The sequence below is a fragment of the Capra hircus genome, chromosome 7, assembly GCF_001704415.2.
Source record: "Capra hircus breed San Clemente chromosome 7, ASM170441v1, whole genome shotgun sequence".
NCBI classification, from domain to species: Eukaryota; Metazoa; Chordata; class Mammalia; order Artiodactyla; family Bovidae; genus Capra; species Capra hircus.
The window spans coordinates 69,600,213-69,744,391 of record NC_030814.1 but is presented as its reverse complement, the minus strand read 5'-3'; the positions used below and the strand labels follow the sequence as shown (position 1 = coordinate 69,744,391).

The 144,179-nt window shown below is 37.9% G+C and overlaps 5 protein-coding genes and 2 pseudogenes across 5 annotated transcripts; 4 read left to right on the top strand and 3 right to left on the bottom strand.

The window, feature by feature from the left end:
- On the top strand, positions 1,290–2,646 carry LOC102186476 (annotated as a pseudogene).
- Positions 6,755–7,702, bottom strand: LOC102186762 (olfactory receptor 2C3-like). The gene has a single exon (XM_013965384.2). It carries the CDS (start codon positions 7,700–7,702, stop codon positions 6,755–6,757), a length of 948 nt encoding a protein of 315 aa, XP_013820838.2.
- LOC102187045 (olfactory receptor 2C3-like) lies at positions 24,633–25,639 on the bottom strand. Its single transcript, XM_013965385.2, is given in 2 exon segments — positions 24,633–25,133; positions 25,136–25,639. Coding segments are annotated over 2 exon segments (1,005 nt in total).
- On the top strand, positions 52,107–98,344 carry GCSAML (germinal center associated signaling and motility like). Its single transcript, XM_018050542.1, has 5 exons — positions 52,107–52,247; positions 74,183–74,242; positions 77,716–77,765; positions 96,880–96,908; positions 97,814–98,344. The coding sequence occupies exons 1-5, from the start codon at positions 52,219–52,221 to the stop codon at positions 98,045–98,047; spliced, it is 402 nt and encodes a 133-aa protein (XP_017906031.1). The 5' UTR covers positions 52,107–52,218; the 3' UTR covers positions 98,048–98,344.
- Positions 64,438–64,959, bottom strand: LOC102174650 (annotated as a pseudogene).
- Positions 121,332–122,261, top strand: LOC102187315 (olfactory receptor 2G2-like). The gene has a single exon (XM_005682832.2). It carries the CDS (start codon positions 121,332–121,334, stop codon positions 122,259–122,261), a length of 930 nt encoding a protein of 309 aa, XP_005682889.2.
- Positions 137,043–137,996, top strand: LOC102187587 (olfactory receptor 2G2-like). The gene has a single exon (XM_005682833.2). It carries the CDS (start codon positions 137,043–137,045, stop codon positions 137,994–137,996), a length of 954 nt encoding a protein of 317 aa, XP_005682890.2.

Sequence of the window (144,179 nt, the reverse complement as noted above, 5' to 3'; positions counted from 1 at the left end):
GTTAAAAGGTTCATACACTATGATCACGTGGAATTTATCCCAGGGATGCAAGGATTTTTCAGTATCTGCAAATAAGTCAGTGTGATACACCACATCAACACACTGAAGAATAAAAACCATCATCTCAATAAATGTAGGAAAAGCTTTGACAAAGTTCAGCATCTAGTTACGATAAAAGCTCTCCAGAAAGTGGGCATAGAGGGAACCTACCTCAACATAATAAAAGCCATATGTGACAAACCTACAGATAACATTATATTCAACAGTAAAAAGCTGAAAATATTTCCTCTAAGATCAGGAACAAGACAAGGATGTCCACCCTCTTCACTTTTCTTCAACAATCTTTGGAAATCCTAGCTACAGCAATCACAGAGAAAAAAAACAAGTAAAAGGAATCCAAATTTGAAAAGAAGTAAAACTGTCACTGTTTGCAAATGAAATGATAGTATACATTAAAAATCTAAAGATGCTTCCAGAAAACTGCTAGAGCACATCAATGAATTTGGTAAAGTTGCAGGTTACAAAATTAACACACAGAAACCTGCTGCATACCTAAACACTAACAACAAAATATCAGAAAGAGAAATTCAAGAAACAACCCCGATTACCATGGCATCAAAAAGAGTAAAATATCTAGTAATAAACCTACCTCTGGAGACAAAAGATTTGTACTCTGAAAACTCTGATACCTTGATGAAAGAAATCAAAGACAATAGGGATGGAAAGCTGTAGCTTGCTCTTGCATTGAAAGACGGATATTGTCAAAATGACTGTACTACCCTAAGCAATCTACAGATTTAGTGCAATCGGTATCAAGTTACCAATGCTGATTTTTTTCCTTGGAACTAGAACAACAACAACAGCAACAACTTAAAATTTATATGAAGACACAAAAGACCACAAATAGCCAAAGCAATTTCCAGAAAGATAAATGGAGCTGGAAGAATCAGGCTCCCTGACTTCAAACTGTACTACAAAGCTAGTTATCAAAATTGCAGGCATTATCAGTATTGTAGGCATTCTCCTGAGGAGCCCCCACTCAGCGGGACCTGCCACAGGGGATGGAGTGGGCCCGCAAACCAGGCCTTGGAGTGACCCAGAGGACACAACCAGGCGCGTCCGGGAGGTTGGCCGAGCAGCGATTCAGTGGCGCCGGCGCCCAGGAGTGCCGAATTTGGCACTGGTCTCGGGCATGCGTCAGTGCTGCAGGGTCTGAGGCGCCGTTCCGCCTCTCCCAGCGGCCTGGGAGCCCCTAGACGAGCGACCTTGGCGGCCCGGAGGGACTGTGAGCGGCGCTGCGCTGGCGCGCCGCCTGGTTCGTCGGGCTCGCTCTGCTGACCAGCAGCCTGTGACCAGCGTGGTTGGACAGCGTGAGCCAGGAGTGCTACACTGCGCTCATCAACATGATGGTGCTGGAGCCCAGCCGCGGCACTCCTTTTTACACCCTGCATCCATCGCGAGCGCTACGACCTTGGCCGTCAGTTCCCGGCACTGATGCCCATCCATGGAGTTGTTGATCATCTGGGCTGTGATCTTCAAACACGGTTCTTTGTCCCTCCTAACATCAAACCGTGGATTGCCTTGCTGCAGAGGGGAAATTGCATCTTTAAAGAGAAAATATCACGGCCTGCCTGTTTTCCACAATGCAGTTGCTCTAGTCATCTACAATAATATATCCAAAGAAGAGCCAGTCACCATGACTTTTCCAGGCACTGGAGATATTATTATTGTCATGATTACAGAATTGAGAGGTAATGATATTTTGAGTTATCTGGAGAAAAGCATCTCTGTACAAATGACAATAGCTATAGGAACTCAGATGCCGCTGAAGATCTTCAGCCGTGGCTTTCTAGTTGTTGTGTCAATATCTTTCATTGTTTTGACGATTATTTCTTCAGCATGGCTTATATAGTACTTCATTCAGAAGATCAGGTACACCAATGCCCGGGGGCAGGAACCAGCGTCCTTTTGGAGATGGAGCCAAGAAAGGCACCAGCAAATAGACAACCAGAACAGTGAAAAAGGGTGGTAAGGAAACAGATCCAGACTTTGATCATTGTGCAGTCTGCATAGAAAGCTATAAACAGAATGATATTGTCCAGATTCTCCCCTGCAAGCATGTATTCTACAAATCCTGTGTGGATCCCTGACTTAGTGAACATTGTACCTGTACCATGCGCAAACTGAATATCTTGAAGGCCCTGGGAATTGTGCCAAATTTGCTGGCTACTGATTAAGTAGCATTTGGTATGGAAACACTTACAGAGCCCAAGTAGGTAACTGAAAATCAGCCCTAGGTGAGCTCTCCAGTGACAACTTGTTTGGCCTGGAGCCACAACTTGGGGATCTCACTTCTTCCTCAGGATGGGGAGCACACTCCTAGAACAAGAGAGATCAATATCATAGTAACAAAAGAACAATTTATTATTGACAGTTATGGCCTCCTCAGTGCTGTCACAGTGCTATGTGATCATCAGAGCCACAGCTAGTTGAATGCTAATGAGGTAGAATAGTTTTGAAGAAGGAAAAACTGCTTTCTGACTGATTGCCTTGAAGGAAAAAAGAACCCATGTTTATGCATCATTTACCAAGCATGCCACACAAGCATTTATTTTTAGTACATTTTATTTTTCATAAAACTGCTAATGCCAAAGCTTTGTATTAAAATAAATAAATAATAAAATTTAAAAAATAACAGTATTGTTCTGGCACAAAAGTAGAAATATAGATCAGTGGAACAGCATGGAAAACCCAGAAATAAACCCATGTGTCTATGGTCAATTAATCAATGACAAAGGAGGCAGGACTACACAATGTTGGAAAGACAGTCTCTTCAGTAAATAGTGGTGGGAAAACTGAATAGTTACCTGTAAAAAAATGAAATTACAATATTCTTTAACATCATATACAAAATAAGCTCAAAATGGATTAAAGGCCTAAATATGAGACCAGATATTATAAAACTCTTACAGGAGAACATAGGCAGGACACAGTTACATAAATCACAGTGATTCCTTTTTTAAATCTGTTTCCATTATCTGAGTAATGGAAATAAAAGCAAAAATAAATAGATGAGACCCACTTAAACTCAAAAACATTTTGTACAGTAAAGGAAACCCTAAAGAAAATTTACAGATAACCCACAGAATGGGAGAAAATATTTGCAAATGATATGATCGATAATGAATTAGTTTTTAAAATTTACAAACAGCTTAAGTGGCTTAATATCATCAAAACAAAATAAAAAATGGACAGAAAGCCTAAAGAGACACTTCTCCAAAGAAGACATACAGATGGCTAAGAGACACATGAAAAGATGTTCAATATTGCTAATAATCAGAGAAATACAATTCAAAATCATGCTAATCGGAATGGTTACCATCAAAAAATCCACAAACAACAAATGCTGGAGAGGATGTCGAGAAAACAAAACCCTCCCACACTGTTGGGGGACATGTAAATTGTACAGCCACTGAGGTGAACAGTATGGAGATGTCTTAAAAAACTAAAAATAGAGCTCCCATATGATCCCACAATCCCTCTCCTGGTCATATATCTGAAGAAAATAGTTGTCCGAAAGGATATATTCACCCCAATGTTCATTGCAGCATTGTTTAGAATAGCCAAGAAATGGAAGTAACCTAAATGTCCATCAACAGAGGAATGGATAAAGACAATGTTCAGTTCAGTTCAGTTCAGTTGCTCAGTCATGTCCGACTCTTTGCGACCCCATGAATCGCAGTACGCCAGGCCTCCCTGTCCATCACCATCTCCCAGAGTTTACTCAGACTCACATCCATTGAGTCCATGATGCCATCCAGCCATCTCATCCTGGGTCGTCCCCTTCTCCTCCTGCCCTCAATCTCTCCCAGCATCAGAGTCTTTTCCAATGAGTCAACTCTTCGCATGAGGTAGCCAAAGTACTGGAGCTTCAGCTTTAGCATCATTCCTTCCAAAGAAATCCCAGGGTTGATCTTCTTCAGAATGGACTGGTTGGATCTCCTTGCAGTCCAAGGGACCCTCAAGAGTCTTCTCCAACACCACAGTTCAAACGCATCAATTCTTTGGCGCTCAGCCTTCTTCACAGTCCAACTCTCACATCCATACATGACCACAGGAAAAACCATAGCCTTGACTAGACAGACCTTAGTCAGCAAAGTAATGTCTTTGCTTTTGAATATACTATCTAGGTTGGTCATAACTTTCCTTCCAAGGAGTAAGTGTCTTTTAATTTCATGGCTGCAGTCACCATCTGCAGTGATTTTGGAGCCCCCCAAAATGTGGTGCATATATAAAAAGGAATATTATTCAGCCATTAAAAAGAATGAAATAATGTCATATACAGCAACATGGATGGACATAGAGATAGTCATATTGAGTGAAATAAATCAGGCAGAGAGACAAATACCATTTGATTTGTTAATATGCACAAACTATAGAAAATAATACAAAAGGACTTAATTACAAAGAAGAAACAGATTCAGACTTAGGGAATGAATTTATGATTACCAGGATAGAAGGGTAGGGGGAAGGATAGATAGGGAGTTTGGGATTAACATGTACCCACTGCTATATTTAAAATAAATAGCCAGCAAGAACGTACTGTACAGCACAGGGAACTCTGTTCAATATTATGTGACAATCTAAGTGAGAAAAGTATTTGAAAAAGAATTAATACATGTATAACTGAATCACTTTGCTGCATACCTAGAACTAACACAGAATTATTAATAACTCTACTCCAATATGAAATAAAAGGTAAAAAATCAGTAAAAATGATATCAAAAATTGTTTTTCTGTCTGATCAGCATTTTTCATCACAAAAATGTCAATATTATTAACTTTCCAACACTGTTTTGAGTTTTAAATCAAGTACTGTGATTGCTCTGTGAACTTGGTTCATCTTTTTAGAGCACCATTGTGTGCTAGTTTTCCTAACCTCCAGGAATAGATCTCATTTAAAGATCTCATTTTAGGAATGAATAAATGCATGATTGGACATATGAAAAAAGTAAACATATTCTATTGAATGAAAAAATAACTTTATATTTCTTGTAAACTGAAGGCATAGAGCTGAATACAAAAGTTGATATTTCTGTAATTAGAGATGAATCTGTATAGTACGTTATTGATGAAATATCTCATTGGCTGGAAATCCAGCTAAAAGTTCTACTCTTGAGACATCTGCATCTTTATATTCCTCCTCCTGAAGCAGTATGAATTGCTTTTTGCTCAAAACATTTCTGGAACCAAATGTGTGAGATTATTCCACATCAATAACCAATATTCCAACTCTCCAAAAATCAACTGTATATCTGATAATTCAATTTAATTCTGACACTAAGTACACCTGAATTTAACACCAGACCCCACTGATTTAAGAGCAAAGTTCTGCACAGGACCCCTCCCCCTCACCCAGCCCCAGTTCAAAAGTCAGTTGCAAGTTCTAGATTGCCACAAACCACCAACAGACTATAACCATAGATTGCCACGACCTGCCCTTTGTTCAGGTTAAGTGACTTCCTAGAATGACTTACAGAACTCAGGGAAACATTAAGTGTACTGATTTATTATATAGAATATAAATGAAGAGGTACATGGGATGAGTCCTGAGCAAAGGAGCTTCTGTGTCTGTGTCTGCAAAGTTTGGTGTTCACTACCTTCTTGCCATATAGATTTATTCACCATCCTGGAGCTTTCCAAATCCCACTGTTTAAGGTTTTTATATAGGTCCACTGCACAGGCATGATTGATTAAGTAAAAACTGACCATTGGTGCCTTAATTTCTAGCTACTCCCCCTCCCCAGAGGTTGGATGTGGGGCTGCAAGTTCCAAACTTCTAATCATATGGTTGGGTCCTCTGACACCCAGACTCCATCCTGAAGCTATCTAAGGACTCTAGGTTGAGTTATTTCATTGTCATAAACTCAGGTATGGTTGAAATGGACTTGTTATGAATAACAAAAGTTGTTCTTCTCACTGATATCACTCAGAAAATTCCAAGGGTCCTAGAAGCTCAGTGCCAAGACTCAGGATAAGAAAAATATCTATTTCTTATTATATCACAGAGGATTATAAGAAAAATGGCAAAGATAACTATGGATAAATATGCTAGACTTATACATCAGCCTAAAATCTTGATTTGCTATTCAGTCGCTCAGTTGTGTCCTACTTTCTCCATCCCCATGGACTGCAGCATGCCAGGCTTCCCTGTAGCATGCCAAGCTTCCCTGTCCTTCACTGTCACCAGAATTTGCTCAAACTCATGTCCATTGAGTCACTTTGTAATTCTCTAACTGCTATGAGGTCAATAATATCTATATCACTGAGTCACTACAAATATTGGGGGGAAAAGGCAAAGGACTTCACACAAATGAGGCACCCTTAGTGGCAGACATTCTATAAAATATTAACAAAATAATATAACAATTAACATGTGTAGCTACATAAAAAATTTACAATATCATAGCCAGCATACATGTCATACATATAAAACTATATAAACAACCAAACAATATAATTATGAACAAAATGTGAAAACAGAAAATACTTTATCTTGGCCTGAAAACAGTATGAGTACATCCAACTCAATTTGTCACCTAATTTGAACTTAAGAAATTTTGTACAGAGATGAAATCCCTAATATTCTGCCCCTCCAAATCATTTATTTCTTTTTCTCTCATTAAAAAAAAAATAACTTTGATTCCTTTAAACCAGCTCCCTCCTCACAAGTGATGAGTTTCTAAATATCACCTCATGTCCCTCCAGAACCACAATTCTCCAGTACAATGTGCCTAAGTGCCTTCTTCACAGTCTTGTTCCTTAGCGTGTAAATCAGGGGGTTCAGCATTGGGGTGACCACAGTGTAGAAGAGGGCTACAAGCTTACCTTTCTCATGAGAGTTTCTCCTGGCAGGCTGGAGATACATGAAAAGGATGCTCCCGTAAAACAGAGCCACTACTGCCACATGGGACGAGCAGGTATTGAATGCCTTTCTCCACCCTTCTGCTGACCTAATCTTCAACACAGCCCAGGCAATACGGCTGTAGGAGACCAGAATGAGACCCAGAGGCAAGACAACAAAGATAAAGCTGGCCACGTACATTTCTACTTCATTGAAGCTGGTATCCACACAAGCCAGTTGCATAATGAGGGGCATCTCACAGAAAAAGTGGTCAATGCGATTGTTCCCACAGAGAGGCAGGAGCATGGTGAGTGTGGAACCTACCACGCTGGTGGTCAGACCCCCAAGCCACGAGGCAAAAGCCAGGCTGCAGCAAAGCTTTGGATGCATGATGGCAGTGTAGTGGAGTGGCCTGCAGATGGCAGCATAGCGATCATAGGCCATGACTGCCAGGAGGACACATTCAGTTGCCCCCAACCAGTGGGAAATATAGAACTGGATCACACACCCTCCATAGCTTATGGCTTTCTGTGGTCCCCAGAGATTGATCAGGAGTTGAGGGACGATGCTTGTGGTGAAGCTAATGTCCAGGAAGGAAAGGTTGACCAGAAAGAAGTACATAGGAGTGTGGAGATGCACATCCATGCAGGAGACCACAATGATGATGCCATTACCCAAGACAGACACCACATAAATCCCCAAGACAAAGATAAAAAGGATGGGTTCTAGAGAGGGTCGTTCAGAGAAGCCCAGCAGTATAAAAACTTCTGGAAAACTTACATTGGCTATTTCCATCATACATACAGCTAGAAGTAGGGCAAACAAGTCCCCTGTAGATGAGTAGGGGGCACAGGGTATGAGGCATGTAGTGATTATATTAGTTAGCAAACTTTAAACATAAATTTATATCCTTTATTCCTGAAAGCATCCAATCAACTGCTCCATGGGTAATGGTCCATCAACTTCTTGAAGGTCAGCTTGGAGTGTGTACCAAGTGACATGGAAATATGCATAGCCTGGGGAAAAATGGATGCATGCGCAATTCTTGGCAATGAGTTTTTACTGAAATATTGCTTGTAGTAACAGATGTGGGATCAACCTAAATTTTTAGAGATAAGGTTTTCATTGATTGGCGGATGGCATCCCATGTGATGAAACACAGCACAGGTATTAAAATTGAGCCTGTGCTACTTCCATCCTCAGTTAGTAGCCACATGAGTTCATCTTGACATTTCTCTCTCTGTCAAATCTCACAAACATTGGCAAATTTTTGTCTTATTATTAAGTATAGCCAGCTTGTCATCACTTCTTACCAGCTCTGCTGCTTCTACCTTGACCTTTGCTGTTATCATTTATCACCTGACTTGTTGCTGTAACATCCTAGCTTGTCTTCCTGCTTCCCTGTTACTTCCTTTCAAAGTATCCTCAACACAGTATCCAGAAGATTATGTTAAAATGTAACATGGACATAATTGGTCCACTGCTTTCTTATCATAGAAAAAGGCTTGCAGTAGTTTTCCTCCAAGGTAGCCACGTGCTCATATTCCTCTCTTCTTTAAGTCATCTTTTACTGAAGGTTTCCCTCACCGTGTTTTTAAAATTGAAAATAACGGCTCTCTCCCATTTCTCTTATCCCCTTTCCTGCTTAATTTCTTTTTGTCCATAGTACTTATCTTCATAGAACAAATATTCTATTCTAACTTATTGTGTCTATTACCTGCCTCACTCCATTACAGTACAAATTCCATGGACATAGGGCTTTCTGTTACTTTATTTTTGAGTTCCCAGTGCTAACTCAGTGTCTGAAGCACAGAAGTTCCTTAATTGACAGTCATCAAATCAGCAAATTGTGAAGCAGTTTTGTTAAAATGCTGTGTGAGCATGATAAAAGAAGAACTAAGGCAAAATAAAGGTATAGTTGAGGGACATGATGGAGAAGGGAATGGCAATCCACTCCGGTATTCTTGCCTGGAGAATCCTGTGGACAGGGGAGCCTGGTGGGCTGCTGTCTATGGGGTCGCACAGAGTCAGACACGACTGAAGCGACTTAGCAGCAGCAGCAGCAGCAGCAGAGGGACATGAAAGTGCAGCCTCAAGCAGTTCTATCAAGAAGGAACACTTTAAGCTGTCAAAGTCATGCACAGCTGGCCCAGACCATGCCTTCCTTTTATAAATGTTGAATAAAACAAACCAGAACTGAGGACGGACAATGCGTGAAGTCAGAAGCCCTCTTAAAGGGAAATAGACAAGCACTTTGCTTCAGGTATCTCTGAAAAGTTCTGGAGCCTTTGTTTACAAACACATGAAATTTTTCTCCCCTGGTTTTTGAAAGGAAAAATAAATGCATTATAATTAGAGTTCATTCAAGTGTGAGGATCTGAGCAGCTATAAACTCAACTATCAACGCTTTTAAAATTCCAGGGAGGGAAACTTATCCACTTCTATAACTGGAAGTTGACCAAGCAAAATAAATTGAACACAGGTATGTTTACAGTGTTTTATAATACATGTAGAATTTCCCCATGCATTTGTAGAGATGGGGTTCAGGGAGCTTCATGCCTTTCCCAAAATTCAGGCACAGAACTTGTACTGGTTTGGACTTTACTGAGCTAGAATGCTGAGAAAATCATCTGGTTACATTTAGTACAGCAGACAGCACTGAGCCTCTGAGAAAGCACCATGAAGAGGATTCTGCACCCCTTCAAATTCTGTAAACATAAAGAGTGGCTTCATAATGTGAATGTGGGAGAGAAGAGGTGAATGAAGATAGTGCTGTGCAACTGATTCATGACACAATAAAATAATTGCCTTATATAAAGAGTCACCTCAGATGAACTAATGAGTACATAGAAAAGTAAAAGGCTAAACTGAAGACTGCATTGTCTCTCATGGGCTTAAGTACCCCTACTGGAGATATGAAAATTTTATTAACACACATATGAATAAAATGTGTGACTGTCACCAAAAGATAGGGATCAGAAGTTCACAGTCATGAAGTAATAGTTTGGTAGAATTTTTGAGAAAATGGAGATCTTAGTGATAATTTGATTCATTTCTAGAAATGATCAGTGAAGTGAAAGTCACTCAGTCATGTCCAACTCTTTGCAATCCCATGGACTATACATTCTATGGAATTCTCCAGGCCAGAATGCTGGAGTGGGTAGCCATTCCCTTCTCCAGGAGATCTTCCCAATCCAGGAATCAAACTGGGGTCTCCTGCACTGGGGTAGATTCTTTACCAGCTGAGCTGCCAACCTGGAGAATTCCATGGATTGTATAGTCCATGGGATCACAAAGAGTTGGACATGACTGAGTGATTTCACTTTCACTATGGAAATGATCAGTGGCTTACTCAAAGTTCAAGTGTTGTTCAGCTCAAGTACTGGAGCTACACTAAACAACCAGATTCTTAGTAAAAGAAAAAAAAAATTCCAGTAAAGGAAGAGTTTTGCTCATTCAATGACTCACAAAACATCACAATAAAAAATCATTCTTGAAAATGTGACCCAGCCCCAAGTTCTGTGACGTTGTGACAAAGAAAGATAGCATGGTGAGAGTTACAGGAATGAGTTCAAATTTTGTGAGTCAATTATGTCATCACAAATTCTGCCCCTGAATTTATCCAACCTGCTAATAAGCCAAAGACCCCCAAAAGAGCAAATCGATATGGTGCAGTGCTCTCAAACTTAATTAGAATGACCAGAAACTGTATGATTCCAGTTTATCTTAAATATCATCAATAACAAATAAATCTGAGAATATCACTTACTGATGGTAAGCTAGCAGTATCTTCTCTCTCTTTGCAGGATGCAAATACTATATAACAAGTAGTATTTTATTTCAATAATTAATAAGATCCATTAATTCAATACATATGGCTTTGAAAAGTAGGAGAGTCGGCAAGGTATTTTGATGTTCTATAATTGCTGGAAATCTCCAAGTCAGTGATGGTAGGCGTGCTAGATTCACTTCAAATGCATATGTAAGGGCAGTCTTAAGTTTTAAAATTAGAATAGGTTTAAATTAGAGAGAAACACTTATTTTTTCCTAAGAAAAGTGTAAGCAAAAGAAATGAAAATGATTCACAGAATTTTCAGAATGAGAAATATATGGCAGTCCGCAGAGATAAAGTGTGTCATAAAACTAATAAAATGACAAGACATTCATTTTATCCCCCGGAGCATTCAGGAAGGAGGCAGACTGTGATTACACCAGGGGAGTGAAGTTGGAGGAGAAAAAGCTTTGGGGATTTTCTTCCCTATTGAATAATTATAATTCTATTAGAATGTCTGTACACATAGAATTGTTCATATGTGTACAGAAGTGTGAGTTTGAATGCTATCTCAGTGTTATTTTAGGTTTTTATACTGCCAAACATTGATGGTCTACGCATCTACGCAATGGTGTCTGTATCTTGTGAAGAAAAGCATGAAATATTTGTTCACTACAGTAACTTCAGTACTTGTGTTACAGATTTTTTTTTTCAAAATTCAATTATTCTATTATTGGAGTATAATACAATGATGAACTAATATTTTTCTTGATGGAACAAGATTATTTTTACTGTAGTAAAATACATGTAACATAAATTTGTTACTGTAACCATTTAAAAATGTATAGATCAGTGGAACTGCACATTTACAAAATAGTACAACCATCACCCGTGTCTAGTTCATGAACTTTTTTATTAACCCCACCAAACCCCTTTTTAGCAGTCACTTTCCATTTTTTTCCTAGTCTTTGGAGAAATCTACTTTCTGTCTTTATGAGTTTGCCCATCTTGGATATTCCATGTAAATGAAATCATACTGTATGTGGGCTTTTATATTTGACTTCTTTCACTTAGGATGTTCTCAGGTTTTTCTATGTTGTAGTGTGTATCATTATTATATTTGCTTTTAGAGCTGAGTTATATTCTATTGTATGACTTTGACACATTATGTTTATCTAGTTATTTGTTGATGTCCATTGGAATCCTCCTGCAATGCAGGAGACCCTGGTTTGATTCCTGGGTTGGGAAGATCCCATGGAGAAGGAACAGGCTACCCATTCCAGTATTCTTGGGCTTCCTTGGTAGCTCAGATGGTAAAGAATCTGCCTGCAATGTGGGAGACCAGGGTTTGATCCCTGGGTTGGGAAGATCCCCTGAAGGAGGGCATGACGACCCACTTCAGTATTCTTGCCTGGAGAATCCTCATAGGCAGAGGAACCTGGTGGGCTATAGTCCATAGGGTGGCAAAGAGTTGGACAAGAATGAGCAACTAAGCACATTGGTTTATTTGTTGATGGATTTTTGTGTTATTTCCACTTTTTGCTATTGTGAATAGAGCTGCTAATGACATGTCTCTACAAATATTGTTTGAACATCTGTTTTCAATTATTTTGGTGCACGTCTAGGAGTGGAATTAATAGATCACATGGTAAATTTGTGATTAGAACTTATTTTGGGGACTTTCTTGGTGTGGTGGTGCAATGTATGAGAATTCGCCTACAATGCAGGAGACCTGGGGTCAATCCCAGGGTCAGGAAGGTCCCCTGGAGAAGGTCATGGCAACCCACTCCAGTATTCTTACCTGGAGAATTCCATGGACAGAGGAGCCTGGCAGGCTACAGTCCATGGAGTCGCATAGTCGACATGACTGAGCAACTAACACTTTCACGCTTTCACACTATTATGTTTACTATGCTGTTGTTTTTCAGTGGCTAAGTCGTGTCTGACCATTTGTGGCCCCATGGACCTTAGCTTTCCAAGCTCTTCTGTCCATGGTGTTTTCCAGGAGAGAATACTGGTGTGGGATGCCATTTCCTTCTTTGGGGAATCTTCCTGACCCAGAGATTGAACCTGGTCTTCCCATCTCTCCTACATTAGCAGGTGAATTCCTTACCACTGAGCCATCGAGGAAGCCATAGTTTTGTATTACAGTTTGAGATCAGGAATTATGAGACTTCTGGTTTTGTTATTTTTCCTAAACCCCTTGGTTATTTGGAATCTTTTAAAGTTTCATCCAAATATTGTGATTACATTTTTTTTTGGTAAAAAAATGCCATTTTATTTTGATTGAGATTGCTGTGAAGCTACAGATGACTTTGGGTAGTATGGGCATTTTACCAAGATTAGTTCTTCTGATCCATGAATGTGGGCTCTTTCCATTTGTTTGTGTTATTCCAAATTCTTCAAATTCTTATAGTTTTGAATATACATATATTTTACCTCCTTGGTTAAGTTTATTCTTGAGTATATTATTATTTTGATGCTGTTGTGAATGGGAAACAACCAAGCAATGTATGCAGTGAAATATGTGCTCGACATAGTCTACTGCCTTACAATCCAATATGGGTCATTTTTACCAATAAATATTTTATCTTATTTTTGAGTGCAAGTTATTCTTAATTTAACTCTGCAAAGAGCTATTATGAACCTCATTTTAAAGGTGAGGCAACTGAGGCTTTGAATGGGCAAATGACTTGCTCAAGGTCATGTGGCTACTAAATGGTGGAGAGATTTGCACTCATAAATATTTTTTCCTATCTCACATATTCCCTTAGTGACCTAATGTAGACTCATGGATTCAAATATTAACTAAATCCTAAAGACTCTTTGAATTGTATCCCTGGCCAGCAACTCAGTTCCACACTTCAGACTCAAACAACTCATTGTCTATGTTGTATGTTGATTTAAAGAGTGTTATGAAATGACTCTTTCCCCTAACCAGAATTCATATGTTGAGGCTGTTAACCCAATTGTGACTGTGTTTGGATATGAGGGCTTTAAGGAATAACTAGGTTTATATGAGGGAGCTCATTTGTCACATTCTAATCCCATAGGATATGTGTCCTTATAAGAAGGTGGAAAATACCAGATCTGCATCTCTTTCTCCCTATTTCTATCCGCCAGTGTGCAGAGAGGAAAGGCCATGTGAACACACAGTAAGAGCAAGGCAGTCTCCGAACCAGGAAGAGAGACCTTACCAGCAATTAACCTGATGACACCTTGGTGTAAGACTGATCTGTCTCACAGGTCCAATGTCTGACCTGTGAGAAAATATGTTATTGTTGTTTAAGCCATTCTACATGTAATATTAGTTCAAATTTAAATACAGATGGCTAATACACATTCTTAACTTAACGCTTCTGAAAATGAACCCTGTTTCCTACCAGACCCTCTCTAGCTTCAGGATCCCCATCTCACTTGATGACAACTCTATTCTAACTTGTTTCTCAGGTTAGAAACCTCAAAGTCAACTTTGACCATTCCCTTTTCTCTTTCTGATGGTTGTCAACCACCTACAGAAGAGATGCACCTATATAAACTTTGTACCCTTTGAGTAACTATAATGGTATCAGTTATAGCAGTACATCTAGTGTAAATAGCAGGAAAAGAAAATTAGAAAATTTTATGAAGAAATAAAAGAATTATGTGCATAAAAAGGAACATAAACACTACTGAGTTTTTATATGTTTATCACTATGTTATTTCCCAGCCTCTCACTACTTATTGCTCCGTAACAACCATATGTGGTTGGTGCTGTTACACAGTTTTACAGATGAAGAGAATGAAGCTCAGAGAGGAGAATTAATTGAATCAAGTCACATAGTCAGTAAGTAAGGAACCAGGTCTTATAGCAAGTATGACCTGACCTCATACCAGATACCAAAACCCTGTGCTTCATGTCCTTTCCTTATTATCTACATAGAGGTCTTGGTCCTACAAAAATGTGAGTTCTTCTGACATTAATTTAAACTCTAGCTCACTACCAGAGTCCCAATAAGATACTGTTTTTGAGTAGCAGGAATGGAACTTATTGTGACATTTAAGATAGTAAAGTAAGTATAGGAACACCTATGAAATTTCTGAATTTGAAAAACAGAAAGAATAATGATATATTCCTTGCTCTACTAGCTAAGAAAATATTCTATTAATCCACGGTTACTGAAAGTGTGCTGTGAAAGTGAAAGTGTTAGTCGTGTCCAACTCTTTGTGACCGCAGGGACTGTAGCCTGCCAGGCTCCTCTCTCCATGGGATTTCCCAGGCAAAGATACTGGAGTGGGTAGTCATTTCCTTCTCCAAGGGATCTTTCTGACCCAGGGTTGGAACATATTTCCTGCACTGCAGACAGATTCTTTACTGTTTGAGCCACCATGGACGCATCATGCATAAATAAATATTAAAAGAACAGAATTGATATTCCCCAAATAAACTTATATACATAAGAAATTTAGTTTTTGGAAAATGTATAATTTCAGGATAATAGTAGAAATATAGCTAATTGAAATAAATTGTGGTGGGACCATTGAATAAAAATTTGAATATATTAAATATAACTCTTTCTTTGTCTTATCATGCACACACACACACACAGACATTGTAGAAAGGATTGAAAAGATAAGAATAAAATAGAAATCTATTAAACACAAAATAAACACGATTTTGTGGTTGGAGGACCATTTCTAAGCATATTTCAGGCATCAGGGCATAAAATAATTTGCTCTGACTTATTAAGATAGTCTGAAAACATAAAAGTCAACATTTGCCTGGGGTCTGGAAGATCTCTCAGCACCTGGATCTTAAGGATCTCTCAGATCTAAATTCCTGTCACACTTTCCCTCACTCTCTTTCAGCCACCCCTGACAATTCCCCATCTGAATTTTTTTCTCCTCTAAAGCCTTCGCACTAGTTACTCTTTCTCCATGAAATTCCCTTCCACACTCATGTTTTGTATCTCCCTCCCCGATTTAATTACGAAGAGCTAAAATGGCAACTCAAGACCTCCTGTCAGTTTCTCCACTCTCACCCTATTGAATATTGGTCCTGTCTTGTCTTAACCTACATTCTCTATAGGCTTGCTTATTTGATAAGCTTGTATATCTGTGAAAGGAGGACATAATTTCTTTGTTCTTGCCTCTGTAGCACACAGAACAGGTTGCATATACAAAATAAGTTAAAATAATGTTTCATTTTGTTGAATGAAATAAGGACTATAAGAAGTTATAGTTACATGGTTAATGGAATTTAATACACAAAATTTAAAGCTTTTGTAACACAAAGGAAACAAAAAAAATCATATCAAAAGAATATACATCCCACTGGAAAAATTATCACTTCTAATAATGAAGGGAAATAGATTCATATATAAACTACTCCTTTAAAGCAATAAGAAAATGTAAAACAACAAGGACAACAATGAAAAAGGGGGGAAAACAATTTAGTGCAGAAAGCATATAGTATCCAAAACATTTCAAAAGGTGTTAAAGCTCACTAGTGATCAGATAATTGACAAGCAAAGACTAAAATGATCTACAGAATCCAAAGTTAGTGAAATTGTGAGACTATATGCCTTTCCACATGCTATTGGTAAGAGTATAAATTTACAGTTTCTTAACAATTTCAAATTTTATATTTCCATAAAATATAAACATGTGAACATTATTTGCTTCAGAATTCTAAGATCCATCTTCTATAACTAGTAGTCAAGTTTGCAAGAATTTCAATACATATGGATTTATTTTAATTTTGTATATTATAATGAAACTGAGGAAAATGCTCATGGTAATTAAAATTTCAGAATACATATTCAGTTCAGTCGCTCAGTCATGTCTGACTCTGTGTGACCCCATGAACCACAGCACGCCAGGCCTCCCTGTCCATCACCAACTCCTGGAGTCCACCCAAACCCATGTCCATTGAGTTGGTGATGGCATCCAGCCATCTCATCCTCTGTCGTCCCCTCCTCCTCCTGCCCTCAATCTTTCCCAGCATCAGGGTCTTTTTTTTTTTAATATATAAATTTATTTATTTTAATTGGAGGTTAATTACTTTACAATATTGTATTGGTTTTGCCATACATCAACATGAATCTGCCACAGGTATACACGTGTTCCCCATCCTGAACCCCTCTCCCTCCTCCCTCCCCGTACCATCCCTCTGGGTCGTCTCCAATGAGTCAGTTCTTCCCATCAGGTGGCCAAATTATTGGAATTTCAGCTTCAACATCAGTCCTTCCAACGAACACCCAGGACTGATCTCCTTTAGGATAGACTGGTTGGATCTCCTTGCAATCCAAAGGACTCTCAAGAGTCTTCTGCAACACCAAAGTTCAAAAGCATCAATTCTTTGGCACTCAGCTTTCTTTATAGTCCCACTCTCACATCCATACATGACCACTGGAAAAACCATAGCCTTGACTAGACGGACCTTTGTTGACAAAGTGAGGTCTCTGCTTTTTATTATGCTGTCTAGGTTGGTCATAACTTTATTTCCCAGGAGTAAGTGTCTTTTAATTTCATGGCTGCAGTCACCATCTGCAGTGATTTTGGAGCCCAGAAAAATAAAGTCAGCCACTGTTTATATATATATATATATATATATATAACATATTGATGTGAAAATATATGTATGAAATGTTTAGTGAAAAAGCTTGCCAGGAAGTCATGAGCTTGCTCATTTCTGGGTTGTTTTCTCATATCTGGCATTACAACCTTGGACCAAGAAGGTTGCCTGCTGAGTGTGTTTACAGTTTTAACCATATTTTTGATACCATCTGACTCCCTCTACTTCACACACTATCCCATCCCAAGCTGAAAGACAAAGTGGAGTGTGCTGAGCTTGAAGAAATTACTTTCACTTTAGTCTGGGTGTCCCCAAGGCAAACTCTATGTCCAGGGCATCTGGTTTATAATGTCAAATAACAGTAGAGCAGGACAAAGGCAGAGGTGACTTTGGCCATGAGCAGGGGTAGCAGTGCTCCATCTAGCAGAGATATGGGAGCTGTATGAGATATATATATATATATATATAATTATATATATTATAATGTCTTAGATAACTAGACTGATAAGGACATCATTTGTTATAATATTTAAATTTTCTGAAATGTTTTTAGAGGAAAAAGGAGAAATGGTTATCATTTATAAATGATAAAAATCCCTTTCAACTATACTTGAGTTTGTGTTAATGGGGTGACTTTTGGAAAGTCTCTAGGTAACCACTGGGGCTTCCCAGGTGGCGCTAGTTGTAAAGCACTCGTCTGTCAGTGCAGGAGACATAAGAGACATGGGTTCAATCCTTGGGTCAGAAGATCACCTGGAGAAGGGCATGGCAACCTACTTCAGTACTTTTGCCTGGAGAATTCCCGGGAAAGATCAGCTTGGCGGGTTATGGTCCATTGGGTCGACTTACCATGCACTAGATAACCAGCAGACTGGGGCTGGTTGCCAGAGGAATCAACCAGGTGGTTATAGTGTTGAAACATTCAGTCCTGCCCTTTCCACCATGCACCCAACTCCCTAACCTCAGAAGAGAGGAGAGGGGATGGAGGTCGAATCATTCACTAAAGGTCAATGATTAAGTCAACCATGTCTATGTCATGAAGCCTCAATAAAAACTCAGAAATGCAGGCTGTAGGGGGTTTCCATATTGGTGAACAAGAAAACATCTTCATGTCATGAGAGTTGAACACTTTAAAATACATGGGAATAGAAGCTCCTGTTTTTAAGGCTCACCTGGATGCCACCCTATATATCTCTTTATCTGGGTATTTATTTGTAATCTTTAATATTCTTTGGAATGAGTGAATAATTAATTTAGTGAGAAAAATGCTCTCCTGAGTTCTGTAAGCCATTCTAACAAATCAAACCTGAGGAGGGAGTCATGGAAACCTTCAATTTATAGTTGAGTTAATTAGAAGCACAGTTGACAAGACTTGTGACTGAGGCAACCCCATGAACTGCAGCCCACCAGGCTTCTCTGTCCATGGACTTTTTCAGGCAAGAACACTGGAGTGAGTAGCCATTCCCTTCTCCAGCGGAGCTTCCTGATCCAAGGATCAAACCTGGGTCTCCTGCATTGCAGGCAGATGCTTTACTAGCTGAGCCGCTGGGAAAGTCCCTATTTAGAAGCACAGCTGACAAGCTAGGCTTGTGATTGGGGTCTGAAGTCAGTACAGTCTTGTGGGACTGAGTCTTTATTTATTTTTATTTTTTATTTTTTTTTAAATTTTTAATTTTTTTTAAATTTTAAAATCTTTAATTCTTACATGCGTTCCCAAACATGAACCCCCCTCCCACCTCCCTCCCCACAACATCTCTCTGGGTCATCCCCATGCACCAGCCCCAAGCAAGCTGCACCCTGCGTCAGACATGGACTGGCGATTCAATTCTTACATGACAGTATACATGTTAGAATTCCCATTCTCCCAAATCATCCCACCCTCTCCCTCTCCCTAAACTGGATATCTGATACTATTTTCAGGTAAATAGTGTTAGTTAAATTCTAAGGATATCCAACATGTGTCAGAGAACTGATTTTTGTGGGAAAACACACACGCAGATATGCATCTCAGATCAGTTTCCTGATGGAAGGAAGGGAAGTCATCCCATTGACTTCAATCCCTGAGGGAAGTGTGGCTTCATTTCCAGACGGCATACTTGAGTTAAGCATGTGAGGAGACCCTGAGGGAAAGTTGTGGGGTATACAAAGGGTCCTGGGGGTGACTCAGGTTTGGTTTGCTTGGGTGAGAGAGCATTAAAACCTGTGTTCAAAAGCTTGCTGCAAAAAGGGGTAAGAGTGACAGGAGTAATCATGGAGATTCAAAGATTCAAAAAAGGTGCATAATACAAAAAAGCAGGTGGCTAATTTCCAGGCTTCAACAGTACGTGAACCGTGAACTTCCACATGTTCAAACTGAATTTAGAAAAATCAGAGGAACCAGAGATCAAATTGGGAACATCTGCCTGATCATCAAAAGAGCAACAGCATTCCAGAAAAATATCTACTTCTGCTGTATTGATGATGCCAAAGCCTTTGACTGTGTGGATCACAATAAACTGTGGAAAATTCTTCAAGAGATAAGAATACCTGACCTGCCTCTTGAGAAATCTGTATGCTGGTAAAGAAGCAACAGTTAGAACTGGAAGTGGAATAACAGACTGGTTCCAAGTAGGGGAAGGAGTACATCAAGGCTGTATATTGTCACCCTGTTTATTTAACTTATATGCAGGGTACATCATGTGTAATACTGGGTTGGATGAAGCACAAGTTGGAATCAAGATTGCTGGGAGAAATATCAATAACCTAAGATATACAGATGATACCACCCTATGGCAGAAAGCAAAGAACTAAAGAGTCTCTTGATGAAAGTGAAAGAGGAGAGTGAAAAAGTTGGCTTAAAACTCAACATTCAAAAAATGAAGATCATGACATCTGGTCCCATCACTTCATGGCAAGTAGATAGGGAAACAATGGAAACAGTGACAGACTTTATTTTTGGGGGCTCCAAAATCACTGCAGATGGTGATTGTAGCCATGATATTAAAAGATGTTTACTCCTTGGAAGAAACGCTATGACCAACCTAGACAGCACATTAAAAAGTTGAGATATTACTTTGTCAACAAAGGTCCATTTAGTGAAAGCTATTGTTTTTCCAGTCATGTATGGATTTGAGAGTTGGACTATAATGAAAGCTAAGGGCCAAAGAATTGATGCTTTTGAACTGTGGTGTTGAAGACTCTTGAGAGTCCCTTGGACTGCAAGGAGATCCAACCAGTCTATCCTAAAGGGAATCAGGTCTGAATATTCATTGGAAGGACTGATGTTGAAGCTGAAACTCCAATACCTTGGCCATCTAATGCGAAGAACCAACGCATTGGAAAAGACCCATGCCGGGAAAGATTGAATCTTGAGGAGAATGGGGATGACAGAGGGTGAGATGGTTGGGTGGCATCACCGACTTGATGGACATGAGTTTGAGTAAGCTCCGGGAGCTGGTAATGGACAGGGAAGCCTGGCATGCTGCAGGCTATGGAGTCGCAAAGAGTCGGACACAACTGAGCAACTGAACTGAATTCAACTGAACTGGGTTTCCAATAGGTCACATAAGCATCTTTTTCCCTTTCACTGTGTCTTGCTGCTGCTGCTAAGTCAATTCAGTCGTGTCTGACTCTGTGCGACCCCATAGACAGCAGCCCACCAGGCTCCCCCGTCCCTGGGATTCTCCAGGCAAGAACACTGGAGTGGGTTGCCATTTCCTTCTCCAATGCATGAAAGTGAAAAGTGAAAGTGAAGTCGCTCAGTCGTGTCCGACCCTCAGCGACCCCATGGACTGCAGCCTACCAGGCTCCTCCATCCATGGGATTTTCCAGGCAAGAGTACTGGAGTGGGGTGCCATTGCCTTCTCTATTCACTGCGTCTTAAGGACTTATAATACAAGCAGGATAAAAATTTACACTGTTTAGCAAGACCCTCTCTTACTCTCCTGCACTGCTTCAGGATGGCTCTGTTGGTGAGTTTGCATTACTTCTACTGGATGTGGGGCCAGAAATTGTGTAAAATCACTGTTGTCCTTTCAGTTGTTGACTTCATCATAAGCCACAAATCACATTTCAGATGAATTTCTTTAGGTTCTGAGGAGGATGTCAAAGAACACCGTGTTGAAACTGCCTCCCTCATTCTTTAGCCTATGTATTCTATTACTTTAGCACTTTAGCTGCTGCTGCTGCTGCTAAGTCGCTTCAGTCATGTCCGACTAGCACTGCAAGCCAAAAGTTACAGCATTAAACTGTGCTCTGCTGTGCTAAGTGGCTCCGTCATGTCTGACTCTTTGTAACCTTACGAACTTTAGACCACCAGGTTTATTCCATCCGTGGGATTCTCCAGGCAAGAATACTAGAGTGGGTTGCTGTGCCCTCTTCCAGGGGATCTTCCCGACCCAGGGATCAAACCAGTGTCTTTTGCATTAGCAGAAAGATTCTTTACCACTGCACCACCTGGGAAGCCCAGAAAAATGTTTCTTGTGCTCAAATAACTCACTAAGTTCCCTTAAGAAATTTCCCATCCTGCACTCCCAGATTAGTTATGGCTGTTACTTACTGTAGTTCTCTTTCAATCTAGAAACGTTGCAAACAAGTGGAGATAAGAATGGTAAAATAAAATGACTGTTATTAGTTTAAAGTTTCACTGGAACCTTGTGATCTACTCTATGTGAACAAGCCGAAAAACAAGGTAAAGTTATGCTTCCCTTGAAAGCTAGGTAGGTGCAAGACCCTTCAATCTTGAACCCTCCTGCCTCACCTTTTCTCTAAGCATAAAAGAAAACTGAATTCTACTCTAAGTTAAGATGGTTCTTTAGGAGATTGTTGTTTTTGTTCAGTCCCTAAGTCAAGTCCAACTCTTTTGGGACCCTGTGGTTTGCAGCATGGCAGACTTCCCTGTCCTTCACTGTCTCCCAGTTTTTGCTCAGATTCATTTCCATTGAGTCAGTAATGCTATCTAACCATCTCATCCTCTACCACCCTCTTCTCTTTCTACCTTCAATCTTTCCCAGCATCAGGGTCTTTTCCAATGAGTCAGCTCTTTGCATCAGGTGATGAAAGTACTGGAGCTTCAGTGGCAGTATCAGTCCTTCCAATGAATATTCAGGGTTGATTTCCTAGAATGAAGGATTTTGATCTCCATGTTATCCAAGGAAATCTCAAGAATCTTCTCCAACACCAGTTCAAAAGCTTCAATTCTTTGGTGCTTAGCCTTCTTTATGGTCCTACTCTAACATCCATACATGACTACTGGAAAAACCATAGCCTAGACCTTTGTCTAAGCTCAGACCTTTGTCCACAAAGTGATGTCTTTGCTCTTTAATATGCTCTCTAGGTTTGTTGTAGCTTTACTCCAAGAAACAAACACAACATTGTAAAGCAACTATATCCCAATAAACAGAAATAAACTAAAGAATTAATAGTCGATAGTGTTGATAAGTTATCAACCTCAATACTCTATTTACTTTTACTTTATCTAAGATCTAAATCTCCCAATATCTGTTGGTATTATTCAAATGAGTAGTCTGAGAGTCAACTTGTGACATTTAGGGAGGTGTTGAATTTGAAAAGTGGGAGCAAAATTTCTAGAGACAGGGTTTTGGCCAAAGAAAGTCCAGAAAAACCTTTCAAAATGTTGCTGAAAGTAAATGAGTTTGTGGTACTCCTACTTAATATGTTTGAAAGAAAAACATGAATGCTATTTTTTTCTTTATATCAAATTTTTTCTCTGATCAGAATTTTCCCATCTCAAAAATGTAAATATTATTAACTTTACAACATGATTTTGAGTTTTACATCAACAAGTCCAGTGATTGCTCTTGAACTTAATTCACTTTTTTTAGTGCAGCTTTGTGTGCTAGTTTTCATAACCTCCAGAAATCATTCTTGGACATATGAATAGTACTGAGTGAATAAAAATATCTTACATATCCTGTACACAGAATATGTAGACTTGAATAGGGGAACTGATCCTTCTATTTTTACAGATATATCTGTGCAGCATGTTATTGAAGATATCTCTAATTTGCTGATAATTCAACTCAAAATTCTACTTTTGAGGCATTTGCCTCTTTAGTTTCCTCCTCCTAAAAGTGCATGAATTGTATTTTGCTCACATCTTTTCCGACACCAAACGTGTGAGATTTTTTTTCACAACAATAACCAATATTCCAACTCTCCAAACACCAACGGGGCATCCTGTAATTCAATTTAACTTTGAGAGTAACTACCTAAATCTAGTACCAGATCCTGCCAATTTAAGAACAAAGTCCTCCACAAGACCACCCCCAGTTTAGAAGGCAGTTGCAAGCTCCAGATTGCCACCCATGTCTATGACCAACTAACAATAAATCAAGAGTTGCCATAACCCCTTCTTTAGATTTAGTGATTTGCAAGAGTGACTCATATAACTCAGGGAAACACTTTAGTGTACTGGTTTATTACAAATAATATAAAAGAAGAGATACATTGGATGAAGTTTGGAAAGGTCTTGAGCACAGGAACTCCTGTCTCGGCAGAGTTTAGGGCACTCTACCTTCTTGTCACATAGATGCAGCCACCAACCTGGAAGTCTCCAAACACTATTGTTTAAAGTTTTTGTGGAGGTTCATTGGATAGGCATGATTCATTTAGTTATTGGCCATTAATGACTTAACTTCCAGTAACTCCTTCCCAGACATTGGGTTAGGACTGAAAATCACAAACTTCTAACCACATGATCAGTTCCTCTGGTATCCAGGCATCCTCTGGAAGCTATCTAGGGACTCTTTTTTGAGTTAATTCATTGGCATAAACTTAGGTATGTTGAAATGTGCTTGTTATGAAAATAAAAGATACCTTCTCATCCATATTACTCAGAAAATTTCAAGGGTCCTAGAAGCTCAGTGCCAGAAGTCAGGACAAAACAAAAAAAGTATATATTTCTTATTACATCACAAGAGACTCTAGCCAAAATGGCAAATATGTCCATGGATACAAAGAATAGACTTACATCTCAGCATAAAATCTTGATAACTTTGTAATTATCTAATCCTTGTGAGGTCAATAATATCTACCTCACTGAGTCATTACAAATATTAGAGGAGAAAAAGGTAAAGGATTTCATATATATTAGACACCCTTAGTGACAGACATTGCTTTAAAATGTTAACAAAATCATATAACAATTAGCATAGGTAGCTACATAAACAATTTACAATATCATAATTAGCATGAATATAATATATACAAAGCTACATAAATAATTAGCAAAATATACTTATTAATAAAAAATAAAAACAGAAAATAAGTTCTCTTTGCGTTGGCCTGAAAAAAATATGTAAGTACATCCATTTCAGCTTGTCATTTACTTTGAACTTAAGAAATAGTGTATAGAAATGATATCCCAAATATCCTGATGCTCCAAATCAGTTTTGATCCCTTTAAATCTGCTTCCTCCTCACAAGTGATAAGTTTTTAAATATATGTGTTCCTCCAAAACCACAGTTCCCTAATACAATGTGCCTAAGTGCCTTCTTCACAGTCTTGTTCCTTAGCGTGTAAATCAGGGGGTTCAGCATTGGGGTGACCACAGCGTAGAAGAGGGCTACAAGCTTACCTTCCTCATGAGAGTTTCTCCTGGCAGGCTGGAGATACATGAAAAGGATGCTCCCGTAAAACAGAGCCACTACTGCCACATGGGACGAGCAGGTATTGAATGCCTTTCTCCACCCTTCTGCTGACCTGATCTTCAACACAGCCCAGGCAATACGGCTGTAGGAGACCAGATTGAGACCCAGAGGCAAGACAACAAAGATAAAGCTGGCCACGTACATTTCTACTTCATTGGAGCTGGTATCCACACAAGCCAGTTGCATAATGAGGGGCATCTCAGAGAAAAAGTGGTCAATGCGACTGTTCCCAGAGAGGGAACATCGCTCCAGAGAGGCAGGAGCATGGTGAGTGTGGAACCTACCACGCTGGTGGTCAGACCCCCAAGCCACGAGGCAAAAGCCAGGCTGCAGCAAAGCTTTGGATGCATGATGGCAGTGTAGTGGAGTGGCCTGCAGATGGCAGCATAGCGATCGTAGGCCATGACTGCCAGGAGGACACATTCAGTTGCCCCCAACCAGTGGGAGATATAGAACTGGATCACACACCCTCCATAGCTTATGGCTTTCTGTGGTCCCCAGAGATTGATCAGGAATTGAGGGACGATGCTTGTGGAGAAGCTAATGTCCAGGAAGGAAAGGTTGACCAGAAAGAAGTACATAGGAGTGTGGAGATGCACATCCACGCAGGAGACCACAATGATGATGCCATTACCCAAGACAGACACCACATAAATCCCCAAGACAAAGATAAAAAGGATGGGTTCTAGAGAGGGTCGTTCAGAGAAGCCCAGCAGTATAAAAACTTCTGGAAAACTTACACTGGCTATTTCCATCATACATACAGCTAAAGATAGGGCAAACAGGTTGCCTGCAGGTGAGTGGGAAGGCACAGGATGTGAGGTATAAAGGGGATTACATCAGTGAGCAAACTTTAAATCTAGATGCATATCCATTGCTCCTGAAATCGTCCATTCAACTTCATTGTGGATGAGGTTGCATCATCTTCTTGAAGGCCAGTTTGGAATGTGTGATAAATGACATGGAAATATGCATAGCCTGTGGAAAAACGGATGCATGAAATATTTTTGCGGATGAGTTATTAATTGAAATATTACTTACAGAAGCAACATCCAGAATCAACCTAAGTGTTTAGTGATGAGTTATCACTGGGTATGGTATTTCATATAATGAAATACTGCACAGGCATTAAAATGAGCCTGTGCTAAAATTTGCTTAATGTTGTGCGGCAGCCTGGATGGGAGGGGAGCTGGGGGATAATAGACACATTTACATATCTGGCTCAGTCCCTTTGCTGTCCACTTGAACATTGTTAATCACTTATAGTCCAGTATAAAGTAAAATATTAAAAAGTTGGGCCTGTACTCCTTTGCCACTCAGTTAATAGCCACATGGAATCCATCTTGACATTTCTCTTCTCTCAAATCCCACAATAATTGGCAATTTTTTGCTTTATTAAATGTATTATTAATGTATCCAGATTCTCATGACTTCTCACTACCTCTAATGTTTCTACCCTGACCCTTGCTGTTATCATTTATCATCTGAACTGTTGATATAACATCCTAACTTGTCTTCCTGCTTCCTTATTACTTCCCTTCAAGTTATTCTCAACATAGTAGTTGGAAGATTACATTAAAATGTAATATGGTCATATTGCTCCCCTGCTGAACACCTCCAGTTTCATGGAGCAAAGCTTGCAGTGATTTTCCTCCAGGACAGCCACATGCTCACATTCCTCACCTCCTTCAGTTTGTTTCTCAAAAGTCATATTTTCCTGAGGGCCTCCCTCACTGTGTTATTTAATATTGAAAATTACAGCTTCCTCACTGCTCCATTCTCCCCCTTTCCTGCTTTATTTTTATTCATAATATCTATTACCATAGAACAAATATTCTATTCCAATTTATTGTGTTTATTACCTACCTCAATCCATTAGAGTAAAAATTTCATGGAGTTATGGCTTTCTGTTACTTTATTTTTGGGTCTTCAGTGCTAACCCTGTGTTTGGCACACAGAAGTCCCTTAGTTAATTATCACTGAATGAGCAAACTGTGAAGCAGTTTTTAGAATGGTGTATAATCATGGTGGAGGCAGAACTGAAGCAAAATGAAGGTTATAATTGATAACCTCACAAAAGTATTCCTAAGAATGAACACTTAAAGCTGTCAAAGTCATGCCCCAGTGACCCAAACTATCTCTTCCTCTTATAAACGTTAAATAAACAACACAGGACCTAGCAGGAACAGTGTGTGAAGTCAGAAGCTCTTAGAAGAAAACAATCAGTCTGCCTCAGGTGTATCTGAAGAGTTCTGGGACTGTTCTTAACAAAAACATGAATTTTGTCTTTTCAGTCTTTTAAAAGGAAAAGTAAATTTATTATAATTGGAGTCCATGCATTGTGAAGAATAGAGCATTTATAAACTCAACTGTCAATTCTTTTAAAATCCCACAGCAGGGAACTTACCTATTTATATAACTGGAAGTTGACCAAATGAATAAATTGAACACTTATACATTCACAGTTTTAAAAATATATGTAGAGTTTCCCCATGAATTTGTAGAAATAGGACTCAGAGAGCTTCAGGAATTTGCCAAAATCCATACACAGAAGCTGTACTGCTGTGGTCTTCACTACACCAGAATGCTGAGACAATCCTCCAGCACACTAGAGCAGCACCTAATACTCTGAGAAGGCACCAGGGAGACATATTCTGACCCCATCCAAATTCAGGAAGCATGGAGAGTTGTCAGGAGTGGTTTCATAACGTGGATATGGGGGAGGATATGTGAATGAGTATATTGATGTGCAAAGAATAGTCATGATACAATAAAATAACTGCCCCCTGCAAAGAGTCACCACAGATGAATTTATGATGACACAGAAAAGTCAAAGTCTAAACTGAGGACTGTGTTGTCATCTATGGGTTTAGTTGCCCCTCTGGAGATAAAGAAAATTTTGTTGACTCACATATGAAGAACACGTATGAATGTTCCCAACAGATGGGGACCAAAACATCAATCACAGTCATGAAGTAATAGTTTGGTAGAATTTTTGAGGAAATGGAGATCTTAGTGATAATGTGATCCATTTCTAGAAATGTTTAGTGGCTTACACAAAGCACAAGAGTTGCTCAGTGCAAGTACTGGAGCTACGCTCATGACACCCAGATTCTTAGTAAAAAAAAAAAAAAAAAAGTCCTGTAAAAGAAGAGTTTTGCTCATCTAATGACTCACCAAAACCATTCCAATAAAAATCACTCTTGAAAAATGTGACCCAGCCCCAAGTCCTGTGACATTATGACATAGAAAGCATGATGACAGTTACAGGAATGAATCCATATTTTTAAAATCATTTTTGCAGTCCCAAACTCTTCCCCTGACAGTAGGCAACCTACTAAAATACCAAGGACTTCAAAAAGAGAAAATCCTATTACTCAAAAGGATCAGTGCTCATCTTATTGGAATTACCAGAAACTCTGTGATACCGTTTTATCTTAAATATATAACATGAAAAAGCAAATAAACTGAAGAATATCACTTACTGATGACTATCTTTCAGCATCATCTCTCTCTAGTCAGGGAGCAAATGTTGCATAATGGGCAGTATTTTATTTCAATATTTGATAAGATTAACAAATTAAACACAAGTGGCATTAAAAATAGGAGAGTATCCAAGGGATTTGGAAGCCTTAAAAATATTGGAAATCTTCATGTCAGTGGTGGCAGGTGTACTAAATTCTATTCTAATGCGTGTGTAAGGACACAGTCTTAATTTTTTAATTGGAATAAGTTTAATTACAGAGAAGCACTGATATTTTCCCTAAGAAAGTGGTTAGCAAAATGAATGAGGATAATTCACAGTATTTTCAGAAAAAGAAATATATGCCAACCCCCAAAGGACCAAATATGTCATAAAACTCGTAAAATCACAAGACATTCATACTATTGCCAGAGCATTCAGGAATGAGACAGAGGGTGGTTACATCAAGGGAGTGAAGCTGGAACAGAAGAAGCTTTGGGAATTTTTTCCCTATTGAATAATTACAATTCTATTATAATTTCTGTATACACAGAAGTGATCATATGTGTACAGAGTAATATTTTGAGTGTTATTTCAATGTTATTTTAGGTTTCTATACTGCCAAACATTGATTGCAGGACACAAGATTTGTGTGTCTACACAAAAGTGTTTTCATGTAGTTGAGGAGAGAGCCTGAAATATTTGTTAGGTTTCCCTGGTGGCTCAGAGGTTAAAGCGTCTGCCTGCAATGCAGGAGATCTGGGTTCAATCCCTGGGTTGGGAAGATCCCCTGGAGAAGGAAATGGCAACCCACTCCAGTATTCTTGCCTGGAGAATCTCATGGACAGAGGAGCCTGGTGGGCTACAGTCCACGGGGTCGCAGAGTCGGACACAACAGAGTTACTTTACTTTCACAGTAATTTTGGTACATGTCCTACAGATTTTTAAAAAATCTAATTATTATACTCAGAGTGTACAACACAGTGATAAACTAGTACTTTTCTTGATAGAACAAGCTTATTTTTACTGTAGTAAATATGTAACACATTTGGTAATATACATATTTCAATGCTATTCTCTCAAATCATCCCACCCTTGCCTTCCCCCACTGAGTCCAAAAGTCTGTTCTTTACATCTGTGTCTCCTTTGCTGCCCTGCATGTGGAACCGTCAGTACTGTCTTTCTAAATTCCATATATATGCATTAATACACAGTATTTGTCTTTCTCTTTCTGACATATTTCACTCTGTATAATATGCTCCAAGTTCATCCACCTCATAAATTTGCCACTTCAGTGATTTTAAAGTGTACAAATCAATTGAATTAAACTCATTCACAAAATAGTACAACAATCGCCAATAGCTTGGAGAAGGAAACGGCAACCCATTCCAGGATTCTTGCCTGGAAAATCCCGTGGACAGAGGAGCCTGGTGGGCTACAGTCCATGGAGTTGCAAAGAGTCAGACACAAGTGAGCGTAGAACATGTATACTTTCACTTCACACCTTTTATAAATTAATTGTAATTGGAGAATAGTGATTTTACAATACTGCATTAATTTATTGGTCTACAGCAAAGTGAATCAGTCATACATACACAAGTACTGACTCTTTTTTATTTTTTTTAATTTTTATTTTTACTTTATTTTACTTTACAATACTGTATTGGTAGATTTCCTTCCCATTCAGGTCACCAGGGAGCACTGAGTAGAGTTCCCTGTTCTATATGGTAGATTCTAGGTAGTAATTTTTTTAATACATAGTGCAGTATATATATCAGTCCAATTTCCCAATTTATCTCACTCTCCATTCCTCCCTTGGTAACCAAAAATTTGTTCTCCACATCGGTGACTCTGTTTTTGCTTTGCATATAAATTCATCTCTACCATTTTTTTCTAGATTCCACATATAAGTGATACTGTGTGATACTCATTTTTCTCATTCAGACTTACTTCACTCTGACAATCTCTAGCACCATCCGTCTCTGCAAATAGTACTAATCTGTTCCTTCTTTTGGCTAAGTAATATTCCATTGTATATACGCACCACATTAAATTTTTTTTTAAATTGAAGGAAAATAGCTTTGCAATGTTATATTGGTTTCTACCATACAACAACACGAATCTGCCATGCATGCCTAGTCGCTCAGTCATGTCCAACTCTTTGGGACCCCATGGACTGTAGCCTGCCAGGCTCCTCTGTCTATGCAATTCTCCAGGCAAGAATACTGGAGTGGGTAGCCATTCTCTTCTCCAGTGGATCTTCCCAACCCAGGGATTGAACCAGGGTCTCCTGTATTGCAGGCAGATTATTTACCGTCTGAACCACCAGGGAAGCCATCAGTGCAGTTCAGTTCAGTCGCTCAGTCGTGTCCGACTCTTGCGACCCCATGAATCGCAGCACGCCAGGCCTCCCTGTCCATCAAGGAAGCCATAAGCATACATTTATCCCCTCCCTCTTGAGTCTTCCTCCCATCCTCCTCCATCCCGCCCTTCTAGGTTGTCACAGAGCAATGGGCTGTGTGAATATTCTAGGAAAAGAAAGTATAGTCTGCCATTTTCAGATGGAATGTCCTATAAATAACAATTATTAAATAAGTCTATACATTCTAATGTACCACTTAATGATTATGTTTTCTTTTTAATTTTCTATCTGGATGAGCTCCTTGTGTTATAAAGCAACTTCCCACCAGCTATTTTACAAGTGGTAATGTATATGTTTCAATGCTACTCTCTCAATCCATCCCACTCTCTCCTCCCTCTGCTGTGTCCAGAAGTCTGTTCTCTTATAGTTGTATTTCTATTCTTGCCCTGCAAATAGGTTCAACAGTACCATTTTCCTACATTCCATACATACGTATAAATAAACAAAATTTTTTCTTTCTGACTCACTTCACTCTGTGTAACAGCCTCTGGGTTCATCAACCTCAGTTTAACTGACTCAAAGTCGTTCCTTTTGATGAGAGTAATGTTCCATTGCATATATGTACCACAACTTCTTTATCTATTCATCTGTTGATGAGTATCAAGGCTGTTTCTATGTCTTGAGTATTGCAAACAGTGTTGCAAGGAATATCCAGCTGCAAGCATCATTTTGAACGATGGTTTTCTCCAGTTACGTGCCTAGGAGGGGGATTGACTGGTCATGTGATAGCTCAATTTTTAGTTTTCTCAAGTACAGATCTTTTGCCTTCTTAGGTAGTTTTATTCCTAGGCATTTTATTCTTTTTCATATGATGATAAATGAGATTGTTTCCTTAATCTCTCTTTCTGAATTTTCATTGTTAGGGTATAGGAATGCAAGAGATATCTGAGTATTAAATTTGTATCCTGTGACTTTACTAAACTCATTGATGAGCTCAAGTAGGTTTCTGGTAGCATCTTTAGAATTTTCTATGTATAGAAATATGTCATCTGTGAACAGTGATAGTTTTTTCTTCTTTTCCAATCTGGGTTATTTTTATTACTTCTTCTCTGATTGCCATGAGTAGAACTTCCAAAACTATATTGAATAATAATGGTGAGAGTGGACTTTCTTGTCTTATTCTCATAGAATGAGACTGGATGTGTTTATCCATTTGCAGTTTTTTGGATCAACTTTAGCAGGGTAGATGTTAGCTCTTCGCTAAATGTTTGATAGAATTGACTTGTTGAGCCCTCTGATCTTGGTCTTTGTTTGTTGCAAGAATTTTGATCACAGTTTCAACTTCAGTACTTGTGATTAGTCTGTTCATATTTTCTATTTCTTCCTGCTTCAGTCTTGGAAGGCTGTACTTTTCTAAGAATTTGTCCATTTCTTCCAGGTTGTCCATTTTATTGGCATATGGTTGCCTGCAGTAATCACTTATACTCCTTTGTATTTCTGTTATAACATCTCCTTTTTCATTTCTAATTCTATAGTTTTGAGTTCTCATCTGTTTTTCTTGATGAATCTGGCAAAGGTTTGTCATTTTTATTACCTCAAAGAAACTGATTTTAGTTTCATTGATCTTTGTTATTTTTTATCACTATTTTATTGATTTCTGCTCTGATCATTAGGATTTTTTTTTCTTTCTAGTACTTTTGGGTTTTGTTTGCTCTTCATTCACTAGTCATTTTAGGTGCCAGTTTATATATGTTACATCTCTATTGAGCCTCTCTCCCAGAAAACAACCTATCCCTCTAGCTCAATACACAGAACGAGTTGAGATCCCTCTGCTATACAGAAGCTTCCCACAAGTTACCTATTTTATACTTAGTAATGTATATATGTCAATGCTACTCTCTCAGTTTGTCCCACCCTCTCCTTTCCCTCATATCCACAAATCCATTCTCTATGTCTGCATTTGTATTTCTGCCTGTAAATAGATTCATCAGTGTATTTTAGAAATTAATTATGCATGTGTTAATATATGGTATTTGTTTTTTTCTTTCTGACTTACTGGACTCTGTATGACAAACTCTAGGTTCATCCACATCACTGCAAGTGACTACATTTCTTCCTTTTAAGAGCTGAGCAATATTTCATTATATATGTATATATATATGGATAAAGAAGATGCATTATATACATACACATATGTATATATACACATATACATGTATGTATATACATATATGCATGTATATGTACACATATGCATATATGCATGTACATGTACACACATGTATATACACATATGTATACATATATACACACATGCACATATATGTACATACATGTATACATGTATATGTATACATGTATATATGTATATATATGTATATATACACACATGTATACATAAGTATATATGTATATATATGTATACATATATATATGTATATATAAAATGCATCTTCTTTATCCATTCAACTATTGATGAACATCTAGGTTGCTTGCCTGTAATGGTTATTGCAAATAGTGCTGCACTGAATATTGAGGCACATGTAGCTTTTGACTTTCTCAGGTAAAATGCCCAGAGAAGTGGGATTGCTGGAGTCATGTCTGACTCTTTGCAACCCCATGGACTGTAGCCCACCAGGCTCTTCCGTCCATGGAATTCTCCAGGTAAGAATACTGGAGTGGGTTGCCATTTCCTTCTCCAGGGGGTCTCCCTGACCCAGGAATCGAACCCACGTCTCCCGCATTGCAGGCAGACGCTTTAACCTTTGAGCCACCAGGGAAGTGCTGTTTTTTATTTATTGTTTATTTATATTTTGATGATGGCCGTTTTGATTAGTGTGAGGCGATACCTCATAGTACTTTTCATTAGCATGATTCTAATAATAAGCAGTGTTGAGCTTCTTCTCTTGTGTTTGTTGGCTATCTATATGTCTTCTGTGGAGAAATATTTGTTTAGGTCTTCCAACCAAATTTTGATTGGATTGTTTGTTTCTCTGGTATTGAGCTTCATGAATTGCTTGCATATTTTGGAGACTAACCCTTTGTTGGTTGTTTCATTTTCTATTATTTTCTCCCATTATAAGGGTTGCATTTATATCTTGTTTATAGTTTCCTTTGCTTTGCAAAAGCATTTAAGTTTAATTAGGTCCCACTTGTTTATTTTTGTTTTTATTTCCATTACTCTAGGAGGTGGGTCAAAGAGGATCTTGCTCGATTTATGTCAAAAAGTGTACTGCCTATGTTTTCCTCTAGTAGTTTTAAAGTTTTTGGCCTTACATTTAAGTCTTTAATTAATTTTCTATTTATTTTTGTGTGTGGTATTAGGAAGCATTCTAGTTTCATTCTTTTACATGTAGCTGTCCAGTTTTCCCAGCACCACTTATTGAAGAGGCTGTGTTTTCTCCATTGTATTTTCTTTCCTCCTTTGCCGAAGATAACGTGCCCATAGGTGCATGGGTTTACCTCCGGGCTTTCTATCTTGTTCAGTTGACCCATATTCCAGTTTTGTGCTAGTACTGTACTGTCTTGATGGTCTGAAGAAGGTTGATTCCTCCAGCTCCAGTTTTCTTTCTCAAGTTTGCTTTGGCTATTCAAAGTCATTTGTGTTTCCATACAAGTTGTAATTTTTTTTACTCTTATTCTGTGAACAATGTCATTTATAATTTGAAAAAGATTACATTGAACCTGTAGATCGCTTTGGGTAGTATAGTCACTTTATAAGACTGATTCTTCCAATCCAAGAACATGGCATATTTCTGCATCTGTTTGTGTCATCTTTGATTTCTTTCAACAGGTTCTGATAGTTTTATACATGCAGGTCTTTTGTCACATTAGGTAAGTTCATTCTTAAACATTTTATTCTTTTGTTACAATGGTGAATGAAATTATTTCCTTAATCTCTTTTTCTGACTTTTTGTTGTTAGGATATAGGGATATATTAATTTTGTATCCAGTGACTACCAAATTCATTGCTTAGCTCTAGTAATTTTCTAGTGGCAGCTTTACAGTTTTCTGGAGAAGGTGATGGCACCCCACTCCAGTACTCTTGTCTGGAAAATCCCATGGACAGAGGAGCCTGGTGGGCTGCAGTCCATGGGATAGCTAAGAGTCAGACACGACTGAGCAACTTTATTTTCACTTTTCACTTTCATGCATTGGAGAAGGAAATGGCAACCCACTCTAGCGTTCTTGCCTGCAGAATCCCAGGGACGGGGGAGCCTGGTGGGCTGCTGTCTATGGGGTCGCACAGAGTCAGACACGACTGAAGCGACTTAGTAGTAGCAGAACATATAGTATCGGTCCTCTGCAAACAGTAAGAGTTATACTTTTTCTTTTTCAATCTGGATTTCTTTTATTTCCTTTTCTTTGCGATTGATGTGGCTAGGACTTCCAAAACTATGTTGAATAATAGTGATGAGAGTGGCACCCTTGTCTTGTTTCTGATGTTAAAGGAAATGCTTTCAGTTTTCCACCATTGAGAATGTTTGCTGTGGGTTTGCTGTATATGCCCTTTATTATATTGAGGTATGTTCCTTCTATGCCCATTTTCAGGAGCGTTCTTATCATAAATGGGTGTTGAATTTTGTGAAAAGCTTTTTATGCCTCTAAAGATTATCATATGGTTTTTATTTTTCACCATCTTTAAATGGTATATACACTGGAGAATCCTTGCATCCCTGGGATTAAACCCCCATTTGATCATGATGTATGATCCTTTTAAGGTGTTGGATTCTGTTTGCTAGTATTTTGTCAAATATTTAAAAAAAAATTTTTAATTGGAGGAAAATTACAATGGTTTGTTGATTTCTGTCATACAAAAATGCAAATCAGCTATAATTATACATATGTCACTTCTCTCTTACACTTCCTACCATCCTCTTGTTGAGAAATTTTGCATCTATGTTTGTTCATCGGTAATATTGGCCTGTGATTTGTGTGTGTGTGTGTGTGTGTGTGTGTGTGTGTGTGTGTGATATTTTGTCAGGTTTAATATTAGGATGATGGTGGGCTCATAGAATGAGTTTGGGTGTGTTCCTCCCTGTGCAATTTTTTGGAATAGCTTGAGAAGGATAGTTGTTAGCTCTTTAGCTGTTTGATAGAATACACCTGTCAAGCCATCTGGTCCTTAACTTTTGACTTTTGGAAGATTTTTAATCACAGTTTTGATCAGCTTGTGGTTCGGTTCAGTTCAGTCTCTCAGTCTTGTCCGATGCTTTGTGACCCCATGAACTGCAGCACGCCAGGCCTCCCTGTCCATCACCAACTCCTGGAGTCCACCCAAATCCATGTCCATTGAGTTGGTGATGCCATCCAACCATCTCATCCTCTGTCGTCCCCTTCTCCTCCTGCCCTCAATCTTTCCAAGCTTCAGGGTCTTTTCCAATGAGTCAGCTCTTCACATCAGGTGGCCAAATATTGTCGTTTCAGCATCAACATCAGCCCTTCCAAAGAAATCCCAGGACTGATCTCCTTTAGGATGGACTGGTTGGATCTCCTTGCAGTCCAAGGGACTCTCAAGAGCCTTCTCCAACACCACAGTTCAAAAGCATCAATTCTTCACCACTCAGCTTTCTTTGTAGTCCAACTTTCACATCCATACATGACCACTGGACAAACCATAGCCTTAGCCAGATGGACCTTTGTTGGCAAAGTAATGTCTCTACTTTTGAATATGCTGTCTAGGTTGGTTGTAACTTTCCTTCCAAGGAGTAAGCGTCTCTTAATTTCCTGGCTGCAATCACCATCTGCAATGATTTTGGAGCCTAGAATAATAAAGTCAGCCACTGTTTCCCCATCTATTTGCCATGAAGTGATGGGACCAGATGCCATGATCTTCGTTTGCTGAATGTTGAACTTTAAGCCACCTTTTTCACTCTCCTCTTTCACTTTCACCAAGGGGCTTTTGAGTTCCTCTTCACTTTCTGCCATAAGGATGGTGTCATCTGCATATCTGAGGTTATTGATATTTCTCCCAGCAATCTTTATTCCAGCTTGTGCTTCCTCCAGCCCAGCATTTCTCATGATGTACTCTGCATATAAGTTAAATAAGCAGGGTGACAATATACAGCCTTGACATTCTCCTTTTCCTATTTGGAACCAGTCTGTTGTTCCATGTCCAGTTCTAACTGTTGCTTTCTGACCTGCATACAGGTTTCTCAAGAGGCAGGTCAGGTGGTCTGGTATTCCCATCTCTTTCAGAATTTTCCACAGTTTCTTGTGATCCACACAGTCAAAGGCTTTGGCATAGTCAATAAAGCAGAAATAGATGTTTTTTAGTCTGTTTATATTTTCTGTTTCTTCCTGGTTCAATCTTGAAAGGTTGTGCTTTTCTAAAAGTTTTTCCATTTCTTCAAGGTTGTCAAATTTATTGGCATTTAGTTGCTCATAGTAGTGTCTTTTGATCCTTTGTAGTTCTGTGTTGCCTGTTGCAACTTCTCCATTTTTGTTTCTTATTTTATTGATTTGAGTCTTCCTTTTCTTCCCTCAATGACTCTGGCTAATGGTTTGTCAATTTTGTTTATATTCTTAAAGAACCAGCTTTACGTTTATTGATCTTTGTTCTTGTTTTCTTAGTATTTTTTGTTTATTAATATTTCTTATCTGATTTTATGATTAGTTTCTTTCTACTAACTTTGGGGTTTTTGTTTTCTTTTTCCACTTGCTTTAGGTGTAAGTTTAGATTGTTTATTTGATAGTTTTTTCATTTCTTAAGGTAGGCTTTTATTCCTTTAAACTTCCCTCATAGAAATTTTCCTGCATCCCGTGGGTTGTGAATCATCATGTTTTTACTGTCACTTGTTAGTAGGTTTTTTTTTTTTTAATTCTTCCCTTTGATTTCTTCAGGGACCTCTTAATTTTTAGAAATGTATTGTTTTGTTTAGCCTCCATGTGTTTGTGTTTTTTACACTTTTTTCCCCTATAATTGATACATAATCTCATAGTGTTGTGGCTCAGAAAAGATGCTTGATACAGTTTCAATTTTCTTACATTTACTGAGAGTTGATTTGTGACCCAAGATGTGATCTATCCTGGAGAATGTTCCATGTGCACTTGAGAAAAATGTGTATTTTGCTGTTTATGGATGTAATGTCCTGAAGATATCAATTAAGCCCGTCTGATCTAATATGTCATTTAAGGCTTGTGTTTCCCATACTAATTTTCTGCCTGGATGATCTGTTCATTGGTCTATGTGGGGTGTTAAAGACCCCTATTATTATTGTGCTACTGTTTCCATATTTATGGTTGTTACCATTTTACAAACGTATTGAGGTGCACCTCTGAAAGTGAAAGTGAAGTTGCTCAGTCATGTCTGACTCTTTGCGACCCCGTGGACTGTAGCCCACCAGGCTCCTCCATACCTGGGATTCTCCAGGCAAGAATACTGGAGTGGGTTGCCATTTCCTTCTCCAGGGGATCTTCCCAACCCAGGGATCGAACCCAGGTCTCCCACATTGCAGGTAGAAGCTTAAACCTCTGAGCCACCAGGGAAGCCCATATATATTTATAACTGTAATTTCTTCTTGGATTGATCCCTTTTAAATTATGCAGTGTCCTTCTTTATCTCTTAAACAGTTTTTATTAAAAATTTTTTTTAATATGAGTATTGTTATTCCAGCTTTCTTTTGATTTCCATTTGCATGGAATATCTTTTTATATCCCCTCATTTTCAGTCGATATGTGTCTTTAGGTCTTAAGTGGGTCTCTTGTAAGCAGCAGGTATATGGTTCTTATTTCTGTGTCCATACATCCAGTCTGTGTGTTTTGATAGGGGCATTTACCTCATTTACATTTGAGGTCATTATCAATATGTATGTTCTTATTGCCATTTTCTTAATTATTCTGGGCTTGATTTTGTATGTCTTTTTCATTTCTTGTGTTTCTTGCCTACGGAAGTTTTTTTTTTTTAGCATTTGTTGTAATGATGGTTTGGTGGTGCTGAATTCTCTTAGCTTTTGCTTGTCTGTAAAGTTTTTGATTTCTCCATCAAATCTGAGTGATATCCTTGCTGGGTAGAGTCATTTTAGTTGTAGGTTTTTCTCTTTTATCACTTTTAATATATCCTGACACGTCCTTCTGGCCTACAGAATTTCTGGTTCTTTTATATGTTATATTTTGCTTTTCCATTGCTATTTTTCCTCCTTATATTTAGTTTTTGTTAGTTTGATTAATATGTGTCTTGGTGTCTTTCTCCTAGGATTTTCCTGTTTAGCTCTCTGTGCTTCCTGTGGCTGGGTAGCTATTTCCTGTCAGATGTTAGGGAAAATTTCAACTATCATCTCTCCAAATATTTTCAAAGACTCTTTCTCTTCTTCTTCTGAGACTTTAAAACTCAAAAAAAGAAAGTAGTAGAACAATAAAAAAGAGTAATAAATGTAATAAATTTAGAATGCTAACAGATATCCTAGAAAAAATATTAATTTGTTTGAAACAGGCACTGTAGCATAAAACCAAACTCCAAAAACAAAGAAGAAGAAAAAATGATAATAAAAACAAAAGGGAGTGTAACAGGAACAAAGAATAAAAATAAAATGAACTTAGAAAATCAACAGATATATTAGAAAAAATATTTCTAATATATTAGAATAAACAATCCTATTATTAATGAAACAATCCCTGGAGGGTAAAGCTGTACTCCAATAGAAAAGAGAGAGAAAGAAAAGTATATATATAGGTATGCTGTTGTTTAGTCATTAAGTTGTGTCTAATTCTGTGACCCCTTGGACTGTAGCCTGCCAAGCTCCTCTGTCCGTGGGATTTCCCAGGCAAGCATACTGAAGTGGGTTGCCCTTTCCTTCTCCAGGGGATTTTCTGGACCCAGGATTTGAAGCCATGTCTACTACATTGAAAGTAGCTTTTTGATCACTGAACCACTTGGGAAGCCTCTCTCTCTATATATATATGTATATAATAACATATATGTGTATATACACATACAGTAACATATATATGTGTATATATACACATATATAGTGAAAAAAGAGGGAGCAGTACAATAATGGAGTGAAAAATTAAGTTTAGAAAATTAAAAAAGACTAATAGAAAAAAGTTATATATGAAACAACTACTGGAGGGTAAAACCAAACTCTACTGGCAAAGAGTGAAAAGAAAAGTAAAGAAAAGAAAACAACAGAAAGGCAGAAAATTTGAAAATTTCTTGGCTGTGAAGGGCAGTGCTTAGTTATGGAAGAGCCTAGGATGTGGTGGGATTTAGGGAGAGGTGTAGTTTACCCAGAAGTGAAGTCCTCATTCAGGATCCACAGCTCTGGATAATGTACTGGGTGGGGAAGGGGGGCAAGCTTGGGCTCTTTCCAGCTGAGGGGTCCTCTGGAGTGCCTGCAGCTTTGGGTGCCAAAGATTAAGCCCATGTCACCAGGAGGCTCTCTGGGCCTGAGTGGGTGCGGGAACACCAGGTGGTTCTCTGCTCTTCCACACCACAAGGTACCCTCCCCCCACCGACCTGGCTCCTTTTCCTCTACCTTGCTTCTTGTACCAGTAGCACCTATACAGGCAGAGAGTGCCCTGGGAGGGCACCCTGGAGGACAAAGAGGGGCCCTGGAGGGTAGAGCCCTCAGTGAGGGCTTGGCCCCGAGGGCAGAGGGGAGCCCAGAGGATTGAGGACTACACCCCAGAGGGTGGACAGCTGGGTCTGGAGGGTGGAACGGGGCATCCATAAGATGGAGTGGAACCACAAATGGTGGAGGGCTCAGCCTGGAGGGAGGAAGGGACCTCAGAGGGAGGCGAGCACTCTGGAGGATAGAAGGGGCCCTGGAGGGTGCAGGGATGGGCTCAGAGTGATCCCAGATGGGGGATAGTGTCCTGGAAGTTGGTGGTCTCAGCTTGGGGTCAGAGGGCTCCTCGGGCCTAGTCAATGGGGGAATGGCAGGTGGTTCCCTGATCTTGAAGCCCCCGAGGAAGCCTCCACTAGCCTGGATTTTCCTCTTCCTTCTTCCCCCTCACATCCCCAGGGCCTACCCAAGTGGAGGAAGCCCTGAAGAATGGAGTGTGCTTTGGAGGACTCTGCTGAGAGGGTGGAGATAGCCCTGGAGGACAGAGGACCTCCAGAGCATGGAGGACCAGACTCTGGGCCCCAGAAAGATCCCCAGGGCCAAGTGTAGAGGGAACTCCAGGGACTTCCTTCAATGGATCCTTCAATTCCCAAGGATTCCATCCCCCTCCCAGCTAAGGTGATGTGCTATTCCTGGCTCCTAAACTGCTTCCCTTTCCACCAGCCACCTCTCAGTTGCACCAGTCCCCTCCACTTTGCATTGACCTCTCACCCTCTGCTCCCCACTACCTGGTACCTGATTGCCCAGGGGCTCCTCCCATGCGCTGGGCCATTGGAGGTCTCCCATCAGCATCTGGTGAGTATCTTAGGTATGAGAGACATGGGACTCCATGTCTTCCCTCTCCACAATCTTGGTTCCACCTTCTATTTTGCCTTATTAATAGTCATATATTTGAAACACTGAGAGTCAAACTTATTTTTGACAGTTACACTATTTACCATATTTACTGTATTGACAATTACAATATTTACTATAAACACCTTTTAGGTAAAATATACTGGAAGCAAAGAAAATAATTTCAAAAAATAACTTTTGCTTTATGGATAGTTACTGACCACAGTTATTGTACAAACCAGAGCAGTTAAGCTCAAATTCTACAGCTAAATGTCTGTACTTGACTTCCCTCATCTCAGGGTCTGATCAGGAACACAGCCAGCAGGGAGTGCCAGTCGGAATTTACTCAGCCTCATGGCTAGAATTAGTGTCCTTGAAAATTGAGGATATGTTACTCAAAGGATACAACCATGAAGTTGGAAGATGAATAAGTTCTGGGGACCTAATGCACAGCCTTGTGATTATAATTAACAATATTACATTATGTACCTAAAATTTGCTAAGTGACTAGATCTTAAATGTTCTCATCATGAAAAAAAAAAGAGAAAGAAATGGTAATTATGTAATATAATGTGCTAACTATGTCAACAGTGTTAAGTATGGCGGTACTTATATTCAATACATAAATGTATCAAACCAATACAACTTAGATTTACATGTTAGCTGTAAGTTGTAGCTTGATAAAAAGAAAAAAATCCTAACAAAGCATCTGATATAGTTAAAATACAATGAGAGAGAAATGCTTCATACATGGGGGATTTAACCTATAAACCAGATAACTGTCTTCAGTATGGTGTGTCTATCAATTAGAAATACATAATAAGAAATGATGTTCGACGTTATTATTGAGTATGGTTCAAAGAGCATTTGAATAATAGAGATTTTTATAGTTATTAAGATTACTAAACTATGTATGTTTAACCTTCTACTTTAAACAATCCAAACCATCTGCTTCTCTGCCAACTGACAATCCATCATAACATCAGTTTCTTCAACTTAACCTCTAATCTTACTAGGTTGTAAAAATATTAGAACTTCTAATATTTGCTAATTCTTAGTGCCAGTGCCTGTCAGGTCATTCAAGAAATCTGATTTTAGTAACTGCTAGCTAAAGGACCATAAACAACAACAAAAGGACCTTATGTCAGGGGAAAAGGTGCCATGCAATTTGTTGAAGGCATAGTTTCTGGTCGGTGATAGGGCATTCATGATGAGTATGCTAATGAAAGTTTGAACATTTGCATTCTGGATGGAGAGAATGAGGCCACAGATCTGTACACAGATTGTTAAGCCAAATTACATCATTCATTGTTCAGGAAAATGTTTTCAATTAGGTCTTGAATCTAAAAGAGATATAAACAAGACCTCCTCAAGTTCTTACACTGTTAGCTTTGGCTCTTGTATCCTTCAGTGTTCCTGATTATTTCTGGACAGTAGCACTGGAAGAAAACCACTGAGTTGTAACATAAGTTGTAATTTATAGCTCAACATTCAGAAAACTAAGATCATGGCATCTGGTCCCATCACTTTCATGGCAAATAGATGGGGAAACAGTGGAAACAGTGGCAGACCTTATTTTGGGGAGCTCCAAATTCACTGCAGATGGTGAATACAGCCATGAAATTAAAAGATGCTTACTCTTTGGAAGAAAAGTTATGGCCAAACTGGACAACACATTAAAAAGCAGAGACATAACTTTTCCAGCAAAGGTCCATCTAGTCAAGGTTTTGGTGTTTCTAGTAGTCATGTATGCATGTGAGAGTTGGACTATAAAGAAAGCTGAATGCCGAAGAATTGATGCTTTTGAACTGTGGTGTTGAAGGCTCTTGAGAGTCCCTTGAACAGCAAGGAGATCCAACCAGTCCATCCTAAAGAAAATCAGTCCTGGGTGTTCATTGGAATGACTGATGCTGAAGCTGAAGCTCCAATACTTTGGCCACTTGAACTGAAGAACTGACTCATTTGAAAAGACCCTGATGCTGGGAAAGATTGAAGGCAGGAGGAGAAGGGGATGACAGAGGATGGTTGGATGGCATCACCAACTCAATGGACATGAGTTTGAGTAAACTCTGTGAGTTGGTGATGGACAGGGAGGCCTGGAGTGCTGCAGTTCTTGGGGTCGCAAAGAGTTGGACATGATTGAGTGACTGAACTGAACTGAACTGTAATATAGTTATTTAGGCAAGTTATGTCATAAAGGGAAATTTTACTTCTATGTTTGAAAATATGTTGTGGCAACAAAGGTACGCTTTCCACAAGTTTCAGATGAGGATCAGTTAAGACAGTTATAACTTTCTTGAAATCATCATTATCATCATCATCATCATCATGTCAGGCAATTGTAATGGAGGAAATCTTTCCATCTGTCTCTCTCTACTAAAGCTTAGTGACTGAGGCCCTATAAATTAAACTGACAATAGATTAAGAGGAGGAAAGATATGCAAATTTATTAAATTTTAATTTTATATCTATGGGGGGCATTTTTTTGGAAAGTGAATATCCAAAGGAGAAGTGAGATATGAGAGCTTACATATGTTAACAGGAAAAAGTGAGAGAACAAACATTACTTGCTGCTGCTGCTGCTGCTGCTAAGTCACTTCAGTCGTGTCTGACTCTGTGCGACCCCATAGAGGGCAGCCCATCAGGCTCCTCCATCCCTGGGATTCTCCAGGCAAGAACACTGGAGTGGGTTGCCATTTCCTTCTCCAATGCATGAAAGTGAAAAGTGAAAGTGAAGTCGCTCAGTCATGCCCGACTCTTAGCGACCCCATGGACTGCAGCCTACCAGACTCCTTCGTCCATGGAATTTTCCAGGCAAGAGTACTGGAGTGGGTTGCCATTGCCTTCTCCAAACACTACTTACCAGACAGCAAATGAATTTTAGGTTCTTAGGAGAAAAATGGGGGGTATGATAGATGATGACAATGTCTGTTTGAATGTGATGATGACTTCTTATCTCCTTTCCTTTGATGATTCAATCCTCCCTGTGATAAAACTCCAAGGGAGGGGATTTACTACAAATGAATTATTTCTTTGAAGAAATTCTTTCTTTGTGTTTAAGTAGATAAGGGGAGCTCAAAGAAAGCTTTTTCCTGCATTTATTGATTATAAAATATCTTCATTACACCAAAGTGGCATATTATGATCTCCTATACAATCATTATTTTATCTTTTATCAAAATCGAGATAACTTTTTTCCCATATGATGAAAATAACAAAATTTAAATTTAGTCAAGCAATGACATTAGAAACATTTTAAACCAAGTATCTGCTTTGTTGATCTGTGAACTTTTCCAGTAGTCAATTTTCATCTTATTGGTCTGTCCTTCCACATAAAATAATTGAGTTAGATTTGAGAGTCAGTTTCTTTACCCAGGTCTTGGGTAAGAAACCATTTTGGTTCCAGTATTATCTACAAATAAGCAGAGACTAGCTGTTAACAGATTGGAAAAGGCAATGGCACCCTACTTCAGTACTCTTGCCTGGAAAATCCCATGGATGGAGGAGCCTGGTAGGCTGCAATCCCTGGGGTTGCTAAGAGTCGGACACGACTGAGCGACTTCACTTTCACCTTTCACTTTCATGCATTGGAGAAGGAAATGGTAACCCACTCCAGTGTTCTTGCCTGGAGAATCCCAGGGATGGGGGAGCCTGATGGGCTGCCCTCTATGGGGTCGCACAGAGTCAGACATGACTGAAGTGACTTAGCAGCAGCAGCTGTTAACAGATAAGAATCTTCTTTCATCTCACATGCTTGGTCTAGCTCCAAGCTTTACGGAAGTAACTGATACCAAATCTCCCACACCGATGGCTGATGTAATTTAATGTTACAAATATCACTATTTTCATAGAGGGAAATTTCCAGTTAACATTAGAAATTTTAAACAAACATTATCAGCAATGTAAAGATTTATTTGTAAAAAATGCTAAATGTAGCATTATTATAATAGAAATACTGAAGTAACCAAAAAAAAAAAAAAAAAAAAAGAAAAAGAGAGAGAGAGAGAGAGAGAAAAGACCAAAAAACAATCATTACAAGGTTATATAATGGGGTACTTTGTATCATTAGTAATGATATTATGAAAATATAATAACAGTCATCCTAAAAAGAACTTTAAACAGAAAATTATAAGATACTGATGAAAGAAATCAAAGATGACATAAATAGATGGAGAGATAGTCCATGTTTCTGGGTAGCAAGAATCAATATTGTGAAAATGACTATACTACCAAAGACAATCTACAGATTCAATGCAATCCCTATCAAATTACCAATGACATTTTTCACAGAGCTAGAACAAAAAATTTCAAAATACATATGTAAATACAAAAGACCACGAACAGCCAAAGTAGTCTTGAGAAAGAAATGGAGCTGGAGGAATCAACCTTCCTGGCTTCAAATTATACTACAAAGCTACAGTCATCAAGGCAGTATGGTACTGGCACAGAAACAGAAATATAGACCAATGGAACAAGATAGAAAGCTCAGAAATAAACCCATGCACCTATAGGTACCTTGTTTTTGACAAAGGAGGCAAGAATATGCAATGGGGCAAAGGTAGCATCTTCAATAAATGGTGCTGGGAAAACTGGACAGCTACATGTAAAAGAATGAAATTAGAACACTTTCTAACACCATACACAAAGATAAACTCAAAATGGATTAAAAACCTAAATGTAAGACCGGAGACTATAAAATTCTTAGAGGAAAACATAAGCAGACCACTCGATGACAGAAATCAAAGCAAGATCACCTCCTAGGGTAATGGAAATAAAAATAAAAGTAAACAGGTGGAACCTGATTAAACTTAAAAGCTTTTGCACAGCAAAGGAAACTATAAACAAGGTGAAAAGACAGCCCTCAGAATGGGAGAAAATAATAGCAAATGAAATAACTGACAAAGGATTAATTTCCAAAATATACAAGTAACTCATACAACTCAATGCTAGAAAAACAACCCAATCAAAAAGTGGGAAAGAGACCTAAAGAGACATTTGTCCAAAGAAAACATACAGATGACTAACAAACAAATGAAAAGATGCTCAATATCGCTCATTATTAGAGAAATGCAAATCAAAACCACAATGAGATATCACTTCAAACCAGTCAGAATGACCAACATCAAAAAGTCTACAAACAGTAAATGTTTGAGGGGGTGTGGAGAAAAGGGAACACTCTTGCACTGTTGGTGGGAATGTAAATTGATACAGCCACTATGGAAGATGGTATGGAGATTCCTTAAAAAACTAGGAATAAAAGCACCATATGACTCAGCAATCCCACTCCTAGGTATATACCCTGAGGAAACTAGTGTTTCATTGCAGCACTATTTACAATAGCTAGAACATGGAAGCAACCTAGATGTCCATTGACAGATGAATGGATACAGAAGTTGTGGTTCATATACACAATGGAATATTCAGTTCAGTACAGTCACTCAGTCGTGTCCGACTCTTTGTGACCCCGTGAATCACAGCACGCCAGGCCTTCCTGTCCATCACCAACTCCTGGAGTTCACTCAGACTCACGTCCATTGAGTCAGTGATGCCATCCAGCTATCTCATCCTCTGTTGTCCCCTTCTTCTCCTTCCCCCAATCCCTCCCAGCATTTGAGTCTTTTCCAAAGAGTCAACTCTTCACATGAGGTGGCCAAAGTACTGGAGTTTCACCTTTAGCATCATTCCTTCCAAAGAAATCCCAGGGCTGATCTCCTTTAGAATGGACTGATTGGATCTCCTTACAGTCCAAGGGACTTTCAAGAGTCTTCTCCAACACCACAGTTCAAAAACATCAATTCTTCAGCGCTCAGCCTTCTTCACAGTCCAACTCTCATATCCATACATGACCACAGGAAAAACCATAGCCCTGACTAGTTGGACCTTAGTCGGCAAAGTAAAGTCTCTGCTTTTGAATATGCTATCTAGGTTGATCATAAGTTTCCTTCCAAGGAGTAAGCGTCTTTTAATATCATGGCTTCAATCACCATCTGTAGTGACTTTGGAGCACAGAAAAATAAAGTGTGACACTGTTTCCACTGTTTCCCTATCTATTTCCCATGAAGTGATGGGACCGGATGCCATGGTCTTCGTTTTCTGAATGTTGAGCTTTAAGCCAACTTTTTAACTCTCCTCTTTCACTTTCATCAAGAGGCTCTTTAGTTCCTCTTCACTTTCTGCCATAAGGGTGGTGTCATCTGCATATCTGAGGTTATTGATATTTCTCCTGGCAATCTTGATTCCAGCTTGCGTTTCTTCCAGTCCAGCGTTTCTCATGATGTACTCTGCATATAAGTTAAATAAGCAGGGTGACAATATACAGCCTTGACGTACTCCTTTTCCTGTTTGGAACCAGTCTGTTGTTCCATGTCCAGTTCTAACTGTTGCTTTCTGACCTGCATACAGGTTTCTCAAGAGGCAGGTCAGGTGGTCTGGTATTCCCATGTCTTTCAGAATTTCCCACAGTTTATTATGATCCACACAGTCAAAGGCTTTGGCATAGTCAATCAAGCAGAAATAGATGTTTTTCTGGAACTCTTTGCTTTATCCATGATCCAGTGGATGTTCACAATTTGATTTCTGGTTCCTCTGTCTTTTCTAAAACCAGCTTGAACATCAGGAAGTTCACGGTTCACGTATTGCTGAAGCCTGCCCTGGAGAATTTTTAGCACTACTTTACTAGCATGTGAGATGTGTGCCATTGTGCAGTAGTTTGAACATTCTTTGGCATTGCCTTTCTTTGGGATTGGAATGAAAACTGACCTTTTCCAGTCCTGCGGCCACTGCTGGGTTTTCCATATTTGCTGGCATATTGAATGCAGCACTTTCACAGCATCATCTTTCAGGATTTGAAACAGCTCAACTGGAATGCCATCACCTCCATTAGCTTTGTTCATAGTGTTGCTTTCTAAGGCCCACTTGACTTGACATTCCAGGATGTCTGGCTCTAGATGAGTGGTCACACCATTGTGACTGTCTGGGTTGTGAAGATCTTTTTTGTACAGTTCTTCTGTGTATTCTTGCCACCTCTTCTTAATATCTTCTGCTTCTGTTAGGTCCATACCATTTCTGTCCTTTATTGAGCCCATCTTTGCATGAAGTGTTCCCTTGGTATCTCTAATTTTCTTGAAGAAATCTCTAGTCTTTCCCATTCTGTTGTTTTCCTCTATTTCTTTTCATTGATCGCTGAAGAAGGTTTTCTTATCTCTTCTTGCTATTCTTTGGAACTGTGCATTCACATGTTTATATCTTTCCTTTTCTCCTTTTTTTTTTCGCCTCTCTTCTTTTCACAGCTATTAGTAAGGCCTCCCCAGACAGCCATTTTGCTTTTTTGCATGTCTTTTCCTTGGGGATGGTCTTGATCCCTGTCTCCTGTACAATGTGACGAATCTCATTCTATAGTTCATCAGGCACTTTATCTATCAGATCTAGGCCCTTAAATCTCTTTCTCACTTCCACTGTATAATCATAAGGGATTTGATTTAGGTCATACCTGAATGATCTAGTGGTTTTCCCTACTTTCTTCAATTTAAGTCTGAATTTGGTAATAAGGAGTTCATGATCTGAGCCACAGTCAGTTCCTGGTCTTGTTTTTGTTGACTGTATAGAGCTTCTCCATCTTTGGCTGCAAAGAATATAATTAGTTACTCAGCCATAAAAGGAACACATTTGAGTCAGTTCTGATGAGGTAGATGAACCTAGAACGTATTATACAGAGTGAAATGAGTCAGAAAGAGAAAGATAAATATTGCATTCTAATGCATATATGGGGAAAGAAATGGCAGGCCACTCCAGTATTCTTGCCTGGAGAATCCCAGGGACAAGGGAGCCTGGTTGGCTGCTGTCTATGGGGTCGCACAGAGTCGGACATGACTGAAGTGACTTAGCAGCAGCAGCAATGCATAGATACAGAATATAGAAATATGGCCCTGAAGATTTTATTTACAGGGAGCAATGGAGAAATACACATAGGGAATAGACTTATGGACATGGGGAGAGAGGAGGAGAGGGTGAAATGTAGGGCAAGAGTAACATGGAAACTTACATTACCATATGTAAAACAGCCAATGGGAATTTGCTGTATGGCTCAGGAAACTCAAACATGGGCTCTGTATCAACCTGGAGGGGTGGATGGGGAGGGGGATGGGAGGGAGGTTCAAAAGGGAGGGGATATATGTATACGTGTGGCTGATTCATGTTGAGGTTTGATAGAAAACAACAAAATTCTGTAAAACAATTATCCTTCAATAAAAAATAAATTAAAAAAGAAAATATAATAACAGTCATCCTAACTGGTTTGAGGTGAAATCTCATTGTGATTTTGATTTGCATTCCCCTAATGAGTAGTGATGGTGAGTGTCTTTTCACATAACTGTTGGACATCTGTAAGACATCTTCAGAGAAATGTCTACTCAAATACTTTGCCTATTCTTTTATTTGGCTACTTATTTTTCATTATTATTTCTGCTATTGAGTTGTATGAGTTTCTTATGTATTTTGGAAATTACCTTTTTATCAGATACATAGTTTGCAATTATTTTTTCTTTTCTGTAGGTTGTCTGTAGGTTGCCTTTTCCCTCTGTTGACTGTTATAACGTAATGCTATAGTTAGACAAAAGGTATTGTACACTTAAAATTTTGTTAGAAGTGTAGATCTCATGTTAACACATGCAAACACACACCCACATGCAAACACCAACAGGATGTAAGGAAATTTTGGAGGTGATGGCTAGTTTTATTTGCCTGATTGTGGGGATGGTATTGAGTATATATGTGTGCCTGCTAAGTTGCTTCAGTCGTGTCTGACTCTTTGCGACCCCATGACTTAGCCTGTGAGGCTCCTCTGTCCGTGGGGATTCTCCAGACAAGAATACTGGAATGGGTTGCTATGCCCTCCTCCAGGGGATCTTCCAGATTCAGGGTTTGAACCCACATTGACTCTTATGTCTCCTGCATTGGCAGGTGGGTTCTTTACCACTAGTGCTATACTTGTATCTGACTCTTTGCAACTCTATGGACTGTAGCCCACCAGGCTCCTCTATCCATAGGGTTTTTCAAGCAAGTATACTGGAGTGGGTTTCCATTTTCCCCTTCAAGAGATCTTCCTGACCCAGCAATTGAACCTCCATCTCCTGTGTCTCCTGCATTGCAGGTGGATTCTTTACCCTTTAAATCCTTATCTTTTTCCTGATAGACTCATGCTAGTGTGAGCAGAGGGGAACCTAAAGAGGCTGAAGAAATTGGAGACCTTGGGTGATACTACATCTCCATCACTGAGTGTCTGGCTCCCAGTGGGGACCTACTTAAGCATTTAGGGACTGATGAGTTTGCCGCTGCTGCTACTGCTAATGAGTAATAAATGGTTTATGGCACTGGTTCTCAAATCTTAGCAGGCAATAGGAGAAACACATCCCAAGAGTCTCTGATTCAGCAGGTGTGAGCTGGGGCCTGAAAATTTGTATCTCTAACAAATTCTCAGGTGACATGATGCTGTTGGTCTGGAACCATGCTTTGAGAATCCCTGGTCTAGCACTGTGCTCCTTAAAGGATCAGCAGGAGTGGCATTTACCCAAGAGTTTGTTAGAAAGGCAGATTATTGACCCCAGCTTGACAATCAGAATCTGCATTTACAAGATCATCAGATGGTTATTATAGATGTGAAAGTTTGGGAAGCAGGGCTTTAGTACACAGGTTCTCAAATATGAATTGGGTAAACCATAAACGCAGAATGAGATGTGCGACAATCTTGTTGCAAATATATTTTTCTCGCAATTGTGATTGAAACATAAACTAGAATTTAGAAATTTCTGAGCCAGAATTTGGGCTTTCCCGGTGACTCAATGCAGGATCTGCCTGCAATGCAGAAGCCACAGGAGACATGGGCTCGATCCTAGGATTGGGAAGACCCCCTGGAGGAGGAAATGGCAACCCACTCCAGTATTCTTGCCTGGAGAATCCCATGGACAGAAAAGCCTGATAGGCTATAGTCCACGGGGTCACAAACAATCAGACACAACTGAAGTGACTTTGCACACACACACAAGACCTGATACTTCCTGAGCTCTGCAGATGGCTAAGGAATTCATGTACACCTGTGGGGGATTCATGTCAATGTATGGCAAAACCAATACAGTATTGTAAAGTAAAAAAATAAAAAAATAAAGACATCCTCAGTCCTGGAACTTTCAGAAAAAAAAGAATTGAAACATATGAGTGTATAGTTTCTGAATTCAGCAGATCAATTTCATGTTGAATGAGAACTGAAGAAAAGTGGCTACTTGTTCTCTATTCTATTGCATGAGAACTATAACAAAAAGCTATTTCACTCTCCCAGCAACAATGGCTCAGAGTCAGCAGTCAGCTCATTGCCTGCCTTGAAATTATCACTGTGGCCAGCTTGTGCTCTGTGGCTCTGATGGGCGGTGTAGGGGAGGAAGTGGGGGAGCAGATGGTGGAGATTGTATGTTAGGCCCTGTCACCTTCCCCTTGTAATGTTAGTCTTGAAAAACAACAGGAAGAAAAATTTCTTTTTTACTTATCTTGAATAATGTCCAGACTCTTCTATTTCTCTTACTCTTTCTCTGCAGTCTTGTCTTCTGAAGTATCAGATCACTAAGGAAAGGCATTTACATTTGATTTGATTTTTATGGATGGAAGAACAAACAGACATTTGATCTGTTTTTAACTTTATTTCTTTTCCTTATAGGAGGGTTTCTTTTTGTGTGTTTGGAAGAGGACAAAATATTGAGAGTCTTGAAATCTCAAATTTCTGAGAAATAGAGATAGTCCCTGCCCTATCTGACTCTGAAATCCTGAAGTTTTCTTGAAAGCAAAATGAACCCAGCATGTTAGATTTATTCTCTCATGATTCAGCCTGATTTTTTCCACACTCCACACACACACACACTCATACTCACATCTCTTCCTTTTCCCCTCCCCTGCCTTCTCTACCATGCCTATGCCCATCCTCTGCCAACTTGTCATTGGTGAAAGCATGAATCAGTGTTACATTTCAGATGTAACATCCTGCCCCATTTTGTGGTGACTGTTACTTTGGTCAAGACACCCCAAGTGGAATTAAACTCAGGATCTGAGAAACAGAGTCACAGTGAGAGGATGGGAAATAATTTCATGAGAGAAATCAGGTGAGTCCTGACACTGGCCACAGCCCTTCTTGGGAGAAGAGACAGGGAGAGGGAGGTGTGGTGTGTGCATTTGGAATGGTGGATCAGTTGTGCTTTAAGAAGGTTGAACTTAAAGACAGCATCTCCTAAGAACGTACAGGAACCTCCCAATCCACTTTCTCTTGGCTTACTGTGGAATTGTGGTAGGTTGCCAGATTTAGAAAATAAAAATACAAGATGCCAGTCAGATCTGAATTTCACATAAACACATGCATTTTATTTTTTCAGTATAAGTATCCCTCATGCAATATCTAGAGCACTATTGCACAGGTCATGTGCTGTGCATGGGTCATTCCTAAACTGAAAAAAATGTTGTTTACCTGAAATTCAAATTTAACTGTGCATCCTGTCTTTTATCCAGCAACCTGGGTCTGTGATCACTTGAATCTTCCTACAACTCTTTCTTCATCTGGGTAGAGGGCTTATCTAGCCATTCATTGACTTCATGGGATCAGTGTGAAAATAAACACTCAGGTTCTTACAAATTGTGGAAGTGAAATAATTCACTCAAGTGTTTTTAATTTAAGTAGTGCCTTTTGTGGGTGATTTTTTTATCCCTATCCTCATCAAACACTTCCCTCTTTCTCATAGGTAAATAATTTTTTCTTTGCCTAAGATATATAGACACATTTCTTTTTGTTGTTGTTGGAATGACTTTTATTTTACTCTTTATTGGAATATAATTGCTTTATAAGACACATCTTTTTTATCCATTCATCTGTGGTCTTAGATTGTTTACAAACAAGATATATCAAGTGTTGGCAAGGGTGTAGAGAAAAGAAAGACTTGTATACTGTTGGTGGTTCAGTAACTGTGGAAAACAATTTAAATAATTAAAAAAATGCAATTATCCTATGATCTAGCATTTTTGCTTCTGGATACATATGCAAAAGAAATAAAAACAGGATCCTCCTATGTTTACTGTAGCATTATTCACAATAGCCAAGACATAAAAATAACCTAAGTATTGAGCAACGGATCAATGGATAAAGATTGTTGTTTTTTTTTTTCTCTCTCTTGTTTTTCTTGATAATAGCCATACTAATGAGGTGATATCTTGTTGTGGTTTTGATTGATTTATATTTCCCTGATAGTTAACGATTATTGTTGTTCAGTCTCTAAGTTGTGTTTGACTCTTTGTGACCCCATGCACTGCAGCATGCCAGACTTCCCTGTCCTTCACTGTCTCCTGGAGTTTGCTCAGACTCACAGCCATTGAGTCGATGTCTCCCCCTTTTCCTCTTGCCTTCAATTTTTCCCAGCATCAGGGTCTTTTCCAAATAGTCGTTGTTGGCCATTTGGATGTGATCTGTAATACAGGTAGATTGATCTAGCCTTGCGACACTCAACGTATTGCTCCTGTGTTCCAATGAGTATATCTGTTTCCCACTAGCAAACATCTAAACTGTGGAACATTTGTTTTAGAATTTAGAGTCCTATATATTGTTTTAATCACTCCCTCCTTGTTCTCTTCTCCCTTTGGGCATTGCCTCACTGGGCATTGCCTCTTGCTTAGCAACCAGCATCTAATTAAGTAATTTCTACTTACTAATGGAGCCTCTCCAAGGCAACTTTTACTTTGAATATATACTTACAGCCACTATAACTGTCTAGAATGTAGAGCAAAACAGAAATCTAAAGAATGTGTACTTAGTTAGTTAAATATACCTTCCCCCCCCCTTTGTGTCAAAAATATGTTGTAAGGATTTTGTCAATCTGGTCTCTTGGCCGATTTGAGTTCAAGTGTGCCTTGGCTGTCAGAATTCTTGCTCTAAGGCTCATTTTTAACCATTTCTTATTTGTCAAAATATAATATTCATTCTACAGTGCTGTGGCCAGATATTGCATCTTCCTGATCTTTGCCAGAAATTATTCTTTCACTATTCAATGAGTTGTAAATGGTTCATACACACTGATGACACTAAACTCATCGTGTTCTGTCATGGTTATATAAGTGTAAGACTTTTAGAAAATGTATTATCTGACTACAAGGATAGTACCCTTAAACTCTGAAAATCCCTGAAATTCTTGCTAATGATCTGCAGAAAGAAGGCTCTCAATAAATGTTTTCTGGCTAGTGTTAAGAAGCATGTGCGCTCATTGGAGAAAAGCAGAGGGTTAAATTATCCTCTTCAGATTACTGAGACTTAAAGAAGCTTTCCATTTTTAGCTGTCTTATTTTCTGTATTGATTTTTAAAATATCCAACTTTATCTGTTACCATGTTCTGATAAGGTTGGTGGTCTCTTTTACAACAGCCATGAATTTTGCTTACTTTACAAACATGAAAGCATTATGAGGATGCTGATTCAGTTCAACCATGTTGGAAGCGAAGCCAGTTAGACTCAGAGAGATGAAACTGTCTTGGTTTGCTTACACTTGTCATTGCAAAACCCCCTTCTTATTTTACTCTTCATGGGACTGCAAAGAGTCAGACACAACTGAGCAACTAACACACACACACACACACACACACACACACACACATATTCTACTCTTTAGCCATTGCTCTCTGCTTATCCTATTCCCACCTTCTGGAGAAGCCTATCAGCTAGATTTCAGTCCAGGAAGATGTGAAGAGGAAGTAGACAGATGTTGTTTTAGGATTTCTCATGGTTGTCATCTGTGAATGATGCCTCCACAGTAAGAGAATATTCTAGGTCCTCCTGCATGCCCACAAACTTCAAGGCAACCAGATTCTGTAGTACTCACAGGACTGAGTGAAGTATTCAACTTGCAATGATAGTAGAGACTAATAATTATCTCAGGCTTGCTCTCTGCTCTATACACTATTCAGAAGTTCATAAGATTATCTCATTATTTTTCCATACTAAGTGGTTATTTTTATCCTTCTGTATGGTTTCATTGGAAAAATGCAATATTAAATATAAAAGTGATGGATTTTTGAATACATTTATTAACTGGTGATGGGAGGTTATTTTATTTTCAGTAAATAAAATATGGGTAATTTCTGTTTAAAGTACTCTTTGCTGTGGTGAACTTCAGAAGGCAGGTTAGCAGCACTGCTTGCAGTTCATACAACTGGGTAAAGGAGAAATGAATAATTTCTAATAAATAATTCACCTGAGAAATCATGAAGCTAGATTAAGCTTATATTTGATAATTGTCCTATTTTTCTTGTGATCCTGGATAAGCTTCTTGGTTTCTATAATTGCATAACTGTATGTCCACTGTGAGGGTAATGATATTGCCAGATCCTAGATTTAGTTGTGATGATAAAATATAACAAAGTATATGTGTTAGTGGACTTCCCTGATAGCTCAGCCTGCAATGCAGGAAACTCTAGTTTCGATTCCTGGGTGGGGAAGATCCCCTGGAGAAGGGTTAGGCTACCCACTCCAGTTATTCTTGGACTTCTCTTGTGGATCAGCTGGTAAAGAATCTACCTGCAATGCAGGAGACCTGGGTTCAATCCCTGGGCTGGGAAGATCCCATGAAGAAGTGAAAGGTTACCCATTCCATTATTCTTTCCTGGTGAATTCCATGGACTGTGCAGTTCATGGGGTCACAAAGAGTCAGACATGACTGAGCAACTTTCACTTTCACTTTTCAAATATGTTAGCAGGAACATCAGTTCAGTTTAGTCTCAGTTGTGTCCAACTCTTTTTAGCAGGAACATAGTAGCTGATTAATGAATGACACTATTATGTAATTCCATTAGTACTGAAGTCAACTTTATTTTCAGATTCTTGAGTTACAGTGCATTTTGCTTCAGTGAATTACTTATAAAAATTATTTAGTTCACAATGAACCCTATTCAGTGAACTACAGATATGATTGAGAACAAGATGGAAAAAGATTCTACCTCATGGAACTTGTTCTAGCAGGAGAAATGGATTACAAGTATATAAATAGTGCACCTCAGGGAGTTCTAAGCACTATGAATGAAATAGAGCAAAGGGAGGGGTATGATGTTATGGAGAGCTAATATTAGAGTGACATGGGTAATTGGGAATAAGCAGATTAGGCAAAAACCTGTGGGATTCGCTTCCAGACAGAGAGACCATATGTAAAGGCCTTGAGGAGAGTCAGAGTATGGTGTGTAATGGGATGAGGAGGGCAGAGGACATGAGGTTAATTGGGTCACCTCTTGGCCACTCCATATTTTACAACTGCTTGTCCTGGGCTTTTTTCTCTAAGTGTCATTGAGATATAGTTGTTATGCAAAATTCATATATTTAAAGTATGTATTTTTAAATTGATACATATTTACACTTCTGTGATATCATCTCCACAATTAAGGTACTAATACCTTAATTAGTGGAGATAATTAAAAGTGAAATAGAGGAGAGTGAAAAAGGTGGTTTAAAACTCAACATTCAAAAAACTAAGATCATGGCATCCAGTCCCACCACTTCATGGTAAACTGATGGGGAAACAATGGAAACACTGAGAAACTGGTTTTTTGGGGCTCCAAAATCACTGCAGATGGTGACTGAAGCCATGAATTTAAAAGACGCTTGCACCTTGGAGGAAAAATTATGAACAACGTAGACAGCATATTAAGAAGAAGAGACATTACCTTGCCAACAAAGGTCCTCCTAGTCAAAGCTAAGGTTTTTCCAGTAGTCACGTATGGATATGAGAGTTGGACCATAAAGAAGGCTGAGCGTCAAAGAATCAATGCTTTTGAATTGTGGCGTTGGAGAAGACTCTTGACAGTCCCTTGGACTGCAAGGAGATCCAACAAGTCAATCCTAAAGGAAATCAGTCCTGAATATTGATTGACTGGAAGGACTGATGCTGAAGCTGAAACTCCAGTACTTTGCCCAACTGATGCAAAGAACTGACTTATTTGAAAAGACCCTGCTGTTGAAAAAGATTGAAGGCAGGAGGAGAAGGGGACAACAGAGGATGAGATGGTTGGATGGCATCACTGACTCAATGGACATGAGTTTGAGCAAGCTCCAGGAGTTAGTGATAGACAGCGAGGCCTGGCATTCTGCAGTCCATGGGTTGCAAAAAGTCGGACAGAACTGAGCGACTGAAGTGACTGAACCATCACGTCCAGTTTCCTTGTTTTGTGTGTGTGTGTGTGTGTGTGTGTGTGTGTTTTGTGTCTGAGTTAAGAACGCTTAACATGAGATCTTAATATATTTTAAAATGCACAATTCTGCCGCTGCTGCTGTGTCACTTAAGTCATGTCCGACTCTGTGTGACCCCATAGATGGCAGCCCACAAGGCTCCCCCATCCCTGGGATTCTCCAGGCAAGAATACTGGAGTGGGGTGCCATTGCCTTCTCCAATGCATGAAAGTGAAAAGTGAAAGTGAAGTTGCTCAGTCGTGTCTGACTCTTAGCGACCCCATGGACTGCAGTCTGCTAGGCTCCTCTGTCCATGGGATTTTCCAGACAAGAGTACTGAGTGGGGTGCCATTGCCTTCTCTGCACAATAACTTATTATTAACTATAGGAACTATGTTGTGCTGCATATTCTGGAATTACTTTATATGGTATAACAGAAACATGATATTATTGAGCAGCAATTCCCCCTTTCCCTTTCTCTCCAGCCCTTTGCAACAATCACTCTACTTTCTGCTTCTATGAGTTCAACTATTTTCTTTTTTAAAAAATTTAAAACTTACTTAGTTTTCATTGAAGAATAATTGCTTTACAATATTGGTTTGATTTCCACCATACATGAAGTAGCCACAGGTGTACATATACTCCCTCCTTCTTGAACCACTCTCCCACCTCCCACCCTTTCCCATACCTCTAGGTTGTTACAGAGCCCCAGTTAGAGCCTTAAGTCATAAAGCAAATTTCCATTTGCTATCTGTTTTACATATGGTAGTGTATATGCTTCCATGCTACAATTATTTTCAGTTTCACATATGATTGAAGTCATGCAGTATTTGTTCTTCTGTGACTGTATTATTTTACTTAAGCATAATATACTCAAGATTCATCCATGTTGTTGTAAAAGGTAGAATACTTTCTTTTTATGGCCAAATAATTTTAGATAGTATGTATATGCTACATGCCACATTTTCTTTATTCATCTGTGAATGGGCTTTTGTGTTGTTTCCATATCTTCTCTATTGTGAATAATGCTGCAGTAAACATGGGAAGGCAGATATCTCTTTGAGACCCTGATTTTGATTTCTTTGGACATATACTTGGAAACAAAATTACAGAAATAATTATTTTGTTTTTAATTTTTTTGAGAAGTCATCATACTGTTTTCCATAGTGCCTGCATAATTTGTCTACCTACCAACAATGCACAAAGTTTCCAATTTCTTCACACCATTGCCAATATTTGCAGATAAATACACACACACACACACACACACACACACACACACACACACACACACATATATATGGTAGCTCAGCTGGTAACAAATCCACCAGCAATGCCGGAGACCCCGATTCAATTCCTGGGTTGGGACAATCCGCTGGAGAAGGGATAGCCTACTCACTCTGATATTCTTGGGCTTCTCTGGTGGCTCAGAGGGTAAAGAATTTGCCTACATTGTGGGAGACCTAGTTTGATCCCTGGATTGGAAAGAGCCCCTGGAGGAGGGCATGGCAGTCTACTCCAGTATTCTCGCCTGGAGAATCCCCACAGACTGAGAAGCCTGGAAGGCTACAGTCCATGGGGTCACAAAGAGTCAGACATGACTCAGCTATAAAGCAACATACACACATGCAATATATTTTTGATAACAGCTATGCCATTTTAATAGGTGTGAGATGATATAACTCAATGTGATTTTGATCTGCACTTCACTGATAACTAGGGATGTTGAACATTTCCAGGCAGCTGTTGGCCATTGGTATGTCTTCTGTGGTGAAGGTGAAGTGAAACAGTTGTACTCAAAGAGTTGAATTCATGTATGCCATGATGAAAAGTGCTTCCCTCTTTTAAGGTCAGTCAGAATTTATGGGAAGCCTATATGAAATAGCACTCTTGGCCTTAAGAAAATAATAACATAGATGAGGGACTACAGTGGGTGCCAATTAAAAAGTTGATAAGCCCCTTGAACAAATACTGTACCTAATAGCTGTTTGTACTTAAAAAAATTAGAAATTATATAGCTGATAGATTATAAAAGCTTTTCAAGGTCACTTCTGCTATAAAATGATGAATTAACGCATGTACAATGATGATTTAACACATGTATATGTTGTGAAATGATTACCAGGATATAAAAGTAATTGATATCATGATATCAAGTCATGTGTCATTTCCATTATACCACAACAACCTCTTTTTCTTCAGACAGGGCAGATGTTAATGTATTCTTCATAGAAGCCCATATAGTGTGCTATAGAAACAAGAGGAAGGGATGAATGGAATTCTGATTTGGACTGGCAGGGAGGTAGGGCATGTTTGAAGAATTGCAGCTTGGATTGTTCTGCCAACGTTAGGCAGGCTGGACAAAGTGGAAAAGATTGCAAACTAAAAGGACAATGTGTGAAAACATATAAGAATTTGAAGTACATGGTGTTTCAGGAAGTACAATTGTCAAAAGTTAGAGCATATTGTTCGAGGATAATCCCCACAGGAGAAGAATTTGAAAATGAGATTTGGCATTTGATGATAAAAAGTCTTCAAAGGCATCCAGGAAGTGATAATGCAATGAACATTTATGAGTGGAGAAAGATGTAATGTGGCTTATAGGTTAAGAGAATTGTCTGTCCTCGGTGTGTAAAGTGAAATGGAGAAAAATGGACAAAGTTAAGAAGTTCTAAAAAATAGATGAATTAAAAGGAAGTGAAGAGCTGAAATTCAGCAGGAACAATCAAAATGGAAAAGAAGAGTTTTGGTGAAAGTAAATGCATTTCACTTTGGTGTTTGTCAGTCATTTAGATCACAAATGTGGCATGAGAGGAGGAAAAAGTTATTCCCATGAATGACACATAAGTCTCTTCCTGGCCTCTCCTGGGGACCTCTCCATTATTAGAGACTCTTGGGATATGCTGCACATATTTGGAGATGAAAGAGACACAGAAATGGGGAGAGTAGTGACGAATCTTAGGTGAGGTGGTACTTTCCAACTTCCTCCTGTAAATGTCAAATAAATCCCCATCAAATCTGCCAGAGGAAACAGAAATGATAAGAATCAGACTCAGCTCTCCCCCTTTCCTTTGTCTGTGATGACACTTTTTTATTCTCCAGACTCAGCCATTACCCCATGTCTCTGTGTGGTCATTCATGGAATGAAAGCGCCATGAGACTTGCACCAAAGATTCTCCAGATTTCACTCGCAGACACTCTAATCCAATGGCGTTGAGGGGAAAGGGAGATAACATTTATCAAGCAGCCGAACAAGTGCCGAAATATTGTATAGCTGGGCTAAATCATTACAATGATACCACAAAGGAGATATTGCTATCCCCATTTTTATATGTTTTGAAATTAAGAGTGCACTGGTTTCAGTCTCTCAGTTAGAAGGGGTGGTTTAAGTCATCAAAAATGTAGCCAGCAAGACTCCAAAGACCACAATCTTTGTTTGATTACTTGAGAGAAATTTTCTATAAGTCTTCTTTCCAAGAAGAGGGTACTTTGGACCTTTTAGAACATGGGAAGGTGGGAAGCCTGCTGGTGGCTCTCAGAGGAGTATGAGGGGATGACATGAAGCCCTCTGCCTGTTGCTTGTCTATTGGGTTCAGCATTAAATGGATAATAAGAACTGTTTCCTTCTTCTGGAAATCTATAGCTGACACATACATTATATTTAGTAAGTGTGAATCTTCTCTCCATCTATCCAATAATAGGGTTCAGGATGTACTACCCTAAAATATGGTGCCTTGGTATATTGACTATCTCAAGCTGAAGGAATTCAAGGACAGCAGAAGCAGGATGGTTATTCTGACTTCCCAAAACTTGCCTTTCTTCCCTGAAAGCAGGAGATGAATCTCTTATGTGAAAGGTGCTCTCCTTGTTCCAAGATGAAGAGAGAAATGTCTATCACCAGAGACAAGGAATTTAGGGTCAAAAAGGCTATGTTAACAAAACTTGTTACACCTTTGTCATTTATTAGCTCTAGCTCAATCCCTCTGCCTTGTCAATGCTTTACAAGCTTATTGTGCCTTTGTCTAAAAGATACACAAGCTTCTGGCCCTGGTCACTTCTTCTGGTCTTCTTTCTCAAGTGAAGGCTCTCATATGCATGTAAAAATTCAATAAAATTTGTATGTTTTTCTCCTGTTAGTCTGCCTCATGTCAGTTTAATTTTTAGGCCCAGCTGGAGACCTGAAGAAATTAGAGGAAGACCTTTTCTCCTCTACATCATCAGTCTACTTCAAATTTGTATCTATATATGTACACAGCATGCAAACAGGCCCATATTGACTAAAAATAATAAAATTTCTGAATAGTGCATGAAAAATTTAAAATTATAAGATTAGTAGTTTTATTGTTCTTGATCATCTTAAATATTTTACGATCTCTGTATGACTCAGTCTTTCAAAGATGATAGTTTAAAGGAAAATTCAATAACAGAAAATCTATATTGCCTCTAGTGGAATTAGACCCAGTCCATATTTCCTCAGGCAACATGGATTTAGAACTTACATTTTGGACAGAATTTTATAACCAGATCTCCATAATTGTTTATGAAGAATTTTTACATTCCTGCTCAGGGCTAAAGTAACCAAATTAAAGGCTTGGATATTCCCCAGAGAATAAGACTTTAGTATGCCTCTGTATTCAGAAAGGGGAGGTAGTAAATTGACTAAAGGAAAGGAAAATGTACCTTAAGAGGAAATTCATTTACTGTCTCATCATTCTGCTCTTACTTTTAAAATTGTGTTCAGGGCCAAGTGCTTAGCCAGGCATCAGAGACTGAAGTACCTGACTTTGAAGCAGATGAATTTTTCATGTGTAGATGATCATGTGTTTTTTTCTCTTTATTCTCATTAGTTAATAATTAAGTGTAGAAATTGATGACTCTTGGTGATGCTTTTCTGCTTTCCAAAAAATAAAAAGAATGTGTTAAAGATTTTCAAAACAAACTACTCTTTGTGACCATTGAAAACTATTTTGCATTGTTATTTTCATCTAGGTTCTAATAAAGTGGCAGGTGCTTTAAAAGCAGAGAAAGGAACAAAGGAATCACCACTAACAGGAAGACTAAGGAGTGGTATCTTGTTTAGTCACTAAGTGGTGTCTGACTCTTTTATGACTGTGTGGACTGTAGCCCACCAGTCTCCTCTGTCCTTGAGATTTCCCAGACAAGAATATTGAAGTGAGTTTGGGGCTTCCCTGGTGGCTCAGAGGGTAAAGCCCTTGCCTGCAATGCGGGAGACCTGGGTTCGATCCCTGGGTTGGGAAGTTCCCCTGGAGAAGGAAATGGCAACCCACTCCAGTATCCTTGCCTGGAGAATCCCATGGATGGAATAGCCTGGTGGGCTACAGTCCACGGGGTCACAAAGAGTCGGACATGACTGAGCAAGCTCACTTAAAAAAAGTCCTTCCTTTTCCAGGGGATCTTCCCAACTTGAGAATCAAATCCATATCTCCTACATTGACAGGCAGAGTCTTTACCACTGAGCCACCTGTGTAAGACCATTCTTATTATGTTTTCTCCTTGATCCCTAATTCTCAATCTCATTCCTCCTCCTATAAGTGCCAATTTTAATTTATTTCATCTGTAGCCTTAGAGTGTTTGGATCTGAGTCTTTGAAATGTTAATAGATGCAAACAATAACTTAATATCAACTTAGTCTCTTTTCTTCTATACTCATCAATATCTTTGAGATCTATATTTATTAGAGTGAGTGTATCTGCCTTGTAACTTTGTATCTGCACTTGCTTCACACTATCCATTCATTGCCAACCCGCCTACCAAAGTCCTGCTGTGGATATCTAAAGCATACCTCTTATATCCCTTTGGAAGGAGTGACCTGGAATATACCCCATTTCTTTCTTTTTTTTTTTTTTTTCAGTCCATGTTTATTGAGTAGTTGTTACAATGGCAAACACTGTTAGAGGATCTCTATATTAGAAGTAGAACTATTAGAACTATGTTAGAATTAGAACTGGGAGAGGGGTTAGGGAGAAAATGGATACATTTTATGGCTGACTCGCTTTGCTGTTCACCTGAAACTACGGTAACACTGATAATCAGCTATACCTCAATACAAACTAAAAAGTTCAAAGTTTGAGAAAGCAAACCATAAATGGAAAAAAAAAAGAATTATAACTATTAACAACAGAAACTTGGTTGTGCACTTCAGAAAGTGTATGACCTTTCTAAAACACTTTTGTATATAATCTGTTTTAATGTTATCATGTATCTATACTTTTCAATATACAAATCACTGTAATCTTGAGTAACAGTGGAATCACTTTCTGAGAACTCTGCTCTATTTTCCATTTCTTCAAAGTAATTTTTAATCTTACAGAACTAAACTATTACTGTACCATTTCTTTGTTTACTGTCCTTTCAAACTATTGTGATAGATTCTTTACTTCTACTGGTCCAAATACCTTTCTTTAAAACTCCAACCTCAATCCCACCATAAACTAGCTTTTGTCCCATCTACTCATCAAGATAGTTTTTTTTTTTCATTTATCAAGTAAATTTTCTTAGCCTGCACATGCCTCATCCAAGTTCATGTTTTTGATTAGTCCTTTAGAATCTTACTGTCCTTTAGAATCCTTTAGAATCTATAGAAATTATAGTCCTTTAGAATCCTTTAGAATCTATAGAAATAGCAGTCTTCTTCTAAGCTCAATATTTACCCTTACCATTTCTACCTAGATATATGGGAGCAATCCAAAGAGGGAAAAATCTAAGACAATTCATAAACAGAGAATTTCTATATTCTCTAACTTCTATAGATCCTTTAGAATTATAGAAATTTGTCCTTTAGAATCTATAGAAATAGCAGTCTTCTGAGCTCAGTATTTATTTACCCTTACCATTTCTACCAAGATATATGGAAACAAATAAAAGAGGAAAAAAACTAAGCAAATTCATAAACAGAGAATGATGACTGAATAAGCCAAGTGAAGGATTTAAGCCTACAAGAAGTTAGGTTTTGATGATTGATAATCTCACATCTACACAACAGTGAAAACAAGATCTTAAGCTTAACCGCAAAGAGAAGTAGTGTAGAGATGGAAAGCACAAAGTAACTTTTTACTTTTATTTGTTAAAATAGTCACATACATATAAAGCTTTACCACAGTACACTCATTGACTGTGGCGCTTGTCGTCTTGCGCATCCAGGATCCTGGCTGAAAGGTTTTGCCAGTGCTGGTGGGAGTCACTGAGGGTTCCTCTTTTCCAAAGTACGGAGCAGAGGCGTGCCCTTTAATCTGAGTTTGAACTGGTGGAGGAAGTTCCTTGTTGCTCTCCTCCTGAAGAAGCTTTTCTTTTTCATAAAAATCTTGGCTTTTCATTTGAATTTCTTCTTTATATTTCATTCTTCATTATTTCCTCCATAGTAGGCGGAGTCTTTCTTGTTTTTCTAATCCAAGCTTCCCATTCCGTTGGGATATCCCCCACTTCATAGTCTATTTCTCTTTTATTTGCTGCTTCTACAATTCTTTTCTCTCGAATAGTTTGTCCTCTCCAGTTCTTGTACTCCGGGATATAATAGTATTTGTTCTCGAACCGGTCTGTGCCCACTTGCTCTTTCACTTCCTTTGACAGTGCTCTCCGCAGGACGCCGAACAAATGCTGAGACCAACCCATACTGTCTATACCCCATTTCTTTACCAGGAGGCTACACCTTCTACTCTCCCTTTCTGGAGTTTCTGGATCTTCACATCTGTTCCTATACTTGAAAAATGCATGTTTTCTAATTTTTAAATGTAAATTTGTAAACAATTGTTATTTTAATTTTCATTTCTCTGGTTGTTATTGGTGATTTTGTGTATCTATTCAGGTGTTTCTTAGGCTCTGAAGCTTCTTTTAAATGTTTACTATCCAAAGCCTCTGCTTCCAGAGCAGCAAGCTAAGTTCCCTGTGCTACATAGATGCTTCCCACTAGCTAGCTTTTTTACACATGATACTCTGGGATGACCTAGAGGGCTGGGAATTGAGGAGTTGGGTGGGAGGGAGGCTCAACAGGGAAAGGATATGTGTATACTTATGGCTTATTCATGTTGTTGTACAGCAGAAATCAACATATTATTGTAAAGCTATTGTCCTCCAATCAGAAATAAAGCAAAACAAAATACCTAAACAAACAGAGACTTTTTTGCTCATCTCCCCCCCCCCCCTTTGGTTTCTTGAATTCTTGTGGATTAACAAACACCTTTTGAATATTACAGACTCACCTCTTGAGTGTTAGCCAGGTTAAAGAAAAAAGTAATGACACTTGTGAAAGATGGCAAGGAAGACTTGATTTTATAGCTGGGGAGAGAGATGGGGCTGAAAGAATTTACAGTCAAGGAACAGGGTAGGGGTCAGTGGATGAAAATTTACTAAGAGGAAATAGGGTTAAAAGTGGTTCTGGCTCAACCGACCTAACAGAACTCTTGTTGAAGACAGGCCATGATGATCAGAAATCTCTTGGTGAATGGTGGAGGGTGAGGAGCTTGGTGGGGTTCTGGTTAGAGTACTTTGGCAGGATTTTTACTAAAATTGAATTTTATAGGGAAGTGCACAGATAGGACTAGGAAGAGGTTCAGGAGACCGATTCAAGTTTGTTAGCCATAACAAATATCTAATCTTACCAGGCATCTATCTACTTGCTTCATTGTTATTTATTAATGCCTGAAGTCCTAAATGTTGATGTAATAAAATTTGTCAAGTTTTTGTGGTTTGGTTAAGATAATTTTCCTTTAATTGATTTCTGTATTAAGACAAAATTTGCATATGGCAAAATGAGCAAATTTTGAGTGTAACACTTGTTGAGTTTTACAAATGTGTATACCTATGGAATGTGGTATATATCTGTAGAACATGTGTATAGTCATAGAACATGTGTATACCTATGAGAACACCCCAGTCATGACATATAATTTTTCATCATCCCGGAAATTTTCCTCATGCCTCTTCTCAATCACCTCAACGTACTCTTCTATTCCCATTTTTGTTTTCTTACAAATGAGCTCATAAAATATGTACTTTTTTGTGTTTGCTTTTCAGTGAACATTAATGAAGAGATTCATCCATACTGTTGCATGTGACAAAAGTTCATTCTTTTTTGTTACTGAATATTCCAGAGTCTGTTTAGGTGCAAATATACAAGAGTATGATTATGCATTCTTCTATTCATAGTATTTGAGTTACTTCCTATTTTGGGCTATAATGAAGAAAGCTACTATAAATATTCATATTTAAATGCTTTTGTGGATATATGTTTTCTTTTCTCTTGGGTAATTCCTTAGGAAGAAGTTTTCTCCCATTTTTATGTAGCAAAGGTATTACTCTGGATTTTCTTGTACTGGTTTTCTTCATTAGATCTTTGATCTCTGTTAGTAAATGGATTAAGTTAGGGGTTTTGCTTTTTTTCTCTCTCAAAAAAAAATGACCTAGATTTTGAAACTTCAATTACTTGAAGAGCTGTTCTTTTCCAGTTGAACTATAATATCTTCTATATTGTATACGAAGTGTCTACATATGATTGGTTTATGTCTTGTACTCCTTTACTAGCAGCATATAGATTTTTATTATTGTGACTTTGTAGTAAGACTTGATATCTGGTGTTATGTTATTCTCTATAACATCACAGAGGTTTGATATAATAAATATAAACCATAGCAGAATGATTTTAGTAGGATGGATTTTAATGTAAAGAATTTGGTACCTACAAAATCACTGGAATGGCTGTAGTTGTGGCTTTCCGCCTGGGCCTCTTTATAAACACATCTTTACCCTACAAAATTGACCAAGCTATCCTGCCTAAGAGGTTTTTTGGGTGATTCTACATTAAAACTTTCCCCACCAGTACTGTCTATGAGGCCTGAGAATGGACACCAGAAGGCTGATGCACAAAAACTTCTTGTCTGTGAACCTGACTTTTGGAGGAAGAGCCACAAAAAGGCTTCTTCACACCTTGAGCAGCATATAATTTGAAGCTTTAATATTGGTGGCAAATGATTCTGAGGAAAGGAGTCATCACTTTTCTTTTTCCAGAAAGAAGATGGAATAGATATTAACAATGCCCATTAACTATGCTCAGAACATGCCCTCTTTGTTCTTCACTTCAAAATTGATTTAACTTTTTGAGGACTTTTACCTCTTATATTTACTAAAAACTAAATTATTTGAGTTAATCAAAAGTGTCAGCTTGAATTTTGATTGGGATAACATTGGCTATATAGATTAATTTCTGGGCAAAAAGCTATGCTGATGCAACCACTATTCCAGTCAAAACAGTTGTGTGTAACTTTATTCAAAATTTTAGTGTATTCTAAAAGAGTTGTAATTTGTGTTTTTCTTGCATTCTTTGTTTAGGTTGATTTCTAGGTACTATTTATAATATCAGATAAAGTACATTATACTCTAGCCTAGTGTTGTTAAAATGCTATTGAATTTTGTAAGATCGTTTTGTGTCTACCAGTCTTGCTAACTTTGTTATTTCATGGTTTGTTAAGTTAATGCTACTGGGTTTTACATATAGTTAATATATAAACTACAAAAAAGACTTCTACTTCTTTTCATTTTTTACAGCTCCTGCCTTTTTCTTGTTTTGTTTTCATTAACTTTGCTGTATGCTTTGATATATTGCTTTTATCAAAATAAAGAAGTTCCAACTTAATATACATTTTATGAGAATATTTATTATTAACGTGGCTAAATCGTATCAAATGAATTTTTGAAATTGTTGAGATAACCTTTAAATTTTTTGGTTAGATTTCTAAGATGGTAAATATGTTAATATGTTTCTTTCATTTTTTAAAAAAATTAATGGCTTAGAGTTCCAACAGCAATCAGTGTTTGATAAACAGAGTTGGTAGTGAGAAAGCAAACAAATAATGAACATAAAATCCATTATCAATTCAGAACTGTATTGTTACTGACTTTACTGTCCTGTCTTAGCAGTGTCTAAGTGAACTTTGGGCTTGTGAATAAGAGAGATTGTTAACAAGTAATAGGAAATGATTAGGAAAGGCTTTTTTCCTTGTCTTTTTTTTCTCTATTAGTGAATTGGAAACACTGTAAGTTGCATGACCCGTATCCATTCCTCAAGATTCCTTGCTAATATAATTTTGATTTTATTTATTTTAGCAATATAATCAGCTCTAATATCCCTTGTAGGTAGGCATATCATTAGATGTTCAATGAGATGACCTGGAGCTTCCTATGAAATATTTTTCTTTTCTAATAAATATGTTCAACATAAATAGCATCTAATTTCCCTTTTATAATTACTTTGAACATGGACATGATGTCTGAGGTTGTGATAATAACAAGACAAGCATGATAGTGACACCAAAAATGTAGGCATGGCAAAAGTAACAAGCGTGTCTGCCAGATAATGCCCCTGACTGTCTCAACCCAATATCTGTAAATGTATCTAATTATTTTCAGAAAAATGCACAAATAATGGACAAACAAAAATCTATTTGCTTAAGCTTATAATTTTTCTGTTAGCAGATTAATACAAGCTAAGTGAAAAATATAGTACAAGTCAATAAAGGCATTGAAGTTCAAATAGTTGATAATATGGTTCTTTTTTTAAACTTTTAATTTTAATTTGAACTTGATTAATAATATCGTATTAGTTGTAGGTGTACAGCAAAGTGATTCAGTTATACATATTCATGTAACTATTCTTTTTCAAATGATTTTCCCATGTCAGCTCAGTTCAGTTCAGTTGCTCAGTTGTATCTGACTCTTTGCAACCCCATGAACTGCAGGACGCTAGACCTCCCAGTCCATCACCAACACCTGGAGTCCACCCAAACCCATGTCCATTGAGTTGGTGATGCCATCCAACCATCTCATTTTCTGTCATCCTCTTCTCCTCCCACCCTCAATCTTTCCCAGCATCAGGGTCTTTTCAAATGAGTCAGCTCTTCGCATCAGGTGGCTAAAGTATTGGAGTTTCAGCTTCAACATCAGTCCTTCCAATGAACACCCAGGACTGATCTCCTTTAGGATGGACTGGTTGGATCTCCTTGCAGTCCAAGGGACTCTCAAGAGTCTTCTCCAACCCCACAGTTCAAAAGCATCAGTTCTTTGGCATTGTTTTCTTTATAGTCCAACTCTCACATCCATACATGACCACTGGAAAAACCATAGCCTTGACTAGATGGACCTTTGTTGACAAAGAGATGTTTCTGCTTTTTAATATGCTGTCATAACTTTCCTTCCAAGGAGTAAATGTCTTTTACTTTCATGGCTGCAGTCACCATCTGCAGTGATTTTAGAGCCCAGAAAAATAAAGTCAGCCACTGTTTCCACTGTTTCCCCATCTATTTGCCATGAAATGATGGGACTGGATGCCATGATCTTAGTTTTCTGTATGTTGAGCTTTAAGCCAACTTTTTCACTCTCCTCTTTCCCATGTAAATTTTACATAATATTTAGCAGAGTTCCCTTTGCTATACAGTAGGTCCTGTTGGTTATCCAGTTAAAATACAGCAATGTGTACATGTCAGTCCCAAACTCTTAATGTATCCCTCCCCTAGACCCTTTCAATTTGCTAACCATAAGTTTGCTCTGTAGGTCTGGGAATCTGTTTTTGTTTTGTAAGTTCATTTGTATAATTTTATTTAGATTCTATATATAAGCAATATCATATAGTATTTGTCTTCACTCAGGATAACAATCTGTAAGTCCATCTATGTTGCTGCAAATGACATTATTTTTATTGGCTGAGTAATATTTCATTGAATATATGTACTGCATCTTTTTTAGCCATTCATTTTGTCAAGGAACAGGTTATTTGTATTGATAACCTACCCTTTCTGGGATAACACCTAGTTGATTGTCATGTGCTTTTTCTGATTTTTTAAACTTTATTATTTTTATTAAAGTATATTTGACTTCTAATACTTTATTAGTTTCAAGTGTACAACATACTGATTCAGTATTTTTACAGGTTATACTCTATCCAAAGTTGTTATAGGAAAATGGCTATAATTCCAGTGCTAAACAGTATTTTCTTGTTGGTTATCTATTTATAATAGTAGTTTGTCTCTCTTAACCTCATATCTCTAATACGCCCTTCCGTCTTTTCTCTCCCTTTTGGCAAACACTAGTTTGTTTTCTATATCTGTGAATATCTTTTGCATATATTCATTTGCATTATATTTTAGATTCCATATATAATTGATATCAAACATTATGTCTTTGTCTGACTTACTTTGTTGTTGTTGTTCAGTTGCTCAGTCATGCCTGACTCTTTGCGACCCCATGGACCGCCTGAAGCATAGCAGGCTTCCCTGTCCTTCATCATCTCCTGGAGGGTGCTCAAACTCATGTTCATTGGTTCAATTGCTTCAGTGGTTGATGGTGCCATCCAACCATTTAATCCTCTGTCATCCCTTTCTCCTGACTTCAATCTTTCTCAGCATTAGGGTCTTTTCCAATGAGTCGGCTCTTCCCATCAGGTGGCCAAAGTGTTGGCGCTTCAGTTTCAGCATCAGCATCAGCATCACTCCTTCCAATGAATAGTCAGGGTTGTTTTCCTTTAGGGTTGATTGATTTGATCTCCATGCTGTCCAAGGGGATCTCAAGAATCTCCTCCCAGCACAATTCAAAGGCATCAATTTTTCGGTGATGAGTCTTTTTTATTGTCTAGCTTTCACATCTGTACATGACTACTGGAAAAACCATAGCTTTGATTACATAGACTTTTGTAGGCAAAGTAATGTCTCTGTTTTTTAATATGCATCTTTCCATTGTAAGGGGCTTTCAACCTTCTTGGCACCGCCTATCTCTTCTGGAGAACTCAGGAAATTTGCATGCCAGATCATGATCAACCCAAGCCCTGGTACTTTCCTGATTATAAAAAGTTAAACTGAGAGAATCAAGGATCCAGATCATAGAATTTTGTTCCATCATAAGTCTGGCTTCAGGTCAATTTCCAAATTGCATTCTGTATCTATGACTGTCAATTTCAAAGGAAACGAAGTCTAACAAAAAGGAAAAGCAGGCTTTTTAATAGTAAGAGAAGTGTATTCACTCTCTAGTCCACCATCACTGTGATAAAAACCAAATATCATGAAAAAGAAAATTACAGACATATATCACTGAGGAACATAGATGCAAATGCTCAATAAAATACTGGTAAATAGAATCCAACAACACATTAAAAACATTATATACCATGATCAAGTGGGATTTATCCCAGGGATGCAAGGGTTTTTCAATATATACAAATCAACGAATGTAATACACCATGTTAATACATTAAATAATAAAACCTATATGAACATCTCATAGGTGCAATAAAAGCTTTTGACAAAGTTCGACACCCATTTGTGATTAAAAAAAAAAAGTACCCAGAAAATGGGCATAGAGGGAAACTATTTCAACATAACAAAGGCTATATATGGCAAACCCACAGCAAACATCATTCTCACTGGTGAAAAACCTGAAAGCATTTCCTCTAAGATCAGGAACAAGATAAGGATGTCCATTCTCATCACTGTTATTCAACATAATTTTGGAAGAGCTAGCCATGGCAATATGAAAAGAAAAATAAAAGGAATCCATGTTGGAAAAGCAGTAAAACTGTTACTGTTTGCAGATGACATGATACCCTACATAAAAAAAAATCCTCAAGATGCCACCAGAAAACTACTAGAGCTAACTGATGAATTTGGTAGCTACAAGATACAAAATTAATGCACATACATCTCTTAAATTCTTATACATTAACAATGAAAGATCAGAAAGAGAAATTAAGGAAGCAATGTCATTTATCAAGGAGGTGAAAGCTGGAGTAAGAAATGGCAAGCCACTTCAGTATTCTTGACTGGAAAATTTCATGGACAGAGGAGCCTGGTGGGCTACAGTCCATGGGGTTGCAAAGAGTTGAATAGAACTAATTAACTAAGCACAAGGAAGCGAAAGACCTGCATTTATAAACCAATAAGACAACACTGATGATGAAAGAAGTCAAAGATGACCCTAACAAATGGAAAAATATACCACGTTCTTGGGTTGGAAGAATCAATATTGTGAAAAATGACTATGCTACATAAAGCAACTTACAGATTCAATGTAATCTTATCAAATTACCAACAATAATTTTTAGAGAATTAGGATGAAAAATGTTGCAGTGTATATAGAAAGGTGAAAGACCCCAAATGTCCAAAGTAATCTTGAGAAAGAAAAATGGAGCTAGAGGAATAAAGCTCCCTGACTTCAGCTGTTGTTCAGTTGCTCAGTCATGTCCCACTCTTTGCAACCCCATATACTGCAGCACGACAGACTTCCCTGTCCTTCCCTGTCTCCTGGGGTTTGCTTAAGCCACTACACTACAAAGCTGCAGTAATTAAAACAGTAAAGTACTTGCACAAAACATAAATATAGATCAATGAAACAGGATAGAAAGCCCAGAGGTAAAGCCACGCACCTATGGGCACCAAATCTATGACAAAGGAAGCAAGAATATACAGTGGACAAAGACAGACTCTTCAACAAGTGGTGCCTGGAAACCTTGACAGCTACATGTAAATGAATGAAATTAGAACCTTATACCACACACAAAAATAAGCTCAAAATAGATTAAAAACTAAAATATAAGACCAGACACTATGCAATTCTTAGAAGAAACAGGAAGAACACTCTTTGACATAAATCACAGCAAGATCATTTTTGACCATCTCCTAGAGTAGTGAAAATAAAAACAAAAATAAACAAGTGAGACCTAATTAAACTTAAAAGCTTTTGCTTAGCAAAGAAAACCATAAATGAGGTAAAAAGACAACCCTGGGAACAGGAGAAAAGAAAGTGTTTGAAAAAGAAGCAACTGACAAGGGATTAATCTCCAAAATATACAAACAGCTCAATTACAACAACAATAACAATAAACCCCAATAGGTGGAAGACCTAAATAGACATTTCTCCAAGAGAGACATACAGATGACCAAGAGGCATATGAAAAATTGCTCATTATCACTAATTATTAGAGAAATGCATTTTAAAACTACAATGAGGTATCACCTTACACCAATCAGAATGACCATTTCAAAAAATCTACACACAACAAAAGCTGGAGAGAGTGTGGAGAAAAGGGAATCTTCTTGCACTATTGGTGGGAAGGTAAATGGATATAGCCACTATGGAGAACAGTACAGAGTTTCCTTAAAAAACTAAACATAGAACTATTATATAACCCAGCAATCCCACTCCTGGGCATATACTCTGAAAAACCATAGTTCAAAAGGCACATGCCCCTCAGTGTTCTTTATAGTACTATTTACTATAGCCAGGATATGGAAGCAACCTAAATCCAGATGAGGGGATAAAGAAGATGTCATACATATATACAATGAAACATTTTTCAGCCATGAAAAGGAACAAGGTTGGGTCATTTATACAGATGTGAATGGACATAGGGTCTATCATACAGAGAGAATTAGTCAGAGAAAAACACATACCGTGCATTAACATGTATGTGTGGAATCTAAAAAAGATGGTATAGATGAACCTTTTTGTAGGGCAGGAATACAGATGCATATGTAGAGAACAGACCTGTGGACATGTACGGGGCGAAGTGGGATGAGGTTGACATATAAATCCATCATGTGTAAGAGAGATAGTGAGAACCTGCTGTACAGTAGAGGGTGCTCAGGTCAGTGCTCTATGGGATACAGGCTGGGGAAGGTCCAAGAAGGGGGAAATACGTATATATATGGATGATTCAGTTCACTGTGCAGCAAAAATTAACACAAACTGTAAGGCAACTATACCCCATTTTTTGAAAAATATTAAGGAAAGCTGAAAAAGAAGACAAAAAGATTTGGAAAGAGGTAACAATCTCTTTTTTTTCTTGTGTGTTTTCTAGTTGCTTGAAAGACAATCAAAAGGAGCTTGGGAAGGTAAGCCCAGACGTGAAAAGAAAACGGTAAGAACACAGCATTTCAGAGTATTTTCCCCAGAGATTTACTTCCAAAATCTCTGTACCATGAGAGCTAATGTCCTATCTTAGACCTCTTACAGCCACAATGATAAAATTCTTTGGCGATTGCCTCTAAGACTTGGCAGAATGTTAGATGGAGACTCTAAACATGAAAATTGGGTCATTAGTACACATATTTTGTTTCTTAATAGTTATATAATGCGAGTGCATGAATGAACAGCTGATAGAAAGGATATTTGTTTCTGGTTGGTTATTTGGAATGACCACACTTCCAACCTATTCCACATACTTGGAATAATTAGGGGAAATATAAATCTAATCATGCCTTTCCCTTAAAACCCATCAATGTTTTTCTATTACACCCAGAATAAAGTCCAAACTTTTCACCGTGGACTAAAATTCAGTACAGATTGACTCCTGTGTATGTCTCCAATATCATTCCTCACCCTGCATGCTCACCCGTTTTCTTCCAGGAGGTCATATCCTTCATGCCACTCATCTTCACCTCAGGGCCCTGGCACATGCTGCTTTGCTAGTGCTCATGGGTTTCATTTTCCTTGTTTGTGACAGAAAATATCTCTTCTGGAGATGCTGGCTCTTGATTTCTATGAGCTCCTTGACTAGACTACGTAAGAATGCTGTTTCCATACCATGTCGATTTTCTACACTGCCTCTCTCTTTATATTTTGCTATTGTTCAGTTGCTCAGTTGTGTCTGACTCTTTGTGACCCCATGGACTGCAGCACACCAGGCTTCCCTGTCCTTCACTATCCCTGGAGTTTGCTCAAACTCACATCCATTGAGTCGAGGATGCCATCCAACCTCTGTTGCCCCCATCTCCTCCTGCCCTCCATCTTTTCCAGCATCAGGGTCTTTTCCAATGAGTCAGCTCTTTGCATCAGGTGACCAAAGTATTGGGGCTTCAGCTTCAGTGTCAGTCCTTCCAATGAAAATGCAAGATTTACTTCCTTTGGGATTGACTGGTTTGATCTCCTTGCAGTCCAAGGGACTCTCAAGAGTCTTTTCCAGCACCACAATTTGAAAGCATCAATTCATATTTTTCTATGTCTTTTTTAACTTGTAACTTTATATTGTTAGTTTGACTTTTTACATTCCATTTTCCTCTATAGAGCAAGTGCTTGTGAAGGCTTTAACCACTGCTTGAACTTGTTAGTGCCTGTCAGTTGCCCAACCCTGAGAGGACACTCATGGAAAAAAAAAAAGGCAGTGAAAAAGCAATCTATATCTGGACACTCATATCTTGCCACTGCTTAGATTAACAGAAATGCCATGACTTGTTTATCAGTCATGAGGTTTTCATATCTTTGTACTCAACCCCTTTCTTAATCATTTCATCTCAAGGTTTGTGTTTCTGTCTCTGAGATGACTCTTTCTAGTCTTACAAAATGTGAAGTTATGGGGGATGGAGAGGAAGACCTTGATGTTTGTTGGTGACAGGAAATAATTTTTGAGGAATCAGTCATTTCCTAAGTTTCAGCTATGCTTTCTCTGCACAAAGGAAGATGTAAAAATAGTGGAGTGGCTATGCCTTCACTGTGACTCTTTGCAAATACCCTTTACATTTTGTAGCTGGAGAAGAGGTAGAAAATATCTTGTGATGTTTCTGAACTAATGTTCTGATTTCATTCTATATCTGTAATGTTTTCCCATGGATGTTCCAGAATTCATTATTCTTGAAGTTCAGAAGCTATTACACATCAATGTTCCCATGATTTGTGTTTTTTTCACCAATAAAATAAAATTTCAGATTCAAGTCTTTATTTCAGGAGTTATTTTTTAAAGATGTATTTGGATATTTTTGTTTTAATTGTTTGGTTCTCATGTCCTGAAACAACAATTATGTGATATTAAGATTTCTTTTTTTCATAATTATCATTCTTTTTCTAACCACTCTACCTCTTTATTTTCTACCACTTACTTTTTAGTCTTCAGTATGTTTTTTATGTTACTGCTTGTTTTTTTACTTTTCCTTGCTTTTAATACTATTTTACTTTCTCTAAAAGCTTTGCCATTTCTTTCAATTCCCCACACCCCCATTTATGCTAGCCCACTTTCCTGTTCCATGTATTATTATGAACAAAATTATTAACATAATTTTGTTCTTTACTTGTCTTTATTACATTGTTTCTATATATATATAATCCAATCCACGCTTGCAACTTTGTGCTTAGGACTTTGCTGTGCAAGCAGGTGATTTGTGAGATAAAGTAGTGTGTATATTTGTCCATTGGTTTAGTGAGAGTGCTTCCCTGGAGGCTCAGACTGTAAAGGATCTGCCTAGAATGCAAGAGACATGGGTTTGATCCCTGGGTTGGGAATATCCCATGGAGAAGAGAATAGCTGCCCACTCTAGTATTTTTGCCCAGAGAATTCCATGGACAGAGGAGCCTGGTGGGCTATAGCCCACAGGGTCATAAAGAGTCGAACATGGTTGAGCATCTAACACTTGCACTTTGGGGGAGGAGAGATAATCTAAGACTCAGGCTTTGATCTTAGTATGTTGTCTCAGATGGCCTCCTCACCAAATATTTTCTTCCCTCTGCTCTGAGCACATCGCTGTTTTTTGTATGCATTACCCTCTTTGAGTTGGGAATATCATTATAGGTTGTATCCTTTGTCACTTCCATTTTGTCCCTCAAGTTTAAGAGTTTGGGAAAAGGAAAGTTGTGTTGGCAACTTCACCCCTCTTTGTCTCTTCTTTGTTATGTCGTGTGGAATTGTGTGGCTGTAGAGATAATCTCTATTTCTTTCATCACTAGCCCATACTTTTAATGTCTGTCACTGCAAGATTGTAGTTATAATTTCTAGAACTTATGATTTATCTTTAAAGATGTCCTCACTCATCCAGAACAGCAGAGAAATAAATTGAATTTCAATATTATCCTTTGGGTCATTCCCAGTTTCACTATATTGCACATATGCCTTTCATATATATGCTAATATACAATATATGTGGTCTAAATAATTCAGAAATTCCTAAGTACAATAAATTCATAAAATACTTTGTTGGCATCTGTGGAATTTGTTCTCTGCTTTTCATTCTGTTCTTAGATTTGCGTGGTTTTCCTTTTTTCACCTTTATCAAAGTATAATTAAAAAATAAAAATTTAAGACAAAGTTTTAAGATAATTATAGAGTACTTGATGATTTACGTATACATTTTGAAAGGATTGCCCCACTGATGTAGTTAAAACATCCGTCATCTCACATATTTACCTTTATAAAATGTGAGAGCCTATTTCAATGATACAATACAGCATTAACTATATTTCATGGTTTTTCTGAAAGGGGAGTAAGCAAGTATTTAAATTTATTTAACCTTTGAACTATAGATTTAGCAATGAGCTTGGGTTAAGGGCAATTAAATATTTCTTTCAAGTGCAACTTTGGCTTCAGAGAACTGGAGAGTCTCATATTATTATCTTTTTCCTTTGTAGGCAGGAAGTGACTACATTTGAGATAGAAAATCAAGGTCAAGATAAGAAAAGTAAGTCATTGCTTCATAATATTTTTCATACTAGGTATGTTGTAAACATACAAATTAGGTGATGTTCTGATACTACGTTCCAGTTGGAGGAAATTCTGCTTGGAGTCCTTATAGGGATGTGCTGGTCCTTTACTTATTTTTATCTCACAAAACTGATCTCATTATTCTTTGTATTACAGTAGTATTTGAACATGATTTATTTTTGGCAGCATTTCATAAATTTCTAGGGGAAGGAATTAATCAATCTCTGCCAATTTTAATTTATATATTGAAGTTTTAAAATAGGGTCATATTATCTGGTGTTGTTGTTGTTGTTGTTGTTGTTGTTTTAAAGCATTTACTCCATTTGATATAGCATCTAGGTGTAGTCGCTTGGTTATGTTGACTCTTTGTGACCCCAAGGACTGTAGCCCACCAGGCTCCTCTGTCCATGGGATTTCCCAGGCAAGAATACTGTAATGGGTTGCCATTTCCTTCTCCGGGGGATCCGTCCAATCCAGGGATTGACACTGCATCTCCTGCATTGGCAGGCACATTCTTTACCACTGTAGTAATCATGCAATTACTCAAAATGAACAATTATGAAGAAAACTCACATTTTCTAATCACTATTGCTTCAGCTGTCCTCTCCTCTTCACAGTCAAACTTCTTGAAAGAATTGTATAGCCTCATTATTTGGGACTTTGCATTTCCCAGTTTAAACTCAGAGTAGTTTACTTCTGGTACTACTGTTCCACTAAGTGTATTCAATGGACTATGAAACAATACATTTTACCAGACTGTATCACAGCCATAATTAGAATTAACATGCTTAAAGAGCATCATAGTGCACTGCATATATAATTGTTATATGAGAATTATTTTTATTTTATATATGTATATGGTTGTACTGAACCAGGATATAAAATATACTTTTAAGTATGGATCACACTAAAAAAAGTTGAATGTCTCTGTTCAGATGTAACTACAGACTCTAAAGGAAAATATTCCATCGTAATCCCCATCACTGTATCTCTAGCACTTGAAAATGCTGCTCAGCATCTCCCTCCTGAAATTCTTCCTTCCTTCATTTATTTGACGCCACACTCTATTCTTTGGATCCTCAATTGTTGCCCATTGCTCTACTGTCTGATGCTACCCTGTTTCAGTACATCAGGAATGCTGGTGCTTGACCCAGATTTGGAAACTTTCTACTCTTTTGAGGAGCTTCTGTATGATGGATTTTATTTTTTCTAATCTTTGGTAGAATTTTCTAGGGAAAAGTATCTGGGGAAAATGTTTATTGTAAGAACTTTTTTCACTTCTAGATGCAAATGCTATTGTAGTTATAGATCATTCACATTTTCTTTTTCATCGTGTCAGTTTTGCAAGTTAAATTTCTCATCAAATTTATCTTTTTAATTAAAATTCTGAGGTCCTAAACTTAAAATTTTAAGTATTTAATGTTTGCAGGATCTATAGTGATGCCCTCTTGCTGTTCCTTTGAGCCCAACTCCAGTTGATATATAGCTTACTCAAATCCTAAGAGATTCACCAAATATTGCCCTACTTTTATTTACAGGAAGAGTAGATGCAAATTGATTGAGGTAGCTGATGCTAAGTCGCTTCAGTTCTGTCCGACTCTGTGCAACCCCATAGAAGGCAGCCCACCAGGCTCCCCCTTCCCTGGGATTCTCCAGGCAAGAACACTAGAGTGGGTTGCTGTTTCCTTCTCCAATGCATGAAAGTGGAAAGTGAAAAGTGAAAGTGAAGTCGCTCAGTCGTGTCCGACTCTTAGCAACCCCAAGAACTGAAGCCTACCAGGCTCCTCCGTCTATGGGATTTTCCAGGTGAAAGAGTACTGGAGTGGGGTGCCACTGCCTTCTCTGGATTGAGGTGGGGCTATCCTGAAATAATTCAGGCTACTACCCCTCCCACCCCAAAAAACTTCACCTAGGTGAAGGTTCCTTCATTTTTCTTTGGCAAATTATATATCTAAAGTATTCTGGGGTACCTGTCCCTTTATGTTCACTAGGATCTATAGGCCTTATGTCCTCTATACAGTAGATTATTTTTATTTCCTGCAGATATATGAAATGATCAATGTTCCTGCAAAGTAGATATTGACAGAGAGACAGAAATTGATGAAGCCCTGAAACACACCAATGAAGTAGCACTGGTGTCTCTTCATGAAAGCAAATGTATCTATGTATCTGCCAATGCACTGCTTTAGTGAATTAAGAGATCTCATCTGCAACAGTAAATGAAACTTAAGTTATCTAATTAATTTTGTGAAAATGTCCAAGACCCAGCTACATTTACTGAGGCCAAAAAGGGAAGGAAATTAAGTGAGAAAGTTATCAAAATTACCACCTCTGCATCTTTTTGATATTAAAGTCAATAATTATTTTATTGCTTTTAGTTAGTTTACATTCCACTTGGACCAGAGCCAGTTGAGGAGAACCTATATGATGCTGCTGCAAATTGGTCAACATATCTGCTTTCACTCTTGTTTTAAAGTCATGGTAAAATTCATTGGATATATTTATGGATCCCTTCAACACACTATGACATAGACACAGGAAAAAATTCCCTTCTCTTATTAGTGGGCTAAGGTAAAATAAGATTCTTTTAGGGAAGTTTCCTCGGTCCTTTAATCAGCTCTTGAATCACAAATTTAAAGTATCATATTCTCTGTTTATGTGCTCCAAAGAAAAAAATCAGATAATCAGTTAGTCTTTATATTTCTCATTCTTCCCCAAAAGGTCTGTTAGAGCAGTGATTTAGGCTAGCCTTTTCCACCCAAGGGACCACAGGTAAATTTTAATAAGTCTTTTGCCATTTGTACTGTGGACTATTTGTGTCTCATTTTTTTTTTAATACTGATGGGATCTGCTCTGCCTCTAAACCTAATCAGCTGATGTAACTTAGCCCAGATTCTCATACCTTTGGAAGTTTGTTACTTCAACCATTCCTGATTCCAACAATTACAAATTAGTCCTAATTATTGGATTGAACTGCACGAAAGATGTGGCAGTCTGTTAATGGTGTATGAATCATAACAGAGCCAGAAGACTTACCAAAATACAAATAGCAAGAAAAATTTGCAATTTAGAAAGCAATGTGATGCTTACCATGTGTTATCTCATGGACATAGGGAAAGGAAGGTTATTTTTGCCATTTTCTGAGATGTTGGGGCAGGATGAGAAGGTTATAGCAGTATATTCATTTAAATATTCTTACATTCCTAAATCTTAAGATATTTTCATTTTTTTGGCTTTATAGCAAGGAATATATAGGTAGTAGGTAGAATAAGGGGCTTCCCAGTAAAGAATTTTCCTGCCAATACAGGAGATGTGGGTTTAATCTCTGAGTTGGGAAGATCCCCTGGAGGAGGAAATGACAACTCTTTCCAGTATTCTTGCTTGGAAAATCCCATGGACAAAGAAGACTTGTGGACTACAGCTCATGGGATCACAATGAGTTGGATAGGACTGAGCTACTGAACATGCAAACAAGTATTAACAGAATAAAGGCCCCCAAAGACATCCAAGTTTGACTATGTTTTTAAATGTCAAAAGGGACTTTGCATATGTGATTCAAGGTTTCTAGGTGGGGAGATGAACAAATGCTCTTTAAAATGTAGAAGAGAGAAGCAGAAGTGATGCAGCACAGTGTCAGAGTTATGCAGCATAAGAAAAACGCAAACAGCTATTGCTTGTTTGTAGCAGTGGAAGGGGACAATGATCCAAGGAATGAGTGCAGCCTCCAGAAGCTGGAAAAGGCAAAGAAATTGAGTCTTATTTAGAATCTCCAGAAAGGAATGCAGCCATGTCAACATCTTGATTTTGGCCCAGTGAGACTCAGAATTCTAATATCTAAAACTGTAAGATATTAGTAGTAAACTTGCATTGTTTTAAGCCATCAGGTTTGTGATAATTTGTTACAGTAGTTTTTGTTCAGTCACTCAGTCATGTCTGACTCTGCGACTCCATGGATGGCAGCACGTCAGGCTTCCCTGTCCTTAATTCCCAGAGTTTGCTCAAGCTCATCTCCATTAAGTTGATGATGCCATCCAACCATCTCATCCTCTGTTGCCCCTTTCTCCTACTGTCCTCAATCTTTCCCAGCATCAGGATCTTTCCAATGAGTCAGCTCTTTGCATCTGTTTTGCAGAAAGTTTTCACTTTCATCTCAGGTTCACAGAATTTGTTAACAAAATAAGCCACTTGTTATATACAAATAAATAATACAGATATTTATTAGAGAATTATCTAGCTTACTTTCAATATACTAACATTAAAAGAAAGGAGAAATAGAGCAGAAGATACATTACCAAATTGGGTTTTGACCAACATTCAGACTCAATCAGCTTTGGGAAGTCCCATGTCACAGCGCATCTGGAGTCCCAATTGGGAAAGGGTCCCAGGCAGCGTGTCCACTCCATGGGTGAGACTTCAAGGACTGCAATTTGGGTCTCCCATTTACAATCCCAGGACAGATGCAAATTGATATCATCAATCTGTGACCAAATTGCAAGCCTCAGTTCAGTTCAGTTGCTCAGTCATGTCCGACTCTTTGGGACCCCATGAATCGCAGTGTGCCAGGCCTCCCTGTCCATCACCAACTCCCAGAGTTCACTCAAACCCATGTTCATCAAGTTGGTGATGCCATCCAGCCATCTCATCCTCTGTTGTCCCCTTCTCCTGCCCCCAATCCCTCCAGCATCAGGGTCTTTTCCAATGAGTCAACTCTTCGCATGAGGTGGCCAAAGTACTGGAGTTTCAGATTTAGCATCAGTCCTTCCAATGAACACCTAGGACTGACCTCCTTTAAATGGACTGGTTGGATTTCCTTGCAGTCCAAGGGACTCTCAAGGGTCTTCTCCAACACCACAGCTCAAAAGCATCAATACTTCGGCACTCAGCTTTCTTCACAGTCTAACTCGCACATCCATACATGACCACTGGAAAAACCATAGCCTTGACTAGATGGACCTTTGTTATCAAAGTAATGTCTCTGCTTTTTAATATGCTATCTAGGATGGTCACAACTTTCCTTCCAAGGAGTAAATGTCTTTTAATTTCATGGCTGCAATCACCATCTGCAGTGATTTTGGAGCCCCCCAAAATAAAGTCTGACACTGTTTCCACTGTTTCCCCATCTATTTCTCATGAAGTGATGGGACCGGATGCCATAATCTTAACTTTCAGAATGTTGAACTTTAAGCCAGCTTTTTCACTCTCCTCTTTTACTTTCATCAAGCAGCTTTTTAGTTCCTCTTCACTTTCTGCCATAAGGGTGGTGTCATCTGCGTATCTGAGGTTATTGATATTTCTCCCGGCAATCTTGATTCCAGCTTGTGCTTCTTCAAGCCCAGCGTTTCTCATGATGTACTCTGCATAGAAGTTAAATAAGCAGGGTGACAATATACAGCCTTGATGTACTCCTTTTCCTATTTGGAACCAGTCTGTTGTTCCATGTCCAGTTCCATGTCCAGTTGCTTCCTGACCTGCATATAGGTTTCTCAAGAGGCAGGTCAGGTGGTCTGGTATTTCCATCTCTCAGAATTTTCCACAATTTACTGTGATCCACACAGTCAAAGGCTTTGGTATAGTTAATAAAGCAGAAATAGATGTTTTTCTGGAACTCTCTTGCTTTTTTGATGATCCAGTAGATGTTGGCAATTTGATCTCTGGTTCCTCTGCCTTTTCTAAAACCAATTTGAACATCAGGAAGTTCACGGTTCAGGTATTGCTGAAGCCTGGCTTGGAGAATTTTGAGCATTACCTTACTAGCGTGTGAGATGAGTTCAATTGTGTGGTAGTTTGAGCATTCTTTGGCATTGCCTTTCTTTGGGATTGGAATGAAAACTGACCTTTTCCAGTCCTGTGGTCACTGCTGAGTTTTCCAAATTTGCTGGCATATTGAGTCCAGCACTTTCACAGCATCATCTTTCAGGATTTGAAATAGCTCAACTGGAATTCCATCACCTCCACTAGCTTGATTCGTAGTGATGCTTTCTAAGGCTCACTTGACTTCACATTCCAGGATGTCTGGTTCTAGGTGAGTGATCACACCATCGTGATTATCTTGGTTGTGAAGATCTTTTTTGTACAGTTCTTCTGTGTATTCTTGCCACCTCTTCTTAATATCTTTTGCAAGTCTAGTTTCATGCTAATTCTGTTTGTTTTGTCTTGTAAAACTTGGAATGTTGTTAAGCCTGGGGCTTGGTTGGCCAGTCCCCTCAGGGGCTCAACAATCTCAAGATTCTTCCCCCATTTTATCTAAGGTACTCTACTTTGCCAACAAAGGTCCATCTAGTCAAGGCTATGGTTTTTCCAGTGGTCATGTATGGATGTGAGAGTTGGACTGTGAAGAAAGCTGAGAGCTGAAGAATTGATGCTTTTGAAGTATGGTGTTGGAGAAGACTCTTGAGAGTCCCTTGGACCTCAAGGAGATCCAACCAGTCCATTGTAAAGGAGGTCAGTCCTGGGTGTTCTTTGGAAGGAATGATGCTAAAGCTGAAACTCTAGTCCTTTGGCCACCTCATGGGAAGAGTTGACTCATTGGAAAAGACTCTGATGCTGGGAGGGATTGGGGGCAGGAGGAAAAGGGGACGACAGAGGATGAGATGGCTGAATGGCATCACCGACTCGATGGACATGAGTTTGAGTGAACTCCGGGAGTTGGTGATGGACCGGGAGGCCTGGCGTTTTGCAATTCATGGGGTTGCAAAGAGTCGGACATAACTGAGGTACTGAACTGACTGACTGAAATGACTGAAAGTCTTGCACTTACAGCAGGCAGTCACTCTCAGTCAATCCGTCAGGGCAGTGGCCAGGCAGGTTAGAAGCAAAGTGAGAGGCTGGCTCTGCTTTGTCTCTGAAGCCTAAATAAGACTGTGCGTGTGTGTGCGTGAGCGCGTGTGCATGTGCACTTACTCTCTCAGTCATGGTCGACTGTTGCAACACCATAGACTGTAACCTGCTAGGCTCCTTTGTCCATGGGATTCTCCAGGCAAAGAAACTGGAGTGGGTTGCCATTTCCTTCTCCAGGGGATCTTCTTGACCCAGGAATGGAATCCAGTTTTCCTGCATTGGAGGCAGACTACTGACTGAGCTACACAGGAGGTTTAGTTTCCCTAACAGCATCAGGTGGCCAAAGTATTGAAGCTTCAGTATTAGTCCTTCCAGTGAGTATTCAGGGTCTATCTTCTTTGGGATTGACTGTTTTGATCTCCTTGCTGTCCAAGGGACTCTCAAAGTCTTCATAAGCACCACAGTTCAAAAGCATCAATTCTTTGGCACTTAGCCTTCAGTATGGCCCAGCTCTCACAACCATAGCACTACTGCAAAAACCATACCTTTGACTACACAGACTTTTGTCAGCAAAGTGATGTCTGTTTTTTAGTACTCTATGTTTGTTATAGCTTTTCTTCCAGGGAGTAAGCGTCTTTTAATTTCATGGCAGCAGTAATAGGAGACAATTACAACCTGAAGCAGTAATGCCATTTTATACAGGCCATTACTGAGATTAATTCCTAGGCAGCCACTCTAGTTAATAATTAGATGTGCCTCTCAACTCTCTGAATTGCAGTATTGAATCCAGACTTTCTGGTAAGTGCATCAGTATCTAGACATTCATTTGGTTCCATACGATATGTGTGCTTTCTTTTATAATCTAGGACTCACAGAATCAATTCAATAACAACACAGTGTTGCTGAATTCACACTTTTGTTTGTTTGATTTGGGCATGTTGTGAATACATATTAAGAGCATAAATAAAAAGGAAAATATACTCTTTCTTTAAAAATTTTTTTTTATTTTAATTGGAGGCTAATTACTTTGCAATATTGTAGTGGTTTTTTGCCATACATTGACATGATTCAGCCATGGGTTTATGTGTGTTCCCTATCCTGAACCCCTCTCCCAATCCCTCCCCATCCCATCCCTCAGGATCATCCCAGTGCATCAGCCCTGAGCACCCCATCTCATGTATTGAATCTGGACTGGCGATCTGTTTCACATATGATAATATACATGTTTCAATGCTATTCTCTCAAATCATCCCACCCTTGCCTTCTCCCACAGAGTCCAAAAGACTATTCTATACATCTGTGTCTCTTTTGCTGTCTCACATATAGGGTTACCATCTTTCTAAATATGCGTTAATATACTGTATTGGTGTTTTTCTTTCTGACTTACTTCATTCTGTGTAATAGGCTCCAGTTTCATCCACCTCATTAGAACTGATTCAAATGCATTCTTTTTAATGGCTGAGTAATATCCCATTGTGTATATGTACCACAGCTTTCTTATCCATTCATCTGCTGATGGACATCTAGGTTGCTTCTGTGTCTTGGCTATTATAAACAGTGCTGCAATGAATATTCAGGTACATGTGTCTGTTTCACTTCTGGTTTCCTCAGTGTGTATGCCCAGTAGTGGGATTACTGTGTCATAAGGCAGTTCTATTTCCAGTTTTTTAAGGAATCTCCACACTGTTCTCCATAGTGGCTGTAGTAGTTTGCATTCCCATCAATAGTGTAAGAGGGTTTCCTTAATTTCTCCACACCCTCTCCAGCATTTATTTGTAGACTTTTGGATAGTAGCCATTCTGACTGGCGTGAGATAGTACCTCATTGCAGTTTTGATTTGCATTTCTCTGATAATGAGTAATGTTGAGCATCTTTTCCTGTGTTTGTTAGCCATTTGTATGTCTTCTTTGCAGAAATATCTGTTTAATTCTTTGGCCCATTTTTTGATTGGGCCATTTATTTTTCTGGAATTGAGCTGCATAAGTTGCTTGTATATTTTTGAGATTAGTTGTTTGTCAGTTGCTTCATTTGCTATGATTTTCTCCCATTTTGAAGGCTGTCTTTTCACCTTGCTTATAGTTTCCATCATTGTGCAAAAGCTTTTAAGTTTAATTAGGTCCCATTTGTTTATTTTTGCTTTTATTTTCAATATTCTGGGAGGTGGGTATAGAGGATCCTACTGTGATTTATGTCAGAGAAGGTTTTGCTTGTGTTCTCCTCTAGGAGTTTTATAGTTTCTGGTCTTATGTTTAGGTCTTTAGTCCATTTGAGTTTATTTTTGTGTATTGTGTTAGAAAGTGTTCTAGTTTCATTCTTTTACAAGTGGTTGACCACTTTTCCCAGCACCACTTGTTAAAGAGATTGTCTTTTCTCTACTGAATATTTTTTCCTCCTTTGTCAAAGATAAAGTGTCCATAGGTGCATGGATTTATCTCTGAGCTTTCTATTTTGTTCCACTGATCTATATTTTTGTCTTTGTGCCAGTACCATACTGTCTTAATGACTGTAGCTTTGTAGTGCAGCCTGAAGTTAGGCAGCTTGATCCCTCCAGTTCCATTGTTCTTTCTCAAGATGGCTTTGGCTATTCGAGGTTTTTTGTATTTCCATACAAATTGTGAAATTATTTGTTCCAGTTCTCTGAAAAATACCATTGGTAGCTTGATAGGAATTGCATTGAACCTTTAGATTACTTTTGGTAGTATACTCATTTTCACTATATTGATTCTTCTGATCCATGAACATGGTGTATTTCTCCATCTATTTGTGTCATCTTTGATTTCTTTCACCAGTGTTTTATAGTTTTCTATATATAGGTCTTTTGTTTCTTTAGGCAGATTTATTCCTAAGTATCTTATTCTTTTTGTTGCAATGGTGAATGGAATTGTTTCCTTAATTTCTCTTTTTGTTATCTCATTGTTAGTGTATAGGAATGCAAGGGATTTCTGTGTATTAATTTTATATCCTGCAACTTTCCTATATTTATTGATTAGCTCTAGTAATTTCTGGTGGAGTCTTTAGGGTTTCCTATATAGAGGATCATGTCATCTACAAACAGTGAGAGCCTTACTAATTTTCCAATCTGGATTCCTTTTATTTCTTTTTCTTCTCTGATTGTTGTTGCTAAAACTCCCAAAACTATGTTGAAAAGTAGTGGTAAGAGTGGGCACCCTTGTCTTCTTCCTGACTTTAGGGGACATGCTTTCAATTTTTCACCATTGAGGATACTGTTTCCTGTGGGTTTATCATATATAGCTTTTATTATGTTGAGATATGTTTATGCCTGCTTTCTGGAGGGTTTTTATCATAAACGGATGTTGAATTTTGTCAAAGGCTTTCTCTGCATCTATCGAGATAATCATATGGTTTTTACCTTTCAATTTGTTAATGTGGTGTATTACATCGATTAATTTGAGAATAATGAAGAATCCTTGCATCCCTGGGATAAACTCCACTTGGTCATGATGTATGATCTTTTTAATATGTTATCGGATTTTGTTCGCTAGGATTTTGTTAAGGAGTTTTGCATCTATGTTCATCAGTGATATTGGCCTGTGGTTGTCTTTCTTCATGGCATCTTTGTCAGGTTTTGGTATTAGGGTGATGGTGGCCTCATAGAATGAGTTTCAAAGTTTACCTTCCTCTGCAGTTTTCTGGAAGATTTTGAGTAGGATAAGTGTTAACTCTTCTCTAAATTTTTGGTAGAATTCATCTGTGAAGCCGTCTGGTCCTGGGCTTCTGTTTGCTGGAAGATTTCTGACTACATTTTCGATTTCCAGGCTTGTGATGGGTCTGTTAAGATTTTCTATTTCTTCCTGGTTCAGTTTTGGAAAGTTATACTTTTCTAGGAATTTGTCCATTTCTTCTGAGTTGTCCATTTTATTGGCATATACTTGCTGATAGTAGTCTCTATGATCCTTTGTATTTCTGTGTTGTCCGTTGTGATCTTTCCATTTTCATTTCTAGTTTTATTGATTTGATTCTTCTCCCTTTGTGTCTGGATGAGTCTGGCTAATGGTTTGTCTATTTTATTTATCTTCTCAAAGAACCAGCTTTTAGCTTTGTTGATTTTTGCTATGGTAACTTTTGTTTCTTTTGTATTTATTATGCCCTAATTTTCAAAATTTCTTTCCTTTTACTAACCCTGGGGTTCTTCCATTTCTTCCTTTCCTAGTTGCTTTAGGTGTAGAGTTAGGTTATTTGTTTGACATTTTTTTCTTGTTTCTTGAGGTAAGCCTGTATTGCTATGAACCTTCCCCTTAGCACTGCTTTTACAGTGTCCCATAGGTTTTGGTTGTTGTGTTTTCATTTTCATTCATTTCTATGCATATTTTGATTTCTTTTTTGATTTTTTCTGTGATTTGTTGGTTATTTAGCCTCCATATTGTGGCATTTTTAATAGTTTTTTGCTTGTAGTTGACATCTAATCTTACTGCATTGTGGTTAGAAAAGATGCTTGGAATGATTTCATTTTTTTTTGAATTTAAGAAGGCTAGATTTATGGCCCAGGATGTGATCCATCCTGGAGAAGGTTCCATGCGCACTTGAGAAAAAGGTGAAATTCATTGTTTTAGGGTGAAATGTCCTATAGATATCAATTAGGTCTAACTGGTCCATTGTATCACTTAAAGTTTGTGTTACCTTGCTAATTTTCTGTTTAGTTGATCTATCCATAGGTGTGAGTGTGGTATTAAAGTCTCCCACTATTATTGTGTTATTGTTAATTTCCCCTTTCACACATGTTAGCATTTGCCTTACATATTGTGGTGCTCCTATGTTGGGTGCATATATATTTATAATTGTTATATCTTCTTGGATTGATCCTTTGATCATTATGCAGTGCCCTTCTTTGTCTCTTTTCACAGCCTTTATTTCAAAGTCTATTTTATCTGATATGAGTATTGCTACTCTTGCTTTGTTTTGGTCTCCATTTGCATGAAATATCTTTTTCCAGCCCTTCACTTTCAGTCTGTATGTCCTTTGTTTTGAGGTGGGTCTTTTGTAGACAGCATACATAGCATACATAGCATACATCTTGTTTTTGTATCCATTCAGGCAGTCTTTGTCTTTTGGTTGGGGCAGTCAACCCATTTACATTTTTGTAATTATTGATAAGTATGATCCCATTGCCACTTACTTTGTTGTTTTAGATTCAAGTTTATACACCTTTCCTGTGTTTCCTGTCTAGAGAAGATCCTTTAGCATTTGTTGAAGAGCTGGTTTGGTGGTGCTGAATTCTCTCAGCTTTTACTTGTCTGTAAAGCTTTTGACTTCTCCTTCATATCTGAATGAGATCCTTGTTGGGTATAGTAATCTGGGTTGTATGTTTTTCTCTTTCATTACTTTAAGTATGTCCTACCATTTCCTTCTGGCCTGAAGAGTTTCTGTTGAAACAGAAACTAATGGGAATCCCCTTGTGCACTATTTGTTGTTTTCCCCTTGCTGCTTTTAATATTTGTTCTTTGTGTTTGATCTTTGTTAATTTGATTAATATGTGTCTTTGGGTGTTTCCTTGGGTTTATCCTGTTTGGGAATCTCTGGGTTTCTTGGTCTGGGGTGACTATTTCCTTCCCCATTTTAGGGAAGTTTTCAACTATTATCTCCTTAAGTATTTTCTCATGTCCTTTCTTTTTGTCTTCTTCTTCTGGGACTCCTATGATTAGAATATTGGGGCATTTGAAATTGTCCCAGAGGTCTCTGAGGTTGTCCTCATTTTATTTAATTCTTTTTTCTTTTTTGCTCTCTGCTTCATTTATTTTCACCATTCTATCTTCTACCTCACTAATCCTATCTTCTGCTGCCATTATTCTACTGTTGGTTCCCTTCAGAGTGGTTTTGATTTCTTTATTGCATTATTCATTATTGATTGACTCTTTTTTATTTCTTCCAGGTCCTTGTTAAACATTTCTTGCATCTTCTCAATCCTTGTCTCCAGGCTATTTATCTGTAACTCCATTTTGTTTTTAAGATTTTGGATCATTTTTAGTATCATTATTCTGAATTATTTTTCAGGTAGACTCCCTATCTCCTCCTCTTTGGTTTGGTTTGGTGGGTATTTATCATATTCCTTTACTTGCTGAGTATTTCTCTGCCTTTTCATCTTGTTTACATTGCTGTGTTTGGGGTGGCCTTTCTGTACTTTGGCAGTTTGTGGTTCTTCTTTATTATGGAGTTTCCTCCCTGTGGGTTGGGTTGGACAAGTGGCTTGTTAAGGTTTCTTGGTTAGGAAAGCTTGTGTCAGTGTTCTGGTGGGTGGAGCTGGATTTATACTCTCTGGAGTGCAATGAAGTGTTCAGTAATGAGTTTTGAGATGTCAGTGGGTTTGGTGTGACTTTGGGCAGCCTGTATATTAAAGCTCAGGGCTATGTTCCTGTGTTGCTGGAGAATTTGTGTGGTATGTCTTGCTTTGGAACTTGTTGGCTCTTGGGTGGAGCTTGGTTTCAGTGTGGGTATGGAGGCTTTTAGATGAGGTCTTATTTATTAATGTTCCCTGGAGTCAGGGGTTCTCTGTTGTTCTCAGGATTTGGACTTAAGCCTCCTGCCTCTGGTTTTCAGTCTTATTCTTACAGTAGCTTCAAGACTTCTCCATCCATACAGCACAAATGATAAAACATCTAGGTAAATGGAGAAAAGATTCTCCATTATGAGGGACACCCAGAAACGTTAGCTGAGTTACATGGAGAAGAGAAGAGGGAGGAGGGAGATAGAGGTGACCAGGAGGAGAAGAGGGGGAATCAAAAGGGGGGAGAGCAATCTAGCCAGTAATGAAATCCCTATATGTTCTCCACAGCCTGGAACACCCAGAGAGGTTCACTGAGTTACACAGAGAAGACAAGAAGGAGGAAGGAGATAGAGGTGACCCTCAGAAGTGGGGGCGGGGGTCAAAAGCAGAGAGGCAGATCTAGCCAGTAATCAGTTCCCTAAGTGTTCTCCACAGCCCAGAATACCAAAAGGGATTCACAGAGTTGGGTAGAGAAGTGAAGGGGGAGGGAGGAGATAGAGGTGACCTAGGGGAGAAAAAGGAGAGTCAAAATGGGAGAGGGCAATCAAGCCAGTAATCACACTCCTAAGTAAAAATGGGTACTGAAGATTGGATTCTTAAAGGTACAAAATTTATAACAAATACTAAAAAGCAAAGATTAAAAATCTAGAGTAGAGGTCAGGCTCTCAAAAATACAATATTAAAAGAGCAAAACAAAATCACAAAAACTATAAAAAAATATATGAAGTTTCCTTTAAAAATAGGGTCTTTTTTGGCAAGGTAATAGCAGGATATAAAAATGAAAATTAAGGGAGTAAGAGGACTTAAAAATAAAAAGAAAATAAAAAAATTTGAAAATAGTAAAATTATATGTAGGGATTTCTATGGAGCGGTTGAGGGCAGTGTGGTGTCAGTTCAGTTTCAGATAGTTCCCTGTTTCAGCTTACACTTCTCAAGATCTATAGGCCCCTTCCAATGTAATTGGTGCTAACTACAGGGTTTTAATCTGTTGCACCTGTCACTTCTAAAGTGGTTCCCTCTGTTTATTTTGGTTCCCTCTGTTTATTTTGGCTTCTGTTTGTAAGTCTCTTCAGTGTCTCATTTCCATCCTGACACAACAGGGCGAAGGTGGTCACTTATTTAGGCTCACTTGTTCAGTCGTGGTGTGGGGAGAGGAACACTGCAAGCAAATATCACTGGCGTGTGTGGGGAGTGCTCACAGTGTTTTGGCCACACTGGGTTTGCCTCCACTCACGGAATGTGTGCTTTTACAGTCTACACTGCTCAGGCTCCAGGTTGCTCTGCAGGGGAACTGTCTAAAGCAGGCCATGGGTTGCGTGCACTTCCCAGGTCTAAGCTGCTCAGGTTCAGGTTCTCGGGTACTCCACAAAGGTGCAGACTTGGTTGGGCCTGTAATTTGTGCCCTTCCCAGGTCCGAGCAGCTCAAACGACCAGGTGCTTGGCGAGAACACAATCCCCAGGTGCGGTGCGTCTTATCGCCTCTGGCGTCCCAGCTATTCAGTTTCCTGGGTGCACCAGTGGGAGTGCTGTCTCAGGTGTGTCCTGTGTCTCTTCTGGGGAGCTGATCTCTGGCTGCGACCCTCCTGGTGGATGTCAACCATCCAGGATCCCAGGAAGACTTGGTTAGAAACTGTGAGCCTGCTTGCAGTTTAATAGAGGATGCCATCTCTGGGGCGGAGATTGCCCCTTTCTGGCTCTGGCTGTTGCCCGCCTGCCTCTGTGCCTCCAGTGGGGGATGGGCCAGTCCACTGCTGGCTAGCTCTCCTCTAGTATTCACTCAGTCCTTTGTTCTGTGAGCAGGCCAGCAGTGCCTAAGGTTAGGGCTTTTCGCAGGAAAGTTCTCTCTCTTTTCTCTCTCTCTGGCTATCCCTCAGTTTGAATTTCTATCTTTCAATTCTGGTTTCCTCAGTGTGTATGCCCAGCAGTGGGATTGCTGGGTCATAAGGTAGTTCTATTTGCAATTTTTTAAGGAATCTCCACACTGTTCTCCATAGTGGCTGTACTAGTTTGCATTCCCACCAACAGTGTAGGAGGGTTCCCTTTTCTCCACACCCTCTCCAGCATTTATTGCTTGCAGATTTTTGGATCGCAGCCATTCTGACTGGTGTGAAGTGGTACCTCATTGTGGTTTTGATTTGCATTTCTCTAATAATGAGTGATGTTGAGCATCTTTTCATGTGTTTGTTAGCCATCCGTATGTCTTCTTTGGAGAAATGTCTATTTAGTTCTTTGGCCCATTTTTTGATTGGGTCGTTTCTTTTTCTGGAATTGAGCTGCAGAAGTTGCTTGTATATTTTTGAGATTAGTTGTTTGTCAGTTGTTTCATTTGCTATTATTTTCTCCCATTCAGAAGGCTGTCTTTTCACCTTGCTTATATTTTCCTTTGTTGTACAGAAGCTTTTAATTTTAATTAGATCCCATTTGTTTATTTTTGCTTTTATTTCCAGAATTCTGGGAGGTGGATCATAGAGGATCCTGCTGTGATTTATGTCTGAGAGTGTTTTGCCTATGTTCTCCTCTAGGAGTTTTATAGTTTCTGATCTTACATTTAGATCTTTAATCCATTTTGAGTTATTTTTGTGTACGGTGTTAGAAAGTGATCTAGTTTCATTCTTTTACAAGTGGTTGACCAGTTTTCCCAGCACCACTTGTTAAAGAGATTGTCTTTACTCCATTGTATATTCTTGCCTCCTTTGTCAAAGATAAGGTGTCCATATGTGTGTGGATTTATCTCTGGGCTTTCTATTTTGTTCCATTGATCTATATGTCTGTCTTTGTGCCAGTACCATACTGTCTTGATGACTGTGGCTTTGTAGTAGAGCCTGAAGTCAGGCAAGTTGATTCCTCCAGTTCCATTCTTCTTTCTCAAGATTGCTTTGGCTATTCGAGGTTTTTTGTATTTCCATACAAATCTTGAAATTATTTGTTCTAGTTCTGTGAAAAATGTGGCTGGTAGCTTGATAGGGATTGCATTGAATTTATAAATTGCTTTGGGTAGTATACTCATTTTCGCTATATTGATTCTTCCAATCCATGAACATGGTATATTTCTCCATCTATTAGTGTCCTCTTTGATTTCTTTCATCAGTGTTTTATAGTTTTCTATATATAGGTCTTTAGTTTCTTTAGGTAGATATATTCCTAAGTATTTTATTCTTTTCGTTGCAATGGTGAATGGAATTGTTTCCTTAATTTCTTTTTCTACTTTCTCATTATTCGTGTATAGGAATGCAAGGGATTTCTGTGTGTTGATTTTATATCCTGCAACTTTACTATATTCATTGATTAGCTCTAGTAATTTTCTGGTGGAGTCTTTAGGGTTTTCCATGTAGAGGATCATGTTTATAATAGCTAGGACATGGAAACAACCTAGATGTCCATCAGCAGATGAATGGATAAGAAAGCTGTGGTACATATACACAATGGAGTATTACTCAGCCGTTAAAAAGAATTCATTTGAATCAGTTCTGATGAGATGGATGAAACTGGAGCCAATTATACAGAGTGAAGTAAGCCAGAAAGAAAAACACCAATACAGTATACTAACACATATATATGGAATTTAGGAAGATGGCAATGACGACCCTGTATGCAAGACAGGAAAAAAGACACAGATGTGTATACTGGACTTTTGGACTCAGAGGGAGAGGGAGAGGGTGGGATGATTTGGGAGAATGGGAATTCTAACATGTATACTGTCATGTAAGAATTGAATCGCCAGTCCATGTCTGACGTAGGGTGCAGCTTGCTTGGGGCAGGTGCATGGGGATAACCCAGAGAGATGTTGTGGGGAGGGAGGTGGGAGGGGGGTTCATGTTTGGGAACGCATGTAAGAATTAAAGATTTTAAAATTTAAAAAAAATAAAAAATTAAAAAGAAAAAAAAGAAAAAAAAAAAAAAAGAATTGCTATCTCAAGTTGGCTCTCTTAGATTGCCCTCAGGGCATTCAAGCCTGGTCTTTACCCTAAGCAAAGCAGGGTGTGCCTCCCTGTTCAGCCCCTGCTTGCTGGTGGTTCTTGCAAGCATCTGGGCTACTTCTCCACTGGGAGTTGCCATTAGGCACGTAATCTGTGCGTTTTATTTATTTATTTTTTCCACCTGGTTATGTTGCCCTTTGAGATTCCAAGACTCCCGGCAGACGTGCCAGTGAGAGTCTTATCGCCTCCTGGTGTTTGGCACTTCTCTTTTACTACTCCCTTCCACGACTGGTCTCCATCCCTAACTCTTTTGTCTCTCTTTTTTATCTTTTATATTTTGTCCTACCTCCTTTCGAAGACAATGAACTGCCTTTCTGGGTGTCTAGTGTCCTCTGCCAGTGTTCAGAAGTTGTTTTGTGGAATTTGCTGAGTGTTCAAATGTTCTTTTGATGAATTTTTGGGGGAGAAAGTGATCTCCCCATCCTATCTCTCTTTTCTTTATAATCTACTTTATGTCAAGGGTATGTTTGGATCCGATTTTTATCTTCAGTATGAATAATATAATGTATTCTTGGTAAGAGATACTGGCTGGCCTTCCTTTGCAAGATAAATTTCAGGGTTTTCAAAAGGAAAGAGGAGTCCCACTCTCTAAGACCAGAGGGAACACCTCAAGTGACACAATGATCTTTCTTGGAGTTTGGAATTCAGGTTAATTGCAGTCATCAGAAATTTTCTCATATACTTCCATTCTGGTTCTAAGCCTCACATATATTTTTTTCAATGTTCTAACTTCAAATAAGAAGTCTACTCTGGATATGAATTTAGCTGACCTTTAGCACAATGATGGCATGTTTCACATTTTTTACCTTAGAATAAACATGCTTGTTCTTAAATATGTTAACATTTTCAGCACCAAAAGCTGTAACCACTTCACCCACTGGTATATGATTTTTTTTCATGTCTTTTATACTTGTGTTTGGTTCTCCAAATTGTCACTAATGCTAAAATAGAATTATGCTCAAGCTATATAATTCCCTCAGTTTCTGATTATAAAACAATATTAATTTTTAAAAAATATTTGGTTAATTGATTCATTACATACTGTAATATTTACAGATATATTATTATATGGATAATATAATATTTCATATTTGAAATCAGTGCATTGAATGTGACTTTTCTGTGAAGAACAATGAGGTGTTAAAAATTACTAGCATACTGTTGTTATACAGAATCTGTTTATTTAACATATTCTATGATTTTGCTCACAATCACTTTCAAGCCTATTAGGTTGTAGATTTAAGAATCATTCAATGTTCCTTTTACAAATTGGGATTTTACTATATTTAGTACTCTAAATATAGTAACCTATAGTTCTAACATATTTATTTAAAATATTAGCGATGAATCTTAGATTAACATGTATAATTCAGTATTTATAGCTGTAATCAAATTGAATCTGTATTTAATTTGATATAGTTACTTTTGTTATGTCAGTACCTATCCCTATAACAACTTCATCTTAAGAGGTGTATGATTTTCCTATGATAACTTTATAAAATTTATATCAATTTTATAGCCATAATTATTTTTTATTTATACTTGCCATTCTGTATTGTCATAGCATATTTATGAACAAAATTTTATTATCCAGCTTCAAAATTTACTTTTAGTCACCAACTTTGGTATGTATCATTTACACAGAAAGATAGTATTATTGCCTCAAAAGATGTGTCCTTCCTTAAGAACCTCAGTAATAACAGGGAATCATGACATGTTTAGACAGTGGACCTTTTCGAAGTTTCATCATTTCTTCCTATCCTTTCATTATCTCCTTACCCTCAATTTGTGATGTCCCCAAACTCTTAGATTGCTTTCTTTTTATTTTTACCCTCCAGGTAAAGATGTTCCATTCACTTCTAATCAGGTAATACAATCATTGTTACATTCGTGTGATAAATGCAAAATACAGACAACTTCATATAAACCTACTTGTATATCTTCCTTAACATGCAACTTCTGAGTGGATTTATCAAAGACTTTCATAGTTTAAATATTATTCCTGGAAATTCTAATGCAAAAATAGAAATAAAAAAATAAAAATATTTAAACAAAATTTAGGCGATTAGTAAGTTTGTATTGTTTTCTTAAGTCTACCAAAGTCTAATATTTTAATTTTCAAAGCTACTATAACAAAAGTAAATAAAATTCGCAACTACAGTCTGACTACCATAAAACATTATTTTTTAGCTTTCCACATTCCCTTTTAATCTTTATGTACAGGACTTAGATTTTATATTTCTAAACATGGTGGATATCAATCAACAGATGAAAAAACACATTCTTTTAATATTGTATCACAAACATTTTATTGATTTAATTAGCAGTATTTTAATTTTTCTTTCGTGGTCCATACAATTGAAAATGTATTTAGATTCTTAATTATATTAAATTTTATCCTATGAAGAATTGTTATGCAATTTGCTTAATTACTTATAGATCTGTGATTCTGATTGTTGCATATATTATACCTCAGTATTTGTGATATAAACTATACAACTACTTTTCTCTAGATGTTCAGGGAGATAACAGTGTCTTGTTATTCTCTTTTATTATTTGTAGTGAAATGAAAACAGAATTAGTGGTAGTTTGAAGCATAGGATATGTTGCTAAAATTAAGTCTTTAAGACATCAGGGCTTGGAGAAAGGGCCTTGAACACCTGAGGTGCAAGATCATCATTAGACAAGAAAAAAGGACGGGTAGTGGAGTACAGAGTTCAAATCTGATGATTGATTCTAGATCCTTGATTTCTTTTTTCTTTGTACTTGCAGGAAAATGAGAATGTCAGTGGTTGTGAAGAAGTATGCTACACTGTCATTAATCATAGGCCCTATCGGAGACCCTCCCTGAACTCCAGTGATGATGGTTATGAGAACATCACAAAGACAGTGAGACCATTAAGAGAAGGGCCAGAAACAGAATATGCCCTGCTCAAGAAACCTTGCACTATCAGGTCTTCTTCCTGTACAGCTGAGAATGATTACGAAATTGTGCTTCCTCACTAGAATACTCCTGCCTCATCATCTTCCAGTAATAAAGATGACCAAATGGTGACCTCCAGGGGAGTCTTTCTCTTTCAGCAGTACATGCAACTTTTATTTCTGGCAAGATTTTAGAAATGATATTCTTTCACTGTACCACATTAAGAAACTGAAACATCTCGTCAATGTGGTTTGGGTAAAGCCACATAAGTTGATATAATGATATAGAATATTTGACCTCTTTTTGTTTGTAAGGTTTAAGGATGTGGAAATTGTAGGGGGGATCCTCCTTAGAACAATAAACATCTATACATATGTGACTTAGAATATCCAACTCCAATTCTACTTTCCAAATTTCAGAGGCCAGCATTCACACTCCTAATTATTTATTTCATTTTTGAGGTATAATCTCCTTAATAAATTCTTAACATAAGACCAGTGACCAGAACCTTTGCTAACTGAATATTTACTTCAATTTTGCCTTTTCCACATACTGGAGATTCTTGCATGTAAATTTGTGGTAGCAGTTTAAGAATTAACAGGTTTTGATATTGGCCTTTCTAAGAGGAAAAGCTGAGTGCAATTTAAAAAAAGGAATGAGGTTTAGTGGCCCAGTGTTTTTCTTTCTGATAGTAAATCAGATAAATCTGTTCAAAGTTCACTAAAAACTAAAAGCATACTTGTACTTACAGTTTTGTTCACAATATACTAGTTAATTTAAATACTAGTTATTTTTAATGAAGGAAGAATAGTGTCTGGCTTTAAAATCCAGGCAAATTGGTAAACAACCCATTTATTTTTACTTTCATTCTCAAGGAGAGTCTAAACAACTTGCCAACTTCCCATTGAGGACATAAAGGACATAATTGACAAAACATCAATAATTAATTTTTATATAGCTACAATATACTGACCTTTTAGATTACTGGCAAGGATAAATCAATAGATAGATATCAGCTAACTTTCTGTTTTGTTTTTCATATTTTTTCATTAAAATGACATGTGCTGTAGGAAGGAATCTGGTTTCTAGTTATTAGTTTAATACTAGACTTATTCTAAAATAATATCTGTTATTCTTCTATGCACATTAATCTCTAAAAAAATGTAAACTGAGACACTTCTCTGCATTGGAGCTCCTTTGCTGCCTCCTCTACAGGCACTCTCTATCTGGAAGAGAGTGGGCAGATGGAGAAAATGGACAGATTAACAGAATGTAATAGGTCATGTCAAAATATAACTTACCTTATTTATTAGGAATGATCTCATATAACATAAGATGCAGATAATTACTCTTTATTGAGCATTTGCTGGGTTCTAGTTGTATAACTTATTGGGTTTTATACAAATTTTGACCCTTTATTCTTGGTAAATTCTTGTGTTCCTTTAAAGAGATTTCAATGTGTGGAAGGAGAACTTAACAGAAATCTTATAACTCTGGAAAAGTCACCCTGTTAGAAATATGTAGAGATATTGTAGGAATCAGTCAACTTTAGGAGGTGACAAAACTAATTTTTTATTGTAGAAATCAGTCAACTTTCAGAAATGACAAAGTTGTTTTACTTTGTAGAAATCAGTCGACTTTATGAAAGGACAAAATTATTTTTTCTCTGTATGATTTTGTAGTTATTTTTCATATGTAATAAATACTATATTCAAGATAATAATTCATTTTAATATACTTAATAATCTGGAATTATAGGAGAAGGGGCAGTCAATAGGTCAATGAATATTACTGTTTAGTAAAAGAAATATAGAAATCTAAAAGCATAGATGTGACCTGGTTGTAAATCGTACCCTATTTCTTGTGGAGATTCAGTATTTATTTTTAATGTATAAGCTGTCTTTCATTCAGCATAATGAATGTTTCACCTTATATTAGTAGTTGACATTTTTATTAGTATACTACTGAATAACTCATAATTTTTAATCTAATTATTTGCTGATGGGTATGTGAGGCATTTATAGTTTTGACATAAATAAAGCTGCTATACATTTACTTGAGTACTCAGACGTATTGGTTTGCTAGGGTTGCCAATGTGTCACAGTCTAGGTAGCTTCAATAACAAAATTTTATTTTTTCACAATTCTGGAGGCTGCAAAGCTCAAGATCAAATTGTAAGCCAGAGGTTTTCTATTTTCCCAAGACCTGTTTTATGCCTCTCTCCTAGTTTCTGATGACTTATTGGCAATCTTTGGGATTTGAAGACTTATCAGTAAGACCTTTATGTCTCAAGAGTAAGAAATAAATTATACTACAATTCAGTGATTTTCTATGTTAGTGAAATATCTAGGCATCTAGTGATATAGGGGATGTTGAGATATTATTTCTGAGATAAATAATAAATTGTTGTATCTGGGTACTACCATAAACAAAAAAGAGATCCAATGCCTGTGGAATTTTGAAGACACAATATTTGTGGATTTTGCTAATAACATACTCTTTATTTGGATTTGCAGCTCTTGTCTGTTTATGGAGTGACCTGAAAAGTTGCTAGTTTTTAGTGGGGCCCAAGACAAGTGACAGTTCTGCGTCAGGTCCAGGCTGCTCTCTGCCACTTGGACCTTGTGATTCAGCAGATCCAGCGGTGCTTGAAGTGTTAATGGCACATAAGGAAATTGTCTGGAGCTTTGGAAGGTTCCTATAGGTAAATCACAGGGAAAGCCCTTAAAATTTTGGATCCATCCTCCAAAGATCATTACTATCTTTTTGAGAAATAGCTCTGAGACTAAAGGTTTAATCATGGTCACCAAGTTGCCTTGCAATATGATTTGCCCATCATCAACTGTGTCATTTGACCAAGCCATAGAATTGGGCACACATGATAACATTCCATCACATATACCACTGGAAATGGTTTATATAACTTTGGGCCGAGCAGGCCCTGAAGGCACAAATAGGTTACATGAAGAAGTGGCCCAAATGCCCCTGGTTCCCATTCCTGCTATAGCACTTTCTTTTTCCCAACCTGTACCTATTGCTCCATGAGGAGTTTTCCACAATCAGCTGACAGGAAGAAAGACTCATCTGGTTTACAGATGGTTTTGCACCTACACAGGTATTACACCCAAAATGAAAAGCTCTTGCTCTACTGTTCCTTTCTGGAACATCCCTGAAGAACAGTACTGAAGGGAAATTCTCTCTGGGCAGAACTTCAAGAAGTGCACTTGGTAATTCACTTTTCTTGGCAAAAAAATGACCAGATGTGCAACTGTGTACAGATTCATTTGCTATGGCCAAAGGCTTAGTGAATAGTCAGATATTTGGAAGGAACATGATTGGAAAATTGGTAAAGAGGTCTGGAGAAAAGATATGTGGTTAGACTTCTCTTAACATGTTAAAAATTATGAAGATATTTGTGTCCTATGAGAATGCTCACCAAAGTGTGACCTTAGCAGAGAAAGATTTTAATAATCAGATGGATGGGATAACCTGTCAGCCTGTTTCCCCAGACCTATCATTGCTCAGTGGGCTTATGAACAAACTGGTCATAGTGGCAGGGATAAGCTTTATGTTTGGGCTCAGCAACATCACTCACCAAGGACTACCTTGTTATGGTCACTGCTGATGGGCCAAGTGTCAGCAGGGGAGTCCAGCACTGAATCCCTGATGTAACACTATTCCTGTGGTGATCAGACAGGTACCTGGCTGTTGTTATTCAGTAGCTAAGTCCTGGCAGACTCTTTATGACCCCATGGACTTCAGCATGCCAGGCTCCTCTGCCATTCACTATCTTCTGCTATTTATAAACTCTCACTATTTGAGTTTGCTCAAATTCATGTTCAATTGATTCGATGATGCTATCTGACCATCTCATCCTCTGCCACACCACACCATTCTCTTTTTGCCTTCAGTCTTTCCCAACATCAGGGTGTTTTGTATCACTCCCATTAAGGAAGGACATTATTTTTGTTTTTGAGGAGATAGGCACTTTTTCAAGATGAGGTTTTCACCCTTTGAATGCAATGCTTCTGCCAAAAGCACCAGTAGTAGTACCAACAGTGGAATGCCTCATCTACTGTTATGTTACTCTTCTACAAGAGCATTGCTTCTGATCAATGAACTTACTACACAGAGAAAGAAGCATGGCAATGGGCCCATGATTATGAAAATCATTGATCTTACCATGTTCTCCTGAAGCAGAGGGCTTGATAGAACAGGGGGGTGGTATTTTGAAGACTCAATTATAGCACCAGTTCTTTGGCAATATGTTGCTTAGTTGAGGCCAGGTTCTCCTTGGCTGTGTACACTCTAAATTAGTGGCCACTATGTGGTGCTGTTTCACAGGACCAGCAATCGAAGGGTGAACACGGGAGGGGCACCACTCACTATTACTTCTAGTGACACATTAGGCAAATTTTTGCTTTTAGTTCTCAGAAACTTATGCTCTGCTTGCCTAGAGATCTTACTTCCAAAAGGAGAAGTATGAAGACCAGGAGAAACAATAATGAACCAGAAGTTAAGACTGCCACCTAGCCATTTTGGGCTCATACCACATGATCAACAGACAAAAGGAAATTACTGTCCTGGTTGGGGTAATTGGTATGAACAACCAAAGGGAAATAAATCGGACTGGTCATCTACAACAGAGATAAGGAAGAGTATGTCTGGAATTGGGGATATCCCTTAAGGTTCTCTTAATGCTACCATGTTATATGACTAAGGTCAATGGAAAATTACAACAACCTAATTCAGGTAGGACTACTAATGTCCCTGACACTTCAGGAATGGCTTGGATCACCCCACAAGGTAAAAAACCCACAACTATCTGAGGTACTTGCTGAGGGCACAGGAAATATGTAATGTGTGATGAAAGATGATAATTATCCAGCTACAACCATGTGACTAATTATAGAAATGAAGATTGTAATTGTTATGAGTATTTCTTTTATGTTGCTATGCATGTGTTTGTGTTTATGAATTATATCATATATATTCACACACACACATATATATATATAAACCTGTAAATGTATAGTATATATACATTTTACATATTACATATACATGTACATTTATATTAAGCAAATGTCTTTAAATCTTTCCTCTCATTTTCTTATCATGAAACATAAAATGTATTGACTTTCCTTATATATATGTACATACATACACATATATACATATACATTTTAACTTTACATCATAGTATTTAAGTTATAGAATATCAAACAGAAGAGTGAATCTCATCCAAGGACTTTGCATTCTTTTTGGGGGAGAAGATTAGTATACCTTTGGGTATACAAAAGATAAGCAGAGGGGCTTCCCTGGTGCCTCAGTGGTAAAGAATCCACCTGCCAATGCAGGAGACATGGGTTCAACCTGGTCTAGGAAGATCCCACAGACTGTGGAGCTGCTTAAACTGTGTGGAGGAACTAAGCCTGTGTGCCACAACTATTGATCCTGTGCTCTAGGGCCCAGGAGCCACAACTCCTGAGCTCACATGCCACAACTACTAAAGTCCACACCCTAGAGCCTGTGCTCCTCAACAAGAGGAATCTGCAATGAGAAACCTGCATACCACATCTAGAGAGCAGCTCTGCTCAGCACAGCTAAAGAAAAGCCCATGCAGCAACAAAGACCCAGCACAGCCAAAAGTAGACAAATAAATGAAATTTTAGAAAAAGATAAGGAAAGGTGTAATTTTGCTCTTTCTCTTTTCTTTAAACTAATTTCTGAATTTGTGTCATTCACAAATTATATTTCATCCTTTCTTCTATAAAGTAAACATTTAAGATCATAAATTTTAAAGTACTGTTTAAGCTGTATTCTACATATCTGAAGACACATTTCAACAACTGTTCACTTTTTAATATTTTCTGTTTTCATTACAATTTATTTTGGATCATAAGTTATTTAAAACACATTCTCAATTTCTAGTATCAGTTTTTTTCTTTTTTCTTTTTGTTAATACTTTCTAATTATTGCTGTTGGAGAAGGATGTCTGTATAATACTAGTTCTCTGAAGTTTGTCAAAATTTGTTTCATGATACAGTAAGTGGAAAAGTTTTGAAATTATATCATAGTGAGCTAAAAAAATAATGTAACTTTGGTTCCATTGTGTATATACCGATTAGATATAACCAGTTGAGCATGTGGTTTAAATAGTCTATCTTCATTTTTTTCCCTTTAAATGTGATAATTATTGAGAAAAAATGTGTTGAAAATATCCTACTATGGTGGTAAATTTGTCAGTTTCCTTTCATTCTATACCATATTTAGTTATATATTTTGAAAGATGTTATTAACTTCACGCAAAGCTTAGAATCAGCACCTCTCCTTGTTATCCTCTTATATATCCTCTTTACTTAAGCTTTATTTTTTCTAATGTTAATAAAGCCATATCAGTTTTGTTTTAGTTATTATTTGCATGATTCAATTATCTTTTTAAATCCTTTTTCCTCTCAACTTTTCCATGTCCTTATATGTTAGATGCCTCTTTTAAATAGCTTAGCTTATAGCTGAATATTGTTTTTCTAGTCCAGAAAGTCTTGACACCTTCTTATTTATTTATTTAAATTGAGGTATAACATTGTATTAGATGTATATATAGTTAACATACATCATCACTCATAAATACACATTGTTTTCTCATGGTAAGAACTGTTAAGATTTACTCTCTTAGCAATTTCTAAAGATACAATACAGTATTGTTAACTATAGTCACCATGCTGTTATTACGTCCCCATATCTATTTGTCTTTTAACTTGAATTTTGTACGTTTTCAGCACTTTTACCCATTCCACCCTGTTATTTTTTTATTTGCAGATTTAGTACTGTTTAAGAAGATGTGTATGGATGCCACACAAGCAAAGGGTGGACCACAACTTGTCTAGGCTGCTCAAGCAACCATCTAGATGTTGTTGTGATAATTTTTTTAGGTGTGATTATCATTTAAGTGTGTAAATTTTTAGTAAAGTATATAACCCTTCATGGGCTTCCCTTGTGGCTCGGCTGGTAAAGAATCTGCCTGCAATGCAGGAGACCTGGGTTTGATCCCTTGGTTGGGAAGATACCCTGGAGAAGGGAAAGGCTATCCACTCCAGTATGCTGGCCTGGAGAATTCCATGGACAGTCCATGGGGTTGCAAAGAGTCGGACACGACTGAGTGACTTTCACTCACTTCACTTAACCTTTTATAATGTTGTGTGGGCCTCATCCAATCAACTAAAAGCCTTAATTAAAAAAGACTGATACAAATCAAGAAAGAAAGATTTCTTTCTAAGACTGCAACATAGAAGTCTGGCCTAAATTTCCAGACTCCTGTCCTACAGAATTCAGACTCAAGATGCAGCTTCAATTCTTACCTAAATTTTAAGCTGTCAGACTCACTTAGAAATTTCAGGCTTATCAATCATTACTTTTGTGTGAGAAAATTCTTTCTCTGTCTCTCTATGGATAGATAGGTAGATAGATAGATGATAGATAGGTAGATAGATATAAATATAGATGCATTTTTTGTATTGGTCTGTCTCTGTGGAAAACTCTGCCTAGTAATCATTATCTGTTCATCAATGTATCTTAGGTATTTAAGCATTTAAAAATAAATCTCAGAGACTTCCCTGGTGGTCCACTGGCTAAGAATCCACCTTGCAATGCAGGGAATATGGGTTTCATCCCTGGTTGAGGAACTTAGATCCCACACACTGAACAGCAACTAAATTTGTGTGCCACAACTAGAGAATCTGTGCAGTGATGAAATGAAATTCATGTGAAAGGAATTCACAACTGCTGAACAACCATGAAAAAACCTGTCAAAAAAAGATACCCCACATCCAAAGACAAAGAGAAGCCAGAATGAATCAGTAGAAGGGGTGTGGTCATAATAAAATCAAATCCCATACCCAGCAGGTAAGTGACCCACAAACTGAAAAATAATTATACCACAGAAGTTATTCCACAGGAGCATTCTGAGCCCCATGCCAAACTTCACAGCTAGAGGTCAGGGAATGGGAGGAAGAGTCCCCAGAGAATCTGGCTTTGAAGACCACTGGGGTCTGATTGCAGGACTTCCACAACACTGGAGAAAACAGAAGCTCCACTCTTGGAGGGCACACACAAAGTCTTGTGCACGCTAGGACCCAGAGGGGGAAAAATAGTGAACCCATCAGAGACTAGGCAAGATCTGCTTGGTAATATTGAAAGGTCTTCTGCAGAGTTCAGGGTGGTTGTGGCTCAATTCAGGGATGAAGACACTGGAAGGATCAGTTCTGCAAAGTACTCATTGGAGTCAGCCCTTCAAGAAATAGCCACTAGCCCCACTAAACAGTCTGTAGGCTCCAGTGCTTGGTCACCTCAGGCCAAACAACAAAGAGGTTGGGAACACAGCCCCATCAATCACCAGACAAACAGATTAAAGTTTTACTGAGTGCAAGCCTGACCACCAGAGGGACAATACCCAGCTCTACCCACCACTAGTCCTTCCCCTCAGAAAGCTTGAGAAATCCTCTTAGTCTCATACATTAGAGGGCAGACATCAGAAGCAAGAACTACAACCTTGCAACCTGCAGAAAGAAAACCATAATCACAGATTCAACAAAGTGAAGCAGTAGAGGAATATGTACCCCATGAAAGAGCAAGATGAAGCCCCAGAAAAACAATTAAGTGAAGTGGAGATAGGCAGCCTCTCAGGAAGAAAAGTCAGAATAATGATAGCAAGGAAGATACAGGATCTCAGAAAAAAAATTCTTTTATTTAAAAATTAGATATGTTTGACATATGTCGTGCATGTTCTAGTCATCCAGTTGTATCTGACTCTTTGCAGCCCCATGGACTGTAGTCCACCAGGCTCCTCTGTCCATGGACTTTTCCAGGCAAGAATACTAGAGCAGTTTGCTGTTTTCAACTTTAGGGAATCTTCCTGACACAGAGATCAAACCTGTATCTCTTGCATCTCCTGCATTGGCAGGCAGCTTCTTTACCATTGAGAAATACTGAAGGAGTCCCACAAAGAGAAAAAAGAGAGAAGGGGGCTGAGAACATATTGAAACCATATTAGGTAAAACTTTCCCCAACCTGGGAAAGGAAACTGACATCCAGGTATAGGAAGCACGGAGAATACAAAACAGAAAGTCCCAACGGGACCACATCAAGACAAAGTATAACTAAAGTGGCAAAAATTAAAGATACAGATAGAACCATATAAGCAGCAAGTGGAAAGCAACAGGTTATGAACAAGTGAGCTCTCATTATACTATCAGCTGACTTTTCAGCAGAAGCTCTGTAGGCAAAAAGAGAGTAATGCTTTATATTGAAAATGATGAAAGTGAAAACCCTATAGCCAAGAATAATCCATATGGCAAGGCTTTTATTCAGATGTGAAAGAGAGATAAAAAATTTCACAAACAAGTAAAATTGAAAAGGTTTAGCTCCATGAGACCAGCTCTACAATAAATGTTAAATAGACATCACTAAATGGAAAAGAAAAAGCCACAATTTAGAAATTAAAAAGCTATAAAAGAAAAAAGTCTAATGGGAAAAAGCAGGTATGCAATAAAGGTAGTATAAACCTTTTATAAAACTAGTAGAAAGATTAAAAGACAAATGTAATAAGATCATCTATAATAAAAATAGCTAAGGGACAGACAAAAGAAAAATATATAAATAAGGATGTCAAAAACAGTAAACATAATGGGAGAAAGTAAAAATTCAAGGTCATTAAAATGCATTTAAATATCAGAAACAAAACAGTTACATATATGTGTATATATATATACACACATATTTTCTATATTGCTATATATAAGCCTCATGATAATCACAAGCCTAAAATTTGTAATAGATAAAAACACAACAAAGAAAAAAATCCAAACATAAGTTAGTCATCATATCACACAGAAGGGAAAGACAGAAGAAAGAAACACAAAAGAACTACAAAAACAATCTTGAAGAACTACAAAAACAATGAGAAGAATGGCAATATGTACATATTAATACTTATCAGTAATTTATTGATTTACATTTTTAAATTTACTTTTAATTTTATACTGGGGTATAGTTTATTTACAAGATTGCATTAGTTTCAGGCATACAGCAAAGTGATTCAATTCCACATATACATATATCCATTTTTTCAGACTATTGTCCTGAATAATCCTTAATAATAATAATTTTTTCCTGAATAATAGGTTATTATAAAATATTGAGTAGAGTTCCCTGTGCTATACCTTAATCTTGCTGATTATCTATTTTATATATTTTAGGGTATACATGTTATTCCTAATTTATTCTGCCTTTGCACCTTTCTCCTTTGGTAACCATAAGTTTCTTTTTGAAGTCTGTGAGTCTGTTTCTGTTTTGTAAATAAGTTTGCTTGTATCACATTTTTTTTTAGCTTCTGCATGTAAATGACACCACATGATATTTGTCTCTCTCTGTTTGACTTATTTCACTTAGTATGCTAATCTCCAGATCCATTATGTTGTTGTAAATGACATTATTTCATTTTTTAATGGCTGAGTAATATTCCATAGGATATGTATACCATGTGGACACTCAGGTTGCTTCTATACATTGACTATTATAATAATGCTGAACATTGGGTGCATGTATCTTTTGGAATTATGTTTTTTGCCAGCTATATGCCCAGAATTGGAATCCTGGATCATATGGTAGTTTTATTTTTATTTTTTTAAGGAATATTCATAGTATTCTCCATAGTGGCTATACCAATTTACATTGCCACCAACAAGGTGAGAGGGTTCTCTTTTTCTCCACACCCTTTCCAGCATTTATTGTTTGCAGACATTAATGATGATGACCATTCTGACAGCTATGAGGTGTTAGCCCATTGTAGTCTTGACATGCATTTTTCTAGTAATTAGCAATGTTGAGCATCTTTTCACATGCTTTTTGGTCACCTGTATGTCTTCTTTGGAGAAATGTCTATTTAGATATTTTACCTATTTGTTTATGGTTATTATTACTATTTTTCAGTATATTGAGTTTCATGAGCTATTTGTATATTTTTGAGATTAATCCCTTGTCTGTCACTTTGTTTGCAAACATTTTTTACCATTCTATGGATTGTCTTTTTGTTTTGTTTATGGTTTACTTTGCTGTACAAAAGCTTTTAATTTTAATTAGGTCACATTTATGTATTTTTGTTTTTATTTTCATTACTCTAGAATGTGGATCTGAAGAGATCTTGTAGCAATTTATTTCAAAGAGTGTTTTGCCTCTGTTTTCATCTAAAAGTTTTACAGTATCTGCAATTTTATTTGGGCCTTTAATCCATTTTGTGTTTGTTTTTGTGTATGGTGTAGAGAATGTTCTAATCTCATTCTTCTACATGAAGTTGCCAGGTTTCCCAGCACCATTTATGAAAGAGACTGTCTTTTCTTGACTTCTTTGTTGTTTATCACTGACCATAGGTGTGTGTTGGTTTATTTCTGAGCTTCCTATTGAGCTCCACTGATCAATATGTCTTTTTTAATTTTTTTGCCAGTACTATACTGTTTTGATGACTGTAGCTTTGTTTTAATAGTATAGCCTGAAATCACAGAAACTATGTCTTCCAACTTTATTTCTTTATTCTTAAGATTTCTTTGGTATTTGGGATCTTTTGTGTCTCCATACAAATTTAAAAAAGTTTATTCTATTAACATGAAAAACGCCATTGGCAATTTAATAGGACTGCATTGAATCTGCTTTGGGATAATAATCATTTTCACAATGTTGATTCTTCCAATGCAAGAATATCTTTACATCTGTTTGTTTAATCTGCATTTACTTTCATCAGCATCTTAAAGATTTAAGAGTATAAATCTTTTGTTTTCTTAGGTCATTTATTCCCTAGCATTCTTATTGTTTTTGATGTGATAGTAACTAGAATTGCTTCCTTAGTTTCTCTTTCTGAATTTTCACTGTTAGTGTATAGAAAAGCAACAGATTTCCACGTATTAATTTTGTACCCTGTGACTTTACCAAATTCATTGATGAACTGCAGTAGTGTTCTGGTAGCATCTTTAGTTTTTTCTATGTACAGTATCATGTCACCTGCAATCAATGACAACATTACTTCTTTTCCAATGTGAATTACTCTTATTTATATTTTTCACCTCTGTTGCCATGGTTAGGAATTCCAAAACTACATGGAATAAAAGTGGTAAGGGTGGACATACTTGTCTTGTTCCAGATCTTAGAGGAAATGCTTAGAGCTTTTCCCTATTGAGCGTGACGTTAGCTATGGTTTGTCATATATGGTTTTTATTATGTTGTGGTATGTTCCCTTTATGCTCATTATTCAAATCCCTTATGATTATTCTGTAGAAATGACAAGTAGATTCAAGGAATTAGACCTGATAGAGTCCCTGAAGAATTATGACAGAAATTCATCATATTGTACAGGAAGCTGTGATCAAAACCATCCCCGAGAAAAATAAATGCAAAAAGGCAAAATGGTTGTCTGAGGCGGGGGTGGGGGTGCGGAGGTGGGTCTTACAAATAGCTGAGAAAGGAAGAAAAGTGAAAGGCAAAGGAGAAAAGGAAAGATATAGCCATCTGAATGCAGAGTTCCAAAGAATATCAAGGAGAGATAAGAAAGCCTCCCTAAGAGAACAAAGCAAAGAAATAGAGGGAAAAAACAGGATGGGAAAGACTAGAGATTTCTTCAAGAAAATTAGAGATAGCAAGGGAATATTTCATGCAAAGATGGGCACAACAAAGGACATAAATGGTATGGACCTAACAGAAGCAGAAAATATTAAGAAGAAGTGGCAAGAATACACAGGAAAACTATACAAAAAAACTCTTAATGACCCAGATAATGGCAATGGTGTGATCACTTCACCTAGAGCCATGCATACCATAGAGTGAAGTCAAATTGTCCTTAGGAAGCATCACTATGAACAAAACTAATGGAGGTGATGAAATTCCAGTTGAGCTATTTCAAATCCTAAAAGATGATGCTATGAAAATGCTGCACTCAGTATGCCAGCAAATTTGGAAAACTCAGCAGTGGCCACAGGACTGGAAAAGTTCAGCTTTCATTCCAGTCCCAAAGAAAGGCAATGTTGCTCAAACAAGATTAAGAGCTATAAACTTCCAGTTGCAGAATAAATGAATCACATGTATGAAATGCACAGTGTGGGAAATATAGTCAATAATTATATAATACCTTTTTTTTTGGTGACAGATTATAGCAAAACTTATAGTGGTGATCATTTTGAAATGTATAGAAATATTGAATAGAACTGGACATGGAACAACAAACTGGTTCCAAATTGGGAAAAGAGTACATCAAGGCTGTATATTGTCACCCTGCTTATTTAACTTCTATGCAGAGTACATCATGAGAAATGCTGGGCTGGATGAAGCACAAGCTGGAATCAAGATTACTGGGAGAAATATCAATAACCTCAGATGACACCACCCTTATGGCAGAAAGCAAAGAAGAAACAAAAAGCCTCTTGATGAAAGTGAAAGAGGAGAGTGAAAAAGTTGGCTTAAAACTCAGCATTCAGAAAACTAAGATTATGGCATCCGGTCCCATCATTTCATGGCAAATAGATGGGGACACAGTGGAAACAGGGACAGACTTTAGTTTTTTGGGCTCCAAAATCACTGCAGATGGTGACTGCTTGCTCCTTGGAAGAAAAGCTGTGACCAACCCAGACAGCATATTAAACAGCAGAGACCTTTGTCAATAAAGGTCCATCTAGGCAAAGCTATAGTTTTTCCAGTAGTCATGTATGGGTGTGAGTCGGACTATAAAGAAAGCTGAGAGCCAAAAAGTTGATGCTTTTGAACTGTGGCGTTGGAGAAGACTCTTGAGAGTCCCTTGGACTGCAAGGAGATCCAACCAGTGCATCCTAAAGGAAATCAGTCCTGAATATTCATTGGTAAGACTGATGCTGTAGGTGAAACACCAATACTTTGGCCACCTAATGTGAAGAACTGACTCATTTGAAAAGACCCTGATGCTGGGAAAGATTGAAGGCTGGAGGAGAAGAGGACGACTGAGAATGAGATGGCTGGATGATCACCAACTCAAGGGACATGAGTTTAAGTAGGTTCCCAGAGTTGTTAATAGACAGGGAAGCCTGATGTGCTGCAGTCCATGGGGTCGCAAAGAGTCGGACATGACTGAGGGACTGAAATGAACTGAACTGTGTTGTCTAACAGGAACTAACATAGAATTGCAGGTCATTTCTACTTCAAAATAAATTTAAAAATACTGTAGAAGAGAATATCAGATTTGTGATTGCCAGAGGCAGAGAGTGCTGTGAAACGGAACTGAATCAAGGTAGTCAAAATGCATAAACTTCCAGTTATAAGATAATTAAGTACTGGGATATAATGTACAAAATGATTGAATTACAGTGCTGTGTGTTATATATGAAAGCTGTTAAGAGAGTAAATCCTAAGAAATCTCATCACAAGGAAAAAAATTTCTATTTCTCATATTTGTTTGTATATGAGATGACAAATATTCACTAAACTTATAATGATAATCATTTCATGATATGTAATTCAAGTCATTATACTCTATACCTTAAACTTATGCTACAGTGCTGGGCGTCAATTATATTTCCATTAAATTGGAAGAAAAAAAAAGACTTAAAGTGACAGCAAAACACATGACCCAAAACTGTGTGGTTTGCTAGTAGACTGTAGGTGTCCTATAGCTTAAATTATACCAGCAACTGTACGCTGTTAACTAGCAACAATTTCGATTTCTTTTTTGAATTAATTGAAATCTACGATACTTGTATTTAAAGTAAAGCCATGAAAAAAAAATAAAGTAAAGCCATGGATTAAAATATAGGTTTAAATTTATATATATATTTAAATATATATATATATATAAACTTTCCAAAGCAGAAGCCTTCAGGATTACATACTCAGTAATTAATTCTATCAAACTTTTAAAAAATAAATGGAATTTAGAAAGATGGTAACGATAACCCTGTATACGAGACAGCAAGAGACACAGATGTATAGAACAGTCTTTTGGACTCTGTGGGAGAGGGAGAGGGTGGGATGATTTGGGAGAATGGCATTGAAACATGTATAATATCATACAAGAAATGAATCGCCAGTCTAGGTTCGATGCAGGATACAGGATGCTTGGGGCTGGTGCACTGGATTGACCCAGAGGGATGGTATGGGGAGGGAGGTGGAAGGGGGGTTCAGGATTGGGAATATGTGTCACCTGTGGCGGATTCATGTTGATATATGGCAAAACCGATACAATATTATAAAGTAAAAAAAAAAAAGAAAACAATAAATGGTAGTCATCTCCAGAGATACTATTGAAATTTTCTAGGCTATTAAAAATGTTTCAAATGACCAAAAAATATGACTTTGGGGATTACAATGAATTGTTCTCCTTGGCCATCTTCTGTTAATGAGTATTTCCTGGTGGAGCACAGTATCCCAGAGGACAAATGCATGATCTCTCTGTAGTATGCAAAGCATCCACACTTCAGGAAAATTGACAATTTCATAATAAATTGTGTTTATTCTCTGAACACCACATGAGGCAGAACATTTTTACATACTCCAAAGGTTGTGCTACTCTAAACATGCATTATTATTAAGACAATATGCTTTTTAAATAGCTAATATTTCCTCAAAATTTAAATGTTACAACATCTGGAAGGATAACTGCTAAATATGTTTCATAGAATTCTGCTTGAACTATCATGGTGACTAAAGAAGAATGCCCATGCTTTAAGAGTTGGATAAAGTGAGGGATTTCATTTAATTGCTACCAAATTATAATCATAAATTTACTACTTCAGAGAGATTTCTAAAGCATTTATAGTAGCTTCTTTTAAGAGTCATAAATTTGGTTATAGTCTGTTGACTTAAAAATCTTTTTAAAATTAAACTTAAAAAGTATTTTAATCTTTCTTTAAAGCATAGAAATATAGAAATATTTTAATTTTCATTCATTTTTACAGAAGTGGCAACAGAAACATATAGAGATGAAACCATAAATTCAAGGAACTTTAATGAGTTGGCAGCAGATAATTTTGGACTAACGTCACCACTAAGTGGGGAAAAGGTAAGTGGGTAGTTCAATTCAGTTCAGTCACTCAGTCGTGTCCGACTCTTTGCAACCCCATGAACCACAGCATGCCAGGCCTCCCTGTCCATTACCAACTCTGGGTAATACATTTCTAAAGAAGAGATGTCAATGAGTTTGTAAGAGATTGACTACTGTGTGGCTTCCAAAAGTTCATTGGTTTGGTGTATTCATGAAAATACAGTGTTCTTTCCCTGCTTTGTGGGCTTAAGTTATATTTCTTTAATAGTTGATACTCAGCATTAAAATTATATAGCAGCAAAGTATTCCTCTCCTGGACAATGCTTAAGTTGGGGTTATAATAAGAATTAAATTTGTGTATCCCAGCCCTTTCACAGTTCAATTTTTCTCCATTCTTTCATTTTATTTTAGGGAAAAGGGAAAATTAGTAAAAGGGGAAAATGACATACTAAGATCAAACCAAATGAATGATGCAGGAATGGTACAAGTCTCCTATGATAGAATGGTCAGCTATGAACTCCACACTAGGCGTCTCAGAAGCAATTATACATAAAGTCTTTATATCAGCAACTTTATGGGTAAGTTTTGTAACATTTTTCCAATACCCTTTACTCTTGTAAGCAACATTTAAATATTTCACAATATCTAATCAGATAACCCCAATACACATTGCTTACAGCAGGCTATGCTTAGATCTGGTTTAGGGTTCACTCAACTGAACAGTAGAAACATCTGTACTGCTACCTCTTTCCCTACATTCATGTGTGGTGTGTACTTCTGAATCAGAAAATATCACCATAAGATTAAACTCTCAACATTGGCTTCATTCATGCTCGGTTTTGCTCATCTGACTAAGTGAATATCCCTAGCTCCAAAAGCTGCAAAGATATATCATATGTGCCAGTTTCCCGACAACTGTATTTCTTTTAATCCTTATCTTCTTTCCCAGTGTTGCTCTCTATCTCTATTATTTGTCAGAATGCCACCTGCCACTGGCTCTGTCTATATGCTCTTATTAAATTTTCCTTCCTCTCTTCACCTCAGAGCAGAATATGCAGATATGTATATATGAAACTGGTTTTGGTATACCGCCATTGTGACACTGCTTCCCATCTGTGGTCTTGGAGTGTTTGAATGTAAATATCTGAGAGCTCTCCAAGGTATTAGCACAGCCTGGAAGGCTTGAAGCTAAAATTCAAAACAGGGCAGTTTTCACCAAAATAAATCTCTTAACAGAAAGAGTTAATGAATGAGACACTAAAGAGATGACTTAGAAGGTAGTTGTAGTTGCATAGCCATTACACGTATGCCCATTTCTTGCATCTTAGCAAGAACCCAGGAGGCCAGCACAGCGTGAGGAGTTTGGGAGTACAAACACCTGGGCTCAGATTCCAGCTTTGACACTAAAGTCTCCTTGAACTTGTTACTTCTCCACTCTCAGCATCAATTTTCTCATCTTTATTGATAAGAATAGCAAAAACCACTAGTCTTATAGAGAGAATTAAACAGGTTCACAGAATGCACATAACTCAGAACAGAGTTTGGTGTATGATGAGACCTCTGTGTCTCATTCATTATGTACTCATGATTGAATTACTGACTTTCAGTGATATTTATAAAACATATTTTAATTCCTCATGGCAATATATCTTATATGCATGGAAAAAACTGATGGTAATATCCTAACTTTATATATAAAGACACTTAATTCTTGGGACATAAAACCAGTTCCCAAAGTTAGCCAAGTAGTCAGGGATCACTCTTAGAGCAAATGCCAAATCTCATGTTTTATCTAGTGAATTCCTAGGCAACTTCACAGATTGCAGTCCTGTCCTGACATCCTCTCAGAATCAATGCAACATAAACAGCCAAGACATTTTTCTCTGGTTCAGAAATGGTAAGAGCAGGCAGAACTTTCTGCAGCAAAGTATTGAGACCAGGCCATGCATTTTCTTTTCTAAGTGAAAAGCAGCTTCCAAACTCAACTATGAGAGCTGCAGTTCTCTGAATATCATGTAACAAACATTTGTAGATAAAGAGAAAACCCATTTGGAATTCTCTTATCAGAATGGCCTGTTTAGTAGTACCATGAGATGTTTGTTTTTATTTTCAAAGACATGAATTGGATCAGAGACAGTGGAAGGTAAAGCAAGAGGTCAGCAGACACTTACCTTTTCCTTCTTGCTGTTTTAGATCCCATTTCTATCACCTAGCCTCTGCTAAAGTCTTCAGAATAATTGCCTGACATCTCCATTCATAAAATTACCCACATGGTTGTCACAGTTTGTAAAAATGCTGTGTGGATTTCTAGTACCTAAACACTCCAAGATCAATCAACTGCTGGTTGCAGCTTCTCTATCCCTCTGCTCTTTCCAGCTCTTGCACTTTAAGCTCCAGGCAATAATTTTCAGCTTCACTGATGATACCAGCTTATTTCAAGTCTGTTTTTTTTTTAAAAACTCATCAGACTGCTGCTGCTTCTTGAATTAAACTTGTGCAACTCAAGAGCACTCTATAATCTTAAAAGCTCAACTCAAATACACTTTCTGAAATTTTTCTTTTATCTCTATTTTTTCTCCCCTCTGTTAGTTATTATAGAATGGAATAAGATTTGCTAAGGAACTATACCTAAAACTTCTCATTGTGCTTACTTCTTGAGTATGCTTGTGCTTCTACTAGCCAGCAAAATTTCTGATACAAAATTCATGTTTTTTAAAATTTAATATTCCCCTTATATAGCACAGAATGTAGTATATATACAATAAATTTTGGTGGATACATTAGCTGATACAATGTCCAAGAGAAATAGTTAATTTGTAGTTATTCACCTAACATGTATAAATACTTTAATACATGCTGTTAAAAGGATAAGAAAACTGGTCCTCAATGTGTTTATGACTGAATAGAGTATAAAAATTAAGTATATATAGATTTGATATTGATGAAAAAGAGATGAAAACCTCAATCTTGATTCATTCTAAGTTGTTTTGTTTTCAAGGTAGATGGAAAATCTCTGATCAATAGACCAGGTATCATGGGATAACTGATGATATTACACACTGGTATTCTCTACTTTAGCCCCTTCCCTTTATTACAGTCTTCTTTCTGAATATTTAGATCTTTTTCTTTGTCATTCATTATATTATAATGTAATATTTGAATATGTATTATAAGTTCATTATTCTAGGTCTTCTGTCTTGTATTTCATATATAATGAAGCATAATATATAATTATATATAATGGAATAAATAATAAATGTATATTACTATATAAATATGTAAAATATTTCATATATTAAATGATAAAAGATAAATATATTATTAGATAAGCCACAAGCTCTTCTTTTAAAATTTTATTTGAAAGTGACAGTGTTAGTTGCTCAGTCATGTTTGACTCTTTATGACCCTGTGGACAATAGCGTCTGTCCATGGAATACTCCAGGCAAGAACACTGGAGCGGGTTCCCATTCCCATCTTTAGGAGATCTTCCCAACCCAGGGATCAAACCTGGGTCTTTCATGTAGGAGGCAGATTGTTTACCATCTGAGCCACCAGGGAAGCCCAAGTTTTATTTCTTCTCGACCCAGGAATCGAACCTGGGTCTCCTGCATTGCAGGCAGACTCTTTACGGTCTGAGCCACCAGGGAAGCCTTAAGTTTTATTTATACATATTTATATATTGATTTTGACTTAACAATTATTTTTTGGAAACTATGCTAGATATGAAGGACATCAAGATAGTAGACATCACATTCAATACTCTTTAATGCTAATAATGTATAAGTATAGAAATACAGAGTTGTAGAAATGAATTGCAAAAGTGACTTCTGTAAAGATTTGCCAAAATGCTGATTAAATTGAGTCTTAAAGAATGCAAAAATATCTAAGCAGATGATGAGTATGAGTATGTAGTATCTGTATGAGTGAATACTATTAAAAATACCGTATGCAGTAAAACTTAACAATGGAAAACCACATTCTAAGTTTGGAGAACTGAAAGTGTTTCCTTCTAAGGCTTGGAAGGAGTTGCCAAAAGCCACCACGTTTGGCTTCGGCATGATTATTGAGGGGCTAGTAAACTACATGAAGGACTCTTGACCTTGCATTTTAACACTCTCACCCATACATGAAATACAGTATTTACTCACACCTTTATCCCCAACCAAAGCACTGCCATTCTAGATCCGCTATCTCAAACAGTCCTTACATTATCACTGTAAATTAGAACTATTCATCATCTCCATGTTGCAGTAAAGTAAACCAAAGCCCAGTGACCTCTAGAGACTTATTCAAGATATACAATTAAGATGTAAAAGACCAAGACTTAAACCTTATCTGCCTCCAAAATCCTTGACTTTTCATCATGCTCCATAGACTTCCATTAACACAAGGAGAAGCAATGATTGCATGTGTATCTAAGCACAATAAATATGACTTTGGTGGTGTCTTGGTGGATTTTAATGATACAAAAGAGAAATTTTGAAAACCTGTGCTAAGACAACATACTTAGTGGTAAAAGAGATATAGTTTAAAAAATAAAAAAACTTGACAGGATTGTTTTTAAATAAAAACTTCAGGACAAAAATTTAAGGTCTTAAAGTGTTACCCTTTTCAGCTACATTTGTATTTTAAAAGAGACTTGGGGAGTGATAATGATTAATTTGCCATAAGTTCTTCAAACATCCAGAGTTTTGACACTTGGCTGGGGATAGTGCTTATATTCATTCAGCTGTCCTAATATGACCAACCTAGATAGCATATTCAAAAGCAGAGACATTACTTTGCTGACTAAGGTCCATCTAGTCAAGGCTATGGTTTTTCCTGTGGTCATGTATGGATGAGGAGTTGGACTGTGAAGAAAGCTGAGCGCCGACGAATTGATGCTTTTGAACTGTGGTGTTGGAGAAGACTCTTGAGAGTCCCTTGGACTTCAAGGAGACCCAACCAGTCCATTCTGAAGGACATCAGCCCTGGGATTTCTTTGGAAGGAATGATGCTAAAGCTGAAACTCCAGTACTTTGGCCACCTCATGCAAAGAGTTGACTCATTGGAAAAGACTCGGATGCTGGGAGGGATTGGGGGCAGGAGGAGAAGGGGACGACAGTGGATGAGATGGCTGGATGGCATCACGGACTCGATGGGTGTGAGTCTGAGTGAACTCCGGGAGTTGGTGATGGACAGAGAGGCCTGGCGCGCTGCGACTCATGGGGTCGCAAAGAGTCGGACATGACTGAGCGACCGAACTGAACTGAACTGAATCATATTATTATGCAATTGCCATAATCATAAAAGTTATATATATGATTTATGTGTTTATATAGGATCTTAATTATGACTAGGTGTCAAATGAGTAGCTGGTAACAATATGTCATAGGTTTGGTGAGACTCTAGGTCAAAGTCTTCATGATAATAAAGGCACCAAAAAGTGGTTTTAAATTTTGTTCTTGAACACTGTAGAAATGATCAGTCTGTTTTTCCAGGCCTCAGCTGACTTGGAACTGAATTGATGCACACTGTTCTTAACTACTCAATCTTCTAATTTCATTATGTGCAAAACTTCAATAATTTTAACTTCTTCCTATTCACTGGCTCAATATCCCAATGGTAGTTAAATCCTAATAATTTTCACTTCATGCTCTGAAGCATTTCTTGCATCCTATTGATATCAACTTCACTGTCTCTAATTGTGATTGTCTACACCGTTATGTTATGGACTTCCCAGGTAAAGCTAGTAGTAAAGAACCCACCTGCCAATTCAGGAGACACAAGAAATGTAGATTTGATCTCTGGGTCGGGAAGATCCCCTGGAGGAAGGCACGGCAACCCACTCCAGTTTTCTTGTCTGGAAAATCCCATGGGCAGAGGAGCCTGGTGGGCTCCTTATGGACCTTATGTGTCCATAAGGTCACAAAGAGTTGGACACTACTGAAGTGAGTTAGCATGACACTGTTATTATTAGCTGCCTACATAGTTTCTGGACTAGGCTACCTTCTGTTTTAAATTATTCTACACTGTGCAGGCATATTTATCTAGCAAAGGAAAATTTAAAGCAAACCAAAACCCTCCTACAAAGCCTAGGCTATGCAGATAATATGTATTGATATTGGTATCCTTGTAAAAGTGAGTCAAATTTACCTTGTATCCTATTCTGTTATGTGGCATAGTCAATAAGCAATAATCATGCTTCAAATTTAGTTCCTTTTTCCTATGACATCCTATAATGTACTCTCCATTTCTATACTCATTTCTTTTTAAAAATACTTTTATTTATTTTTGACTATGTTCAGTCTTTGTTACCATGTGAGCTTTACTCTAGTTATGGAGAGTGGGGGCTATTCTCTAGCTGCAGTGCCACGTGGGCTCAGTAGTTGCGGCTCCTGGGCGCTAGAGCACAGGCTCAATAGTTGTGTCACCTGGGCTCAGCTGCTCCATGGCACGTGGGATCAGCCAGGATCAGGGATCGAATCCGTATCTCCTGTATTGGCTGGTGGATTCTTTACCACTGAGTCACTAGGGAAGCCCTCTATATTTATATCTTACCGTCAAGACATGGTTTATTCTTTGATTGTTCTCATCTTCTTGAGAGCACAGTTGATTCAATCTAAGCCTTGTCCTCTACAGATTCTTCTCCCTACTCTACATTCTCATAAGTACACTGCTTATACAGATAAGATGCATAGTCTCACATGTTTCATCATGATCCTAACTTACTTAATCTATTTGGTAGATTCTGATAATGCACATTGATGTTTATAATTCCTACATTCATTTCCTACAAAATTCCATTACTTTTATATAGAAAAAAATGATATTGATGAAAAGGTGTTGAGAATTTCAGCCTTGATGCATTTTAAAACTTTGGTTTTATCCTCAAGATAAATGGAAAACCTGTGATCAACAGATCAGGCATGCCACTTCACAAGATAACCAATGATATCATACTCCAGTATCCTCTACTTTGGCCCTTTCTCTTTACCTATATCCAAAGTCTTATTTCTCAATATCTAGATCTTAATTCCCTGGTGGCTCAGATGGTAAAAGCGGCTGCCTACAATGTGGGAGACCCAGGTTCGATTCCTGGGTCAGGGAGACCCCCTGGAGAAGGAAATGGCAACCCACTCCTGTATTCTTGGAAAATGCCATAAACAGAGGAGCCTCGTAGGCTACAGTCCATGGGGTCGCAAAGAGTCGGACACGACTGAGCAGCTTCATTTTCTTTCTTTCTAGATCTTAATTGCCAAGGGAATTGCTGTAAAATGCTTTCAGTTTCTGTTTAATGTGACTTCATCACTCTGGAGTGAATAATCAAAGCAAGAGGAATGCAGTGGACCAATGACAGCAGACTCCTTGGGTTCATCCTGGTAGGTTTTTCTGACCAACCTCAATTAGAGCTCATTCTCTTTGGGGTAATCTTGTTTCTTTACTTCATGACGCTCCTTGGCAACTCTACCATCATCCTCGTATCCCTCTTGGATTCTAAACTCCATAATCCCATGTACTTTTTCCTCTCCCATCTCTCCTTCCTGGACCTCTGCTTTACCAGCAGTATTGTTCCTCAGCTTTTGGTCAACCTGGGGAGTTCAGATAAGTCTATCACATATGGTGGCTGTGTGGTTCAGCTCTATGTCTCCCTTGCCCTGGGATCCACGGAGTGTGTCCTTCTGGCTGTAATGTCCTATGACCGTTATGTTGCAGTCTGCCGTCCTCTGCATTATGCCTTTGTCATGCACCCTCAGGTCTGTAGCATCCTGGCCTCTATGGCGTGGCTCAGTGGGGTGACGACCACCCTCATACAGTCCACCCTCACCCTACAACTCCCCTTTTGTGGGAATCGCAAAGTGGATCATTTCTTCTGTGAAGTTCCTGTGCTCATCAAGTTGGCTTGTGTGGACACCACTTTCAACCAGGCAGAACTCTTTGTGGCTAGTGTCTTATTCTTGGTGGTGCCGTTGTCACTCATCTTGATGTCCTATGGGAACATTGCTCAAGCAGTTCTGAAGATAAAGTCAGCCATTGGACGACGTAAAGCATTTAGGACCTGCTCTTCCCACGTGATGGTTGTCATCATCTTCTATGGAACCATTACCTTCATGTATCTCCAGCCAGCCAAGAGTAGATCCAAGGACCAGGGAAAGTTTGTGTCTTTCTTCTACACTGTGGTGACGCCCATGCTTAACCCCCTTATTTATACCCTGAGAAATAAGGAAGTCAAAGCAGCACTGAAAAAATTTATGGGGAAAACTTTATGATTTAGTGAGGCATGATTGTCAAAAGATATTTAAAAGAGCATTATTAGGACAGTAATTTAATGGATGATGACTCAACAAATAATTCAGTTATGTTCATAACCTTATAAGTAAGTTTCCATAGAAAAATTTTAAACAGAGCTTGAAATTCTAAGTTGGACGAACTTGAGTTTGAATGCCCGTTTCATGACAGAACAGCTGGGTGACCTGCACAATTTGCATAACCTTTACATCAGCTATAAATATAAGCTGGAATGAATGATATTGAACAGCTTAGATTAAAATTAGATTATTCTAGTTATTTTATTGCTTATAAAGTTTATTCATAAATTTATTAGTCATAACTACATGAGTATTATACTTTTTCTTTTACATGGATTGAAATATTTTGACCAATTACTCATATCAGAAAGAACAAATCCTAAACATCCACACTATTATTCTTTCAGCTAACCATGGATTCCTGAACCCCTCAGGTTGTGATCTCATTATACATTGTGCTCATTATTGCTGTGCTTTCCTCCTGTTTGACAATTTTCTGACTTTTTAGTGTTTCTCTCCTTAGTAGATTTTTAAGAATGGCAACTATGCTATGACCGGATCAAAGTTTAAAGTAAAATCTGTACAAAGGTGACTCCCAGATTTCTGCTTCAATATGGATATTTACTGTCTATATTTTCATGTTCAATTATGTATTTCACTTCTACACCTGGGTATATTAAAACAACCTCAGAATTAGTACATCAAAGCTAAGTCAAAAGCTCTCTGTTTTTTTGGTAATTTTTTACTATTCTCATTATCACAAAATGGAACATACATCATTCCAACTCTGTCTCCTAGTTCATTTGCTGTTTGTAACTTATATACAGTCTTGTGGATTTTACCTTTTAGTTATCTCTCTAATCTATCCACTTCTTTCCATTTTAATTTTCTACCACAAGTGCACTTCTAAGATGGCCTCCTTACTAGGCAGAAGATATTTATTTAATGAACTAATCATGTTTTCCATTATATATGTTACTAGGTATATGCAATTTTTAACTCCTTATGAAACTTATATTTGTCTTATCTCCTTTGTGAAGTATGTTTATTAACAATTATTCAAGTATTGGGGACACAGATGTGAACAGAACAGCATCCACACTTATAAAGGGTTTATATGCTAATCATCCAACTCAGTCCAATTGATAGATTTTCACTGTGTGATGGTATCTCTTGTCAAACAATAGAAGTGAATGTTAGATGGAGAAAAACCTCACTTTCATCAAATTGATTGTAAAATCAAATTTATCTCAATATAATATTAATGGCTACGTGTTTTTATTTGGATTTTTGATATTAAGCTGATACGGTTGCAAAGCAACATTATCTAGGCAGCAGCACCTCACCTTGAAGAAGGAAGAATGAGTTTATACAGTTATTTGCTAAATTACAACTATTTTAATATGTGTATATGAAGGGAAAGAATTCATGGGTAAAATTTAAAGGGCCTGACAGCTTATAATAGACATATAGTCTCCAAGTGGTATGCTTTTGGTGATAGTGAGGACATTTTTTTTAATGAATAGAAGACTTACATGATATATACACAGATATAGAAAGATATAACTGGAAATAAAATGTTTTCCACTGTATTGAGGAGGGTGCAAGCATCTCTGAAATCCAAGTAAACTGGAGCTTAATAATAGAAAAATGAAAAGGAAAACAAGGTCTGACAGGTTTCTTTCTTTTTTTTTTTTTTTTGTAACATAAATGCCTGACTTAAGGTTTGATTGATGAGAGACCCATTTCAGGGGTGAATCCACTACACAGATGGCTATCTGACAAATTGTTGGCCACCTTACTTGATAAAGAGACAGGTCACCTTCACCCAATAAGGCTCTTTTGTTTTAGAGATCATAGATCACTTCAACAACTGACCTTATGGGCTGATGAAGACTTTTTTCTCTTTTGGCTTTCTTTGTTTGAAGCATATTAATTATATATATATATACACATACATATGTATATATTTGAATATTTCTCTTTTATAAATAAATTCACGTGTATCCTTTTTTTTTCAGATTTCACATGTAAGGGATATCATATATTTGTCTTTCTCTGGTTTGGGCACTTTAAATTTCTGCTCTTGTGTTTTAAGTTCACCTACAAAGAATGAACTTAAGAAATCCTAGGTTCCTACCCATGATTTCAATAAACTCAGAACCCCAAGCACACTACTCTTCTCCCCAACCCCATGTGGCCCCATGTGTGCTGGGTAATTGTTAAATCTTGTAAATAATAAAGCTTTATTTTTCAAAGTTTCCTGAAGGTTATTGCTGAAGGGTGTTTTGCAAGTATATAAGAACTACAATTGTGTCCAGTCACAACATTGATTATTGATAGTCTGATATCAGCACAAAACAGCTTAATAGGCAGGATGTAGAATTTGGAGATTGTTGGTAAGCATGATCAGACTTAGACAATCAAGGAAAAATGGGGACTCTTTGGTTTTGAATAAAGACAAAGCAGCAATTAATTTTTCTTCTACAGAACAACTAAAGTATAATATGAATAGAGAAGAGAAATGAGAATAGAATTATTAATTTGTCTACTCAAAAATGTGAAGTGGCATTTTACAACAGTGAGAACAGAGCGGTGTAATAATGCTTGACATTTGCTGTTCAATTGTAACTCATTCTATAGCCACCTCAATATTGTGGGCCAATTACTTAAGAGATCTATTCTTGAGGTTATTTTTCTGAGTTGCTGTAATTTTTCCGAATTCTCTGTAATTGCCAAATTAGTATTTTTCTACTGTCCAAGCAAGCATTATAATAGGGTTCAGTTCAGCTCAGCCGCTTAGTCATGTCCAACTCTTTTCTGCAAAGCCATGAACCACAGCACGCCAGGCCTCCCTGCCCATCACCAACTCCCAGAGTCCACCCAAACCTAGGTCCATTGAGTTGGTGATTCCATCCAACCATCTCATCCTCTGTCGTCCCCTTTTCCTCCTGCCCTCAATCTTTCCCAGCATCAGGGTCTTTTCAAATGAGTAAGCTCTTTGCATCAGGTGGCCAAAGTATTGGAGTTTCAGCTTCAACATCAGTCCTTCCAATGAACACCCAGGACTGATCTCCTTTAGGATAGACTGGTTGGATCTCTTTGCAGTCTAAGGAACTCTGAAAAGTCTTCTCCAACACCATAGTTCAAAAGCATCAATTCTTCGGTGTTCAGCTTTTTTTATAGTCCAACTCTCACATCCATACATGACGACTGGAAAAACAATAGCCTTGACTTGATGGACTTTTGTAAATAAAGTAATGTCTCTGCTTTTTAATATGCTGTCTAGGTTGGTCATAACTTTCCTTCCAAGGAGTAAGTGTCTTTTAATTTCATGGCTGCAGTCAACATCTGTAGTGGTGTTGGAGACCAGGAAAATAAAGTCAGCCACTGTTTCCACTGTTTCCCCATCTATTTACCATGAAGTGATGGAACCAGATGCCATGATCTTCGTTTTCTGAATGTTGAGCTTTAAGCCAACTTTCTCACTCTCCTCTTTCACTTTCATCAAGAGGCTCTTTAGTTCTTCTTCACTTTCTGCCATAGGGTGGTCTTATCTGCATATCTGAGGTTATTGATATTTCTCCTGTAATCTTGATTCCAGCATTTCTCATGATGTACTCTGCATATAAGTTAAATAAGCAGGGTGATAATATACAGCTTTGATGTACTCCTTTTCCCATTTGGAACCAGTCTGTTGTTCCATGTCCAGTTCTAACTGTTGTTTCCTGACCTGCATACAGGTTTCTCAAGAGGCAGGTCAGGTGATCTGGTATTCCCAGCTCTTTCAGAATTTTCCACAGTTTATTGTGATCCACACAGTCAAAGGCTTTAGCATAGTCAATAAAGCAGAAATAGATGTTTTTCTGGAACTCTCTTGCTTTTTCCATGATCCAGCAGATGTTGGCAATTTGATCTCTGGTTCCTCTGCCTTTTCTAAAACCAGCTTGAACATCTGGAAATTCACAGTTCACGTATTGCTGAAGCCTGGCTTGGAGAATTTTGAATATTACCTTACTAGCATGTGAGATGAGTGCAACTGTGTGGTAGTTTGAGCATTCTTTGGCATTGCCTTTCTTTGGGATTGGAATGAAAACTGACCTTTTCCAGTCCTGTGGCCACTGCTGAGTTTTCTAGATTTGTTGGCAAATTGAGTGTAGTACTTTCACAGCATCATCTTTTAGTATTTGAAATATCTCAACAGGAATTCCATCACCTTCACTAGCTTTGTTCATAGTGATGCTTTCTAAGACCCACTTGACTTCACATTCCAGGATGTCTGGCTCTAGGTGAGTGTGAGTGATCACACCATCATGATTATCAGGGTCCTGAAGCTCTTTTTTGTGCAGTTCTTCTGTGTATTCTTGCCACCTCTTCTTAATATCTTCTGCTTCTGTTAGGTCCATACCATTTCTGTACTTTATTGAGCCCATTTTTAATGAAATGTTCCCTTGGTATCTCTAATTTTCTTGAAGAGATCTCTTGTCTTTCACATTCTATTGTTTTCCTCTCTTTCTTTGCATTGATTGCTGAGGAAGGGTTTCTTATTTCTCCTTGCTATTTTTTGGACCTCTGCATTCAAATGGGTATATCTTTCCTTTTCTCCTTTGCTTTTCACTTCTCTTCTTTCCACAGCTCTTTAGGATAAATTTAACTGGCACATGTTTTGGAAAGTGCCAAGGTAAGTTCCCAGTGTTCATGTTAGTTGCTCAGTTGTGAACTACTCTTTGTGACCCCATGGAATATAGCCCACCAGGCTCCTCTGCCCATGGAATTCTCCAGGCAAGAATACTGGAGTGGGTAGCCATTTCCTTCTCCAAGGGATCTTCCCGACCCAGGGACTGAACCTGGGTCTCCCACTTTGCAGGCACATTCTTTACCTCTGAGCCATCAGGGAAGTTCCTGGTATCTTACCACACAAACATTAGATGATATTAACAAATGATGATCACAGGGCATTTTTTTTTCATGATCGTATCCTGGGATCTTCTGTTATGGACATTTTAATGAGCAACATATTTTCCATAGAGGGAATATGGTAATTTTCTTATCCTTCTGGGGACTTTCTAAGGCCATATTAACATTTTTTTTCCCCCTAGTATAAACCAACCCCTAAAGGAGGAAATAAGTCACTGGGGTTTTACCCTTTCAAGTTCATTGTTTTCAGAATTGGCATCACCGGGGATTGCTCATTTTCTTCTGGCATGTTTCTATGCAAACTCCAGCATCTAGTTTAGAAACTATTTACTTTTTAATTATTTGCAACTGGCATTTCCATATTGTACCACAGACTGATTGAGCAGGCACAACATCTTTCTGAGCTGTTGCAGAGAGATTCAGTTTCAGAGAAGTAGCTTTCTAGCCATTGTGATATTCTTACTCATAACTGAGGGTCAAAATTCATTCATGTAGGAAATTCCCAAAGATAGTTTCAGTATTCTTGCATACTCTTCCAGGTAAGAAGGAAAGATTAGGTATTATCTTTGTGGGCATACCAACATTAGTTTAGTTGGTAGTCAGTGACAGGACTTTATAACAGCCTGAATGTTTCCTTTTCTCAGAACCTCACATTTGGTTCCTAGCTTGCACTGTCTTGAATAGTTCCTGTTTTCTGGGACCTTAATCAGGAATACCTTTATATTTCCTCTCAAGACACAGGCACCCGGAAATACTGTGAACAAAGAAGTAACTCCTGAAGCTAGAATGCATGTTCTCAGCCTGAAACAGGTATGTTGACAGATGGTACCTGCTGTGGTCATCATAGTCTGGTTGTATGTTTTACTGCATGTAAAGTAAGCTATGAAATCAAAGAAATTCATGTGGCTCAGATGGTAAGGAATCTGCCTGCAGTGCAGGAGACCTGGGTTCACTCCTTGGGTTGGCAAGATCCCCTACAGCAGGGACTTGTAACACACTCCAGTATTCTTGCCTGGAAAATTCCATGGCAGAGGAGGGCCTGGTGGGCTACAGTCCATAAGATGCAAAGAGTCAGACAAGATTCAGCAACTAACACTTGCACTTTCTTTTCAGAATTGAGAAGTCTCTGGATTTCTAATAGTAATTTCATGTTGTATTTGACTATTTCAAAAACATTTTTCCTCATAAAATTGACTGGACTTCTTCTTTCCTCCCTGGCTCCTTTCCTTCCTTCCCCCCCCCCCCATCTTTTTTTTTTTTTTGATGCTCAATATCACCTCTGCTCAAAGGCAGCAAAAAGTGAGTTTAAAATTTATCATTCCTGATCTTTCTACATTCTTCAAAATGAAAAAACTGACCTTTTGACAGAAGTATTTTTGCAATTGATACACATTTGTGAAGCATCTTGTCAAAGTCTAGAGACAGTCTCATTGACTTAAAAGGGAATTAAGTCAGTAAACACATTATCTGCTTAACCAACTGATATTACTTGTAAGTACAAATGCATTTCCAGAAATTCATTTCTGAGAGATTAACATGTGCCTCACTTCTTCACTTACCACCCTGCTGCCCCTTTATTTAATAGCAATCTCAGTCTCCTAATTTCCTCTGGATTGACCCTATAGACAATTAAAATGCTTGTTTTTTATATCAGAATACTGCCCTCTCTCATGATACATCCCATATCTCTTTTTTCTTTTGAAAGGACATTTGAACCCATTTTTAAAAAAGGGTTTCAGTTAGTGGACAGTATTTGTGATGTCTAAACTAGAGTTATTCCTATCCTATGTGGATGAGAACATTTTGTTTCATATATTTACATATAAAATTTAATTTTTGTTTTTTGTTGTTGGATTTTAGAAATGTAAAAAGAGTTTACCAAAGTTGAGTAGAAGATTGAATGATTCATAGCAACTTTTATATACTGGAAAGTATTTTAAGGAGAATAATAGTTTGTGGACTAAAAAGTATGACAGAATTTGAACTCATACCCTATAATCACAGAGTGAAATAATGGATGCCAGACTACTTTCAAAGAGAAAAAACTTTCAGTGTTAGAGAAACACAATATGAGAGTTTAAAACATTTCTTAATACAGGTGGTATTTCTAATGACTCAATCAAGAGAAACAAATTGGGGATATACACTAGAGATGAAGTCTCTGCAGATAGCAGATTCTTGAGGAATGCAGGAGCTCCAGGTACATGTGAGGTGCTATGTGTACGTCCAGCACAAGCAAGAGGAGGAGCTCTCTCCATGCTTATGTTACAGCCAGGATAGACTCTCTGTGATATGAAAACATCCAGAAGTTTTCTATACTTTAGTTATCCTGGAGGTACACCCAAGACCACGTGAATTATGAATATCTCATTTCTTGAGGATGAAAATACCCTGCAGATGGTTGTGTAAGGCAGATGGGTTGGGCTGCAGGTGACAACATTGATTGGGTGACAATTCAAGACAACATTGATTATGTCATTTTCTGAGGATAGCACAGATAATCAGTGGTCTTAAAGGTGGTAGCATCTGTTGGAATACAAGAGGGCATTATCTTCAAGGGTTTAGAGAACTGTCCCATGGGTTGTTCCTTGTCACAGTGGATTGGTTCAAAACAAAGAGACCAAGAGTGCCCATGTTAGGAGACAGCTATCAAATCCAAAAGTTAGTTTCATACAATGATTTAAGGCCCATAACAGAGCATGTGGGGAGCCCAAGGAAGAGTGGGTTACATAGAACGAAGAAACATAATTGCAGATTAGACAGTCAACATTTGCAGGGGGAGCTGGATGGGAAGTCTGGCTGAAACTTGAGAGATACTCCTTAGCTATTGGTGGAAGGAATGATTATTCAGTTCAGTTCAGTTCAGTCGGTCAGTCGTGACCGACTCTTTATGGCCCCATGAATCGCAGCACGCCAGGCCCCCCTGTTGATCACCAACTCCCTTCATGTGCATCGAGTTGGTGATGCCATCGAGCCATCTCATCCTCTGTCGTCCCCTTCTCCTCTTGCCCCCAATCCCTCCCAGCATCAGAGTCTTTTAGCATGATTTATTTAGTCTCAATTACACAGTATGGTTCTTCACATGATATTGCTTGCATGCTCAGTCATGTCCTATTCCTTGTGACCCCATATACCGTAGCCTGATAGGCTCCTTTGTCCATGGAATTTTTCAGGTAAGAATACTGGAATGGGTTGCCATTTTCTACTCCAGGAGATCTTCCCGAGCCAAGGATTGAACCTACATCTCCTATGTCTCCTGCATTGGCAGGCGGATTCTTTACCACTGCGCCACCTGGGAATCAGAAATGTGTCTTTGTTTACAAGTCTATCTCCACTTTAATTGAAAGTTTTAAGATGGTATTTTGCACAACTGATGACTGGCAGTTTTATAATAAAGCATAAAAATTGTTTACAATCTAGCCTCAATTTGCTGTTTTGTATGAAAATTTCTTTGTGAAATATAATTTAGTCAGTAACCATTATACATTTTCCTGATGTTTTTCACACGATTAGCCAGTCTTTCTTTAAAAACTACTGTTGATTTGAATCATTTGTTTTTGTAGCTACAGATTGTCTTAAATTCTTAGAGAGTGAGGAGGAGTACATTTTATTTCCCAAACATTTACCTTGTTTCTTGGAGAAATTCTTCAAGTAGATACATTCTTCATCTAACTTTTGTTTCTTAGAGATCTTCACTTCATTGTTTTTCTTTGTCTTTGATTTTTGTTGTTGTTGTTGCATTTTATTTTGAAAAACATAAACATTACGCTTCCCTGGTAGCTCAGCTGGTAAAGAAGTCACCTGCAATGCAGGAGATCCCAGTCTATTCCTGGGTCCGGAAGATCTGCTGGTGAAGGGATAGGCTACTCACTCCAGTATTCTTGGGCTTACCTGGTGGCTCAATTGGTAAAGAATCAGCCTGCAATGTGGGAGACCTGGGTTCTATTTCTGAGTTGGGAAGATCCCCTGGAGAAGGGAATGGCTACCCAATCCAGTAGTCTGGCCTGGAGAATTTCATGGACTGTAGAATTCATGGTGGAGAAGGAAATGGCAACCCACTCCAGTATTCTTGCCTAGAGAATCCCATGGACAGAGGAGCCTGGTGGGCTGCTGTCCATAGGGTCACACAGAGTCGGACATGACTGAAGTGACTTAGCATGCATGCATGCATTGGAGAAGGAAATGGCAATCCACTCCAGTATTCTTGCCTGGAGAATCCCAGGGACAGAGGAGCCTGGTGGGCTGCCATCTATGGGGTCACACAGAATCGGACTTAGCAGCAGCAGTAGCAGAGTCCATTGGGTCGCAGAGTCCAACTCGACTGAACAACTTTCACTTTCAAACATTAGGTTCAGTGTTTTATACTTTTTACATATCCATTATCTTTTGATGTATACAGTGATCTAGACTTGTCTTTTCCCAAATACAGCAGAATCATTTTGTCTTATAGTTTCCATCTTCCCACCCCAGCCCCCGGTGCTATTTTAGTGGTATTTTTAGAATATGAGAGGGAGAATTAAATGTTGGTAATTTAGAATTTGTGTTCTGTCCTTCAATCATTTGATAGGAAAGTACACAGGGCATCTTGAATGTTCGCTCAAGATATATAGTTTTCAATCATTTCTTCCCTTAATGAAATCTCTACTCTGGAACATGCCCAGCTCAACTTGATACTTGACCCTGTCACTTAATTATGAAACTAGCTAATCTTCCCAGCTATGGAGCCATCCCTTATATGGGCTATACTTTTAGAAGTATATACGTTTTCACGGCCCTTTATATTTTATACTTTGTTTGTCCAAGATGAGACCTATATCGAATAGTGCTTAGTAAAGAGAGTTTCACTCTTTGTTCATGTGATTTGTTAAATTTTAACATATCAGGCACATAATATGTGGAATATATAATATAGGCTTATAAACATTCCATAGCTTTTAGAACTGTTCCTGCTTAGAATAGTATTCACTTTCTATTTTCTGCCATTTGTGTTTAAGCTATTAGTTTTAAAGAGAGAAGTGGAAATACTACATTCATTGTCAATATTTACATCTTAAAAATGTTTTTCACAACTTGTTGTGAAACTTTCATGCTTAGTAATGCATAATGTGTTCTTAATGAGCAATAAAGATATTTTACTTGCTCAGAAAAATACTGTTACTTAATGAGTCCAAGTTAGTGATATCTATAATTGGAATTAATTGCTTCCTGTGACCTTAGCAATGTACATTTGGAAGGTGTTTGGACACTGTTGCTGTTTCCTGTAAGTCCACTCATTCATGTTTATTGTGAGGTTTTTAAAGGTTCAGATGAAAGAAAATGTAAACTGAAGTAGTAATTGTTTACTATGCAAAGAAAAAGTCAATGAATTGGAATACTGCCAGTGAAGTGGAAGGTAGATATTTTGCAGGGCACTGATCTGAAGTGATAGGAGCTAATAACAGTTGCTGCTGCTGCTGCTAAGTCGCTTCAGTCGTGTCTGACTCTGGTGACCCCATAGACGGCAGCCCACCAGGCTCCTCTATACCTGGGATTCTCCAGGCAAGAATACTAGAGTGGGTTGCCATTTCCCTCTCCAATGCATGAAAGTGAAAAGTCAAAGTGAAGTCACTCAGTTGTGTCCAACTCTTCGCGACCCCATAGACTGCAGACTACCAGGCTCCTCCATCCATGGGATTTTCCAGGCAAGAGTACTCTGCATAATATCTACTAAAAATATTTGAAAAGGGATCATTTGCTTTAGTAATAAACATAAAGTTTATGGTATTTCCTACTGAGAAAGGATGAGAAAAAGATGAAATAATGAGGATAAGTCAGAGTGTTTCCATTTTGTAGTTATAAGAATGGGATAGAGTTCATAAAAATCAAGAAAAGGGCCATGTGTGGATTTGACCCCCTAGTTATGACATTACAAGTCCACTTTCTCAGCTTCATGCTTTCAATAAATCCATGTTCAAATAGATAGCAGAGCCATATATCTTTGAGATATCTCTAATTTGAGGGAAGGTTGGTAAGTTTTGATCATTCATTTGGTAGTGATATCTGCTATCTACTAGTTGACTAGAGACATGTTAGTTTCCCTAGGGAAAAAGAAAGAGGTATAATATGGTGGATATAATATGAGTGAACTGCTGAATAATTTTTGAAAGGCTACTTTGTGCTGACCACTCTAAGGGTTAGAGACAGAGAAGTCATATCATATATGACTCCTGGCCTCATGAATCTCACAATCTGTTGTGAGTGTCTGTTGTGAGTAGACACATATACAACTTATTCAAATGCAAAAATATATTTATCCATTATCAAGGTTCCCAGATAGTTGAGAACAAAGTTTTTTTTGGAGTGTATGGTAGTAAAGTATGCTTACTACCATAAGGATAATAAAGAATGTTTTATTTACCCTTGATAACTTGCTTTCAAATAATGAAATACATTTTGCACTCACACTTTGAGTCGATAAAAAATATGCAAATGATTACAGGAAAAAGAAATATGGCTAGCATTTCATTTCCTAAAGACTTTTTGGAGCCTGGAGGATCCTGGGTCTCTGAAAAACAGAGAATGAGCAATTTTTCAAAAGCACAGAAACAAACACTAAGGGAAAGAAAAAGAAAGATAGGTAAGAGTATAGAATTAACTGGTTGATCATAAGAAATAGATTCAAATGTTGCCTTAAATACTAAATACGTATGAACCTTTGACTGAACATATAGCTCTGAGTAGTTGATTTTTAATTAATGCCAGTCTTATCTGGTATATTTAAAAATTACATAGTGTTGCAACTAATTTCCACTCTTTTGGGGTGATGAAAAATGGTCTGATTCTCACTTTATTGAAAGTTGCTTAAATAAGCCTGTTTTTTTCTCTAGTTGAAATTAACTGAGTTTCCCCTTCATGTGACTAGAAAGACATCAATATAAAGGTGTACATTTGGTTGGATGGAAGTGATAATAAAATTAATTTCCTAAAACAGATGATGGTGCTTCTTTTTTTTATAGCTTTATGAGGTAGAACTAATATATAAATAAATTCATAATTTATTTAACATATATAAGTTCATGTGTCTGGACATATGTGTGGACCCATGATACAGTCACCACAATCTAGGTAATACATTTATATGTCTTCTCTGAAAGTTCCCCTGTGTTCTTTTGCTTTTTGTGTGGATGTGTGGTAGGAATATATAACATGATTTACCCTGGTACCAAATGTTAAGTACATAATATAGTATTGTTAATTATAAGCAATATGTTGGACAGCAGCTCTCTAGAACTTATATTGTATAGCTGCAATTTTTATTTTTTTATTTTATTTTTTTTTCAAGATTTTATTTTATTTTATTTTTTTAATTTATTTATTTTTAATTTTAAAATCTTTAATTCTTACATGCGTTCCCAAACATGAACCCCCTTCCCACCTCCCTCCCCATAGCATCCCTGTGGGTCATCCCCATGCACCAGCCCCAAGCATGCTGTATCCTGCGTCAGACATAGACTGGCGATTCAATTCTTACATGATAGTATACATGTTAGAATGCCATTCTCCCAAATCATCCCACCCTCTCCCTCTCCCTCTGAGCCCAAAAGTCCGTTATACACATCTGTGTCTTTTTTCCTGTCTTGCATACAGGGTCATCATTGCCATCTTTCTAAATTCCATATATATGTGTTAGTATACTGTATTGGTGTTTTTCTTTCTGGCTTACTTCACTCTGTATAATCGGCTCCAGTTTCATCCATCTCATCAGAACTGATTCAAATGAATTCTTTTTAACGGCTGAGTAATACTCCATTGTGTATATGTACCACAGCTTTCTTATCCATTCATCTGCTGATGGGCATCTAGGTTGTTTCCATGTCCTGGCTATTATAAACAGTGCTGAGATGAACATTGGGGTACACGTGTCTCTTTCAATTCTGGTTTCCTTGGTGTGTATGCCCAGCAGTGGGATTGCTGGGTCATAAGGGAGTTCTATTTGCAATTTTTTAAGGAATCTCCACACTGTTCTCCATAGTGGCTGTACTAGTTTGCATTCCCACCAACAGTGCAGGAGGGTTCCCTTTTCTCCACACCCTCTCCAGCATTGATTGCTTGCAGATTTTTGGATCGCTGTATAGCTGCAATTTTTAAACCATTGAGCACTTCCCTGTTTCCTCCTCCTCCCATCCTCTGGCCATCACCATTTTGTGTTTCTATAAGGCTGACTGTTTTACATATTACATATTAGAGGTGTGTTTGTCCATTTGTGTCTGACCTATTTTACATAATATACCATCTCAAAGTACATCCATGTTGTTGCACATTGTAAGACTTGTTTCCTTTTTAAGGCTAAATATATTTCATCAATATTCTAATAATACTCCATTAATTAAAGTTGACTAAAATACCATAAGGGGCTTCCCAGGTGGCGCTAGTGGTAAAGAACCCATCTGCCAGTGTACGAGGCATAAGAAACACAGGTTTGATCTCTGGGTCAGGAAGCTCCCCTGGAGGAGGGAGTGGCAACCCCTCCAGCATTCTTGCCTGGAGAATTCCCAAGGACAGAGGAGCCTGGCAGGCTACAGTCCATAGGGTCACACAGAGTCAGACACAACTGAAAGGACTTAGCACGCATGCACGGAATATACTGTATCTTCTTTATTTATTCATAATATTTTATCATATGCTAACAATACTCCATTAGTTAAAGTTGAATAGTATATCTTTTTATTTGACCATTATTAGATGGACACTTAGGTTGGCTGTTGTGAATAATGCTGCAATAAATACACGAATGAAGTTATCACTTAAAGATCCCAATTTCAATTCTTTGGTGGTATACCCAGAAGTGGGAATGTTGGACCGTATGATAGTTATAATATTTTGAGGAACATTGATTCTGTTTTTCATTCCCACTAATACTGTACAAAGATTCTAATTTCTCCATAATCTTTCCAACATTTGTTGTCTTTTTTCTTTTTTTATAACAGCCATCCTTACAGGTATGAGGTGATATCTCATTGTGGGTTTATTTGCATTACCCAGATGATTAGTGGTGTTGAACACTTTTTCATATGCCTACTGGACATTTGTATGTCTTGTTTTGAGAAATGTCTGTTCAAGTTCTTTGTTCACTTTTTAATTGGATCATCTCTTTTGTTGTTGTTGTAGACATTTGAATTTCTTATATATCTTGGATGTTAGGTATAATTTTGTATATTTTCTCCCCTTCCATAGATTTTTGCTTTTGTTGCCCATGGTTTAGTCTTATACCTTTAAAATCATCACCAAGACCAATACCATGAAGGTTTTCCTCCATGTTTCTTCTAGGAGTTTCAGTTTCAGATTTTACATTCAAATCTTTAATCTAAGTTGATTTATGTGTATGGTGTAAGCTAGGGGTTCAGTTTTATTCTTTCGCATGTGGATATTCAGTTTTCCCCAAACTGTTTATTGAAGAGACTGCCCTTTCTACATTGTGTATTCTCGGTCTCTTTGTTGAAGATTACTTGTTTATATGCAAGCGTTTATCTCTAGGTTCTCTATCCTGCTCCAACTACCTATACGTTTACCTTTATGCCAATACAATACTGTTTTAATTACTATAGTTTGATCATTAAAAAAATCTGTTCTTTTCTATCTTGCAGAGCATCAGAAGACACCTATGCCATTGAGAGAATGCACACTGTATTTATTTAGAATGTACATAATAGGAAAATAGATACAAGTTATGAGGTCTAACCATTTAACATATAACTTTGGGGAGAGATGACATTGTCATTTATCTGACATTATGTAATATATAATCTTTCTCATCTATGACTCAACTTTCTGGAACATACTTTGCACATGGGGATGGTGAAGAGCACCAATGAGGGAAACATAACAGGTTTTATCCTGTTAGGGTTTTCTGATTACCCTCAGTTACAGACGGCCCTCTTTGTGGTCATCTTGATCTTATATTTACTAACCATTTTAGGGAACACCATCATCATTCTGATATCTCATCTGGAACCCAAACTTCATACACCAATGTATTTTTTCCTTTCTCATCTCTCTTTCCTGGACCTCTGCTTTACTAGCAGTGTTACTCCTCAGCTCCTGGTAAACTTGCAGGATCCCATGAAAACCATTACCTATGGTGGCTGCATGGTTCAGCTCTATGTCTCTCTTGCTCTTGGATCTACTGAGTGTGTCCTTCTGGCTGTAATGTCCTATGATCGCTATGTGGCCATCTGTCGTCCCCTCCACTATGCTCTCCTAATGCACCCTCATCTCTGCATGGCCCTGACATCTTTAGCATGGCTTAGTGGGGTGGCCACCACCCTGGTACAGTCCACTCTCACCCTGCAGCTACCTTTATGTGGGCATCACCAAGTGGATCATTTTATCTGCGAAGTCCCTGTACTTATCAAGTTGGCTTGTGTGGATACCACTTTCAATGAGGCTGAGCTCTTTGTGGCTAGTATCCTCTTCCTTGTTGTGCCTATCTCCTTCATCCTAGTCTCTTATGGTTACATTACTCAAGCAGTTTTGAAGATCAAATCAGCTACTGGAAGAAAGAAAGTTTTGGGGACCTGTTCTTCCCATGTGACAGTTGTCATCATGTTCTATGGAACCATCATGTTCATGTATCTGCAGTCAGCCAAAAGTACATACAAAGATCAAGGAAAGTTTGTCTCTCTCTTCTACACAGTGGTGACCCCCATGCTTAATCCTCTTATTTATACTCTGAGGAACAAAGAGGTCAAGGAAGCACTAAGAAAAGTTCTAGGGAAGATTCTGGTAATAAAGTTTACATGATTGTCAAAAAATGGTTTAAAGCACTACTATGATAAATACCTAATTTTTGTCGTTAAAGAAAATCACATAATGTTTTAAAACTATTTTTTTCCCATTTCCTTTTGATTAATTTCTTATAAAACACTCTGTACGCACTTATGGACACCTTATCTTTGACAAACGAGGCAAGAATATACAATGGAGAAAAGACAATCTCTTTAACAAGTGGTGCTGGGAAAACTGGTCAACCACTTGTAAAAGAATGAAACTAGAACACTTTCTAACACTGCACACAAAAATAAACTCAAAATAGATTAAAGCTCTAAATGTAAGACCAGAAACTATAAAACTCCTAGAGGAGAACATAGGCAAAACACACTCCAACATAAATCACAGCAGGATCCTCTATGACACACCTCCCAGAATATTGGAAATGAAAGCAAAAATAAACAAGTGGGATCTAATTAAAATTAAAAGCTTCTGTACAACAAAGGAAACTATAAGCATTGTGAAAAGACAGCCTTCAGAATGGGAGAAAATAATAGCAAATGAAGCAACTGACAAATAACTAATTTCAAAAATATAGAAGCAACTCCTGCAGCTCAATTCTAGAAAAATAAACGACCCAATCAAAAAATGGGCCAAAGAACTAAATAGACGTTTCTCAAAAGAAGACATACAGATGGCTAACAAACACATGAAAAAATGCTCAACATCACTCATTATCAGAGAAATGCAAATCAAAACCACAATGAGGTACCTTTTCACGCCAGTCAGAATGGCTGCTATCCAAAAATCCACAAGCAATAAATGCTGGAGAGGGTGTGGAGAAAAGGGAACCCTCTTACATTGTTGGTGGGAATGCAAACTAGTACAGCCACTATGGAGAACAGTGTGGAGATTCCTTAAAAAACTGGAAATAGAACTGCCTTATGACCCAGCAACCCCACTGCTGGGCATACACACCGAGGAAACCATAATTGAAAGAGACACATGTACCCCAATGTTCATTGCAGCACTATTTATAATAGCCAGGACATGGAAGCAACCTAGATGTCTATCAGCAGATGAATGGATAAGAAAGCAGTGGTACATATACACAATGGAGTATTACTCAGCCATTAAAAAGAATACATTTGAATCAGTTCTAATGAGGTGGATGAAACTGGAGTCGATTATACAGAGTGAAGTAGAAAAACACGAATACAGTATACTAACACATATACATGGAATTTAGAAAGATAGTAATGATAACCCTGCGTGAGAGACAGCAAAAGGGACACAGATGTATAGAACAGTTTTTTGGACTCTGTGGGAGAGGCAGATGGTGGGATGATTTGGGGGAATGTCATGGAAACATGTATAATATCATATAAGAAACAAATCGCCAGTCCAGGTTTGATACAGGATGCTTGGGGCTGGTGCACTGGGATGACCTGGAGGGATGGTACAGGGAGGGAGGTGGGAGAGGAGTTCAGGATGGGGAACACGTGTACGCCCGTGGCAGATTCATGTTGATGTGTGGCAGAACCAATAAAATATTGTAAAGTAAATAGCCTCCAATTAAAATAAATAAATTTAATTTAAAAAGAAAGTACACTGAGATAGAAGAAGAAAAAGGGTGACTAAAAAAAAACCCAATTACTTCTTAATCTCTGAAATTAAAAACATTGTTTAAGTAAACACAGTACACAAACACACACACAAAAAACATTCTGTAACATACTATGGAATGTATGTGTCTAGTGCCAACCTTACAATTACACAGTGGTAATATAAATCCTTTGGTTCATGTCTTTTCTCCAAAATATATTATATATGCAGCATTTGAGGTTTATTTTAATTAAATATTTTATAAGATGAAGACAAATATGAAAATATTCAAGAAATATTTTAAATTAGCCATTTAAAAATTCTTGAATAATATACTCAGTCTTTTACCCTTTATGTTTCTCTAGATGGATTTATGGCTAAAGATGGATGAACCATGGGCAAGCTGTCATAAAGCAAATTCTTTTACTTCATCCTATACTCTATCCACTTAAAATGTGGTAGACATATATAGAGTTGCATAAACGGCATGAAGACAAAAGCCACACATTAAAGGTGGAGAATAAAGCAGAAGCAGAAACTTGATTTTATTATTTTGCAGTTGAACCAACTGAACCTTTTTGGACTAACATCGGATTCTGATTCCTAAGAAAAAGCATAGCCACGGAGTATTCTATAGCTTGCAAAGCCATATAAAGAAAAACACCATTGTTGTTAGTATAACTGTGCACTTCTTAATGTTGTTGTTGATTATTTCACTTTTTAAAATATATAATATATATATATATATATTACATTTAGAACCCTATAGGTCTATATATATAAACATATTTTTATGATTTGGAAACTTGTTTTCCAGATGAAAGCTTAATAAAACTCCTTTTATTATTTATGCTACAACACTGATTTGTTACCTATAACTTCATTCTGAAAGATCTTTGCTTATAACTTGCCAAAAATGAAGACTTTTGCACCTTGATTCTGAGAAATTTTGTACAAACACATAGTGTTAAAATCTCTATTTCATTGCACTGTAGCAAACATTAGGTTGCACAGCCTATAGTTGGCAAAAATACTCTATGTTCCATAGATTTTGGAAAACTGTGTCTCCATTTTTATTGCCTCACGGTATTTTAAAAATTTCCTCTTTAGTTTCTTTGCTGATCCATTAATTGTTTAGTAGAATGTTGTTTAGTCTTCACGTTCATATTTTTCCAGTTTTGTTTTCATAGTTATTTCTAGTTTCATAGTGTTGTGGTCAGAAAAGATGCTTGATGTGATTTTAATCCTCTTAAATTTATTGAGACTTGTTTTGTGGCCTAACATGTAATCTACTATACAGTTTTTAGGTAAACTATTTTGTATATATTTATTAAGACAATGTGGTTAATATATCACTTAAAGTCAGTATTTTCTTATTGATCTTCTCCTTGGATGATTAATTGATTGATGTAAGTAGGGTATTAATGTCCCCTACTATTATTGCTTCCCTGGTGGCTAATGAATAAGAATTCACCTACAATGTGGGAGACCTGAGTTCGATCTCTAGGTTGGGAAGATCCCCTGGAGGAGAGAATGGCAGTATTCTTGCCTGGAGAATCCCCTAGGCAAAGAAGGCTGGTGGGCTATAGTCCATGGGGTCACAAAGAGCCAGACACTACTGAGTGACTAAGCACACAAAAACACTATTATTGCAAACTCTCAACTTCTCCCTTTATATCCATTAATATTTCCTTGCTTTATACAGTCAGGTGCTCCCGTATTGGGAGAGTTAGTATTTATGAATATCATATCCTTTTTTCAGATTGATCTCTTTCAGTTCAGTTCAGGTCAGTCACTCAGTCATGTCCGACTTTCTGCAACCCCACGCCAGGCCTCCCTGTCCATCACCAACACTTGGAGTTCATTCCAACTCATGTTCATTAAGTCGGTGATGCCATCCACCATCCCATCCTCTGTTGTTCCCTTCTCCTCTTGCCTCCAATCCCTTCCAGCATCAGAGTCTTTTCCAATGAGTCAACTCTTCACATGAGGTGGCCAAAGTATTGGAGTTTCAGCTTGAGCATCAGTCCTTCCAAAGAACACCCAGACCTGATCTCCTTCAGAATGGACTGGTTGGATCTCCTTGCACTCCAAGGGACTCTCAAGAGTCTTCTCCAACACCACAATTCAAAAGCATCAGTTCTTCAGTGCTCAGCTTTCTTCACAGTCCAACTTTCACATCCATACATGACTACTGGAAAAACCATAGCCTTGACTAGGCAGACCTTTGTTGGCAAAGTAACGTCTCTGCTTTTAAATATCCTATCTAGGTTGGTCATAACTTTCCTTCCAAGGAGTAAGCCTCTTGTGACTTTTAATGTCTTGGCTGCAGTCACCATCTGCAGTGATTTTGGAGCCCCCTAAGATAAAGTCTGACACTGTTTACAGTTTCCCCATCTATTTCCCATGAAGTGATGGGACCAGATGCCATAATCCTCGTTTTCTGAATGTTGAGTGTTAAGTCAACTTTTTCACTCTCATCAAGAGGTTCTTTAGTTCTTTTTCACTTTCTGCCATAAGGGTAGTGTCATCTGCATATCTGAGGTTATTGATATTTCTCCCGGAAATCTTGATTCCAGCTTGTGCTTCTTCCAGCCCAGCGTTTCTCATGATGTGTTCTGCATTTAACTTAAATAAGCAGGGTGACAATATACAGCCTTGAAGTACTCTTTTTCCTATTTGGAACCAGTCTGCTGTTCCATGTCCAGTTCTAACTGTTGCTTCCTGACCTGCATGTAGGTTTCTCAAGAGGCAGGTCAGGGGGTCTGGTATTGCCATCTCTCAGAATTTCCCACAGTTTATTGTGTTCCACACAGTCAAAGGTTTTGGCATAGTTAATAAAGCAGAAATAGGTGTTTTTCTGGAACTCTCTTGCTTTTTCAATGATCCAGCAGATGTTGGCAATTTGATCTCTGGTTCCTCTGCCTTTTCTAAAACCACCTTGAACATCTGAAAGTTCACAGTTCACGTATTGCTGAAGCCTGGCTTGGAGAATTTTGAGCGTTACTTTACTAGCATGTGAGATGAGTGCAATCGTGCGGTAGTTTGAGCATTCTTTGGCATTGCCTTTCTTTGGGATTGGAATGAAAACTGACCTTTTCCAGTCCTGTGGCCACTGCTGAGTTTTCCAAATTTGATGGTATAATGCAGCACTTTCACAGCATCATCTTTTAGGATTTGAAATAGCTCCACTGGAATTCCATCACCTCCACTAGCTTTGTTCGTAGTGATGCTTTCTAAGACCCACTTGACTTCACATTCCAGGATATCCTGCTCTATGTGAGTGATCACAGCATTGTGATGATTTTGGTCATGAAGATCTTTTTTGTACAGTTCTTCCATGATTTCTTGCCACCTCTTCTTAATATTTTCTGCTTCTGTTAGGTCCATACCATTTCTGTCCTTTATTGAGCCTATCTTTGCATGAAAGGTTCCCTTGGTATCTCTGATTTTTTTGACGTGATCTCTAGTCTTTCTCATTCTGTTGTTTTCCTCTATTTCTTTGCATTGATCGCTGAGGAAGGCTTTCTTATCTCCCCTTGCTATTCTTTGGAACTCTGCATTCAGATGCTTATATCTTTTCTTTTCTCCTTTGCTTTTCACTTCTCTTCTTTCCACAGCTATTTGTAAGGCCTCCCCAGACAGCCATTTTGCTTTTTTGCATTTCTTTTCCATGAGGATTGTCTTGATCCGTGTCTCCTGTACAATGTCACAAACCTCCATCCATAGTTCATCATGCACTCTATCTATCAGATCTAGTACCTTAAATCTATTTCTCACTTCCACTGTATAATCATAAGGGATCTGATTTAGGTCATAACTGAATGGTCTAGTGGTTTTCCCTACTTTCTTCAATTTAAGTCTGAAGTTGGCAATAAGGAGTTCATTATCTGAGCCACAGTTAGCTCCCAATCTTGTTTTTGCTGACTGTTTAGAGCTTCTTCATGTTTGGCTGCAAAGAGTATAATCAATCTGATTTCGGTGTTGACCATCTGGTGATGTCCATGTGTATAGTCTTCTCTTATGTTGTTGGAAGAGGGTGTTTGCTGTGACCAGTGCGTTCTCTTGGCAAAACTCTATTAGCCTTTGCCCTGCTTCATTCCACATTCCAAAGCCAAATTTGCCTGTTACTCCAGGTGTTTCTTGACTTCCTACTTTTGCATTCCAGTCCCCTATAATGAAAAGGACATATTTTGAGGGTGTTAGTTCTAAAAGGTCTTGTAGGTCTTCATAGAACAGTTCAACTTCAGCTTCTTCAGCATTACTGGTTGGGGCATAGACTTGGATTACTGTGATAGTTACAGTTAATTATATTGTTTTTGCATTTTAACTTTGTAAGTGGCTGATCCACTGCCTTTACTATGCATTTCCCTTTACCAATGAGATTTTTCCTTTCACATATTTTCTTATTTCTTATTATGGCCTTTCCTTTTAAGCTGAAAGAAGAATCTTCAATATTTGTTTTAAGAGTGATTAGTGATGATTAACTTCTTTAGCTTTTCATTATCTGGAAAACTCCTGATGTCTCCTTCAATTTTATGATAACTCTGACAAGTAGAGTATTCTTTAAATATTTTTTTTTCCTCTTAGTACATTAAATATTTCCTACCA

Excerpts from the sequence above, each read along its gene's own strand:
- LOC102187587 (XM_005682833.2), top strand. The coding sequence starts at position 137,043 with ATGGGGATGGTGAAGAGCACCAATGAGGGAAACATAACAGGTTTTATC.
- LOC102186762 (XM_013965384.2), bottom strand. The coding sequence starts at position 7,702 with ATGATGGAAATAGCCAATGTAAGTTTTCCAGAAGTTTTTATACTGCTG.
- GCSAML (XM_018050542.1), top strand. The coding sequence starts at position 52,219 with ATGGGAAATAATTTCATGAGAGAAATCAG. Across the intron at positions 52,248-74,182 it reads AATTTCATGAGAGAAATCAG|TTGCTTGAAAGACAATCAAA; the intron begins GTGAGTCCTGAC and ends TGTGTTTTCTAG. Across the intron at positions 77,766-96,879 it reads TCAAGGTCAAGATAAGAAAA|GTAAAGATGTTCCATTCACT; the intron begins GTAAGTCATTGC and ends TTTACCCTCCAG.
- LOC102187315 (XM_005682832.2), top strand. The coding sequence starts at position 121,332 with ATGCAGTGGACCAATGACAGCAGACTCCTTGGGTTCATCCTGGTAGGT.